General features: G+C 46.5%; 1 protein-coding gene across 1 annotated transcript; it reads left to right on the top strand.

Annotated features, from left to right (window-relative positions):
- The first annotated feature begins 44,653 nt into the window (after positions 1 to 44,653).
- On the top strand, positions 44,654 to 113,868 carry LOC142496614 (uncharacterized). The gene is made up of 9 exons (XM_075603276.1): positions 44,654 to 45,330; positions 48,062 to 48,178; positions 56,260 to 56,409; positions 73,181 to 73,324; positions 77,040 to 77,174; positions 91,054 to 91,176; positions 92,749 to 92,895; positions 96,722 to 96,865; positions 110,764 to 113,868. Exons 1-9 carry the CDS (start codon positions 45,279 to 45,281, stop codon positions 111,003 to 111,005), a joined length of 1,254 nt encoding a protein of 417 aa, XP_075459391.1. The 5' UTR covers positions 44,654 to 45,278; the 3' UTR covers positions 111,006 to 113,868.
- Positions 113,869 to 144,179: the final 30,311 nt, after the last annotated feature.

Below are 144,179 nucleotides of genomic sequence, written 5' to 3' on the forward strand. Positions count from 1 at the left end.
CGCGGTTCGGAGGAGAAGGGGGCACAGGGTAGCAGTCCCTGGATAAGGAGCGTCTCAAGTAAGGTCTGGGTCCAGGCGCCGACGGTCTCTCGCGGCAGGACCCGGTTCCCACGGGGGGAAGGCCGGGAACTGAGCAGCTGGAACCTGGAGCAGACTTCCTCCACGGTGCGAAGCCGGAGGCGAGGAGTTGAATATTTCCCCGATAGGATGCTTGGTATCGATGGATGTGGGGAGGATCCTCATCGCACTGGTCGAACCAGTGGGGTAAGTAGAGAAGTTTCTTGGGGGGAAGGAGGTGTGGGGGAGGGGTGTGGGGAGGTAAGGTACTGAGGGGGGAGGGGGGGTGGGGAGGAGGGGGAGGGGGGGAAAGAGTGTCAGGAGGGGGGGTAGAAGAGGCGGGAGGGGTAGGGGGGTAAGAGTGGTAGGGGGGGAGGGGGGTAAGAGTGGTGGGGGGGGAGGGAAGGAGGGTATTTCGCCATGGTGCTTCTGGGCCAACAGAGCTTCAGGGGGTATGGTGATTTCTTGGTGGCCACCTTTAATGTGTCCCCGTGTCCGCTTGTGTCTGACTCTAGGGAGGGATGCGAGGCAGGCCGGGTCCATTTGCCGCCCCTGTTTGTGGGCAGTCGACGGTGAAGGCATGGCATGAGGGGGTAAGTTGTCAGGGATCCTCTTCTGCAGCTGGGCAGTCTTGGGGGGTCAAAAGTAGTGAGGGAGGGGGGGAGGAACCCCGGCAGTCAGCTTTGATGTAGTGGGGGCTTCTTAGCCGGGCTGCGCAGACGGCTGGGCCTTGCTTTCGTGTTCGGGGAATCTGCGGGGTATGTTTGAGGGAGGGAGATTGCCGTTAGGGTTCGGTGCGTGTAAGGCGCCTAGAGGGGCGCCTCCGGTATTCTTCCAACCTGGGGGGCAGGACCATCTTGGTGGGGGAGCGGGTCGATCAGCGGAGTCTCTGGCTGACTAGCCTCTCCGACGCTCGAGGGGTATCCGAGGGGTATCCGAGGGGTCCTATCCTGCAGCCGCGCGAGGGGGGGGGGCGGTTGTCATTCTGTGGAGGGGGAATCCCCAGAGCTTTGAGGAAATCCCTCGCGTCCTCAGGGCCTGAGATGGTGTAGTGGCGCCTGTTGCGAGCACCACTAGTTTAAAGGGGAACCCCCAACGGTACTTGACCCCCTGGTCGCGGAGGTAATTGGTAAGTGGTTTCATCCCGCGCCTTTTATTGACTGTCATTCTGGAGAGGTCGTTAAAAAGCTGGATGTCCACTCCGTCCATCGTGACGTTGCGCAGACCTCTGGCGGCCTCCATGATCCGTTCTTTTGTGGAGTAGGCGTGCATTCTGAGCACCATGTCCCTGTGTCGGTTGGGGTCCATTGATTTTGGGCCCAGGGCCCGGTGGGCTCGATCCATGAGTAGTTCGTGATCGGATAGGCCTGGCACCAGCTGTAAGAACAGTCTGCAGAGGTAAGTTTGTAGTTCCTCGTGGGAGATGGCCTCTGGGATGTTTCTGAGGCGGATGTTCTGTCTCCTCTCTCGGTTCTCGATGTCTTCAAGTGCATTTTGTAGGTCGCGGATTGCATTGCCGCATCTAGAGACTTCCTCTTGGGTCTCGGCCTGGGCATTGGAAACTCCCTCCATTTTGGTCTCGAGTTCCTCTGTCCTGTCCGTGAGAGCTCCTACCTCGGCTCGGATGCTCTGCAGGGCCTTCTCCGTGTCCTCCTGCACCCCTCTTCACATTTTGGCTATCAGGGAATCAAAAAACTCTTTATTGAGGACAGGGGGATCTGTGTCGGGCTGTTCCTGCTGATCGCTTGGTGCCGCGTGCTCCGGCTCCTTCTCTGCGCCATCTTGTGCCCCAGGGCTCAGGTCTGCCTGGTGCGGTGCCGAGGCGAAAAACTTTGTGACCGGGTTTTGGTTTCTTTTCTGGCCTTTCCCCGACATCTTCCTGGTGCTAGCGGCAGGGGTGGGTGTCGAATTCGGGGGGTTTGGGTTGGGGGAAAATGCTTGTTCTATTGGCTTTTGTGCGAGGGTGCCGGGAGCCCTTCTCCTAGCTAACCATCCGTGGTGACGTCACCGGAAGTCTCCCAAAACAAACTGTTTTTAAACACTGACAAGACTGTAACAATGGTATTTGGGACCAAGACTACATTTTTAAAGCTTCCAGCGACTGAGCTCCTGATTAGAACTAACGCTAACAGCACCCAAACCTGTCACTAGTTTTAAATACCTGGGCTTATGGTTTGACTCCCACTTAACATTCGGAATGCACATTGATACCCTGACAACCAAGACCTATGCCAAACTAGGGGTACTTTACAGGAACAAATCTCCCTAAGTCTCCTGGTCAGAAAGCGTATCGCACAGCAGATGCTAATGCCAATTATTGACTATGGAGACATAGTATATGGCTCATCACCTCAAACCCACCTTAGCAAACTTGACACCCTCTACAATTCAATTTGTTGTTTTGTTCTCTAATGCAACTACAACACACATCACTGCGAAATGCTCAAAGAACTAGATTGGTCATCACTCGAGTCTAGGCGCAAAGTTCATTTTTCCTGTCTTGCCTTTAAATTCTTAATGGGCAAGCTACCCAGCTATCTGAACAAGCTCCTCACCCCTACCACATGCAGCACTTATCACCTGAGATCAGACTCCAAAAGACTGTTCATGGTCCCAAGGCTCAACAAAGTATCCGGCCGTTCCTCCTTCTCTTACCGTGCACCCCAAAACTGGAACAACCTACCAGAGACTCTCAAATCCACCACCAGATTAAGTTCTTTCAAATCTAAGGCTGTCTCACATTTTAATCTGGTCTGTAACTGTTTCATACGCCCATAATATATATTTTCTTTAACTGTGCATGCAATGTCTTGTATATAATGTATACCCTGTTCATTTATGTAACTGTATTTGTAACCATGTATTATTTGTCTTAACATACTTGAAAACGAGAGATAACTCTCAATGTATTACTTCCTGGTAAAATATTTTATAAATAAATAAATTCCCAACCTGTTATTTATATTATTTGTAATTTCTATGATTACCACGTGTATTACTACTGTGAAGCGATATGTACTGTACATTAACGGCGCTATAAAAAAAAGACATACAATATATATATATATATATATATACATATAATATACACACACATATATATATATATATATATATATATATATATATATATATATATATATATATATATATGAACAACAAGAAAAGAAAGCGCCCGATCCTAGTGCAGCATGAAAAAATACAATTTAATAAAAATGAATATGAATAAAACCAACAAATGCGAACTCACAAACACAGGATAAATAAATGCATATAATGAGTATACTCATTCGCCAACCGCCCACGTTGTGCCTTGGATGGCGCGCCCTCTCTCTGTCTGGGTTTTCTCAGCTCTGCTGAACCGACATCCAGCAGGGGATACAGGAAAAAGCTCACCACAATGTGACCCGGAAGTCCTCCACAATGTTAGTGTATCCGGATATGAGGTCTGTAGTCCGTGACCCCGCGATGCAGGGGCTGATCAGAGAAGTCTCTCTGCACTCCCAAAGGCAGTCCGTAATGAGGTGGGCAGTGAGGATAGAGTCAAAATATATATCACAGTGTGACAGCAGCTAAAAAACGCTCTTCTCTACGCGTTTCTTCACATAAAGTGATTTCATCAGGAGATATACTATATATACTATAATTCTATGTTGGATTCCGTTTTCCGTTCGTTTGTATGTCAGAAGCATCGAAATCTCACAAACGGCACCACGTAGCACCACAAAACTTTCACTGTACATTCTGCTGCGAATTTGTAGGTCAACGCAACTATTTTGAGCTTCCAATGTCACTCTCCCCCCAAGTTATGGACATTCTAAGTTTCACTCGGCTGGACAGCAATAAAAGCAGGGGTGGGGGCGTGGCTACTAAGGTAGGGGGCGTGTCCTTGCCTGGATGGGGCTGTGTCAGTCATTCTCACTCCGCGGAGCAGTCCCAGGGGTTCTGCCTGGCCGCCCACACTCACTCCTGCCTGGCTCTCCCCCCTCCTCCTCCTCCTTCCCTTCGTCCCCTCTCCTAGGAGCCACTGCAGTCCTCGCTGCCTCAAGCTTCCTGCTGTCTGAGGTCTGTGAGCTGCGAGGGGGGGGGGTGAGGGGGATCCGTGGTAACGACGGTAATCTTTGCATGTGAGCTACGAGAGGGGGGAGAGGGGGGGAGAGGCTGCTTCTGCTTCTACTGTAAATGTGTGTGTGTGTGTGTGTTTGGCAGTGTGACAGTGTGTGACAGTGTGAGTGACAGTGTGAGTGACAATGTGTGTGTGTGACAGTGTGTGACTGTGTGTGTGTTTCACAGTGTGACAATGTGACAATGTGTGTGGCAGTGTGGCAGTGTGTGTTTCACAGTGTGACATTGTGACAATGTGTGTGGCAGTGTGGCAGTGTGTGTGTTTCACAGCGTGACAGTTTGTGTGACGTGTGTGACGTGTGTGTGACGTGCACATGCGTGTGTGTGACGTGAGTGTGTGTGACGTGTGTGTGACGTGTGTGTGTGACGTGTGGTGTGTGGTGTGTGACATGTGGTGTGTGTGTGACGTGTGGTGTGTGTGAAGTGTGGTGTGTGTGTGACGTGTGGTGTGTGTGTGATGTGTGACGTGTGACGTGTGTGACGTGTGTGAGACGTGTGTGTGTGTGACGTGTGTGTGTTTGTGACGTGTGTGTGACGTGTGCGTGTGTGTGTGTGACGTGTGTGTGTGTGACGTGTGTGTGTATGTGAGAGAGAGAGAGATAGAGTGTGTGAGGAGGGGAGGGGAGAGGGAGAGGAGAGAGAATGGGGGAGAGAGGGAGAGGAGAGAGAAGGGGGGAAAGAGGAAGAGAAGAGAGACGGGGACAGGAAAGAGAAGAAAGGAGAGGAGAGAGGACGAGGGGGAGAGGACAGAGAAGGAGGGGGACAGGAGAGGAGGGAGAGAGAGACATTGATTCGTATGGTTGATGTGAGATGCGGGGGGAAGGGCGGTGATGTGAGATACAGGGGGGGTGATGTGAGATACAGGGGGGGAGGGGGGTGATGTGAGATGCGGGGGAAGGGCGGTGATGTGAGATACAGGGGGGGTGATGTGAGATACGGGGGGAAGGGGGTGATGTGAGATACAGGGGGGGTGATGTTTAAAACAAAATCATTACAAAATATATACACATTCTTTACTCAAAAGTATGAGTTAGTTATTATTTATTACCCCTACTGCTTTACACGTCTATATTGTGATTTAATCTGTCGAACATGTGTCATCCAGATAGGGGTTCCTCGAAATTTTATGAAAAACTTAAAGGGTTCCTCCAAACAAAAAGTTTGGGAATCACTGGTGTGTGTGTGATGTGAGATGTGCGGGGGAGATGTGGCAGCAGGGGGGGAGAGGGAGAGATGTGCCAGATAGCGAGGGGAGATGTACCAACGGGGGTGGCGAGGGGTGGGGACATGTTCCAGCAGCGGGGGAGACACACACAGACAGGCACACACACACAGAGACAAATCTCACCCCGCACCACATCCAGAAGTGGGGGAGAGGGGGCCCGGTGAGATGTTTCGGCAGCAGGGGGGGAGGGGGTATGTATTCAATATTACATTCCCCGGGCGAAGCCGGGTACAAAAGCTAGTATATATATATATATATATATATATAAAATAAACAATACACTGCTTTACAGCATGAACACATGCACACATACTGTACATTACAATACAGGTATTTACTATACAATACAGAGACACGCCCATTAAACATAAAGGGGCTTATTCTATACGCACAATAGCCACTGCACTGGCTAGCCCGATCAGCCACTGCGCAGAATACAGAATAAACCCTGTAACAGTACATGCTGGAAGAAAGGAGGCGCTGCCCTTATAAGCGAACATCTAACTAACAAAAGCAAAATAATAAACTATTAGCATTTGGTTAAAAATTATATCAACTGGTCAAAACCAACACTTTCTGATAACCGGCAAACAGGACAGAATAACGTCTCCTTGAGCACTTTGCTGATATAGACAAGATTAAGAAGCTATCTCCTGTTCCCATGGACATTTCCCCTTTTACCTGTGGATATCAGAGCAGCTGGAATACAGACGACAATCAGCAAAACCCTCATGCTGAGACACGGTCTGATCTCTGTCAGCGTCTTATCATTCGGAATACAAGATAAGCAGAAACCAGCTGTTTCCTCCTTAGGGATATGGCAGAGAGGAGCAGGTGAAGGGGAGGGAGGCAGATGCATATAAAGAACAAAGTGTTATATTTGGGTAAAGAAAGAGTAGGAACCCCTAACAAGATAATAGGACAACCTGTGCCCCACAAGTTTGTGTTCCACATGGGACTGGAATGGTTAGGTTGTTGCAGTGTAGAACGCAGCAAAGACTGACATGGAAGGCCCCTCCAGCCATAAACTCACCAAACATGTTATGTTCACAATATATTATTAGCATTGTTCAGCCATCTCTCTCAGAACATAAGCACAATACAAACAAGGGATATGGAAGGAACAGCTGTGGAACAGGGTTACCATCAAACTCCATCACATGGAAAGGGCCATCCAAGGCAGGCTTTGAAATGTAGATGCAAATGCCTGAACTATCAAAATGCCTTTTAGAGGGTCTTTTTTTTATACATATTTATATAAAGGGGACATAGAAATTTTTAAAGACTTTATTGGATTGTTCAATGCAGTCTAAGACATTTTGCCAAATCGCCGCCAATGTCAGTCCCGAACCTTACCCATTCCCTTAAAAAACCCTAATCCTAACGCTACCCTAAAACCTTAACCCGTACCCTAAAACCCTAAGCCCTTATACCCTTAAACCTTAACTCCTTACCCTAAAATCCCTACCTTAAACCCCTACCCTGAAAACGTGTGCGCGCCGCGCGAGAGGTGCGCGGCACGACCGGGGGGCGGAGCTAAGCTCTGTGGCAGGGTTAGAAGAACTGTAACCAGAGCGGAGATGCATGCACACTCAGGCACCAGTGCAGAGGTCTGTGCTGAAGCAGGCAAGGAGGGAACACGACGCCCCCACCCCCCTTGAGGAGCGGCCTCAGGACGACTCCCATATGGCTTGTGTGGAAACCTGGCGTTGAACCGCCTTAGCAAACATGAAGCGTGGATCTGGTGATGAAGTATCCAGTAGCGTTCTTCTTGACCAAAGCCTTTCCAGTGTCCGAGAAATTGGACAGCTCCTCAAGAGTATCTTGAGTCGATTATAGATTGAATTTCAAATTCTTCTTGACCCTGTACAATGAGAGGTGGAGGTCTAGGAGAGACGTCAGGGAACTGAGAACTTTGAAAGACAGGTTTTAACAATGAGACGTGGAAGACTGCAGGGATTCTCAAAGACTGAGGAAGTTCCAGACGATAAGCCACAGGGTTGACCTGTTCGAGAATGGTGAATGGACCCAGGAACCTTGGAGCCAGTTTCAGCGTAGGTGTCTTCAACCTTATGTTTTTGGATGAGAGCCACACTTTGGCCCTCATGCAGTAAGCAGCAAAAAGCCATTTTTTGCCATTTTTTCGCCAAAAATGCCTCTGCGATTCAGTAATCCCCGATAGTAAAAATAGGCGTTTTTTTTTGCTGGTAAAAGTTTTGCAGTAGCCGCGCAGCGATAAGCCACTTTTCGGAACTGATCGGCAGTTTTTCAAACACGCTCAATTCTAGAAGCCCCGATCAGCTTTTCGCAGCTGATCGCCACTCTAGAATTGAGAATTCCTCGCCAATTTGTCCCGGCAAAAAAAGTTGGCAAGATGGTGAGGAGAAGTATCGGCAAGGACAGCTGGACGGCGGTTAGAAAAAATGTTCTGTAGGAATTTTTCCTGCATGGGATTGATGCCGTTGGTCTCCGGATCTGATACCCATTAATACCAACACCAGAGCCCCACGGCATGAAGCCGATGCAGGAAAAATGCACTTACAGTCACTTCATTACATTAGCGGCTAACCGCTAAGGCAATGAAGGGTTTACACCCGTGCCAGGCTTATTGCGGGTAGCGGGGTGGGTGAAGGGGGTATTGTCCCCAAGGGTGGGTGGTTAGGCCTCACGGGTGGGTAGTGGGTGAGGGTGGGTTAACCCCTTAATTACTATAGCGGTTACTAACCGCTAAGGTAATTAAAGGGTTAGGGGACATTATATTGGCTCCTTTTATTCTTGTGTATGTTTTGCAGCACTGGAGGGGGACATGGATGGGGATGAGGATGAGGACGACCTTCATTGTGGCAGCCGGGCAAGAGTGAGTGCAATACAGCCGCGGCCGCTATATATTTTATTTATTCTGCTTAATGGGATAAGAGTAATTTTGCCCATTACTGTAGTGTATGTGTTAGGGGGCAGGGGGGTTGTATTTAATTAAAAGTAATGATGTATTTTTAAATTATTTTTGGGGGCACAGAATTGGTACTGCAGGCAAGCGGGGACCCCTGGACACCTGCGGAACCACCCGAGGGCCACCGCCAGCCTATAGTATTATTCCTGGGCATCCCCAAAAATTAAGCTAGGTTATGCTTGTTAGGGGGGTATAGCGGTTGTTGGGGGCACAGGGTGTGTGTGTGTGTGTGTTGTATATTGCAATGTTTATTGGGGGCAATTGTACAGGCCCTGGTATGAGCTAACGTCTACGGTAATGAATTATTGTTTATTGATATGTGTGTTTTATTACTAGTGTAGATGTGTGCAGGGGGTCTCCGGAGCAGAAACGCGTTTGTTTTAGGTCCGGGAACCCCCTGCTTCCCGAGATACAGGCCCTGTTATGGGGTGCCGGTATCTCTCTGCTTTGTTTACATTTCAGGGTCACGTGATCGGGACATCTCAAAGCAGAGGGATACCGGCACCCCATAACGGGGTCTGTATCTCGGGAAGCAGGGGGTCCCCGGACCTTAAACCAATGCGGTTCAGCTCTGGAGACCCCCTGCACATCTACACTATCAATACATTTTTTATTAAAAAGATTTTTTTTTTGCCGAGATTTACGCAAAGAGAGTGGTGGATCTCTCTCTGCTGCAGACAGATCTCGCCAGGCTTCTCGGCAGGCAGAGCGTCTCGCCACTGGCAACTCGCCATGGAAAGAGTTTGCAAAAATGATATATTTAGAAGGTAGGATAGTTTCTGGAACGTCTTTGGATTTGTCTTCACTGACGAATTGACTAGAAAAGGCGTCAGCCTTCAGATTGGTGGTACCAGGAATGTAGGAGATGATATAGTTGAATCTTGAGAAGAAAAGAGCCCAGCGGGCCTGACGGGAACCGAGGCAACGAGTGCCCTCAATGTACAATAGATTTTTATGGTTTGTGAGGATTGAAATAGGGTTTTCAGTACCCTCCAGGAGATGTCTCCACTCTTGCAGTTCAAGTTTGATGGCTAAGAGTTCTCTGCTGCCAACATTGTCATTTTGCTCAGCGGGAGAATACTTTTTTGAGAAAAACCCACAAAGGGTGTAGTTTATCCTGGGGGGATTGTCTTTGTGAGAGGATGGCTCCAGCTCCAATATCCGAGGCATCTACCTCCAAAGTGAAAGGGAGTTTAGGGTCAGGATGGTGCAAGATGAGGGCGGAAACGAATGCCTTTGAGGGATTGAAAGGCCTGGCATGCTTCAGGAGACCAGTAAGAAGTGTCCGCACCTTTCTTCGTCAGAGCAGTGATAGAAGCCACGGTGGCGGAAAATTACGGATACATTTAAGGTAATAATTGGCGAACCCAAGGAATTGCTAAATCGCCTTGAGAGAAGTGGGTTGGGGCCAATCTACAACTGCCTTGAGTTTATCGCGATCCATGGAGAAACCATCGTCAGAAATAATGTAGCCCAAGAAGGACATGGAAGTTTGGTGGAACATACATTTCTCCATCTTGCCGTAGAGATGGTTTTCGCGAAGACGGGAGAGAACTAGCATGGTGTGCTGGATATGTTCAGATAGAGATTTTGAAAAAATGAGAATATCATCGAGATAGACACTGACAAAAATGTTAAGAACATCTCGAAAAATGTCGTTCACGAACTCTTGGAAAACAGCATGGAGTGTTACTGTCACAGTTGTGCTCGCCACAAACCAGGGTCGGAACGCGTTGCTGAGGTGGGGTTGTATAAGCACCGACTTTAGACCGCACAGGTGGATCCGGATTGCGCAGTTTGTAGTCGTACATAGCAGGGTCGGGACTGGAGAGAGCAGCGTAGTCAGTGGACGAGCCAGGGTCAGGATTGGAGATATCATGGTAAACATAGTCCAAGCAGGGAGTCGGCAACAGGAGATCAAGCAGGTCTTCCTGCTTCAGCGAAATTGCTGCAGGTCAGGAATGGGGTTTGTGTGAGTGGCGTCCACGGCCCATGGCGCCAGTCTCAGGAAGGAGAAGGCTGACCGGAGTGGGCACACCACCAGGCAGCACTGGTAAACCAATGCTTCAGCGCAGGAGTCCAGAACGAGCCTGTGCAGGGAGAGAGAGCTACAGAACTCATGACTCAGAGACAGGCCTCTGCTATGGGAAGGGCAGCAGGCCTCAGGAAACAGGGAGCTGAAGTTACGCTGGAGATCCACTGCTTCAGCACAGGAACCAGGACACGGCCTGTGCAGTGGAGAGAGAGAGCAGCAGGCCCAGGAACCAGGAACATGAACTAGGACAATAACAGAGTTAGTAACAAGAGGGAACAAGCCGGGGGCTTGTGGCAGAACACTTGGTAACATCCAAGAAGGATTATGCTCGGCAGAGAAGCATTGTGGGAAAGCTGTATTTAAAGGTCAGCGAACCTATTGCAAAAGGGGCGTGTGATAGCATTGCTCTAATGACTGAACCCAAGCTGGGGCTGCAGTAATAGCTACATAGCTGCAGAATATATCATGGGGAGTGTTTCAGGACTGAACAGGTCTGTAAGGCAAGGTAAGCAGTAAACCGAGGTGTGGATTCCTTACAGTTACATAGTCCAAATGGCATGACCAAATATTCGTAGTGGCCATCGCGTGTGTTAAAGGCTGTCTTCCATTCATCCCCTTGTCGTATGCGTACGAGATTGTAGGCCCCACGGAGATCGAGTTTGAAAAAAATGTAGAACCTTGCAAACGATCAAATAGTTCTGAAATGAGTGCCAAGGGGTAACGGTACTTAAGGGTAACCTTGTTAAGACCTCTGTAGTCTATGGACGGGTGAGAGAGCCATCCTTTTTTTTAACAAAAAATAAACCAGCCCCAACTGGAGAAGAGGAATTCCTAATAAAGCCTTTCTTTAAGTGATCCTGAATATACTCAGTGAAGAGAAGGGAAGCAGGCCCATGGTCTTATGCATAGAATTGAATATGCCACAAAAAAATCCAACGTTTCGGCAGTATACAGCTGCCTTTATCAAGGAGAGGGCTACAAAACATAATCAAGAATACCACTACATATACCTAATGAGTACTTACCCCTCCATGATCGAGGCAGCCAATCTCCTGGATGTCGACGCCCACGTGATGACATCAAAGCGCCAGGGCGACGTAGCGTGATGACATCAGATGTCACCGAAGGGGCGGGACACAGGCAGCAGACTCCCTGTGGATGATAGTGAAAGGCTAGCTGGTCGCCCTGGGGAACCACACCATGCTAGAGGCAGCCCATCTCCTGGCTGCCGATGCCCCCACGGTGACGTCAGTGCGCCCTAACGAAGTGACGCGATGACGTCAGACGTTCCGGAGAAGGCAGGCCCCAGGTAGTAGACTCACCGGTCAGACAGATAACTGGTCAGACAGATAATTGGCCAGCCGGTCGCCATGGGAACCCTGCAGGATCATGGGGGGTGAGAGCCCTTACAAAGAAAGTCAAGTGCAAGTGAAGGGAAATACATGATCAAACACCAACCAAAATACAAGTGTACTGTATAATTCACCTAATCAAAGCACTAACACCTAATTGTAGTAATGTAACAAAGTAGGAAATATTAAAATTAAAAACATTAAAATTAAATTAAAATTAAAAACAATGAGGTTCTGTCAATGCTGTGACAAAGGTACGAAAAATACACAATAAGGCTCAGGAAAGGATACTGTGTCCTATAACTAGTGCAATTATAATGTCCAGCGATGAGATATGAAGTCCGGAAAAGGTCCCAGGAGTCCAAGGTGAGACACCCTATGATCCGATAAATCCATCAGCTACCTCCTGTTAAGAAAACATTTGAAGTTTTGTTGCTCGTTCAGACCTCTTCCGTTACTAGTCTGTAATGAGTGAATCCAATATGGCTCACGCCTTAGCAGGAAAGTTTCTCTGTCAAGTAATTCCCATAACTCTAAGGGATGCTGCGTTGTGTCTGTGTTCTAGACAGTGTTGGACCAGAACAGTAGGAACACAAGAAAAATTGGGGAGCACAATGTGAGGAAGGGTAAGTAGGTGGTGTGTCTTCTTTGACTGGTGATCAGTGTGGTGAAAACACCTCTAGTGAAACATCAGTGTATGTAATAGACTCCTTGAATGGGAGGTGAGCATACAATGGTTTGTGTATAAAGGTGGAAGGATATGAGTAAATAACTTACACGGCCTTGTTTCAATAGAGGTGTTTTCACCACACTGATCACAAGTCAAAGAAGACACACCACCTACTTACCCTTCCTCACATTGTGCTCCCCCATTTTTCTTGTGTTCCATTGTCATTAAGGGTCCTGGATAGATCCTGTTGGGGTTCCGAGTCACACGAGGACATCTTAAGAACATTATCTTAAGGCTGCATTACATCCCTTTTTTTCTCCATCCACTTACAATATTTTATGAGCACCATAAAGAGATAGCGCCCGGGTACTTTCTTTACAAATTTCACCAGAACAGTAGGGGCTGAGCCCTTGCGTATCACGCTTTAATGTTCTGTGAACCTCACCTTAAGCATACGTGTAGTTTTCCCTACATAGATGTGGCCACATGGGCATTTAATAATGTATAGCACAAATGCGGATCTACAAGTTATTTTAATCTCCTTACCACTGCTGAGATGACAAAAAACATCCCCTGTAATCAGGCTATTGCACACAGAACAGTTCATGCACCTAAAGTTACCTGGTTTCCCACCATCTAAAAAGTGGGGGATGTGATAATTGCCAATATTATCAGCATGTATCAAATTATCTGCCAGATTCCTGCCTCTTCTGTAGGCAACCAACATGGGTACGTGGCACGTTCCAGATAGCACATCATCGTTTTGCAACAGGTGCCAATGTTTTATGATGGTAGATTTAACAAAGCTATTTGCCTGATTAAATGTAGTAGTAAACACGAGCCTTTTCTCATCCTTAGTTACCCTATTAGGATTAACATCTTTTCTAAGGGCTGCATCAAGTACAGACGAGGGATATCCCCTGCTGTAAATCTTTTACGAAGATCACTCATTGCAGGTGCTAGTTTATGCTGCCTGCTTGTGATTCGTGAAATTCTCACTTTTTGGGAAAAGGGTAGGGCATTAATTAAGGAAGGGGGATGGTGGCTGCCGGCTCAAGATCGCATTCCTATCGGTATCTTTTCTAAAGAGGTCCGTGTGAAACTCGCCATTTTCTTGGGAAATCAGGACGTCTAGAAACCACAGTTGCTGTGTTACTCCAGACGTTAGTACGCCGTACTGGAGAGGGCAGATTGTGCAGGTAATCAAAGCATGATAGAAGTAGAGCTTCCGTGCCTGTCCATCAATATCATCAATATACCTGTAATAACCCAAAATATACTGAAAGTATTCTGATGTATAGATACATTTTTCTTCGTAGTTGGTCTTATATAAGTTAGCATGTGCAGGCGCCATATTACTGCCCATGGCGCTCCCTTTTATTTGTAAGTAATGATCCTTCAACAATCCTACTTACAAATAAAAGGGACAGTTAAAAACACAAAAAATACTTTATGTATGCAAAGTACAGGTGAAGCATACAATGTAACTGGGTCCAAGAGCTAACTCTCCAGAACTCGTATATATGGATCAGGGGTAACCAAACCGGGCTTAACTTATATTTGTGATCCAGGTTACCCCCTAACGTCACAGGGGGGGTGGGGTATTGTATGTATTTGGGGGGTGGTTTTTTTTTAATTTGGGGGCAGGGGGGTTGTATGTATTTTGGGGTGGTTTTTTGTATGTATTTGGGGGTGGGGGGTTTGTACGTATTTGGGGTTTGGGGTTTGTTATTGTATGTATTTGGGGGCTGTGGGGTTATGTACTGTATTTGGGGGATGGGTTTGTTTGCATGTATTTGGGGGGTGGGCGTTGTATGTATTTGGGGGATAGGTTTGTATGTATATATTTGGGGGATGGGTTTGTTTGTATGTATTGGGGGTGTTTTTTTTATGTATTTGGGGGATGGGTTTGTTTGTATTATTTGGGGAGTTGTATGTATTTGGTGGGTATGGAGGGTTATGTATTTGGGGATGGGTTTGTTTGTATTATTTGGGGAGTTGTATGTATTTGGTGGGTGGGGGTTATGTATTTGGGAGATAGGTTTGATGGTATGTATTTGGGGGGTATGGAGGGTTATGTATTTGGGGGGGTTGTTTGTATGTTTTTGGGGGGTGGGAGGTTTATGTATTTGGGGGATGGGTTTGTTTGTATGTATTTGGGGAGTTGTATGTATTTGGGGGGTGGGGAGGTTTTTGTATTTGAGGGGTGGGTTTGTTTGTATGTATTTGGGGGGTGGGGAGGTTTTTGTATTTGAGGGGTGGGTTTGTTTGTATGTATTTGGGGGGTTGTATGTATTTGGGGGGTGGGGGGTTATGTATTTGGAGGATAGGTGGTATGTATTTGGGGGTGGGAGGGTTGTATGTATCTGGAGGATGGGTTTGTTTGTACATATTGGGGGTGGGGGTTGTATGTATTTTGGTTGGTGGGGGTTGTATGTATTTGGGGGATGGGTTTGTTTGTATGTATTTGGGGGTGGGGGTTTGCATGTATTTGGGGGTGCGGGTTGTATGTATTTGGGGGTGCGGGTTGTATGTATTTGGGGATGGGTTTGTTTGTATGTATGTTTTAAGTATTTGGGGGATGGGTTTGTTTGCATGTATTTGGGGGGTGGGGGTTTATGTATTTGGGGGTGGATTTGTTTGTAGGTATTTGGAGGGTGGGGGGTTTATATGTATTTGGGGGGTGTTTCTTTTGTATGCAATTGGGTGGTGGGGTTTCTTTCTCTATGTATTTGGGGAGTTTTTTAAAATATATTTTTATAGGATGGGGGGTTATATGCATTTGCAGGGTGGGGGGATTGTATGTATTTGGGGTTGTTTTTTTTTAATATATTTGGGGGTAGTATGTATTTGGTGGGTCGGGGTTGTATGTATTTAGAGTAGGGTAATTGATGAAGGGTGGATAGTGAGAGAAGAAATCGGGTGTAAGAGGGTGGTAAGAGGGTAATAGTTAGATGGGGGGATGTAAAGGGGGCCTGCAAGGTGTGAAATTGGGGGCCCACAAAACTGCCAATACTGGGGGGGGGGTTTAGGGTAAGGTCTTTGTGTAATAGTTTTAGGATAAGGGGTTGACGTTTACAGGTGGGGGTTTTGGTGTAAGGCATTTTAAGGTAAGTGCTTAGGCTAAGTGATTTTAGGGTATGGGGTTATGGGTTATGGTTTTAGGGTATGGGGTTTTAGGGTCTGGGGTTATGGTTTTAGGGTATGGGGTAGCATTAGTATTAGGGATTAAGATTAGGGTTTTTTAGGGTAATGGATAAAGTTTGGGACTGACCTTGGCGGCGATTTGGCCGCAACCAAATGTCTTAGACTGTATTGAACGATCCAAAAATTCTTTACAATTTTCTATGTCCCCTTTATATAAATATGTAAAAAAAAAAGACCCTCTAAAAGGCATTTTGATAGTTCAGGCATTTGCATCTACATTTCAAAGCCTGCCTTGGATGGCCCTTTCCATGTGATGGAGTTTGATGGTAACCCTGTTCCACAGCTGTTCCTTCCATATCCCTTGTTTGTATTGTGCTTATGTTCTGAGAGAGGTGGCTGAACAATGCTAATAATATATTGCGAACATAACATGTTTGGTGAGTTTATTGCTGGAGGGGCCTTCCATGTCAGTCTTTGCTGCGTTCTACACTGCAACAACCTAACCATTCCAGTCCCATGTGGAACACAAATTTGTGGGGCACAGGTTGTCCTGTTATCTTGTTAGGGGTTCCTACTCTTTCTTTACCCAAATATAACACTTTGTTCTTTATATGCATCTGCCTCCCTCCCCTTCACCTGCTCCTCTCTGCCATCTCCCTAAGGAGGAAACAGCTGGTTTCTGCTTATCTTGTATTCCGAATGATAAGACGCTGACAGAGATCAGACAATGTCTCAGCATGAGGGTTTTACTGATTGTTGTCTGCATTCCAGGGGAGGCGGGGTGTTGTGGGTGGGGAGAGGGGGGGTGGTGTGGGGGGGGAGAGAGGGGTGGTGTGAGGGGGAGAGGTGGGGGAGAGGAGGGGTGGTGTGGGGGGGGGGAGAGGAGGGGTGGTGTGGGTGGGAGAAGAGGGGGGTGGTGTTGGTGTGGAGGGGAAGAGGGAGGGTGGTGTGGGGGGGAGGAGAAGGGTGGTGGTGTGGGGGGGAGGTGTGGGGGTGTGGTGTGGAGGGGGGGTAGAATGTGTGCTGTGTGGGGGGGGAGAGGTGTGCCACGTTGACCATGTGCTGATTTGTGCAGTAAGCTGATTGCGCAGGGGGGTGGGGTCGGCGTGGCATAAGTGTGGGCGGCCGGAGTGTTGAGGGGGGTAAGTGCGCGTGGCAGGAGTGGTTACAGGGGGGGTGAGCGTCCTCTTTGTGAGGTCCCGTGGCGGCGTGGGGTAAGTGCGGGCGGCCGAAGTGTTGACAGGGGGGTGGGGGTGAGTGGGCTGTTTGTGTTGTCCTGCGGCGACTGGAGCGGTGAGAGGGGGGGGTGTGAGCGGCCTGTCTCTGAAGTCCCGAGGCGGCTGTGGTGATAGCGACCGTAGAGTTGAGGGGGGGGGGTGTGAGCGGGGTCTTTATGAGGTTCCACAACGGCATTGGCGATGGTGGTGTGGGGTACGTGCGGGTGGGCGTAGTGCTGACAGGGGGTGTGAGGGTGAGTGGGCTGTTTGTGAGGTCCCGCGGCGATGGCGGCATGGGTTAAGTGCGTTCGTCCGGAGTGGTGACAGGGTGGGGGGGTGTGAGTGGCCTCTTTCTGCGGTCCCGCAGCGGCTATGGCGGCGTGAGGTATGTCGCCGGCCGGAGTGGTAAGGGGGGGGAGTGAACGGGCTGTTTGTGAGGTCCCGCGGCGTGAGGTAAGGGCGGGCGTGCGGAGTGGTGACAAGCGGAGGGGGAGCGTGCTCTTTGTGCGGTCTGGCGGCGCCGGCGATGTGGGGTAAGTACAGGCAGAGTGCTGACAGAGGGGGTTGTTGGGGGGGTGAGGGTGAGCGGCCTCGTTTCAAAGGTCCCGCGGCGGCAAGGGCAGCTTGGTGTAAGGGCGTGCGACAGTGGGAAGGGCGTAGCAAAGGGGCCGTAGTGGTGAGAGGGGTTGGGTCTGTTGTTGAGGGCCAGTGCCGGGAAGGGCGGAGAGGTGAGAGGGTGAGTGGTCATGGGCGGACAGCTGTTGAGGAGGGCCAGGGGGTGATAATTGGGGGAGAACGGCAAGGCCAGAGCGGTGAGAGGGGGGGAGTGTTGTACTTACTTTGTTTGGTGTCGTGGTGAGCGTCTCGTCAGCGTCTCCAGGAGTGGTGGTTGGTGTGTGTGTTATGGATGTAATCCGCAGGGTAGGCTCACAGATCTCAGGGCTCACACAGTATGAGGAAGCTCTGGGGTGTGAGAAGTCCACACGGGTGACAGTCTGAAGCGGTATGTGAGTGGAACAGTGGCTTAGAGTAGACCGGCCAATGAGAGCCGGGGGGAGGGGGGGACGAGACACCGGCCAATGAGAGCCGTGGGAGGGCGGGCGGACCGACGGACCAATCAAATGGTCTCCAGACACTCACAACCAAGATTTTCAGTTAGATAGATAGATAGGTATGTAGATAGGTAGATAGATAGATAGATAGATAGATAGATAGATAGATAGATAGATAGATAGATAGATAGATAGATAGATAGATAGATAGATAGATTATATACACATTATGTGTATGTGTATCTGTATGTGTATACATATATTACTTGGAGTGACAGGGCCCTTGCGACTGGCCTGTAGCTGAGGGCAGAGAAACATTTACACTTATATTTTGTGTTTAGACAAGCCCTCGAAGGGGCGGGGGAGGGTGTTATTTACAACACAAGGTAACATAAAATATCTGGTATACCGTCCCTTTAAGCCAGTGATTCCCAATCAGGGTTCCGCCGAGCAGTCCCAGGGGTTCCGCCTACGGACGGGCCGCCCACACTCACTGCGACAGCTTTCCTGGCTTTCCCCCTCAAAACCACTCTTCCCCCCCCCCCCTCCGAGCCCGCTCTCAGGTCAGGACTGCAGGAGCGCGCTCTATCAGTGTGGCACTTCCGGTGCCTGGAAGGGCACGTGCGTGCAGCCCTGACTGCTCTGATGCTCTTGCCGCCTCCTGCTCCGCCACCGCCGCCGCATCCTCCTGCCCCCGCCGCCTCCTCCGTGCTGCCGCCTCCTGTGCTAGCAACTTCAGGGCACGATACCAGCCTCTCCTCCCACCTGAGGTAGGCATATGGGGGGGGGGGGGAATTTGAGATCCAGGGTGGCAGAGGGTGATGTGAGATACAGGGGTAGTGATGTGAGATGCAGAGGGGGTATATGAGGATGATGAGGGGTGTTGGGGGAGATATATGATGATGAGGAGTGCTTGGGGAGATATATGATGAAGAGGGGTGCTGGGGGAGATATATGATGATGGTGATGAGGGTGCTGGGGGAGATCTGATGATGAGGGGTGCAGGGGGAGATATATGATGATGATGATGGTGAGGGGTGATGGGGAAGATATATGTATTGGGGCAGTGAAACCTTGATACCTTTCCCTGCCGGAATACCTGCAAAATTTCCAGCCTGAGCCTGATTTCACGTACAGGTACCAGCAAGCTTGCATGTACCAAAATGATTTCCAGCTTCATCAGCTCTCAACTTTACAGTAGGTGTAGCAGGCCAGCTGTCACCTGTCAACTAAGTGTATAATGAAGACTTCAGGAGACAGTGGCTCATCATTACCCGTTTGGCAAATTCTATAATGAAGGTAAATATAATTTACTACAGTAACAACCTGTACTACACTATACAGTACAGAATTGAGTTTAAAGCTGCAGTTCAAAGTATTTTTTGTGTCCAATTCACAAAGCCACCAGAATTCCAAGAAGTGATCTCCTTGAATACAAACAGAAGGAGACAAGCGACAGGGTACCTTTGGTGGTCACATATAACCCACACCTAGGAGCCCTACGCAAGATCGCCAGGGAACTACAACCCATCCTCCAGGAAGATATAAGACTGCAACAGGTCTTCCCTGAAGTACCCTTATTATCATACAGACAACGCCATAATCTCAAGAATATTATGGTGAGGAGTAAAGTATTCAGCAGTACAACTGAATGCGGGACGAAACCATGCCAGGACCCAAGATGCAAAACCTGCGCAATGCTCTACACAGCAGACACAATACAAATACCACACAGGAATTGGGAATACAAAATCAGAGGAAGGTTCACCTGTTCCTCCACCTGTACCTCATCATGTGCATGAAATGCCCAGGAGGCTGCTACTACATAGGTGAGACGGGGCAGGGGCTAAACAAGAGAATGAACCTGCATCGCCACAGCATCACACGCGGAACAAGAGACAGTCCTGTCGGCGAACATTTCTCTGACTCTGGCCATAAGATGAACGATCTGAGGGTTGCCATACTCAAAGGTAATCTTAAAACACCGAAAGAGAGACGGTTGCATGAATACAAATTTATGCAACTGTTCGGGACACTTAACGGTGGCCTAAACAGAGATCGAAATTTTATGAGTCATTACTGACACAAGTGAACTCTCTTCCCATGAGCGCTAAAGACCATGTCTGTACATACTGTGCTATATGTATGCACACACAGCTGTCTCTTACAATATACCAATACTCCTTGTTTTTCCATCCCTATACACCAATAGGGACCACATAGTATCCACACACACTTTTAGTTATGCTACTATCTCTCACATTTCCACACCTACCCACACCATTTATATTAACTCCCACTCCACACACCCCTTTTGTAAAGCACTGTATACACTGTGGGCTCTCCATTCATTTATATTCACACAGATACACTCACACACTCTTACATCACTTACTTTCAGGAACCATTTAGCACCTTTAGCCATAAATCTCATCCACACACGGGGGAGGGACAAGCACAGATAACATTCCAATAGACACAGTTGTTAAGTATACCTTTTACTTGCTTCATTCATTGTAACATCGCCGGAAGAAGAGATCAGTGCATCTCGAAATCTCGCACAAATAAAAGCATTTCGTTAACCACAGAACGGTATCATCTATTTATTTTTTGATTATTGAAGCTCGGCTAACACGGTACTGATACCTCTACATGTATATGTATATATATATATATATATGTATATATATATATATATATATATATATATATATATATATATAGTGAGAGAGAAAAAAGGCCCTAAATAAAGCACTCTAGTATATGTATCAGTACAAATCACATAAGGTTTATTAATGTATTGTCACAGAACAAAAATGGTTAAAACAAAGCACAGAAATGTTTAAAATACAGCATGGATCCCCTGTACATTACAAGGCTAAACAATTCCCTCAAAGAAAATGCCCAAGATACACTCAGATAGTATTCTGAAACACCTGACAAAATAAACCTGGTGTGACACCCAACAGACTAAATAGTCACAGCTAAGGCTATGTAATCATCTGCAAAGATCAGAGTCACAGCTAAGGCTATGTAATAATCTGCAAAGAAGTCTAATATGCCTACTGGCCCCTGCAATATAGAGTTTGTCTGAAGCGACAATGAGTGGCAGGTAAGTGACAGCAGAGATACACAGATTAAAGCCTAAGAATACATGTATTCTTAGGCTTTAATCTGTGTATCTCTGCTGTCACTTACCTGCCACTCATTGTCGCTTCAGACAAACTCTATATTGCAGGGGCCAGTAGGCATATTAGACTTCTTTGCAGATTATTACATAGCCTTAGCTGTGACTCTGATCTTTGCAGATGATTACATAGCCTTAGCTGTGACTATTTAGTCTGTTGGGTGTCACACCAGGTTTATTTTGTCAGGTGTTTCAGAATACTATCTGAGTGTATCTTGGGCATTTTCTTTGAGGGAATTGTTTAGCCTTGTAATGTACAGGGGATCCATGCTGTATTTTAAACATTTATGTGCTTTGTTTTAACCATTTTTGTTCTGTGACAATACATTAATAAACCTTATGTGATTTGTACTGATACATATACTAGAGTGCTTTATTTAGGGCCTTTTTTCTCTCTCACTATCTATTATACTGCCCTTATAGCACCACCGACAACTCACTGTAGTTTGAAATTTTCCAGTGTCGGTATTTAGTTGTGTTTACATGTCTTGTGGATGCGGGGTCCTCTCTTTTTCTCTTGCATATATATATATATATATATATATATATATATATATATATATATATATATATATATATGATACTGGTTGCAACACGACATCAAGGGACAGCACGCAGGTAAGTAAATCATACATTTGCTATATTTGATAGAAGAGACAAAAAACGATGTTTCGGTCCCCCAGTGGGACCTTTCTCACCACCAGTGAACTCTAAGCTTGTATCCATTTCATAATACATCACCAAACAATCAGCAAGTCCAAATGCAGTGTGAAATGACAAAAGAACAAAAGTGCGCAGCTAATGAATGGTGTATAGGTAATAAAACACAATAGTGAATATAATGTGCAATAAAACAAATGAAATGACCTTATAGGACACTGATGGTGCGTCTGCAGCCTTTCTTAAGAGGTGGCTCAACACCCCCAGAACTGGAAAGACAAAAAAAGAAAAAGGCGCACAACGCACATAGTGAAGTACAATATAAAAAGTGTGCTTTACTAAGGAAGAATAAGTTCTGCGTACATCAAAGTTGATAAAATCAGAAAAAGGATAAGTGGGGTTACCACACAGCAGGACGGCTGAAGTCGTCGCTCATCACCCGATGTAAAGGGAAGAACAACAGACCAGCAATCATCAAACACGGCGGGGGACCCCTCTGGATCGATGGATCACACTCTCTCCGTCGTTAGGTTGTAGAATGATTAGTCCACGGTGTGAATCAGTACACACAAGTCCCAGAGTAGTATACAGCAGTCCCCGTCAGTGACTCCACTGTATCATGCCGGTAACACGCCGCTGTGCCACGTGGGGATGCCCGCTGATGACGTCACTGGCTTCGCTACCAGTGCAGGGCTCACGGCTGTCACAGCAATGGCGCGCGACACCGCTCGGCTCACAGGGAGACACAGACTGTCAAAACGGGAATCAGCTGCAACAGGGGACAACGGGGGTTCAGACAAAGATATAAAACACAATATGGGAATAAGAAATGAGCATGAAACACAGTCTAACGCGTTTCGTAACACTAAGTTACTTGATGTTACGAAATGCGTTGTACTGTGTTTCATGTTCATTTCTTTTTCCCATATTGTGTTTTATATCTTTGTCTGAACCCCCGTTGTCCCCTGTTGCAGCTGATTCCCGTTTTGACAGTCTGTGTCTCCCTGTGAGCCGAGCGGTGCCGCGCGCCATTGCTGTGACAGCCGTGAGCCCTGCACTGGTAGCGAAGCCAGTGACGTCATCAGCAGGCATCCCCACGTGGCACAGCGGCGTGTTACCGGCATGATACAGTGGAGTCACTGACGGGGACTGCTGTATACTACTCTGGGACTTGTGTGTACTGATTCACACCGTGGACTAATCATTCTACAACCTAACGACGGAGAGAGTGTGATCCATCGATCCAGAGGGGTCCCCCGCCGTGTTTGATGATTGCTGGTCTGCTGTTCTTCCCTTTACATCGGGTGATGAGCGACAACTTCAGCCGTCCTGCTGTGTGGTAACCCCACTTATCCTTTGTCTGATTTTATCAATTTTGATGTTCGCAGAACTTATTCTTCCTTAGTAAAGCACACTTTTTATATTGTACTTCACTATGTGCGTTGTGCGCCTTTTTCTTTTTTTGTCTTGCAAATGCACTGTCCCTTGAATGTGGTGAGGAAAAAGGGGTCCTCCTGCATCAACTCCCACTCCAACGCGTTTCAACAACGGTTTCTTCAATCAGTTTTGAGATTTCTAGCGCCAGCCGTGCGGGCTTTTCAAAGTTGCTCTTGCACGAATAACAGAGCAACAGGGTTTGATTTCAAGCCAGGAAAGTCCGCCCGCCAGATTCTAACTCCCGTTTTTAGAGCCCACGTTCTAATAATCGAATCGAATAGGTTATTTTTCGACCCCCAGACCCGAAGTAAGTGTGCTTTTCGTCTATATTTTGTGTATCATTGTGTGTCTGCTAATTTATGCGAATAAATTACAATTGATTTAATTATCTTGTTTTACTCAATGAATGATCCTGGTAAAAAGGTGTAAACTGCCTGGTCTCCCGTGACAGCTGAGGGAATCCCTAGGTTAAGGGGGGTACCCCAGCTAGTGCCAAGTTGACCCAGTGCAGGGTTTGTGGGTACCCCAACCGTATATAAGGTTGAGGGGGGACTCTGAGAGTCCAGTGTGAGTCCAAAAGATAGTGTGTGGGAACAAGGCAGATAGAAATAAAAGTACAACATCTTACTTCTTCTGTCCCCTGTACCCAGAGACTCAGAAGTGTATAACTCTCACGGGAGGCCAGGTATTTACACCTTTTTACCAGGGTCATTCATTGAGATAGTAAAGCAAAGATAGTAAAGTAAAGATAGTAAAACAAATTGTCATTTATTCCATAGAAACAGACATACACACAGTGGATTACAAAATACAGAAGAAATCACACTTACTGGGGCCCTGGGCTATAAAACTAGGCTTTCCTAGTGTAAATAGAACAGAAAATAGTCTTTAGGTTGACCGGCCCGAAATGTCCTGGAACTTAAATCAGCATGAAGTTCTACATGCCACCGCTCTCTTTCATCCAGAGATGCCGAATTCCCTTGACCGGGAGATAGTACCAAACGTCCTGGTACTCTTTTTCAGCTTGCAATACCAGCCGCGACCGCTACGTTCTCTTCTCAGAACTTGGCCCCGAAAAGTGGGACTTAGAAAATATTTAGTCTTGAAATTTCTGAAGCCGGCTCCCTGCTATTTCTCCGAGAGCATCTTTTGGTCGTTTCAAATTTACTGCTGCTATTCTCGCTCTTAGAATCGCTCGTCCGGATTGCCTGAGGGTTTCTTATAGTATTTCAGATTTCATTCATGAAATACTACAGCCAATCCGAGCGTAGGAAGACTCCTACCAGCCTATCAGAGTGCTGCCAGACTATCTAAGCCGGGCAAGCATGGATTAAGATTCTGACAAGGGCATGCGCCAACCTGGCACCTTTTCCACTTGTCAGTCAGAAGCCACCCGCTGAGTTATGCTCCTCACAGTCTGGGTTGGGCAAATGCTGGTCCGATGACTTCCATTCATCCCAGGACATTAGTACTTGAGCATAACGCAGGTACCCAAATGACTTTCACACTTGGCAACCTCTGAGGCTTTCATGTCCGGGACCCAATCAGACTTGATGGCACCAAGCTTGGTAGCCACATGTTCTCTTGGAACCGTGGACCTGGATGTCCCCAGCTCATATACCATGCACAAGCATAAGTACTTTAATACACTTTAATAAAAGGTACTTTCACAATTTTTTTCTAAGTCCTTTGGTTATGAGGAATAGAATGAAAAAGTGTGCAGGTTTATTTTCACCAGCCTTATCCCTACACACTGAAAACTAGACTATTAAAACTCTCGCAACCTTATCTATGGTTGGAGTACCCCCAGAATCCCTATACCAGGTTCTGGGTGATCAGGGCATTAACTGGGCATCACCTCTTATACTAGGGACCCCTTCACTATTTCAGAGATACTTTGCACCCCTATGCCCCATTTACCTTTCTGGTCTGTGCTGAAGCAGGGAGTCCTAGCAGTGAGTCGTGCAAGCATTTTCAAGGGGAGATTTTGCCGGAGTAATGTGTCTCAATGTATCCGAGAATCCGACCTGATTCCAGGGTACATTTTTGGGGTATCCAGCAGCTCTGGAACCCTGCTACCTAGACACATTCTGACAAAACTTTCTCCATTAAACCCCCCTTGAAACTCATAGCCCAGCAATCTCTGCTCGCTGGCACACCTGGAAAGGAAAAACACAGACAATTATTTAATTGTCGCATAATTACATATAATGAAGATACAATAAACAGGTTCAAGAGCTGAAACTCTAAAACCCCAAATATGGATCAGAGGTAGACGGGTGGGCTTTACACCTTTATTGATGGCCTGGTTACCCCCTCACTGTCACAATTACAAACATACCTTGATGTATTATTAACGTATATTTTATAAAATGTAATGTGTTTTTACAGTCGGAACCAATGTCCAAACGGGCTGCCGAGCTAACGCCAGTAAGTCTGCTGGACATTGGAGTTCAAAGCAGTCAGAGGATGCCAGAGGTGAGAATAGAATTTTGTCAGCGGGGAAAGGCGGAGTACCAGGTCCGGAGATCAGTGGCAGTCGCCCGGCTGCCAGACCTGGTAGAGCCTGTCCCAGCGGTTGGCATTGAGATAGCCAGGGACAGAGGTGGCAGGGAGAGAGGTGGCAGGAACAGAGGTGGCAGGGACAGAGGTGGCAGGGACAGAGGTGGCAGGGACAGAGGTGGCAGGGAGAGAGGTGGCAGGGACAGAGGTGGCAGGGACAGAGGTGGCAGGGACAGAGGTGGCAGGGACAGAGGTGGCAGGGAGAGAGGTGGCAGGGAGAGAGGTGGCAGGGACAGAGGTGGCAGGGACAGAGGTGGCAGGGACAGAGGTGGCAGGGACAGAGGTGGCAGGGACAGAGGTGGCAGGGACAGAGGTGGCAGGGACAGAGGTGGCAGGAACAGAGGTGGCAGGGACAGAGGTGGCAGGAACAGAGGTGGCAGGGACAGAGGTGGCAGGGACAGAGGTGGCAGGGAGGGACAGAGGTGGCAGGGACAGAGGTGGCAGGGACAGAGGTGGCAGGCTTGCGCATGACACTTGGCTATTTCAGATTTCCCGTTGACCCATTTTTTTTAGCCGGCTTGGCTCTGATTAGTTGCTTGGGAATTTTCCCATGCATTGATTGGTTGCTTGGGAATTTTCCCATGCATTGATTGGTTGCTGAGATTTGTGAATGAAACTCAGAATACTATAAGAATCTGTGAGCCAATCAGATAGAAGTTCTCCGGTAGTAAGAGCGCGGGTTGGCTTTTCAATGTTGCTTCTGCGCGAATAGCAGAGCAACCGGCTTCAATTCAAGACTGAAAAGCCTGCCCGCCAGAGTCTAAGTCCAGCTTTCTGCGAATAAACTTCAATTTATTGTATTACCTTGTATTGCTCAATGCATGCTCCTGGTGAAAAGGTGTAAATAACCTGGTCTCCCGTGACAATAATAATAATTGAATATTTTTTTATGATTTTGTTCTTATTTGACGCATTTTGCCTTTAGGATGTTACGGATGTTTGCGGTGACTTCCTGTGTCTTAGTGTTCAGTTTACCTGAGAGTGATATGAAATAAGAGATATGTATCGCATCGTTCAGGTTATACTTGTACCAGCGATACTACATTTACTCACACAATGTTTGGGGCGACTTTCTCACTGCTGCTTAGTTTACCCAGGAGGAGAGATGTGCCAAGTTTGCAGATTTACCCCCAGATAAGTCAGTGGACATGGCATGGTGGTGAAACTCTGAAGCGGCGATGATGAAATACCTGATCAATACCTGACACACACGCTCACACACATCTCTGGGGACGGGCATGTGTGTGCCAGGGCACTGCTTACACTCAATTGTTGACTGCAAATGATGCACGACAGATGAAGAAACAAAAGCCACAATAGCAGAGGAACTCTGCACCCTTTCGCTGCCGTAGGACCTGCAACAAAAGGCAAAGTACAATGTTTCCGGGCTCCTGGCAGAGAGAGACGCGATGCTCCTGTAATCCTCTTCATTGCAGAGCGAGACTGGAAGGAGAGGATTGTTCCCTTTCTGTGGTGAGACCTGCAGAGCAGAACTAATTCCGGGAGGAACTCGTATCCCTTCTGTGACCACAGAGACGTATAGAGTACCATATTGACTGGGTTATATGGAGGTAGAGGTGGGATTATACAGAGGACATATTATATGTGGATATATAAAGCACGTTTCCTAGTATTCTGAGTGAAAGCGGTGGGGTCTGATATCATTTAAATCTCCCTTCCTAACACATCTACTAACTGTAAGAAACCTTTCTTCTGCTGTGTGTATCATTGTTTGTGTGGAGTTGTGTGTTGTATCTGTTTCTGTATGTAACAGTGTGACTGTGTGACAATATAACTGATTTTGTGTGTGTGCCAGATTGTCTATCTGTTTCTATTAGTGTCAGTGTGTGTGTGTGACATTGTGACTGTGTGTATGTGACACTGTGTGTGCGACACTGTGTGTGTTTGAGACAGTGTGTGTGTGTGTGTGTGTTTGTGTGTGTGTGTGTGTGGCAGATTGTCTATCTGTTTCTTTGAGTGTGTGTGTCAGTGTGTCAGTGTGTAGCAGTTTGTGGCTGTCTGTTTCTGTAATTATTAATGTATTTGGGTCAGATAACTCATTCTCTGTGGGTTCACATTTAAAATGTCCGATGGGTAATTTTGGCAACCACGAAGAGACTTTAGGAAAATTCAGATCAATATTGGTACTTACTGGTACTAAATGGTACTAACTGGTACTGAATAATAAATTCCTAAACTCTGTACCTTGTTGCCAAAATTACCCGTAGGACATTCCTAATGTGGGCACGGAGCACGGAGCACAAACTACATACAATACGGAATATTTTGCCCCCCACAGTTTATTTCTTGACGTGTCCTTATTCCAGTGTTTCTGTGGCCTGTACAAGGAGAGCCTGTAAGGACCGTATATCTCAGCATAAATCTGCAATTAGAACTAAGGACACGAACAATCCAGTGTCCAGGCAGCCACTGCAAGCAGCTCATGTTCACATACCGGTCCTGTACACAGCGGAGGTTTATAGGAACACACACAGGAAATAAGGCAGCACCCGGAGGGGATTAGAAAAAGGTTTTATTACAGAGAAAGCTGCGTTGGACCCAGGAGTTTGGAACGCTAAAGATAGGAGATTTAAAGCAGCAAAACGTGAAATCTCAAATGTTTGTTTTGACCAGTTCTCCCCTCTGGAAGATGTACACACCACATTATGATGGAATAAAGCTGTGTTTTTAGTCAGGCGTGTGGAAGTCTGATCTCTTACTCAGTTCTGTTACTTGGAGAAACTCGATACTGACAGATTATCGAAACACAACTAGCTAACTAGTGGCATCTATGATAAATCCAACAGAGGGATCATTTATCGATCAATTGTAGATTAATACCCTTACATAAACGTACATTTTGTTATTTGCAATCATAATGCATGATGGAGGGTGCAAGGGACGTGTGCAGAGGTTCATATAATGGAGACCGATTAGGGGGAAATTATATCTTGGCTTTATTGAACCTGTTCCTTTATCCAGGCAAATATACAAAAGCAACAAAATAACAAAGCCCCTATCCCTGTGTAAGGGCTAACTTACTCCCCCAGACCCTATCTGCAGGACTGGAGGGATATTCCCATTACCAGCCTATCACCCCAAAGTCTCAGGAAGTACCTTAAGCAGGTAGCCCTCCATGTCAATCTCTGGCAGTTTCCTGGGTCTTCTGTTCTGTTCAGGAAATAGAGAAGGGCTCCCCTGGCGAGATCAATCAGCAGCAGAGAGATCCGCCTCTCTCTCTGTGCAAATCTCGCCGTTAAAAAAATATTTAAAAATAAAAATGTTATTCATAGTGTAGATGTTCAGGAGGTCTTCGGAGCAGAACCGCGTTGGTTTCAGGTCCGGAGACCCCCTGCTTCCCGAGATACAGGCCCCGTTATGGGGTGGCGGTATCCCTCTGCTTTGTGACGTCCCGATCACGTGACCGTGGGACCTGTATCTTAATGGGGCAGAAATCAAAGCGGTTCAGTTCTGGAGACCTCCTGCTCCCGCACAATATTAATAAATAGAAATTAAAGCAGCTTCATTACCTTAGCGGCTATTCGCTAAGGCAATGAAGGGGTTAAGGCACAATAGCATGTTTATTGTGGACAATTGCCCCCAATAAACATTGCAATATAAAACACACCCACCCCCTGTGCCCCCAACAAACCCCTATACCCCCCTAACACACATAACATATCTTAATTTTTTGGGGATGTACAGGAATTATATTACAGGCCGGCGGTGGCCCTCGGGTGGTCTCCGCTTGCCTGCAGTACCAATTCTGTGCCCCCAAAAAATAAATAATAAATAAATAATAAAATAAGTAAAAAAGACATAAATACTTTTAAATAAATACACCCCCACGCACCCTAACACATACAGTACAGTAATAGGCAAAATTTGCATTTGCCCATTTAAAATACAATAAGCAGCAGAAATAAAATAAATACATCTTGCACTCACCCCTGCCAGGCTGCCACGATGAAGGCCTCACCCGTCCATGCCCTCCGGTGCTGCAAAAAATACACACGAATAAAAAGCGACAATCTAATATCCTTAACCCCTTAATCACCTTAGCGGTTAGTAACCGCTAGAGTAATTAAGGGGTTAACCCACCCTCCCCCACTACCCACCCGGAGGCCTAACAACCCTCCCCCACCACCCACCAGGGAGGCCTAACCACCCACCCTTGGGAACAATACCCCCTTCACACATCCCCACTTCGCACAATAAAAACACTACACAGAACATCCACACTACCCACTTCCTATGCCCAACAATAAACATTACCATATTTAATATACAACACATAAACCAATCACCCCCTGTGCTGGCTGCAGTCTTATTAAGGTGTAATAATGTGTCTAGAATGCACCCGCTAGGAAATAAGGGGTTGCTTTCAGTGTTTAGAGGGTTAATTGGATAAGTACGCCTGTGGTTATGTGTTGAGTCTCAGCATTGCAACAGTGACTCACTGTTTAACCACAAGACAAGCAAGGGAAAGCCGTAACCACAAGCTTAAGTGAATAAGTGGTTTGTGGTCAGGTAATGATTGCAGAGTGCAATAATGCATGATGTGGTTGTCTTAGTCTATTAAGGACAAGTAGGGAAGTACGTCTTCGGTTATTGATTGGGGCCGGGGATAGCTACATTGCTTCCGAGCGCAGAACACAGACCGGGGAACAGGGGTAAGCCACAAACCACATCACAACACACACTCAATTAACTAGCTAACTTTGGCTAGGAACATCGTAGCAACCCCATTTTTGGCGTGAGGTTAGCGCATGACCCTTGGCATACCGTGAAGCCCTTTGCCCGGTTATCAAAACTGCTGGCAAGCTTGCCGTAGGTTGGGAATTTGCTTCCCGTGCAGGCTGTCGGGTCTGTGTTCTACAGCGTTCATCTGTCTGTCATCGGAAAGGACAGCGTGCGGTACAAAGATGTTTCATCGCAACCAAGTATTGTACCCGCTGTAAAAGTACGTTAGAACTAAGGACTTGTAAACGAATTCTGCAAGGTCAGAATGAAGATACTTCTTTCGGCGAAGATACAGTGGCTGCGAGTGGCACTCCTAGCCCAAAGACTGTTACGCATCTCCTGCAATCAACCCCGCTCCTTGGAATTGATACCTGGAGACTGTATCTCGTGGACTTTCGTTCTGGAGATACTTTATTTCGTTTTGCCCCGTTCCCGTAAGTGGTTTTTTGTATTATCTTGTAAATTAAAATGTGTGTGTTTCTCGTGTGAATAAATACAATTTATTTTATCTCATCCTTTGTTCAATCAAAGGATCCAGGTATTAAGGTGTTAATAAGCTTGGTCTCCCGTGACAACATAATTTATTATTTTACATATACTGCACCGACACACTTTATTCGAGCAAATACCCGGTATGTACCTGGCAGATACCTGGAATGCGCCGCTCCAAACCTCTGACAAGCCCCGTTGCATTTGCCTTCCCAGCCTGGGTTCATGCCTGGCTGATGGGCGGCTGATCTGTTAAATGAGGATGATTAGGATTTAATAGGCTGCAATGCTTCGCGTGTCTACCAGATGGCATAAATTCATGTATTGTAATGCAGTGTATATATATATACTGTGCAGTATTGCAGCCAGCGGGAATAAAATGCTTCAATCCCTGCCTGAAAAATAACTCAATGTACTCGGGCAGAAAACAGTCACAAACCTCAATACACCCGGGTATACCTGAATTCGTGGGACTAGCCAAGCTCGAATAAAGTGTGTCGCCAGTGTAGGCTTAATACCCCAGGCTGACGGTAGTTCCTGGTGGTCCCGATGGGTATCCGCAGGCCCCACAGTGCCCAACGGGAGTGCCCACGGATGTCGGGTCCTCCGAGTGGTCCCCGCTAGGTGCCGTCGGCCACCAGGTGGGGCCCGTGGGTTACCGTGGGCCCCAATGGGATCCACAGTGGTCCCGTGGGTGTCAGGGGGTCCCCGGGTCTTCCCCAAAGGTGTTTGGGGGCCCTAGGGGGGTTCTCACAGGAGTCTGGGGGCCCTCAGGTGGTTTCCACATGGGTCCGCAGGTGGTACCGCGTGGGTCCGCAGGTGGTACCGTGGGCATCTGGGGGTCCTTGGGTGGTACCCATGGGCGTCCGATGGTCTTCAGGTGGTCTCCATAAGTCCCCGCAGACCCAAGGTACCAACCCTGTATGTAAAAAAATAAAACATAGCCTACATTTAAATAAATCAACCCCCCCCCCCACCACCAAACACATAGAGTACAGTAATGTGCAAAATAACAATTTTCCAGATATGGATAATAGATTATTTGCCCATTATTAAACACATTAACCAGCATAAATAAAGTAAATAAATAAAGTTCTATTTACCAATCCCAATATGAAGGGAATCCTCAAAAGAATACGGAAGGTCCCTGTGCTCCGTTGCCAGGAAAATACATAAATTAATTCTAATGTCACAGAACCCCTTAATTACCTTATTGGTTAATAATTGTGAAAATAATTAAGGGGTTAATCCACGCTGCCCCGATACCACAGCAACAGTGAGGGGTTAATGAATCCCTTCCCTGGTAACAGGGCAGCCGTATAATACAACATGTATTCTGCCAGTGAGGGGTTAATGAATCCCTTCCCTGATAACAGGGCAGCCGTATAATACAACACGTATTCTGCCAGTGAGGGGTTAATGAATCCCTTCCCTGATAACAGGGCAGCCGTATAATACAACATGTATTCTGCCAGTGAGGGGTTAATGAATCCCTTCCCTGATAACAGGGCAGCCGTATAATACAACACGTATTCTGCCAGTGAGGGGTTAATGAATCCCTTCCCTGATATCAGGGCAGCCGAATAATACAACATGTATTCTGCCAGTGAGGGGTTAATGAATCCCTTCCCTGATAACAGGGCACCCGTATAATACAACATGTATTCTGCCAGTGAGGGGTTAATGAATCCCTTCCCTGATAACAGGGCAGCCGTATAACACAACATGTATTCTGCCAGTGAGGGGTTAATGAATCCCTTCCCTGATAACAGGGCACCTGTATAATACAACATGTATTCTGCCAGTGAGGGGTTAATGAATCCCTTCCCTGATAACAGGGCAGCTGTATAATACAACATGTATTCTGCCAGTGAGGGGTTAATGATTCCCTTCCCTGATAACAGGGCAGCCGTATAATACAACATGTATTCTGCCAGTGAGGGGTTAATGAATCCCTTCCCTGATAACAGGGCAGCCGTATAATACAACTTGTATTCTGCCAGTGAGGGGTTAATTAATCCCTTCCCTGATAACAGGGCAGCCGTATAATACAACTTGTATTCTGCCAGTGAGGGGTTAATGATTCCCTTCCCTGATAACAGGGCAGCGTATAATACAACATGTATTCTGCCAGTGAGGGGTTAATGAATCCCTTCCCTGATAACAGGGCAGCCGTATAACACAACATGTATTCTGCCAGTGAGGGGTTAATGAATCCCTTCCCTGATAACAGGGCACCTGTATAATACAACATGTATTCTGCCAGTGAGGGGTTAATGAATCCCTTCCCTGATAACAGGGCAGCTGTATAATACAACATGTATTCTGCCAGTGAGGGGTTAATGATTCCCTTCCCTGATAACAGGGCAGCCGTATAATACAACATGTATTCTGCCAGTGAGGGGTTAATGAATCCCTTCCCTGATAACAGGGCAGCCGTATAACACAACATGTATTCTGCCAGTGAGGGGTTAATTAATCCCTTCCCTGATAACAGGGCAGCCGTATAATACAACTTGTATTCTGCCAGTGAGGGGTTAATGATTCCCTTCCCTGATAACAGGGCAGCGTATAATACAACATGTATTCTGCCAGTGAGGGGTTAATGAATCCCTTCCCTGATAACAGGGCAGCCGTATAATACAACTTGTATTCTGCCAGTGAGGGGTTAATGAATCCCTTCCCTGATAACAGGGCAGCCGTATAATACTACATATATTCTGCCAGTGAGGGGTTAATGAATCCCTTCCCTGATAACAGGGCAGCCGTATAATACAACTTGTATTCTGCCAGTGAGGGGTTAATGAATCCCTTCCCTGATAACAGGGCAGCGTATAATACAACATGTATTCTGCCAGTGAGGGGTTAATGAATCCCTTCCCTGATAACAGGGCAGCCGTATAATACAAAATGTATTCTGCCAGTGAGGGGTTAATGATTCCCTTCCCTGATAACAGGGCAGCCGTATAATACATGTATTCAGCCAGTGAGGGGTTAATGAATCCCTTCCCTGATAACAGGGCACCCGTATAATACAACATGTATTCTGCCAGTGAGGGGTTAATGATTCCCTTTCCTGATAACAGGGCAGCCGTATAATACAACATGTATTCTGCCAGTGAGGGGTTAATGAATCCCTTCCCTGATAAAAGGGCAGCCGTATAATACATGTATTCTGCCAGTGAGGGGTTAATGATTCCCTTCCCTGATAACAGGGCAGCCGTATAATAAAACTTGTATTCTGCCAGTGAGGGGTTAATGAATCCCTTCCCTGATAACAGGGCAGCCGTATAATACAACATGTATTATGTCAGTGAGGGGTTAATGATTCCCTTCCCTGATAACAGGGCAGCCGTATAATACAGCATGTATTCTGCCAGTGAGGGGTTAATGATTCCCTTCCCTGATAACAGGGCAGCATATAATACAACATGTATTCTGGCAGTGAGGGGTTAATGAATCCCTTCCCTGATAACAGGGCAGCCGTATAATACAACATGTATTCTGCCAGTGAGGGGTTAATGAATCCCTTCCCTGATAACAGGGCAGCCGTATAACACAACATGTATTCTGCCAGTGAGGGGTTAATGAATCCCATCCCTGATAACAGGGCAGCCGTATAATACAACATGTATTCTGCCAGTGAGGGGTTAATGATTCCTTTCCCTGATAACAGGGCAGCCGTATAACACAACATGTATTCTGCCAATGAGGGGTTAATGATTCCCTTTCCTGATAACAGGGCAGCCGTATAACACAACATGTATTCTGCCAATGAGGGGTTAATGATTCCCTTCCCTGATAACAGGGCAGCATATAACACAACATGTATTCTGCCAGTGAGGGGTTAATGATTCCCTTTCCTGATAACAGGGCAGCCGTATAACACAACATGTATTCTGCCAGTGAGGGGTTAATGAATCCCTTCCCTGATAACAGGGCAGCCGTATAACACAACATGTATTCTGCCAGTGAGGGGTTAATGATTCCCTTCCCTGATAACAGGGCAGCATATAACACAACATGTATTCTGCCAGTGAGGGGTTAATGATTCCCTTTCCTGATAACAGGGCAGCCGTATAACACAACATGTATTCTGCCAGTGAGGGGTTAATGAATCCCATCCCTGATAACAGGGCAGCCGTATAACACAACATGTATTCTGCCAATGAGGGGTTAATGATTCCCTTTCCTGATAACAGGGCAGCCGTATAACACAACATGTATTCTGCCAGTGAGGGGTTAATGATTCCCTTCCCTGATAACAGGGCAGCATATAACACAACATGTATTCTGCCAGTGAGGGGTTAATGATTCCCTTTCCTGATAACAGGGCAGCCGTATAACACAACATGTATTCTGCCAGTGAGGGGTTAATGATTCCCTTCCCTGATAACAGGGCAGCCGTATAACACAACATGTATTCTGCCAGTGAGGGGTTAATGATTCCCTTCCCTGATAACAGGGCAGCCGTATAATACAACATGTATTCTGCCAGTGAGGGGTTAATTAATCCCTTCCCTGATAACAGGGCAGCCGTATAACACAACATGTATTCTGCCAGTGAGGGGTTAATTAATCCCTTCCCTGATAACAGGGCAGCCGTATAATACAACATGTATTCTGCCAGTGAGGGGTTAATGAATCCCTTTCCTGATAACAGGGCAGCCGTATAACACAACATGTATTCTGCCAGTGAGGGGTTAATGATTCCCTTCCCTGATAACAGGGCGGCCGTATAATACATCATGTATTCTGCCAGTGAGGGGTTAATGAATCCCTTCCCTGATAACAGGGCAGCCGTATAATACAACTTGTATTCTGCCAGTGAGGGGTTAATGATTCCCTTCCCTGATAACAGGGCACCTGTATAATACAACATGTATTCTGCCAGTGAGGGGTTAATGAATCCCATCCCTGATAACAGGGCAGCCGTATAACACAACATGTATTCTGCCAGTGAGGGGTTAATGAATCCCTTCCCTGATAACAGGGCAGCCGTATAATACAACATGTATTCTGCCAGTGAGGGGTTAATGAATCCCTTCCCTGATAACAGGGCAGCGTATAATACAACATGTATTCTGTCAGTGAGGGGTTAATGATTCCCTTCCCTGATAACAGGGCAGCCGTATAATACAACATGTATTCTGCCAGTGAGGGGTTAATGAATCCCTTCCCTGATAACAGGGCAGCCGTATAATACTACATATATTCTGCCAGTGAGGGGTTAATTATTCCCTTCCCTGATAACAGGGCAGCCGTATAATACAACATGTATTCTGCCAGTGAGGGGTTAATGAATCCCTTCCCTGATAACAGGGCAGCCGTATAATACAACATGTATTCTGCCAGTGAGGGGTTAATTATTCCCTTCCCTGATAACAGGGCAGCCGTATAATACAACATGTATTCTGCCAGTGAGGGGTTAATGATTCCCTTCACTGATAACAGGGCAGCCGTATAATACAACATGTATTCTGTCAGTGAGGGGTTAATGAATCCCTTCCCTGATAACAGGGCACCTGTATAATACAACATGTATTCTGCCAGTGAGGGGTTAATGATTCCCTTCCCTGATAACAGGGCACCTGTATAATACAACATGTATTCTGCCAGTGAGGGGTTAATGAATCCCTTCCCTGATAACAGGGCACAAGTATAATACAACATGTATTCTGCCAGTGAGGGGTTAATGAATCCCTTCCCTGATAACAGGGCAGCGTATAATACAACATGTATTCTGCCAGTGAGGGGTTAATGAATCCCTTCCCTGATAACAGGGCAGCGTATAATACAACATGTATTCTGCCAGTGAGGGGTTAATGATTCCCTTCCCTGATAACATGGCAGCCGTATAATACAACATGTATTCTGCCAGTGAGGGGTTAATGATTCCCTTCCCTGATAACATGGCAGCATATAACACAACATGTATTCTGCCAGTGAGGGGTTAATGATTCCCTTCCCTGATAACAGGGCAGCATATAACACAACATGTATTCTGCCAGTGAGGGGTTAATGATTCCCTTCCCTGATAACAGGGCAGCCGTATAATACAACATGTATTCTGTCAGTGAGGGGTTAATGAATCCCTTCCCTGATAACAGGGCAGCGTATAATACAACACGTATTCTGCCAGATGAATAAAATTGAGGTGGGAGATAGATCCCGCACACACCGGATCAGTACCTGAAGCTTCCTTCATATTAAAAGGATCATTTACGGGGATCCAGTTACTTAATCCCCCCATTGTTATTTCATTCCTCTGACTTTATTCAGGTAACCAGCGCTGGGAACAGCCGGCGCCTCCATTACTCGCCGTGTGGCTGCTGGGCACATGTGCTGCAGGCGCAGAGGAAATTCTGCCTCCTCGCCACATCAGGGACGGGAGAAAGAGTTGCTTTGAGCAGAAGTATTATTGGCGCATTCAGCAGGATGTTTCCCGCTGGGTAAATGTTACTATGGGGCATACAGTACTCATACAGTACCTATTGGGGTGAATTCCAACATAGCTAGAAAAAAATACTCTGCTTCTTTCTGACAGTTTGAGGAAAAATCAGGTAAAATAATGAATATCCAGCTGGTAAAAATAAGGAGTCTGGTTATCAGTGACATGGAATAGGGGCTGTGAGAGGCCAGGTAACACGGAACCTCTTTCTCGTTACATAAAAGCTTCTGAGTATCTATAATAAATATCTTGGGCTTTTATTTTTCAATCACGTGGGTAAGAAAGTGCGGGAGCCCAGTGCAAAGGCGTGTGTTACAGCGGCAGTCTGCGCTTGTCACCATTGTATGCTGCATTTCTCTCTCGTTCCAGCGCTGTTTTTACTTTTAAAAGCTGACGCTCCGTTCAGGAGAAAGAAGCGTTTGAAATATAAAGTGTGTGGGAGGTTAAAATGAAGCTCTCCCCAGAGCCCAGTCTGAAGGTTACTACGGTAATTCTAGAGATTAACAGCAGTTTGTTTTTTTAACACTAGAAAAAACTGTTTTTTTTTTCCTTTTTAACAGCACTTTTTAGGGAATTATCGGACTGACCGGAGCAGGAAGCGTGATTGACATGGAAGTGACAGACACCCGTCCGAAGCGTGATTGACATGGAAGTGACAGACACCCGTCCGAAGCGTGATTGACATGGAAGTGACAGACACCCGTCCGAAGCGTGATTGACATGGAAGTGACAGACACCCGTCCGAAGCGTGATTGACATGGAAGTGACATACACCCGTCCGAAGCGTGATTGACATGGAAGTGACAGACCCCCGTCCCCTTACGTGTCAGGAGCCCCGGGCCCCAGTCACGTCAGGGGATTGATCCTGGAGCAATGGAAGGGTGCAGGGTTTTAGGACCTTTGATTGCAGTACTGTACCCACATTGGCTGCTTAGTTATAATGTTAGGGGCGCCTGTGTAATCTCCTTGTCAGGCACTGGGACACATTGAAAATTCTAATCAATGTTGGGAGGGGGCGGGGTGCAGTATAGTGCTTCTAACAAGGTGGGGAGTAGCACACCCCACAAAGTAATCATTGAATAAGTTTGCAATGTCAGTGGGATTTGTCAGGATAATATCCCCCTTAATGATATTACTTGGCTGTTGATGGTTAGGAGGCTGGAATATGTTGTTGATAACCTTCCGGAAGTTAGCTGGGTTTGATGTTTTCTGGAGGAGATTGTCAGAGTAATATTGTGCTTCTGCACGCCTTGTTTGCCTTGTGCACACGTTCCGCAGGCATCTGTAGTGATTGTGATCCTTGGTAGTGCCAGTTATTTTGCAGCTTTTCCCCACGGCATCCCTGAGATGGTACAGTAGAGCGCTATAAGGTCAGTTGTAACCCACAGAAGGTGCCCCCCCCCCCGTACTCTTATTCTGCGTAGAGGAGCAGGGGTATCACAGAGTTTTAAGAACTTGGATTGGAAATAGTCGAGTGCAGAATCAGCGTCAGATATCAAGTCGGTTCTGTACCATTGGCAGTTGATCAGATCAGTTAGAAACTGTTGTGGGTTAAAGTCTCTAAATGTTCTAGTGAGGAGAACTTTGGGGTGTGATTGGGGTGTTCTGATTTTCCTGACACAGGACAGTATTGCACGGTCACTCACAATGTCAGGTACAGTAGGATGCCAGAGTATTGGACTCTGCTGGGACTACAGGAGAGAATCCAGTCTAGCAAGAGATGGTTGTGAGATTTCAAGTATGTACTGTATGTCTTTATTTGTATAGCACCATTAATGTACATAGCGCTTCACAGCAGTAATAGTTACAATCATATAAATAATAAGATATAAATAACACAAAGGGAAGAAGTGCTTCAGAATTAAAAGTAACATTTAGGAAAAGGAGTCCCTGCTCCGAAGAGCTTACAATCTAATTGGTTGGTAGGAAGAAAGTACAGAGATAGTAGGAGGGCGTTCTGGTAAGTGTATCTGGCAGGGGCCAAGGTTAATGTAAGAGGTGTTCATTATCAGCCATCGAGCTACTCATATGGTTCCTTAAGCAGGTGTGTTTTAAGGTGGGTTTTAAAGGTGGGTAGAGAGGGTTCTAGTCGGATATTGAGGGGAAGGAAATTCCAGAGGTGTGGGGATGTCAGTGAGAAAGGTTTAAGGCGGGAGAGGGCTTTAGATACAAAGGGGGTAGAGAGAAGACATTCTTGAGCAGAACGCAAGAGTCTGGATGGTGCATAGCGAGAAATTAGGGCTGAGATGTAAGGAGGGGCAGAAGAGTGCAAAGCTTTAAAAGTGAGGAGGAGAATTGAGTGTGAGATACGGGATTTGATAGGAAGCCGGGAGAGGGATTTCAGCAGGGGAGACGCTGAGACAGATCTAGAAACGAGTAGAGTGATACTGGCAGCAGCGTTTAGGATAGATTGTAGGGTAGACAGGTGGGAGGCAGGAAGGAAGGAAGGCTGGACAGCAGGAGGTTACAGTAGTCAAGACAGGAGAGAATGAGGGCCTGAGTCAAAGTTTTAGCAGTCGAGCAGCAGAGGCAAGGGCGTATCTTTGTGATATTGCGGAGGAAAAAGGTTTTAGATACGTTTTGAATGTGAGAAAAGAATATTTGAGAGGAGTGAAGTGTGACCCCTAGGCAGCGTGCTTGGGCTACTGGGTGAATGATCGTATTTCCAATAGCAATGTAGGAGGGAATAGGGTCAGGGTTAGGAAGAAGTATGAGAAGGTTTGTCCGTGTGGGTTGGAAATGAGTTGCATTATAGTATAATGTGGTGAAGTATAGTATAATGTGTTGTAGTATAGTATAATGTGGTGTAGTATAGTATAATGTGGTGTAGTATAGTATAATGTGGTGTAGTATAGTATAATGTGGTGTAGTATAGTATAATGTGGTGTAGTATAGTATAATGTAGTGTAGTATAGTATAATGTGGTATAGTATAGTAAAATGTGGTGTAGTATAGTATAATGGGGTATAGTATGGTATAGTATAATGTGGTGTAGTATAGTATAATGTGGTGTAGTATAGTATAATGTGGTGTAGTATAGTATAATGTGGTGTAGTATAGTATAATGTGGTGTAGTATAGTATAATGTGGTATAGTATAGTATAATGTGGTGTAGTATAGTATAATGTGGTATAGTATAATGTTGTGTAGTGTAGTATAATGTGGTATAGTGTAGTATAATGTGGTATAGTATACTATAATGTGGTGTAGTATAGTATAATGTGGTATAGTATAATGTGGTGTGGTATAGTATAATGTGGTGTAGTGTAGTATAATGTGGTATAGCATAGTATAATGTGGTATAGTATAATGTTGTGTAGTGTAGTATAATGTGGTGTAGTATACTATAATGTCGTGTAGTGTAGTATAGTGTGGTGTAGTATAGTATAGTGTGGTGTAGTATAGTATAGTGTGGTGTAGTGTAGTATAGTGTGGTGTAGTCTAGTATAGTGTGGTATAGTATAGTATAGTGTGGTATAATATAGTATAGTGTGGTGTAGTATTGTATAGTGTGGTGTAGCATAGTATGATGTGGTGTAGTATAGTATAGTGTGGTGTAGTATAGTATAGTGTGGTATAGAATAGTATAGTATAGTATAATGTGGTATGGTATAGTATAATGTTGTGTAGTATAGTATAGTGTGGTGTAGTATACTATAGTGTGGTGTAGTATTGTATAGTGTGGTGTGGTATAGTATAATGTGGTGTAGTATGATATAATGTGGTTTAGTATAGTATAGAGTGGTGTAGTATACTATAGTGTGGTGTAGTATACTATAGTGTGGTGTAGTATAGTATAGTGTGGTGTAGTATAGTATAATGTGGTGTAGTATAGTATAATGTGGTGTAGTATAGTATAATGTGGTGTAGTATAGTATAATGTGGTGTAGTTTAGTATAAGTGGTGTAGTATAGTATCATGTGGTATAGTATAGTATTATGTGGTGTGGTATAGTATGATGCGGTGTAGTATAGTATAATGTGGTGTAGTAATGTATAATGTGGTGTAGTATAGTATAATGTGGTGTAGTTTAGTATAATGTGGTGTAGTATAGTAAAATGTGGCGTAGTATAATATAATGGGGTGTAGTATGGTATAGTATAATGTGGTGTAGTATAGTATAATGTGGTGTAGTATAGTTTAATGTGGTGTAGTATAGTATAATGTGGTGTAGTATAGTCTAATGTGGAATAGTATACTATAATGTGGTGTAGTATTGTATAGTGTGGTGTAGTATTGTATAGTATAATGTGGTGTGGTTTAGTATACTGTGGTATAGTATAGTATAATGTGGTATATTATAATGTTGTGTAGTGTAGTATAATGTGGTATAGTGTAGTACAATGTGGTATAGTATACTATAATGTGGTGTAGTATAGTATAATGTGGTATAGTATAATGTGGTGTGGTATAGAATAATGTGGTGTAGTGTAGTATAATGTGTTGTAGTATACTATAACGTGGTGTAGTGTAGAATAATGTGGTATAGCATAGTATAATGTGGTATAGTATAATGTTGTGTAGTGTAGTATAATGTGGTGTAGTGTAGTATAATGTGGTGTAGTATACTATAATGTGGTGTAGTGTAGTATAGTATAATTTGGTGTAGTATAGTATAATGTGGTATAGTATAGTGTGGTGTAGTATAGTATAGTGTGGTGTAATGTGGTGTAGTGTAGTATAGTGTGGTGTAGTATAGTATAATGTGGTGTAGTGTAGTATAGTATAATGTGGTGTAGTATAGTATAATGTGGTATAGTATAGTGTGGTGTAGTATAGTATAGTGTGGTGTAATGTGGTGTAGTGTAGTATAGTGTGGTGCAGTATAGTATAGTGTGGTATAGTATAGTATAGTGTGGTATAGTATAGTATAGTATAGTATAGTGTGGTGTAGTATTGTATAGTGTGGTGTAGTATAGTATCATGTTGTGTAGTATACTATAGTGTGGTGTAGCATAGTATAATGTGGTTTAGTATAGTGTGGTGTAGTATAGTATAGTGTGGTGTAGTATAATATAGTGTGGTGTAGTATAGTATAGTGTGGTGTAGTATAGTATAGTGTGGTGTAATGTGGTGTAGTGTAGTATAGTGTGGTGCAGTATAGTATAGTGTGGTATAGTATAGTATAGTGTGGTATAGTATAGTATAGTATAGTATAGTGTGGTGTAGTATTGTATAGTGTGGTGTAGTATAGTATCATGTTGTGTAGTATACTATAGTGTGGTGTAGCATAGTATAATGTGGTTTAGTATAGTGTGGTGTAGTATAGTATAGTGTGGTGTAGTATAATATAGTGTGGTGTAGTATAGTATAGTGTGGTATAGAATAGTATAGTATTATGTGGTATGGTACATTGTTTTCTTTTTATGGTATCATTTTATATAGCTATTTATAGCATTTGCCACGCACTAATTAATTATCAATTTATGATGTGGCATTAGCATGGAACATTGGTTCCTTGTAATATGAAATGGTATCTGTTCTCTTTTCTCCTTTTCTTACGTTTTCTATTATATGTGATGGTTTTATAGTATGTGGTTATGTTCGTGTGAAGCATCATGTTCCTGGCTTTCATTAATTATTTATTAATTGTAGCGTGTAGCCCGTGAATGCCGCAACATGTGACACACTATAGGAAAGAGGTTACATCACTTTGGCAAATCGCTGGTATGTAAAGGGTGTTTGGCTTGGCGTCTGAAATGGGCCGTCCTAACGGATTCCCTGCCGCCTACAAATACGCGCGGATGACGCTGTACGTCTACTCCTGACGAAGCACGTGGTGCGAAACGCGTAGAAGTCACGACAGGTCATCCTGCGCGTGTTTGCTGAGAGGCTGAGACGGAGCCTGCCTGAGGCACAAGTGGTGTTTTTCAACTTCTGCGGTGCCGCGATCCGGATCCTATGCGGTCATCCGTGGACCCCCACTTCTGCACCAGTGTGAGTGTTCGTTTCCCCCTGTCAGCGGTATGATAGTCCTCTCAGGCGGTTTTAACTTGAATCACCTTGGATTGTCGCTATTTTCTTTGTTTTTTCCCTTTTTTTTACATTGAATATATATTTTTTAGTGTACTGTGTGTGTTTTACTGATTAGGGTTTCGATTTTTCAGAGTCCATATGTATGGTCACTGTATCTGGGCAGTTTAACCCTTTAGCTGAGGAGGGGTTGGATCCTCTCAGTTTTATATGTGTATTTTTATTAATAAATAACATTTATCTAATCCCTGGTGCGCATCTGTGCATTTTTTCTTTTCTGTCTTTCAGGGTGTTCTCCACCCTTTTTAGGGGGGATCACCTTCTGAAGTGGGTGCATTTGGGGAGACGCTCCATGCAGGTGCAGCAAAGGGATTTTCCATCTTTATTTCTGCAGCACGAGCGCTGAATATCCTTCTTTCTGCTTATAATGTGGTGTAGTATGTATAGTGTGGTGTGGTATAGTATAGTGTGGTGTAGTATAGTATAGAGTGGTGTGGTATAGTATAGTGTGGTGTAGTATAGTATAGTGTGGTGTGGTATAGTATAGTGTGGTGTGGTATAGTATAGTGTGGTTTAGTATAGTATAGTGTGGTGAAGGATAGTATAGTGTGGTGTGTTATAGTATAGTGTGGTGTAATGCTTCTGTACAGTAGTATAGTATAGTGTGGTGTAGGGTAGTATAGTATGGTGAAGGATAGTATAGTGTAGTGTGTTATATTATAGTGTGGTGTGTTATAGTATAGTGTGGTGTAGTATAGTATAGTGTTGTGTAGGATAGTATAGTGTGGTGTGGTATAATGTATGTATGTACTGTATATCTTTATTTATATAGCACCATTAATGCACACAGCGTTTCCCAGCAGTAATACATGGGACAATCACATAAATAACACACAAATAATACATATAAATTATACATATAAATAACACAATGGGAAGAAGCGCTTCAGACATTAAAGTAACATTTCGGAAGAGGAGTCCCTGCCCCAAAGAGCTTACAATCTAATTGGTAGGTAGGAAGAGCGTACAGAAACAGTAGGAAGGTGTTGTGTGGTATAGTACAGCTGTACTGGCCCATGAGACTTGCTGTAGAGTTGCTGTAGGCTGTGATATCCTTTAAGGAACCAATATGCGATTTCTTCACAGATTAAATTATAATGATCTGTCTTTCCCTCCCTCACAGGGCTTAGACCAGGGGCGGGCAGCTCCAGTCCTCAAGGGCCACCAGCAGGTAAGGTTTTCAGGATATCCCTGCTTCAGCAGAGGTGGCTCAATCAGTGGCTCAGTCGAAGACTGCCCCACTTATGCTGAAGCAGGGATATCCTTAATACCTGCCCTGCGGTTGGCCCTTGAGGACTGGACCTGCCCACAACTGAAAAGATGACACCAGCTGAATTGGATGGAGTTTGGGTTGGAAAGTTCCGGGTATAAGACGCCTCTTGTGACCAGATGGTACGTCCTGTACAAAATGCTGAATGGAGAATTCTGATTAGTTTAGTTAATTCTCCCAACTAGTGATTTACTGTTGAACCATCGATATCAAACTGATGCCAATAAAAGCTCATATTATTCTATTTCTGTGGCAGTCCCCCGCTGTCCCCTAGCTGTCCTTTCAGTAGTATTGGTGAGTAACGTCCAGTTACTTCTCTACATTAAATATTTGGATGTGATCATTGTTCATTTCTGTGAGAATAATGGGATGATCTATTTATTGTTGCTGTATATAAGCAATTAACTAAAACATCGATCCTCCCGTAATCTCCTCCCCTGTTTCGTCTTCCTACTTTGCCTCTGGCTATAACAAACCCTTTCTGTATATTGCACCTGCCTCCTTTTCTCCTCTCCAAGAGTGATAAACACCTGGTTTCTACCTGTCCTTACTGCATCATACAGTATATCATGAGAACAAACAGCTGTCGGATCGGCACTATCCTCACCCGGTCACCATGAAGGTCGCGTTCGAGGTCATTGGATTCCTCTCTGCTCTCGTAGTGTCAGGTAAGGGAAAGGCGACTTGTGACCTCTTTGCTATTGGAGAGGCCTTTATCCAATGGGCACCTGAATTTACCGGGGGTAATCTGTAGGTCTTTGTTAGACAAATGAGGGAGATGGGTTCATGGAGAACAATAGGAGATCTGGAAGTGCCTGTAAATAATATGAGGGGGGTGGGGGTCCTTATATGCACTACACATTACACACATTGTGATTAAAGAGACAAGTTGTCAGTGTCACACTGTGTAATCAGTTATTGTGCTTGGTGCTGTCTCCATTCACCCACAGCTAATCTGCGAAGAATGCCATGCTTTTGCTTTGCATTAAGCAAGGGGTGGGCAACTCCACTGGTCAAGGGCCACCAACTGGTCAGGCCATCCCTGCTTCAGCACAGGTGTCTCGGTCATTGACTCAGTCAACTGCAGTCCTAAAGGACCACCCACCGGTCATGTTTTCTGGGTCTCTGCTTCAGCTGAGCCACTGATTGAATGGATTTGAAAATCTTCAGAACACACACTGCCCCCGTGGTGGGTTTTGGATCTAGTTCTGTGGCCGGGAGACTTTATTAATAGACTTTACCCACCCTCTACCACCAATAAACCATGCACTGCTATTTAACCCCTTCATTACCTTAGCGGTTATCCGGTAAGGTTATGTAGTTGTGTGTAAATGTATTTTGATTACATAGGATGGAGGCCGGGGGTCTCCGGAGCCGGTATTAATGAGGGTCAGAGACTCCCGGCTTCAATCTGAAGAAAAATAATATTTTTACTGCGTCAGAGTCACATCGCGGATCCCATCTCGTCACCCTTGAGGTGGCGAGATGATAACCTGCGATTACAGCCGCGACGTGAATCTCGCAGCTACTAGAATAGCTCAATATTTCCAGAAATGCGAGTTTGAGCATCTTTTCAGCTCCCGCGCGGTTTGTCTGTGCGGGGAGCTACAGACCGGGAAGAAGCTTCTCGAGCGAGTTTGGCATGTTACGGAAGCTTTCTGAATAGCTGCACATGCAAACTCGTTGGAGAAGCCTCACAATGCTTGATGAGTCACTTATGGAAGATACTAGAGATGGCCCCTCTGTATGTTGTTCTTTTTTCCCTTTAATTTGCCAGCACATATTCCCCATATCCTAAGGGACGGACGTTTAAGATTCTGTATCGGGTGCAAGAAACTGTCCTTACAAACCGTAAGCCTCAACTCTGCTCCAAAAACAGCACCTGTGCGTTAAGACACGTTTCTCCGCGTTGATACTCACACCTCTCGGAGTTTCTCTTCATTGATACTCACACCCCTCGGAGTTTCTCCGCGTTGATACTCACACCCCGTGGAGTTTTCCCTGTGATACGTCTGCTGCAATTATTTAGCAGCGGTCTGGCCCTAGATTTGGAGTCTTTGGTAAATAACTAGATGCAGCACTGTTTCCCCCCCTCCCCTCTGGGAGATCATGCCTAGGCTACAGGTCCGTGTGGTGCTGGTAACCTGTGAGGGTCAAGGAGAGATGAGATTCTGCGATGTTGTGGGGAGCAGGACAGGCTTTAGGTGATCCTCAGGTACTTTTCTTTGGTGACAGAACCTCCAGACACAGTAGGCTCCAGCATAGCTGCAGGCAGTCCCCGCCATGACAGTTCTTTTCTCCTATACTTCTGTCCAATAGTCAGAAGTGTGACATAGTCAGACATAGTCAGAAGTAAATAAAAAGGATGTTTACTTGATGCAGCCACTCTAGGTGGTATCGCAGTGTTTGCATATCATGGAGAATGGGTTCCAGACCACGGGATGGTGCTGGCCAGCAGATAATGTTGAGGCCTTGTGCTATGCACATCTCTTGGGTTCCCACAGCCACAGGAGGGGCTAGACCTCCTCTCTCTTCCCCGGCTGGGAAGGAACCAACACTGACTCTATGATTTTCAATGCATCCTCCCTAATGAAGAAAGGGGAGGACACAGGGTCTGCACCATGATTTGCTGTAACCCAGACCTAGTGTTACCTCCTCTCCTGCCACTCAGGGAGGCTGTTTGAGGGGGGATAAACCCCACAGGATAGCCTGTCACTGTCTGTATCTATGAGAACTCACGTGACAGGAGGGCAGGCAGATAGTCTGGACCACCCATGGCTATAGAGAGATGGGTGAATCCACCCAAATACGTTTCCCGGATTACCGCTGATGTTGCCCCCAAAATCCATTTTGCGCGGTGTAAATTTCGCAAAATAATTTGGGCGGTTTCATTCCACGCGGATTCATGAATGTCCGCCATTGGTTACAACCCGGGGACGGATTTGTAGAATCCAATCAACGAATTCGGCAATCTGCTGGTGATTGGTTTCTACAAATCTGGCCGGGGGTTGTGGAATTCGGAGAGTATTGGTAATAATGATAAAAAATCTGCAAAAAACATGGGAATCGCCCTTTTTATGACATTGATCCGGTGAAATCCACTGATCAAAGCAAGCGGCCGATCCGCTGCTGTTCCAAATTCTCCCCCCAAACAATTTGCCCACCTCTATAAATAACCTGCACAGTAATAGCCCTCCATGAATCTGTAAGGGGGCTAAGTTAGCCCCCTAAGTCTGTGTGATGTTCTGGGGATCTGTCTGCAAACAGGTGAATAACGGAGCCTGCGTGATGCTATGAAACTGTATGCAGTAGTGAAGGAGTTAAGTGAGCGCCTCCCCACTCACTTTCCTGGCACTGAGTAATTGAATAATTGATCTGTCCTGTTTTTGTCCCTCTCAGCGCATTCTCTGTCGTGCATCACGTGCGTACAAAAAGCAAGTAACTGCGATGGCCCAGCACAGACCTGCCCGTCCCAGGAGGATGTGTGCATGTCCATGATGGTGTGGACAGAGCAAGGTATGTTTCATAAAACACCTTACTATTGTATCAACACACTGAGAACACTGGGAGTCAATACAATGTATATAGAATGATGAAGAACCTTGGCATATGTACCACGGCGCCATTATCACTGCACTAATACAGATGCAGCGGCCATGATTGTAAGAAATCACGGCGCTGTTTTCGTGTGCGCTGCTGTACTCCACGCGGAATGAATACGCCCAATCGCCCCAGGAACCCGTGCTTATCGCGATTGCTTTGTTTGAATTTCATGGATTGTTAGCATTTATATGCAATTAAATGAATGAATTGTAATGTGTACAGTACTGTGCGACTGTGCTACCGTGTCACTTTCAGGTGTTTAAGAACACTAAAATGCCATTTTCTGCACTTGCTTCTTAACGCGGTACGGTTGGAAGTAATCCTGCGCCGTGACATGGGTATTCCGAGGTATACACTGCGTGATTTGTTCAAATAATGGCCGCTGCATCTGTATATATATATATATGTCTTAATTTATATAGCGCCATTCATGTGCGTAGCGCGTCACAGCAGTAAAACATGTGACATAATAATATAAATAACAAATACAGTACATAAAGGGAAGAAGCGCTTCGGGCATAAAACTAATTTTTAGGAAAAGGAGTCCCTGCTCCAAAGAATTTATCATATATATATATATATATTTTTTATTTTTTTATTTTATTTATATAGTGCCAACTATATATATATATATGTATTTTTTCAATACACTTGTTTGCTCAATTCTGGAGTGCTGCCTGCTGATTTCGTTTCCAAACGGTATCGTATTGCTTATATATATATATATATATTTTTTATTTAATTTTTTTTTATTTTATTTATTTTTATAGTGCCAACAGTATACATGACGCGAGGGCAGCAGGCTACATGTACAGCGTCCCTCTTTAAAGCGGCCCTTCTGTAAGTCGCACACAGTGTGGGGTATAACTGGGAATGTAACAGCAGGAGATCGCAACACCTGTTGTCCCTGGATTGGGAATTAGATCTGCGCTGGAAGGAGCAGAGTTTCTATCACAGATTTAAAGACACGCAGCTCTATTTCCTCTCAGCGGGGTGCGCCAACTGGGGAGTGCCACATTTTTTAAGGGGGGCACCATTTAGCGGTCACGGACACATACATAGCATCGTATGTTTAATCTGTGCGTAATCGGCCTTTGTTTCGACATCGCTTGAGGGCAGAGGAGGTCCGCTTGAAGGCAGGGGGGGGTCTGCTTGAGGGCAGGGGGGGGGTCCGCTTAAGGGCAGGTGGGTTCTAATTGAACAGAGGGAAAGCGGAGTGCGATGTAGAAAGTTTGCGCACCTCTGCGCTGGAACACCTCCACTCATATTGCATTTCTCACTACTTCCACTTTGTCCTCAGCCTAACTTAATTTTCACCGACCATTCCTCGCTCACCTCTCAGCACTAAACTAGCACAACAACCTACCTCATTATGTCTCTAACTCTATTCATATATCTCCATCTCTCCTTCCTTCTCCACTACTCCGCTCACATGATACTCACAGGTACAGTGCCTCCATCTCCTACAGATCCCCAGAGTTGTGGGGAGGAACCTCTAGAGGTGAACTTCTCTCAACTTCTCCCTGACAGATTCCAGTCTCAGGCAAGAAGTATAGTTGGTCACTGGGATACTTTAATCCTCTGCAATATGGCAGCGTATAATTAGCAGCACATAAGGTATTCACCTTCAGGATGTTCCTGGACATTCACTCCCAGCCAAAGGCACTGAGAGCAGTCCCAGCTCATCCCTTATCCCCTGGTGGAATGAGAGGAACAGTCTTCCACCGCTCCCTGGAGGGAGGGCACACATTGTACTCGGGTAGACTAACCTCTCTCAAGGGGGAGAGGCAGCTGATCTAAATCAGGAAGTACAGCTCATTAAGTCATTTCAAGTAAGAACCACCCCCCTGTCCCTGATTGGACAGCAGGCCTGATTGCACTACCTTCTCTGACTCACAGAGCTGCAAGGGTGTGGGGAAAACCCATGATTACTCCTGGCAAACCTGCCCTTACCAGGGATGATATCTGCAAGGAGGACAGAACAATAGCCCACAACCTATCAGGGCTACACATATATCAGGGTTCTGGAGTGTCAGCTCCTAAGCCCAGTGATTGTACATGCTTGTAAAATTATGCATTATGCAGAATGTAAGTGTTTTTTTCCTTTCCAGGAGTGCCAGCAAGCAGATTGCTGGGCTATGAGTTTCAAATGGGGTTCTACTGAGAAAGTCTTGTCAGAATGTGTCTAGCTAGTCAGTGTCCAGAGTGGCTGGTTACCCCAAAAATTTACCCAGGTATCAGGTCAGATTCATAGATACACATATGCACATTGCTCCGGCAAAATCTCCCTCCTCGCGACTCACCCCTAGGATTCTCTGCTTCAGCACAGATCAGAAAGGTAAATGAGGCATAGGGATGTGAGGTGTCCCTGAACTTTTCAAGGGGTCCCTAGGTTAATGGAGATGCCCAGTTAATTCCCAGGTCACCCAGAACCTGTTTAGGGGTTCTAGTGGTACTCCAACCATACATAAGGTTGTGAGAAGTTTTTAAAGGCTAAGTCTAGTTTATAGTATGTGGGGAATATGACCAGTAAGGATAAAAGTTCAGCTTTTTATTCTATTCCCCATACCAGAGAGACTTTGACAAATATCCTAAGTGTATATTTTTATTAAACAGTGTGTTTTAAAACATACTAGCTGAGAGACCCGGCGTTGCCCGTGAATTAAATTTCCCGCTAGGAAAAGGGGGGGGGGGGGAGGGGGGAAAGGGGGGGGAAGGGACAGTGGACAGGAGGAGGGGAGGGGGGAGGGACAGTAGACAGGAGGAGGGGAGGGGGGAGGGACAGTGGACAGGAGGAGGGGAGGGGGGGAGGGACAGTGGACAGGAGGAGGGGATGGGGGAGGGACAGTGGACAGGAGGGGGGGAGGGACAGTGGACAGGAGGAGGGGGGGACAGTGGACGGGAGGGTGGGGGGACAGTGGATGGGAGGGGGGGGGGACAGTGGACAGGAGGGGGGGGGACAGTGGACGGGAGGGGGGGGGGCAGTGGACGGGAGGGGGGGACAGTGGATGGGAGGGGGGGGGCAGTGGATGGGAGGGGGGGACACAGTGGACGGGAGGGGGGGACAGTGGACAGGAGGGGGGGGGGCAGTGGACGGGAGGGGGGGGGACAGTGGACAGGAGGGGGGGGGGACAGTGGACGGGACCTCCCCCATGTGTAGCTCCGGAGTGTCTGACACACACACACAGAAACTCACACACAGTGTCACACACACACACACAGTGTCACACACAGTATAACACACACACACACACACACACACACACACATTGTCACACACACACACACACACACACACACACACACACACACACACACACACACACACACACACACACTGTAACACACACACACAGTGTAACACACGCACACACACACATTGTCCCACACACACACACACACACATACTGTCACACACACACACACACACACACACACACACACGTCACCTCTCCTTCCGGCCGTCGCCATGTTAGTTACTCCCTCGCGAGGGAGGAAGGGGGTCCTTCAGGGCGCCGTCATCTTAGGCGCCCCGCGTGGCATCTGCAGGCTGCCTGCCCACTGCATGTCGGAGCACCGGGGGGGAGGTGAGTGGAGCACCAGGGGGGAGGTGAGCGGAGCACCGGGGGGGGAGGTGAGTGGAGCACCGGGGGGAGTTGAGCGGAGCACCGGGGGGGAGGTGAGCGGAGCACCGGGGGGGAGCTGAGTGGAGCACCATGGGGGAGGTGAGCAGAGCACCGGGGGGGGAGCTGAGCGGGGAGCTGAGAGGAGCACCAGGGGGGAACTGAGCAGAGCACCGGGGGAGAGGTGAGCGGAGCACCGGGGGGGAGCTGAGCGGAGCACCGGGGGGGAGGTGAGCGGAGCACCGGGGGGGAGCTGAGCGGAGCACCGGGGGGGAGGTGAGCGGAGCACCGGGGGGGGAGCTGAGTGGAGCACAGGGGGGGAGCTGAGTGGAGCACAGGGGGGGAGGTGAGCGGAGCACCGGGGGGGTGCTGAGAGGAGCACCAGGGAGGAGCTGAGCGGAGAGCTGAGCGGAGCACCGGGGGGGAGCTGAGGGGGGGAGGTGAGTGTGATGGGGGGTGGGAGAGGACAGAGAGAGAGGTGTGTGTGTCTGTGTGTAACAGTGTGTGTGTGTGTGGTGTGTGTGTGTGTGTGTGTGTGTGTGTGTGTGTGTGTGTGTGTGTGTGTGTGTGTGTGTGTGTGTGTGTGTGTGTGTGTGTGTGTGTGTGTGTGTGTGTGACACTGTGTGTGTGTGTTGTCACTCCGCCTCAGGCCAATCAGAGGTGCGGGGCGGGCGGGCCAAGGGACCAATGACATTTCCCCTAGGGACACAGGAAGATGCAGACAGGCATACAGTGCTTTCACAAATATATAATAAGATATGCTTCTGCACAGTATAATGTACTGGTTCTTTCCGGACAAATGTTCTGAGTGAGTTCTACCAGCTTGGTGCCAGTGTGTCTACCCAGACATCGGACATGAAAGCCACAAAGGATGTCAGAGGTATAAAGAACATTTGGGCAGGAGGTTTAATCTTGAATACCTACATCCTTGGAGAAATAGAAGTCCCCGGCACTACAATTTGCCCCAGCAAACTGTGAGGAGCCTAAATCAGCGGGTGGCTTCTGCATACCAAGTGGCAGAGAAGGCAATCTTGTGCATGCCCTTGGCTGATTCAGAAGATCCACTTGCCTGGCTTCAGAAGAATGGCATCGCTCTGATTGGCTGGTAGAAATGTTCCCACGCTGGGATTGGCTGGAGTATTTCATGAATGAACACAGAAATATTATAAGAATCCCTCAACCAATCCGGACATCAGATTCTAAGTGCCAGAACAGCAGCGGCACATTTGAAACGACCAAAAGATGCCCTGAAAGAAATAACAAAGTCACCGGTGTCAGAAATCCCAAGTTCAGCTTTTTGCGACCAAGTTCTAAATAACTGAACGGAGTGCTCGCGGCTGGGATTGCAAGCTGAATTTAGTTCCAGGACGTTTGGAGCTAACTCCCGGTGAAGTGATTGTAAGGAATGCATACCTTTGTTTACTGCTTACCTTGGCTTACAGACCTGTGCAGTCCTGGAACACTTCCCCTGATATCTACTGCAGCTGTTCAAGCTATTACTGCAGCCCCAGCCTCAGTTCAGTCATTAGAGAAATGCTCTCGCACGCCCCTTCTGCTATTGGTTCACTGACCTTTAAATACAGCTTTCCCACAATGCTTCTCTGTCGAGCATAATCCTTCTTGGATGTTACATGTGTTTTGCCACAATCCCTAGGCTTGTTATCTCTCGTTAAGTTTCCATGTTCCTGTTCCATGTTTCATGTTCCTAGTTCATGTTCCTGGTTCCTGGGGCCTGCTTCTCTCTCCATTGCAGGGGCCGTGTCCTGGTTCCTGTGCTGAAGCGGAGGACTCTCCAGTGTTTACTTCAGCTCCCTGTTTCCTGAGGCCTGCTGTCCTTCCATGGCAGAAGCCTGTCTACTGGTTCCTGGGGCCTGCTGCTCCCTCTCCATTGCAGAGGCCGTGTCATGGTTCCTGTGCTGAAGCAGAGGATCTCCAGTGTTTACTTCAGCTCCCTGTTTCCTGAGGCCTGCTTCCCTTCCCTTAGCAGAGGCCGGTCAACTAGTCCTGAGGTCTGTAGCTCTCTCTCTCCTTGCACAGGCTCCTCCTGGACTCTTGCGGTTTACCAGTGCTGCCTGGTGGTGTGCCCACTCCGGTTTGCCTACCCCTTCCGGAGACCGGTACCATGGGCCATGGTCGCCGCCCGCTCACGCCCTGCCGCTTCTACGCTGAAGCGGAACCGACTTGACTACCTGTTGCCGAAATTCTGCCTTGATAACGTTCTCCCTGATGTCTCCAATCCTGACCCTGGCTCGTCCACTGACTACGCTGCTCTCTCCAGTCCCGACCCTGCTATGAACAACTACGAACTATGCACTCCGGACCAGTCTGCGCGGTCTATGCTCGGTGATTCCATAACCCAGTCTCAGCCACGCGGTCCGGCCCCGGTTTGTGGCGAGCACAATCGTGACAGTGATTTAAAGTCATCCGTAGGAAAGACAGCGGTGGCGTCAGGAGCGTCATGCCGATTTCAGTTCCAGGACATTTCGGGCTAAGTCCCGGTCAACTAAAGACTTTTGTTTTGTGTTGTATTAAACTAGGAAACTCTAGTTTTTTGCCCCAGGCCCCAAGTAAGTGTGTCTTTCTTATGTAGTTTGTGTTCCACTGTGTGTTTGCCTTTTCATGTGAATAAATTTACAATTTATTTCACTTATCTTGTTTTGCTCAATGAATGATCCCGGTAGCAAGGTGTAAATGCCTGGTCTCCCGTGACATGCAGGACTTCTTTCTCTCTCACTCTCTGCTCCTCTTTGCTATAACTGAGACCTGACTCACTCGTTCTGACTCTCCCCTGGAAGCTGCCCTCTCTTATGTTGGCCTTTCTTTCTCCCACACGCTGCTCCCTGATAGCAGGGGTGGAGGTGTGGGGCTTCTCTCTGCCGTTACCGAACCCTTGCTATTCCTCCCTCCCTTTCTTTCCCTTCCTTTGAGGCTCACATTATTCTGCTTCTTTCTTCTCTCCCTCTCCATGTGGTGGTTATCTGTCGCCCATCAACCTCTACTCACCCCCTTCTGTTTTTCTCTCTCACTTTGAATCGTAGCTCTCCTTCTTTCTCTCCTCAGACTCCCATGTTCTTCACCTTGGGGACTTCAACTGCCATATAGATGACCCCTCTCTCCCTTGGGCATCCTGCTTTCTTTCTTTCACCCCTTATTTTGACATTCACCAATGGACTACAGCCAGCAACCACAAGGACGGCCACTACCTGGTTGTCACAAAAAAAACTTCTCTATAATTTCTCCATTTCCCCCTTCCTCTCTCTGACCATCACTTCATCTCTCACTTCTTCCCTTCTCCACCTCCATCTACCCCTCATGTCTGCAGAGACATGCGCTCTATTAACCTGTCAATTAACCTGTGTGCCCCTCTATTAACCTGTGTGCCCCTCCTATAAACTCCACCAGAGAGGGGCACAGTGAGCACCAATCAGAGAGCTCCACCTACTGTATACATAAAAGGGAAATAAATTACAAACTATGGGGATACACGCAACAAAGAAATTATAATATCAGGCAAAGATAAAACCTGCCCCAAAGAGCTGACAATCTAAGTGATTGGTTATTCTGCACGTCTACAGATTTGGGGTTTCCAGACGGCGTTGGTTTTGTTCGCGTTGTTCCCCAGACTTTGATAGCATATCAGTGAGACGGACTCCAGAGAATCAGTGACAATGCGGGTCTGTAACTTAAACAGTGCATGGAATATGATGCACAATTAACCATGTGTTAACCCAGGGGTGGTCAACACCAGTCCTCAAGCCCCCCCAACAGGTCAGGTTTTCCAGAATATCCCAGCTTCAGCACAGATGGCGGAACCAGAAGGCTCAGCCTCTGATGAGCCACCTGTGCTGAAGCAGGTACTGATTGAGCCACTTGTGCTGAAGCAGGTACTAATTTAGCCACCTGTGCTGAATCAGGGATATCCTGAAAACCTGCCCTGTTGGGGAGGCTAGAGAACTGGCACTTCTGTATTAACACAATCTCTCCATATTGAATTGGGGCCAAAGGGAAAGAGATGAGTGATTATTTATTATACGCTGATGGTGCCACTAGGGTCACTATTGCACGAACATCTCACTGACCAGTCTCATAAAATAGTGGCCCGATCGGCACTAGCCCGGTTAAATGGATAACCCTCAGAGAATTTTAGGGAGGTAATTACCCAAGTGTCCCTGCTGCAAAACTGGGGCAATGTCCGGGAAAAAGAATTGCACCAGATTCAACGGAAAAACTCCTATTGCCTTCAATGGGATTCATGTTCTTTAATGTGTGTGTGAGTGTGTGAGTGCGAGTGCGAGTGCGTGTGCGTGTGCGTGTGTGTGTGTGTATGTGTGTGTGAATTATAACAGTTTGACTTTGTCTTTCTTTCTGCAGATAGATATCATGTTGAAATAATTTTTACACGGCAGTGTGGGAGCCCGAGATACTGTGCGCAGAGCGGCACCCTGACATCCCCCTCCTACAAGATACAATTCGTGACTAGCTGCTGTAATACTAACTCCTGCATCCCAGCTAATCCACTCAGTAAGTACTCCCTCCATTTAATCTCTGTGTATTTCACCAACTGAGAAGCTAATCCTCCAGCTAACCGGTGTAAATCTGCCTGTGGGCACAAGCAGTCTGTTATAGCAGCAACACAAACAGCAGCAGAGCCTCTCCTGGTCATGCATTCTGCTGAACACTGTACATCAAGGAATACAAGGGGAAGGGCGTTAGCAAAGTGCAGTGTGCGAAACGCGTCACGGTGGCTTTGTATTTGCCATGTACCAGTAAAACCAAGTTTTATATTCGCCTGCAATCCTTTTTTTGCTGTGCACCGCCATTCTCCTTGCATCTCTGATTCCTACCGATGCGGCTGGAGAACGCCAACAGTTTCTATCCCAGCAGGGATTATGTGAGTACCTCTGTAAGTCTACAAGTTCAAAACATCATGTCAAGGTATCTATGGACTACTGTGTATGCTTTCTTACAGATGAAGTAGGAGTAGATTTGCAGGTAGTTGTGGTATTGGGGCTGTCACGGGAGACCAGGTTTATTGTGCGCCTTTAACAGGATCATTCATTTAGCAAAACACTATAATGAAATAAATTGTAGTTTATTCACAGAAATAGGCATACACACAGAGGAACACAAAATACACATGAAAAGCACACTTACTGGGGGTCGAATATTAGACTGTCCTATGTGCAGGGAACTCTAAATCAGAGTTTTCCCCTGACCGGGACTTTTAGCCTGAAATCCTCTGGTTCCCAAATCGGCGTTAAGTTCCACACGCCACCGCTCCCTTCTCTTCTGAGAACTTGGACTCCTTTTGACCGGGGGTTAGCACCAAACTCCTGGTACTAAAATCGGCTTGCAATCCCAGCCTCGACCGTAACGTTCGATTATTAGAACTTGGCCGCCAAAAGTGAGACTTACAATATTTTCGGTGCAGACTTTTCTGAAGCCGGTGCTCTGCTATTCGTGCAAGAGCACTTTTGGAAAGCCCGCCCGCACTTCTACCACCGGAAATCTCCAACCTGATAGGCTCATATGTTTTATATTATTTGGAGATTCATTCACAATATATAACAGCCAATCAGAGCGTGGGAAAATTCTCAGTAGCCAATAAGAATGAAGCCGGTATGGAAAGCTGGGTCTGTGGGAAATCAAGGGAAATGCCCAAGATTGCCACCGCTGTCCCTGGCTATCTCATGCCACCCACTGGGTCATGCTCCTCCAGGTCTGGCAGAACAAATGGCCGCCCGGACGACTGCCATTGATCCCAGGACATGGGAACTTGAGTCTTTCCTTGTTACCCAAATGTTTTTCACACCTCTGGCATGCTCTGGTAACTTTCAACTCCGATGTCCAGTAGACTTACTGGCACCAACTTAGTAGTCCTTGCAGCCTGACTGGGCACCGGTTCTGAAAGTCCCAACTCGTTACAGTAAACAACAGAACATTTCATTGTATTAATAAAAATAGACTTTAATATATCCCTAAGCCCTGGGTATGGGGAATAGAATAAAAATGTGTACTTTATTTTCTATCAGCCTGTATTCCCCACACACTATCTATAGGACTTAGACTGGACTCTGAGAGTCTCTTCACAAATGTATCTACAGTTAGAGCACCCAAGAAAACAATACAGGTTCTGGGCTACCTGGGCAATAACTGGGGTATCCCCCTTATAGTTACAAGGGTACTTTACATCCTTTTGCCCCATTTACCTTTCTGGGCTATGCTGCAGCAGGGAACCCTAGCGGTGAGTCATGCTTGCATTTTCAAGGGGTGATATTTTCGGGACAATGTGCCTACATGTATCTGAGAATCAGGCATGATTCCCCGGTACATTTTTAGGGGAACCGACAACTCGGGACTCCAACTACCTAGGCACATTCTGACAACAATTTCTCCGCAAAACCCCCATTGAAACTCATGCACCAGCAATCCCTGCTTGCTGGCACCCCTGGAAAGGTAAAAACACAACAAATCTTTATTACCGCAAATGAGAGGTTATGCATATAATGTTACTGGGCTCAAGAGCTATCACTCCCAAACTCTTATACTGAAATCAGAGGTAACCAATAAAGGGATGACCTTTATTAAGACCCTATTTACCCCTCACAGTCACAGGGGCACATTATATAGACGATCACCTCCTGACTGTGGAGGTTGGGCCTAATGTCCCATACCAGCATCATTTCACCTGTATCCCAGAGTACGTCACAAAGTTATACTTGTTAAAGACGAAAGATTCAAGAAAAACTACTAGCGCAAAGAACATGTTCCAATAATAATTGAAGATTTATAATTTCAATAGGATAAAGAGAGCACAAATAAGTGCCATATAGAAGATACACTTAGGAATGCTGAGCAATAAAGTAAACATTAGAATGATACAAGATTTCCAGAGGATCCTTATACGCTGTAAGTGTGGCCGTTAGAAAGGCAACAATGTAGTAGTCCACAATAGAGGCAATGCTCATAGGGAAGGCACCCACTCTCAGCTCGTCAGTGCAGGCAGCTAGTGTCTCAGCAGTAGGTGATCTAGCCCAGCCTGTCCACTCCACGTCTGGTTCCACTTGATACCGGACAGGGAAAGCACCCACTCCCGGTTGTCCGCTCCCGGTGTGATGTTTTCAGCGGTCACGTGGTTTCACAGTGGAAAGTTCAAAAACTCACTCTGGGGCTGCAAGCGTAGAATATTGCACTGCTCCACCTCGTATTCTAAGTGGCTTAATGCAAAATAGCACCAAAAAGGAGCATCAGTGGCAGTTCATTACTAAATAGCAAAATATGAATAAAGAATAAAAAAAATGGATAAAAGAGCACACAATCTATTTCCTATCCAACGCGTTTCGTATCACAAAAGATACTATATCAGGGTTGATTGATTATGGAACAGTGTGCTATTTAAACCCAAAAGCAACTAGAAATGGGCATAAAATTGAAAAATCAATTAGAACACATCCCATCCCATTGGTAGACCCATAGAGCAATTTAAACATCAGCTGTGATTAATTTAGAGTGGGCATGCAAGATCATACCCTTCAAAACAAAATAGTTTTAAAGTTGCCCACAGATTTATACAATTAGCTCAATATTCTAGCTGCACATCACTAAAATTATCATAGCAAGTTTTAGCATATCCTTGGGAGTCTCAAATGCCAAGAATCAACATTAGAGTCATATAGAAATATTTGGATATATTAAGGCCAATACAGTTAGTCCTATTTGAACTTTAGAAAATGGTTAAAGACCAAATTATTTCTGTTACAAAGGAGCCAGTTTTAAACTCACGTACTGTACAGAAATGGTTATAGAAGTGAAATTATATCAAGACCTTCATTTAACCCCATAGGGATCATGGTGTTCAGTTGAAATATCCAGTAACTCTCTTGTCTAGAGAGTACCTTCACCCTGTCCCCACCCTTCCATCAGTAGGTATACACTGAATGCCTTTATATATTAAGGTGTGCTGGATCCTGAGAGTGATGGGTCTTAAAATGTCTAAAGACACTACGTTGTAAAAACCCAGGCCCTCCAAAACGCAAAACCAGGAGAGGAAAAAAGAAGTTTGCGAACCACCACCAAAAAAAGCTAAAAAACACCCAACCAGTGACTGAAGACCCTGTAGATAATGATGCATTACAAATCTTCAACCTATCCAGTCATTCCTTTAGTGAGGTTCAATTGAATTTATTAAAGAAGGGTCTATCCTTTTCACCCACGTCAGACTTCAATCTATTTGAGTGGGTTAAGGATCTAAACCTATTTGGGAGATGCTTGCTGCTACATAAATTCTACGCTAAGCACGCAGCCTCGAATTCAAACTTACTCACTGATGGGTTGAACGCTCAAGAAAGACAAGATGTTGTGGATCTCTGTCAACTATATGACCAGAATATCCTACCTGACAATGACATTACTGGTCCATTTACACACTTGAAACCCAGGAGTCACTTTACCCCTCCAATTACCACCTGTCCAGCTGTTGAATTGTTTGTCACCTGCGTAACTAGGGACCTGGAAGCAGAGCCAAAACATTATAAGTCTGTTAATAATCTCCCACCCGATGAAAAAATCGGTCTGAAACAACTCATGTCTGATAAAACCTACACAATTAAACCATCTGATAAAGGTGGCAACATCGTAATTCAAGACACTGAAGCCTATGTTGGTGAAAACATGCGGCTCCTTAGTGATAGGGATTGTTATGAGACCCTTGACCATAGCCCAACGTCAGAATATAAATCAGAACTGTTAGACATTCTACAGCATGCACTTGATACTGATATGATCAGCCGAAGTGAGTTTGATTTTATGTACCAGAAGTCACCCACGGTAGCGACATTCTATACTCTACCTAAGGTACATAAAAGATTACGGTCCCCTCCTGGTCGCCCTATAGTGTCGGGCAACAACTGTCTGTCCGAGGGAAGCAGCATTTACTTGGACAAAGTTCTAAGGGATTTCGTCATCAGTCTCCCGTCGTATGTCCAGGATACGAAAGAAACACTACAGAGACTTGAGGGGGTCCACGTCACATCTGAGACCATCCTTGTGAGTTTAGATGTAGAATCTTTATATACCTCCATTGTTCACAAGAATGGTCTTAACGCTGTTCAATACTTTTTGTCAACACGGGACCGTAGATTTAATAGACACAACTCCTTCGTTCTTGATCTACTGAATTATGTTCTAACACATAACTACTTTATTTTTGACGGGCTTTATTACCACCAGACCCAGGGCACTGCTATGGGCACTGCTTGTGCCCCTACGTATGCCAACTTGTACCTGGGCTGGTGGGAGCGTATCCACGTTTTCAATGAGGACCTCTCTGTGTATACTGACCACATTTCTATGTGGATCAGGTACATAGATGACATTCTGCTCCTATGGGAAGGTCCCACTCAACTACTCCATGAGTTTGTGGACAAATTAAATACCAACACTCTGAACTTGAGGCTCACGACTGTGTAAAGCACCACTTCAATAACATTCTTAGATCTGAATATATATATTGATGGTGAATGTAACATTCAGACCAAGGTCTATAGAAAAAGCACAGCGACCAATAGTTTGTTACTAGCTCAGAGCCAGCACCCTAGAAGCCTCATCAGTGGCATCCCCATAGGTCAGTACCTCCGACTGCGGAGGAATTGTTCCACGACTGAAGAATTTATATTACAATCTAAGGAACTTCGGTCTAGATTCCTCAATCGTGGCTACCATATTAAAACACTGAATAAGGCTTACCATCGGGCATTACATTGTGACAGGGTCTCCCTTCTGTCTAGAAATAAGACAAAATCTAAGGACAGAACAATCAGAGTCATTGGCACCTTTAACAAACGTTGATGGGCTATCAAAAAGATATTTGCCAAACATTGGCATCTTCTACAGGCTGACGTTGACTTGGCACAGGTTATAGGCCCCAGACCTATGATTACCAGCAGGCGGTCCAAAAACCTACGGGACTCATTAGTGAACAGCCACTTTCAACGTCCCAGAACAGCAACTTGGTTGAGCCCTGTGAAGGGCATGTACCGCTGCCAAGGGTGTAAAGCATGCAGACATATAAATGTGGCCAAAGTATTTGCCAATCATGACAACACATCACATTTTTCTGTTGACAGTTTCATTAACTGCCGGACCACCAACGTTATATATCTTATCACATGCGAATGTGGTAAGAGATACGTTGGCAAAACAACCAGACAACTACGCAGACGTGTTCTGGAACATATCAATTCCATTAAACACTCTGCTGAAACATCTGTTGCCAGACACGTGACACAATACCACAATGGCGACATCAATGCCATTAATTTCATGGGCATCTACCAGCTGAAATGTCCCATGAGAGGGGGCAACACTGACCAATCCCTGCTTCGGATTGAAGCAGAATGGATTTTCAAACTGAAAACCAGGAGCACCAATGGACTAAACGAGGGGTTCACCTATACACCCTTTATTTAATTAGGAAGGTTCTCCTGGTCGGACTTAGTTATCTGTCCTATATCTCCTTGCTGTAATCTAATTATCCATTTTTACATTATATATACTGTGTATATATGAGCAGCCAATTATTCTCCATGCCTACTGTGTTGTTTCCCAGCTTCTGATATTGAAATATATTATATACACTATATTAATGACTATATTACCAAAGTTCTAAACCCAGCTTCAGGCTTAGTCGTTATGTATGCTATATGTGTGTAGAATAGTAATTAAACAACCAAAAACATCATACAAAAATTGCTATACACATATAAATAAATTGTTATTTGTTTTTATCTCTCTTTATTCATTCCATCACTACCTCTAAGCATGACACATTGCAATATATTATCTTGGGGGAGTATATACAATCAATTTTTGGAATTATACTCTGTATATAAAATGAATCCTTTTCCCAACGATAGACCCTTACCTACCATCTATTGATTATTGACTATCTTATACTAATCAATACCCACTTTCTTATTTGCCAATATTTAGGGTAAGAGCTTTTTAGACTTAATCTATTAACTTCATATCCAAAGCCCTATATGTACCCTTTAATATCTGGCTATACATCGTGGGCATTTCCAACTAGTTTGGATGAGGACAGATCGATTGTACCATTTGAATTACACTATGTATTCACAAGGCTAAATATTTCAAAGTGCCCACGCATGCGCGATACGAACACTTTCATTTACTATTGATGAATTTTCCTAAGTCCCGATGCATGCGCATTACGCGCGATCACGGATGGAAGCAAGGCATAGAATCTCTATGTTCGAACGCATGCGCAGGACGCAAGACCTACGGCAGTGTCCTCGCCTCAGTACCACATACGGATGCGTCTTTAAGAGAGACTTTAGAGCTTCCACGCATGCGCATTTACGCGGGCATCGCGCTTTAACATCTAAGTCTTCGCGCATGCGCGGCCCATGGATTTCGAACGAGCAAATGTTATTCTAAGTGCCCACGCATGCGCAATGCACTTTATTTTAGACAGTTGTTTTTTCTGAGTCCGCGCGCATGCGCACTGGTCTCTAATTCCGCCGATCAATGCCACACTTCTACACAAGACAATAAAAGCTCTAAAAACGCTCGGAAATTTACAAAAACATAGAACTATAGCTACTGAATGTGTGTGAACGCTTATAGATGTTTTAATCAGCATTTATGAAGTTTGTTAACTGACCAACTGCGCATGTGCAACACCTGGCAATTGTCCAATCTTTAATCAAGGTACTGTTTGGGTATATAAGGGTTCATTCTTTCTCCCCCCAGCAAATTTGTCCCTGAGGAAGCTCCTTTGCTGGAGGGAAACGCGCGTTGGACGCGCTATGTTGTCAGTCTCCTACTTGGAGCTGCTTTTATGTAGTGCTTTGTAGTCTTCTGGCTCTATCTATGTAGATCTAAATTGGTCATTTTACTAATACTCAGTGTACATACCTCCTGCTTTATATGTGACATGTTCATTTGGAGTGAGCTATATAATGATTCATTGACTATGATGCTGTGAACAATTGCTTCACTACGCTATGAATCATTCATCCTCCATTATCACACTATTAGCAGCACTTCTATATTAAGTGGATGGTTATACATCCTTATATTATCATCCCTTAGTGCTCTGTGATTTATTAGTTTAAGCAGGTAGCTGCCTTGTGATACTATCATTCACTGAGTTTATTAGTTACATCTATACATATACACATATGTATTTGTTCTCATAGGTGTCCCAGAGGGGTTTTTTTACCCTGACTATTAGCGTTTTGTGCCCTGCTATCTCCAATATCATTGTTGTTTGAGATTATTCCAACGTACAAATTTATGTTTTATGTAATTATATTAAAAGTTAAATTTTATATTAAGTAGGAGTGCAGTATAGTGAATTCTTTAGGAGACACACTCATTTTGTGTTTCCCCCCCCCCTTTTCTGTTGTAAAAACCCAACTTTAATATTGCGGATATGTTCCCAGATGCGCCTCCTCAAGTGCCTGCTGGTCCTAACTACAAAGAGGAGACCACAGGGGCACTCATGGGGGTATATCACATGTGTAGTGGTACATGATATGCAATCTGTGATATTATAGAGTTCATCTGAATTGGTGCCTGGAAAAGTCTTCCTATTGCGATGGATATGTTCACAAGCTGAACATTTCCCACGTATAAAATGACCAGTGGGCATTGATGGTAACCACATATTGGTGATAACATTTGTGATTTTTGCACTTGGTGCAAGTGAATTTTTAAGATTCATATATTTCCTAAAAATCACGCGAGGTCTCCCCGGCAACTTACAGCTTAAAGCAGGATCATTTTCCAAAATGTTCCAGTTTTTCCTGTATAATTCTGAGAATAGCTGCACTTTCACAGTTAAATGTTGTGTAACGGATCAGGGGACATGCGCCTCTCAGCGTTCCCCCGTCACCTCCGGTCCCATGGCGCGCGCACCCGATCCTCTTACCTGTCCTCCCGTGCTGCTGGCTCCTCCCCTCACCAGCTGCAGGCTTTTACCAGGTATCTCCCTTCTGTCTCCCTTCCTGCTTACCTGGACCTATCACTGCACCCACCCAGTCAAGCCTCGGCTCCATCCCTTGCCATTGGCACTCAGCCCATTATAATCACTGTCTGCCCTCTCCGACGTCGCTCAGCATAGCTTCTCTGTGGCTCCTGTGTGCAGTAACTTGTGCTTAGCTCTCTGTTCCAGCTCCTTGCTCCTGACCCTGCCTCTGTTTGGATTTCCCTGGATTGATCTTGGCTTGGCTTTACTACGTGTAACTCTCAACCCCTGGACTCTGCTTTGGACCTCACTACGCTGCTCTCTCCTGCCCCTGACCCTTGGCTCTTGGATATCTACACGTCTACTTCTGCCACCCCGGAATCTGCAAGTATTAACGTTAACCCTTTCCTCACCAGGCTCGGCAACGCAACTTACCACACTCCGGGCACGCCCTCACTGCTGTGGGTGCGTGTTATACCCTTACCCACCTCAGTACTGGGGACTGGCCAGGTCTGCGGGCATACAGGCTTTACATGTTGTAACAAAGGGAACAGTTATTAGACTTGTATCCGGGCACATAGATGTAGAGCCTATTTACCCCCTCATCGTCACAGGGGCACATTATATAGATGATCACCTCCTGACTGTGGAGGTTGGGTCTTTAGTCCCATACCACCATCATTTCACCTATATTCCAAAGTTATACTTATAAAAGAAGAACCTATACCCAGAATATCTTATTACATATATCATTCTGACTGAGGAAAGATCTGTTTGTTTAAACACATTACAAAACACAGCCAATTCAAGGAACTTTAGAGAATCAATCCACAAAGGTTTTTCTGATGCGCTGATATTTTGGTTTCACGCTTTTCTGCTTCCTACTGTACATACAGGAATAACACAGACAGTGACTGGACACTACGTGCACTGCAGACTATAGAAAGGAATTAAACCGCTTATTTCTATCTGCCCCAACTACATAAAAAAACTTTGAAGGTGCTTATCCCAGACTTCCCATCCCAGGGGCTTTCTTCATGCTACCCCAAATACATAAACCTGGCTATCCAGGCTAACCCATCATCTCTGGCATCAACACTTTGACAGAACATATTTTAAGACATTTGAAACCTCTGGTAACAATCAAAATATATATCCAAGCTACAGTGTCACAGACTTCCTGAGGAACCTGCAAGCTATCAGCCAACTACCTCCTAATTCCATCCTATCCATGATGGATGTCAGCTCGCTATGCACCTGCATTCTTTATAAAGTGGTGTAAACTCTGGAACCCGGCTAACTACAGTAGACACATTCTGACAACACTTTCTCTGTAAAACCCCCCTTGAAACTTATAGCCCAGCAATCTCTGCTCCCTGGCACTCCTGGAAAGGTAAAAACACAAACATTTTTTGTCCCACATTTTTACAGAATTCATGTACAATCACTGGGCTCAAGAGCTGACGCTCCCAAACTCCAATACATGGATCAGAGGTAACCCGATGAGCTTAACCTTTATTAGTGAGCCTGGTTACCCCCTCACCATCACATGATGCCCCAGACTTTTATTTGCTTCGATCCCATTAATTTGTTTTCCTGTCTCTTTGAGTAATGTCCAGCATACATCTTGTCACGGGAGATCAGGACTTTTAACACCTTTTAACCGGGATTATTTAATAGGCAAAACAAGGAAGTGGCACAAAAAGAGGTTTATTCAGGTAAACCTGCGTACACACTATGAATATACAAAAAACAGACAGAATACACACTTACTGGGAGTCTGGGGGAGAAAACTAGGCTCAAATAGGTGCATGGCACCTGATTCGGAAGGATTACCCGGACTGATAAATCCCTCCCGTCTTCCTACTCCTCTTTTCGGCTAAAAACCATAGACGCATCCACTACATTCTAAAATGAGAACTTGGACCTCGTACCTGCCTTAATCTCTGCAAGGCAGACTTTCCTAGCTTCAGAAACAAAGCCAGTTGCTCTGCTATCGTGACAGAGCAACTTTGAAAAGCCCGTCTGCACTTTGACTCAAGCCACAAGATCGTCTGGTTTTCTGTCTCTGCCATCTCCTTATATACCCTCTGCTGTTCTATCGTCAGCATGGAAGTAGGAGGAGGGACCAATCAGAGTGTGGGAATTCCTCCCAATAGCCAATGTAAACAGGGGCTCATCTCTTGGCTGACGGAGGAGGAGGCGTGCCAAGCCAGCTCTAAAAGCGGTAAATATGGATTAGACAATGGGAAACGCACATACGAGCACCATCTTCCCCCAGCTAACCCATTGCCACCCGCTGGGCAGGCTCCACCAAGTTAGGCAGACTCAAAATGTACTCCCACAGGATGCCCTTTGTTCTCCAGACCTGGCTAATCGCCTTTCCTCGCCCACCGAACAGTTTTGTCACCTTTGGACATCCTCTCTCCTTTGAACTCTGTTGTCTATACAGACGTCCTGGCAGCTATGTGGATGCCCAGGCTGACAAAATGGCTGAGTATATATGATGGTATGGACGCCAACCTATTCTGCTACCCATAGATGTCAAGATGACACAGGTGGGCGACAAGGTGTGCATACAATGTGTCAGAACCAAGTGTGACTGCCCATTTTGTGCATTGACCTGGGGACCCCAGTGTGCCTGCTGCGGGGCACAATTCCTGCTTCCCAAGCTCCTGCTGCCTACAGAAACCGCAGAGGAAGAGGCGATCGACTTCAATACTGGACCGGTCAATGCAGGTAATCAATTTACACCCCTCACAGAAGTTTCGGACGGCTCGAACACTCTAACCGCGGTTCCAGATCCGGTTCCAGAGTCGGTTCTTGAGCCGGAACCAGCAGAGAAAGGTGCAATTGGCCTCTACACCGGGGGGATCGATGCTATTAACCCCCCTTGAGCAACCCTGGTGGTTTTGGATGCCCCGTGTGCACTAACTACAGTTCTAGACTCTGATCTAGAACCGCCAGATTTTCAAGCAACATTGACCAAAATGGACAGCTGCGACGCTGTGGCCGCACCGAATCTGTGTGCTATAACAGATGTTCCAGGGGATCCATGTATCCCGGTTCTATACTCGGTTCCACACTCAGAACCACAGATTCCAGAACCGCAGATTCCGTAATCACAGGGTCAGGTGTCTCTATCCCCATCCTCTCTTAGTGATTCCAGTGATCAACAACTCTTGGTGATGCGCCAACCGGCGGACCACTCCTGCAAAGACTCAGAGCCAATTATCTTGGTGGATACAGAGCCTGCTGTGGGTCCGTGTGCCCTAGATGAGGTGTATCCAGATGCTGCCACTTGCTCTGCGGTGGGCCCTTGGGCCCGAGGTGAAATTGCTCATGACCCTTTGTACATTGACGTTCCCTGACAGCAAGCGCAGGTGCGGCCGGAACCGCAGAAGAGTCCCACGGCCGTGGCAACTCCCAGTGTGTCGGTGGAACAGTCGGAGATGAGACCGGAGGAAGAGGTTCCCAACGCAAGCCAGTGGAGTGGTGAGATACCCTCTTAATCCCCACAGGCTCCGATGGAGGCGCCGGACGTAGAGGTAGAAGAAGAAGTTACGTGCGGGACCCAGTCCAAAATGGTGGCTTGCGTCAAACTTGGAGCCCGTGCATTCCAATTCAAATGGTCCCAGGACTGGGATCCAATGCTCCCAAGTTTCCAGAAAATGATCGCTACCAGGCGGTACAGGATCAACAGTGTATACCGGCCATCTGCCAAGTGGAGGGACCATTCAACTCTACTCTGATGTCCAGTGCAGCTGAAGTGGTAACAGTCAGCATTCTTGATGACCTGCTGGACACCGTGAAGCAATGCAGTGGTAAGGTATCAACCCTTTACCCCATGCAGGATGTAACAGAGACTTTGAGTTCAGAGACATTGCTAATCGCTCGCTTCCCAGTGGAAGCCTCCCAAGTACTTAGGGACAAGGACTGTGTTGTGAGTGATGTGACAGCTAGTGTAATCGTTGCCGCCTTCATGCACAACATGGAGCACTCCAATCGCCATGTGGTGGACCAAGGAAAGGGTCAAGACCTCCTGGCCTACCGAATCGAGGCCGCAGATGGCTGGGTAAAGGTCTGGCCAAGAGACACTGTGCTATTCCTTCCACCAGGGGAGGAAGTAGTATGGAACCAGTGACTGTTGCACCTGACCATGAGTTTGCGGAGGCTCACAAAAGTCAAAGTGAGGTACCCCCAAATTATCATATAGGGGCAACTCACAATTCGTCCCAGCAAACAGCTAACACACAGCTGGCCTCGGGTATAATGGTTATGATTAAGTTATGCACTGTTGACGTTAAAGCACCTGTGATAAGATGTATATACTATGCTCTGCATTTTTATTATATAACTCTGTGCTGTGTGACGCTGTCCTCCAAACTGGGACGTTGGTATTTCTACCAGGGGGAGAATGTAGCCATGTCCCCTTTGGCTCCCCGGTTCCCTGTTCCTCTTCCCCTTACCTTCACCAGTGAGAAGACAGTTGCGGGGGCGAGCGTGTCTCTCGGTGGCGTCAGAGGCACGGCGCCGCCATCTTTGTTGTGTTCGCACGGGCACGGAGGCTCGCGCATGCGCAGATGCGGCGGCCAATATAGTGAGCGCAAAGGGGCAGAGATGGCGCTCCATAGTGCAGGGACTCCCCAAGGTCGCGTTGGCGCAGTTAAGCATAGCGGCGGCCATTACAGCTTCGCACAGGCGCAGTAAAGATAGCGCATGCGATCCCAATGCTAAAGAGGTCCTTAGTGGACTACAATTCCCAGCGGCCTCTGGGGACTGCCCTTTCACCCACATCACGTGCAGCCAGCCAGCAAATAGAGTTTGCAGCTTCTCCTGTTGGAGAAGGATACAATGTTGCAGAGACCACACTAGTCAGTTGGAGCTGGGAGATGGAAGGGGGAGGAAGTGTGTAGGAGCAAGTGGCTTCTTACACTAGGCCAGAATACCCCAGGCCCCAGGTAGGCCCCACTCCCCACTAGGTTAGTGGGTAAGTTCATAGGGAAAGCCCCTTAGGTAGGGACCCTGCCCTTAGGTGCGTGTAAGTCTAGTCAGTGACACAGCTGCAGTGCTGTGTGCTCTGACAAGGAGAGACAGTGTGGCTTTAAGTACAGCCACCGCAGTTAGCTTTGTTTGTGTCAGTGAAAGGCCCCTCATAGGAAGAAGGGGGGTTGCTTTCCAAGTTATACAGTGTGTGTAATATCACCAGTACCAGTTGCACGTGGTGAGCTGCCAGAGTCTGGGATCAGAAAGAATCTACAGTAAGAGATCTTCTGCATGCAGGGACTACGGTAGAGGTATACACCAGGGCCCAGTTAGTCCCCTGAGACACTCTAGAGGGAACTGTATGGTATAGGGTCTGCCTTAGGACAGGGACTCCTTCACCATACTCAGAGAGAAAGAGGAATGCTGCATGACAGTGCCTGACTGTCAGTAGAGCGTTTAGCCGAGACTGTGATAAAGGATCATTCCGGCTGGGGATCCCTCCCCTGTGGAGTCAGCGTGTGCATCCATTCCTGCAGAGAGCAGCGCAGCACGGTGTGGGATCACTGTGCGGTGTTGCTGAGTTAGTAAAGTGAGGGACACAAAATGATTGTGTCCCAAGGGAAATTCACTTAAATGCACACCTCTCTATTATTAAAATGTAACCTTAATTGTTGCATTTACTTAAAACATATATTACCGAGTGTTCATGTAATTGTGATAAAAAGATATTAAACAAAATATGACAGAGCAGTGACAATCCGTAATGTATATATCACCCCTCATATACAAAATTAGCAATGATATGGTAGGGATAGAGACGGCAGATCAGCAAGGTGGGTATAACCACTAATATCAGAAGTTAACCACAGTCAATGGGGGAGAGCCAAATGGATCAAATATCAACTCCCAGGATTCGCACTATGAACACATACTAATGTGTAGTCCAGTATTAACCAGAGGTAATGCAAAGGTATAATCCAATTAATCAAATAATTTTGCATTGGCCACACCTCGCTGTGTATAGATGATAGGTATGTTAATCCATATATATATTCTCATAATAGAATACTGCAGCATTTAGTGCAGCAGAGATCCACAGTAATGGACCCCCACTGCTATTCCTGAGGAGATGTATACCCCTCACTAGTAATACATATATAGACGAGCCACACGGTCTATATATGTATTACTAGTGAGGGGTATACATGTCCTCAGGAATAGGCGCTATTGCCCAGTATTTAATCCTGCTATCTCTGTGGTGTTGCACTCAGTTTAATCTGCACTACATCTATGGTATACGTTTACAGTCATCACAGAGCCTCACACCCATAGCAGTGGGGGTCCATTACTGTGGATCTCTGCTGCACTATATGCTGCGGTATTCTATTATGAGAATAAATATATGGATTAACCTATCATCTATACACAGCGAGGTGTGGCCAATGCAAAATTATTTGATTAATTGGATTATACCTCTGCATTACCTCTGGTTAATACTGGACTACACATTAGTCTGTGTTCATAGTGCGAATCCTGGGAGTTGATATTTGATCCATTTGGCTCTCCCCCATTGACTGTGGTTAACTGCTGATATTGGTGGTTATACCCACCATGCTGATCTGCAGTCTCTATCCCTACCATCTCATTGCTAATTTTGTATATGAGGGGTAATATATACATTAGGGATTGTCACTGCTCTGTCATATTTTGTTTAATATCTTTTTATCACAATTACATGTTCACTCGGTAATATATGTTTTAAGTAAATAGAACAATAAAGGTTACATTTTCATAATAGAGAGGTGTGCATGTAAGTGAATTTCCCTTGGGACACAATCATTTTGTGTCCCCCACTTTACTGATTCATTTTCAGTTCACAGTTTGCACCCACTTATAATTATCTTACTGATTTTTTGTTAATTAGCAAGATTTAAGTTGATCACTCCCTATCCCCTCTGTGTGTTGCTAAGTTCCAAGGATTTTCCTGATCAGGACTGATCAGGGAGGAAGTATATATTAAGTACACCACCGGGCCCCAACACAGGGAAGCGCTATCCCTCACACTCACACTCTCTTTATCGTTGTGGACACTCAAGGGATAAGTGTCCAAGCACAGTATTATCAAAGGGACTGAGGGTGATGTGATGATGGACATGTGGGTGAGGGGATGTATGCATTCAGAGTGATGCAATGTTATTCATATGATGTATTGATGTTATGCAAAGAGAGTTTCATTGAAGTTATCGTTCATGCTCAGTAAATACTGTTTATTCACATTGTGTGTATTTACTGTATGGTTGTTCTGGTGAGGGCACACTCCCACCACTCTGGGATCCCTCATCAGTGGAGGCGCTGCACCGAGTGTAAGTATACCCCAGGTTCCCCGTGGCGGAAGCTCAGCCCTCCTGGTTGCCAAACAGGTACAGCACCACACTGATAAGTAGTCAGATACACCTACCCACCTCAATCTCACTTAGGGTGGAGGAAAGAGGGCTACATATGTATATGCTTGTTTGTGTGTGTGTGTGTATGTACTGTATTTGTTTGTTTGTGTGTGTGTGTGTGTGTGTGGGTGTGTATGTATATGTTTAAGAAAGTCAAACCGCGCTCTTGCTTCCTAACAGGATCTCGTAGTGGATCAACTCTTCCCTCTTGCAGCTGATGTGATGTGAAGGCACCCCTCCTCCACAGGTCCCGTCGCAGGATGGCTCCAAACGCGGGCAACAGCAGGGAATAAAACACAAAAGCGCACCGAGGGTCAAGATTTAATTAAAACATGTTAGTAGTAGTAACAATAAAAACTTACATATAAGGGTAAGTACATCCAGTATTAAGGTGCAGAGGAAACAGTCCTGGTGGTGTCCTGGGCATAAAGAGATGGTGCAGAGGCTTACAAGGTAGACCCACGTGCTGGGGCTGCCTGGCTCAGCACCATATAGTTCTTACTTCCGGGTTGCAGCTTCTCGCAGGACCCGTGAATAGTAGCCCACTTCAAATGCCGGTTTCCCAGAGAAACTCACTCCGGCGTGCCGAAGGGTCTCTGGTTGTTGATGGGACAGCTGGGGGTAGGTACACCTGTGGGCTGACTTCTAGCTGCACCGTAGGGCTTTCGCAACGCGTTTCACACAGTGTTGTGCTTCATCAGGCGTATGTATATGTTTGTTTGTGTGTGTTCTGAATTTCTAAAATATTTCATTTTTTTTCATAAAATTGTACAAATCTCAAACCTCCGAAAATTTAGTTTTTGCAAAACCAAAGCAGCAGTAAAAGTGCCGAACCTTTAACTAAAGTCTCTCTGTTATTTGTCTCCCTCAGTTCGTCCAGACATTAGCATCATCCCCAGCAGCCTCCTGTGCCCCGCCTGTGACGCCAATGCGACAACCTGCACTGCACAGTACGCCATGCGGTGCGCTGAAGAAGAGCCGCAGTGTTTCACATTCTCTGAGACATCCGCTAACGGTAATTCCAGCAATAGGTACAGACACGGCACGAGGGGTTAGGCACATGGGCCCTTTGCAAGGATTTTTCCCTGTAACATTGGTGTGCAGAAATCACAGATGATATATCCCTTATGTGCGTACATGTGCTCACTTTCATTCCTCAATGTGCACCTTTAGGGGCAAAAATGGGGGGTTTGGGTCAAGAACATTGGCGCCCGCGAAGGGAACGCGCACGATGCACAGATGTAAACGTAATGTGTTCGTGCTCCACAACAAAAATACAGAGTCTCCATCAAAATCCTAAATTCTAAAAACCCTTTTTATATTATGAGTAGAGAATTAGGGTAAGTATGTATCAACCCCAAAAATGTTTCATTATGTATTCTGTATTCACAAAATGTATTGTTAATAAATCATTTTCACAGTATGGCCACTATAAATAATATTACACTAATAATTTATATTTACTAATGCTAGTAATTCTATTTATATTTTAGTTGTATTAATCAGGTATTCAAATGACACAATAGTGCCTATTCTACAAACTTTGATAACTAATTCATGGAGGATTTGGAGCAGTTCCCGAACGATTTGGCAAGTTTGCTATTAAGAAATCTCCGATGACCTGCCAAACTCGTTCCGGAAATGCGTCTCCCCGAGCGGCAGCGCTGCGGATCAATCACACCGAGCGGGAGCGCACACACAGCTCCAACTCGCGGTTTTAATAAAATCACCCTATTCTAGTAGCTCCGATGTGATCATCGGGGCTCTGAAACAGCCAGCTTATCCCAGATCTCATCTCGCCGCCCCAGGGATGGCGAGTTGGGAATTGCAAGGAAGGCTTGAAAAAAAATATGTATTTTTCCTGCATGGATTGAAGCCGGAAGTTTCCGGAGCGGATACACATTAATACCGGCTCCGGAGACCCCCGGCTTCCATCCAATGTAATAAAAATACCTTTTCAAGCAGCGTCATCACTTTAGCAGCAAACCGCTGAGGTAATGAAAGGGGTTAAATACTAGTGCCTGGTTTATTGAGTGTAGCAGGGGTGGGTGAAGGTGGTATTTGGGCCATGGTTGGTGTTTAGGCCAAGAGGTGGTGGGAGGAGTTAACCCCTTAATACCGCTATGGTAATGAAGGGGTTAACCCCTCCCGCTACCCACCTGGTAGGTATAAACACCCACCGCATGGTAAATACCACCTTCACCCACCCCTGCTACTCCCAATAAACATTAAGTACTAGCCAACAGTGTGGTTACCTACTATGCCCTCAATGGGAGCAAAGATTAACCCCAATGGCAATGAATGGGCACCCCCTCTACCCACAACAATCCACCCAAAACAAAGTACAGAAATGGGTAAAATTACTATTATCCAGTTTTATTTTTAATGGGCAAATGAGCTAATATCCAGATCTGGATGATAGTCATTTTGCCCATTATTGTACTGTATGTGTTGAGGGAGGATGCCGGGTGTAGAGCAGGTGGGTAGTAGGACTGTTGTATTTTAAGGTTTCTTGAGGGAGAAGGATATGGGTGAATGGGGTCATTGCCCCAAGGGTGGGTAGTTAGGCCTCTCGGGTGGGTAGCAGGAGTGGTTAACCCCTTCATTATCAAGCAGTTACCACCACTATGGTATTAAATGGGTTAACTCCTCCTGCAACCTTCCCGGCAGACCTAACAACTCACCCTGGGGAAACTACCCTCTTCACCCACCTCCTGTATCCCTAGCAAACGGAGTACTCAGGTTTAACCCCTTCATTGCCATAGCAGCTAGCCGCTAATGTAATGAAGCTGTTTTTTATTTACATTTTACTATTAGTGTTCGGGATCGGGGTTTTTTCGGAGCTGAACCGCCTTGATTTCAGCCCCGGGGAACCCCTGCTTCTCGAGTGATAGGCACTGATATGATGTGCCAATGTCCCCATGCAATCTTTAAATCTCCCGCATCTTGTAACCAGGACATTTAAATGTACAGGAAATACCAGCACCACATACATCAGTTATACACGTATATGACGATTACAGTACAGAACATGCATCGATAAGTGAAAAAAAGGTCGTGCTTCACATTAAGTATATTTTCGCTTTACATACATGCTACGGTCCCATGGCGTACTTTAATGCGGTTTATGCCTGTATTATTATAAAATTATGTTAAAAATGTTCAAAAATGTTAAAATGATGATGATGAGGCCAAGGAAAACGCATGAATACCCGAGAAGGACCTAGGGTTAGACACGTGTACTGGTGTCAAAATATATATATGTGGCCTGGGTTCCCCTGGTCCCCTGTTGTTCCCTTACCTTTGCTGCTGCTGTGACTGGTATGGAGGCTGGGGGGATCGTGGGGAGATGTGCCAGGGCTGCAGGTGAAGTTCCAGTTGCTCATGGAGGCAACCGTGTCACAGGAGGCTCCTGGCGGATCCCGGTGAAGGGCACCGCCATCTTGTTTTCAATTGCTCGTGCGCAAAACCCGGCGCATGCGCGGAGGCACTACGGCACGGTGGCCAGGCTGGGAAGGGCTCCGAGGGGATACTACAAGCCCCATAATGCTTTGGGGTGGGATAGATCAAACGCCACGCCTCAGAAAATCTGGTTCCAGGATTCTCCTGCTCTGAGGGAGTCTACATTTCACGTGCTGCAGCGACGACAGTTGGAGCTGGGATGTCAATAGGGTAGGTTGTGTAGGTTCAGGTGTCTGTGGGACCTGCACAAGTTCAGAGACCCCCTGTTAGGCCTCAGATAGGCCCCGACTCTCCTTTGAGCGTGTGGTTGCTGCAGGGACAGGCCCAGTAGATAGGGACACTGCCCCTGTAGCACAAGTGTGAGGGATTAAGCAAGGACATGGCTGCGACCTGGCCCATGGTGATCTGAGACCAGATCACCCTTCTACAAACCCAGAGACATTACGCATGGTGGCACCATCCACGTGGGACCCACCCAACATAGAGGCGGAGGCCTCACGGGTACATTCCTGGATCTGTTGATTCCATCGTGCGGCATCAGCGCACCCGGGTGCTGGAACACCCGGAAGGTACCTCACCACTTCACGTGCACCAACTCTACACCTTAGTGGGGCAGAGTGTCTCACACACTTGGGCGGGTGGATCCTTGTGGATACTAGGGTGGTTGGGTGCCCAAGGGCCACTAGGTACTTTGGGTGTACTGCGTATTAGGTGGAGGGGAACCGAGTGTTGGAGGGTACGGCCGTGCATGGCCGAGCTGCTGGGGCTGGTATCGTATATGAATTCTATGTATATATTAAACCATTTTCTTATTACAAGTGTGTATTTCTTATGTGTCCTGTAACGGTGTTATTCCACATAGTAGAATGCCGTACATGTGGAGGCGCTACCGAGCATCGATTCAGGTATACCCCAGGCTCCCAGCAGCGGAGGCTCAGGCCCACACCGTACACACACACCGTAGCCACACATCTCCCAGCGGGTGGGGGAAAGTGCGCTACATATATAAAGATGTAGAAGTATCTGTACTATGTTAGCTGTGCTTAATAATAAAAAATGAATTGACGAAACCGTTCTGTGACTAACAAAATGCTTTTATTTGTGCGAGCTTTCGAGATACATCGATCTCTTCTTCCGGCGATGTTACAATGAATAAAGCAAGGTTTAACTTAAAAAACATGCATCTTGGAATGTTATGCACAAATCAGTGACAATGCACTGACAATACCTGCTCGGCACATATCATTAACCATTTCTCTTTGTTGCAGGGCCCAAGACCATGATGGGCTGCTCCACTGAAAGCTTCTGTGCAAATAGTGGGGTAGCTCAGTACTTCAAAGGTACGAAATCAGTGGTGACTATATCTTGTACTCGGGCAGGCTCAGCCACCGTCTTGCCATTACGTAAGTAACACGTTTGTTGCCATGTCTCTATGTGCTATTGGAAGATATTGAACCTATTGCTCTGCTACAATGGTTTCTAACTAAGGTTACATTATAGTATGAAGTTGTAACTGTAGTGTGTGGTCATGCGTGTAGTTCTGCCAAAAGGCCACCCACACATGGAAATCCGAAGGCGGATTGGGCACCAACAAATAGTATAAATCCTAATCCATAGGATCCATTCTGCACTATACTGTACGTATGCCCTCAAACCTCCCTCCAAATAACATATGGACAGACACCTGTGCTAAAAAAAAGGAGCCCACTTCAGATACCTGGGAGATATGCTAATGAATGCACAATGAACTTTGAACTTACAATCAGGATGTGAAAGTGGTCTGCAGTTAAAGGAAGCCGGGAGGAGGAGGCTCCAGGTTTGAGCAGTGAGAAGTAGAGCTCAAAGTATGCTGTGATAGTGGTGCTACCCAGCAGAGGGTTAGCTCACACTCTACAGCTGCTGTCTAGAATAGCAGAGGAATCTGATCCTGTTGGGCCTGACACCAGTACCCCCTTTCTCATAAGGTTTGTAAATGTAGGACTTATGGGAATCTTTTGCAGGGGTGTGAAGTGTGGGAGTCATTTAAATATACTTTGCGTATCTCCCAGGTATGTCAGGTGTGCTCCTTTTTGAGCGCACGTCTCTCACTATGTTATTTGGAGGGAGGTTTGATGAGATATATATATCGTGTTGGGGACTCTATTAAAATAAGTCTCCCTTCTATATTTCATGGTGGATTTTCAGTGACAGAAAAAAAAAATCTGTCTTATTGAGACCGATCTGTGGAAATCCACAGCATACAGGATGTTGCCCATTCGTGGCGAAGCTGAAATTCTGGGAAAGGTTCACCCATCTCTATTTGTAACTGTATGGCAGTTTCATTCACTACAGTGGCTGTCCCATTTGCAGTAATCCCTTTGAAATTAGTTGTAGGAGCTTGTAATTATATTATGTGACGGGTAGGCGTTAACACGGCTCTCAAATAAAGGCTTAACCCGTTTGGTTACCTCTGATCCATGTATTGGGGTTCAGGAGTGTCAGCTCTTGAGCCTAACTGTTGTACATGCACGCTATGTAATTGTGCGACAATAAAGAATTGTTATGTTTTTGCCTTTCCTGGGATGCCAGCCAGAGGTATTGTTAGGGTATGAGTTTCAAGGGGGGTTTTGCGGATAAAGTGTTGTCAGAATGTGTCTAGGTAATCGGGGGCCAGAGTTGCTGGATACCATAAAAATGGACCCGTGAATCATGCTTGATTCCCGGATACATATATGCACATTGTCCCAGCAATATTTCCCCTTGAAAATGCTTGCGCGACTCACCGCTAGGATTCCCTGCTTCTGCACAGCCCAGAAAGGTAAATGGGGCATAGGGTTGCAAAGTGTCCCTGTAACTATGAGGGGTCCCTGGGTTAAGGGGGATACCCAGTTAATGCCCAGGTCCCTCGGAACAGGTATAGAGGTTCTGGGGTGCTCCAACCATATATAAGGTTGTGAGAGGATTTTGAAAGTCTAGTCCAACTTTATTTGATAGTGTGTGGGGAATATAGGCTGGTAGAATATAAAGTGCAGCTTTCTATTCCCCATACCCAGAGACTTAGGACATGAAAAGGTATATTTGTATTAACATTTGTGTTTGGTATAAAATGTACTGTTATGCACGGTATTATGAGCTGGGACTTTCAGGACCGATGTTCTGACAGGCCACTGTGAAAGCGTTACATCCTCACGGACAGTAGCTAAGGCATTGTTAGCATTTTCTCTAGAGTAGGATTCCCTAGTGAGATTCTAACTAACTAAGCATCACAATTCATGAGTGAATTGCTAGTAGTGTCTCTGGGATTCGTGCAGGGTGAAACACCAGCGCACGACCCCCCTCCACCCCTAGACAAACGGTTTATGTGAGAGGTTCAATGGTACCCTGAAGCAGATGCTTCGGGCATTCATAGAGGCTGAAGGAAAAGACTGGGAGATTTACTTGCAGTACTTGCTGTTTGCTTACCGAGAGGTACCGCAGAATCTACTGAGGTATCTCACTTCTAGCTTCTATATGGTCGCAGGGTATGGGGACATCTTGACCTATTCTGTGAGGGATGGGAAGGGGAGACTACCAATACTGATGCTTCTGTGCTGAGGTATGTAGTAGATCTCAGGGACCGGTTGGAAAGGCTCATGGGTTTTGCACAGGCTAACCTCAGGGAGGCTCAGACAAGCAGAAGACTGGGTATGATCAGCATGTCTGTAGTAGAGAATTCATCCCTGGGCAGCAAGTGCTTATTCTGAAGCCCACTCATCAGAATAAATTGCTGGATGCCTTGTCTGGACCGTATATGGTACTTCCGGAGGATGAATGAGTGCAACTATGATGGCGAAACAGGTAGAAATAGGACTTATCATATTAATATGCTTAAGGAATATTTACAACAGAGTGTGGCATCAGTGATGGTTGTCTGTAGCCCACCGATGGTGGACCCGGTGAGCAATGCTCTGCCTGACCTCCTAGGGTAATCTAGACAAGGGGGCACAGTAGAGCAGGTTGAGATAGGGTCTCAGCTCAGTGCACAGCAGAGAGTGCAGGCAAAGGTTATGTTAGAGCAGCATAGGGTCCTGTTCATGGATAAGCCGGGCAGGACACATATCACTGACCATCCAGTGCTCACTGGTGATTAGAGACCTCTGTATAAGCATGCTTATTGAGTATCAGCAGAGTTGAAAGGGAGTATAGAGAGGGAAGTGGAAAGTGGAGGAGATGCTGACCCTAGGGGAAATTGTATAATCTCAGAGCCCTTCGCCTTGTCCGGTAGTCCTCCTGCCGAAGAAGGACAGAACAACCCAGTTCTGTGTGGACTACCGGCAGCACAGTGATGAGACGGTGTCAGATGCATAGATGAGCTTGCTGGGGCAAAGTATCTGATGACTATGGATTTGTCCAACAGTTATTGGCAAATCCCTCTGACCCAGAAGGCTAGGGATAAGTCAGCATTTATCACTTCAAGTGGCCTATATGAGTTTTTGGTTATGCCATTCGGTTTGAAAAATGCCCCGTCTACCTTCCAACACCTGGTCAATAGGTTACTGTAACGCTGTACTCACCACAAACAAGGCGGGACCCCAGTACTTAGGTGGGAAAAGATATAACGCCACCCACAGCCACAGGGTCAGGATTGGAGAGAGTAGAATGGTCAGGTACTTGCCGAGGTCTGAGGTAAGAGCCAGTAGAATGGTCAGTGTCCATTTAGCCGTGGTCAGGGGTTGGAGCCAGTAGGAGCGCAGAGGTCCGTAAGCCATGGTCGGGATTGGAGAGATGCGGAAGGTCAGAGGTAAGCTGGGGTCGGTAAGCCACAAGTGCGGAGTCCAGGAGTAAAGCCAGGTTGGTACACAGGAGATCAATCTGAAACAAGGCAACTGAGACAAGGCAAGGATGGACAAGGAACCAGGAAGTGGGAGAACAGCGCTAACTGGAACTATGCTCAGCCAAAGTGCAAGTGTGCACAGCTGAGCATATATAAGGGAGCATGACCAATGAGAGCAGGGGGCGGAGCGGAGGCGCGACCTCCGCAGAGGCACTGATAGGGAGAAAGACACAGGAGACAGGTGGGCATAATAACGAGCATTGACACGTAGCTTGGGAGCGGTGCACACGCCGCGCGATGTTGATGCGCGTCACATGCGGGGGGCGGAACCGGACTCAGCAACGTCAGAAAAGCTCCTGCGGGGGCGTGCGCGCGCCGTAATGATGGTGGGGTTGCGCGAGACATCAGGTAAGGAGGGGCTGCACCGCGGGGAACGTGCTCCCCGATTGCTTACAGCTACTGGAAGGGATGCAGAGTTACACAAGGGCATACTTGGATGATATTGCTGTGTTTAGTAATACATGGGAAACTCACTTAGTTCATGTAGCAGCGTTGCTAAGCAGGATCAGGGAAGCAGGGCTGACACTGAAACCTACAAAGTGGGTATGGTAGAAATGTTGTACTTAGGACACAGAGTGGGTGGTGGGCGCCTGAAGCAAGAACCAGCTAAGGTGGAAGCTATAGTGCAGTGGCCAGTTCCTAGGATCAAGAAGCAGGTTATGGCTTTTTTGGGCACCGCTGGGTACTATAGGAAGTTTGTTCCCCAGTATAGTGCCATTGCTAAAGCCCTGACTGACTTGACTCAGAAACGACCCTCGGTTCTGGCAGCCTGGTCTCCTGCCTGTGAAGAATCGTTTCAGGCATTGAAGACAGCACTGATTAGGCACTCATACTGGCTGCACCTGATTACTCAAAGAATTTCCTTGTACAGACCGAGGTCTCCGACTATGGTATCGGTGTTGTACTCAGCCAGGTGGGCATGGACGGGGGTGAACAACCCACCTGATTAGGAAACTGCTACCCAGGGAAGTGGCTTATGCCACAATTGAAAAGGAGTGTCTGGCCATAGCATGGGCGCTGAAGAAATTGCAGCCCTATTTGTATGACAGGTCCTTTACAGTGATCACAGATCACAATCCTTGTTTTTTTTGCACACTGAGGAGTTTACTGTTCCAGCTGAACTTACCTTTGGACTGTTCCTGTGTATACTGGCCACAAGTATGTTGGTTCAACCTGTTATAATGAGTGGTTCATCTACTATATATTTGTGAAATCACTGTATGTCTGCGTCCCAAGGGTCAATCGCATTGGACCTTGGGCCTGTCACTCCTGCTCAGGCCATGCCCGCCCCCGCACACCTCTCATTGGCCTACGTCCAACACCAATGCCACACTGTCCCACCCCTCACTGACTCTCATTGGCCTGCGTCCAATGCCCGCCCCCGCACACCTCTCATTGGCCTGCGTCCCACCCCTCACTGACTCTCATTGGCCTGCGTCCAATGCCCGCCCCCGCACACCTCTCATTGGCCTGCGTCCCACCCCTCACTGACTCTCATTGGCCTGCGTCCAATGCCCGCCCCCGCACACCTCTCATTGGCCTGCGTGCAACACCAATGCCCTAATACAGTGTTTCCCAAACTGTGCGCCGCGGCGCCCTGGTGCGCCGTGGCTTGGCTAGATGGGCGCCGCGATCAGGGCCGCCAGCAGCGGGAAACAAGGGCTGCTAGCTCATTTAAAAAAAAAAAAAAACCTCTGAGGGGAAGCAGAGGAGCGGTCACGTGACCGCTCCCATCCAATGGGGCTGCAGCCTGCCCGGCATTGCAACTGCAGAGCAACCAGACAGCAGCAGCACCAAGGTGTGTGTGTGTGTGTGTGTGTGTGTGTGTGTGTGTGTGTGTGTGTGTGTGTGTGTGTGTGTGTGTGTGTGTGTGTGTGTGTGTGTGTGTGTGTGTGTGTGTGTGTGTGTGTGTGTAAAACGGGCTGCAGGGTGTGTGTGTGTGTGTGTGTGTGTGTGTGTGTGTGTGTGTGTGTGTGTGTGTGTGTGTGTGTGTGTGTGTGTGTGGAAAACGGGCTGCAGGGTGTGTGTGTGTGTGTGTGTGTGTGTGTGTGTGTGTGTGTGTGTGTGTGTGTGTGTGTGAAAAACGGGCTGCAGGGTGTGTGTGTGTGTGTGTGTGTGTGTGTGTGTGTGTGTGTGTGTGTGTGTGTGTGTGTGTGTGTGTGAGAAAAACGGGCTGCAGGGTGTGTGTGTGTGTGTATATATGTGTGGTGTGTGTGTGTGTGTATATATGTATATATGTGTGTGTATGTGTGGTGTGTGTATATATATATATATAATGTGTATGTGTGGTGTATATATGTATGTGTGGTGTATATGGATGTGTGTGGTGTGTGTGTGGTGTGTGCGTGTGAATATATTTATCAAAGTTGCACAATGTTAATAAATAATTTATTCTCACATGTCTTTTTTTTTTTCATTTTTAAATATTATATAATACACACACACACACACACACACACACACACACACACACACACACACACACACACACACACACACACAGCTACCAAGTGACAAACACACACAGTGATACCCGCCTACCAAGCGCGCTTGCTGTCTCCTCTGCCAGGACAGCGAAAAGCTCCTGGTAGAGCGAGCGGCAGCAAGCAAGAGCGAGCAGCAGCACCTAAGCGCTTACTATGTCTCAGGCCAGAGGAACTATAGCAGCGCTGATTACAGATGCAGGGGCTTTGTGCATCTGTTCAGCCCGGCTCAGCGACGCTGAGAGAGGGAGGCCCGGCGCGCACGCTGGAGGAGCAGCACCGGGAGACTGAGAGAGAGAGTGATGTCAGAGAGAGAGAGAGAGTGAGGTCAGAGAGAGAGAGAGAGTGAGGTCAGAGAGAGAGAGAGTGAGGTCAGAGAGAGAGAGTGAGGTCAGAGAGAGAGAGAGAGAGAGTGAGGTCAGAGAGAGAGTGAGGTCAGAGAGAGAGAGTGAGGTCAGAGAGAGAGAGTCAGGTCAGAGAGAGAGAGTCAGGTCAGAGAGAGAGAGAGGTCTGAGAGAGAGTGAGAGAGAGAGTGAGGTCAGAGAGAGAGAGAGTGAGGTCAGAGAGAGAGAGGTCAGAGAGAGTGAGGTCAGAGAGAGAGAGTGAGGTCAGAGAGAGTGAGAGTGTGAGAGAGACACCAACTGCGCACTGCAACTGTTAGGTATGTATATACACCTTTGTTTTTACTTTGTGCGCCGCGTAAAAATCCTGATCGCCTTGGGGAGCCTTGAAAAAATTCTGATTGCCTTGGGGAGCCTTGAACCGAAAAAGTTTGGGAACCACTGAGGTACAGAATCTACACACAACGCACAAACACAGCACACACACACATTCACACAACACCAAACACTGCAGACTGCCTCTTCAAACCCCCCCTCCCCTCCACGCCACACATCTCCCTCCCGCAACCGGACCGCGAGGCCGTGGCCTCCACTCACACACCATGGCAACGATGTCCCTCCCCCTATCCCGCTACCTCACACAGTGTAGCTCCCGCGAACCGCACAGCACACCACATCTCCTGCACCTCACACAGCTCCCTACCGCAACCGGACCGCGAGGCCCCCTACCCCGCTACACCATGCCACCAATGTCCCTCCCCCTATCCCGCTACCTCACACAGTGTAGCTCCCGCGGACCGCACAGCACGCCTCACATCTCCTGCACCTCACACATCTCCCTCCGCAACCGGACCGCGAGGCCCGCTACACCATGCCACCAATGTCCCTCCCCCTATCCCGCTACCTCACACAGTGTAGCTCCCGCGAACCGCACAGCACGCCTCACATCTCCTGCACCTCACACATCTCCCTACCGCAACCGGACCGCGAGGCCGCGGCCTACACTCACACACCATGCCACCAATGTTCCTCCCCCTATCCCGCTACCTCACACAGTGTATGACAACACATCAAGGTGGAACAGGCAAAACATTTCTCATAAATTTACTCCTTGCAGAAATAAGAATGCACAATCATGTTGCACTTGCACTTGCATCATCTGGCATTGCAGCCACTCTTATGGATGGAGGAAGAACTGTGCACTCAGCTCTTAAATTACCACTAAACATTGCTCATGAAGAAAACCCAACATGTAATATTACCAAGACATCTGGCCAAGCCCGTGTTCTTCAAATTTGCAAACTTATTGTTTGGGATGAGTGTACCATGGCGCATAAAAAAGCACTTGAAGCCCTTAATAGAACCTTGCAAGACTTGCGTAACAATAAACAAATAATGGGTGGTGCTGTCATTCTTTAAGCTGGTGATTTCAGACAAACACTTCCAGTCATACCACGATCCACACCAGCAGACGAACTTCATGCATGCCTTAAATCCTCTATTTTATGGCGACATGTCAAACATTTTCCATTAACAACCAATATGCGAGTCCAACTTCTCGGCCACTCAAATGAACAACTTTTTGCACACACACTTCTTCAAATAGGTGAAGGCACTTTACCTACTGACTTAACATCAGGTGAAATTGCTTTTCCCACACATTTTTGTCACATGATGACATCACTTGAAGATCTCATACATCACGTCTATTCAAATCTCTTACACAATTACACAAACCACCAGTGGCTCTGTGAAAGAGCCATCCTTGCTGCCAAAAATACTTCTGTCAATGACATCAATCATCAAATTCAAGACATTATTCCAAACACAATTACTCAATACAACTCAATCGATACAGTTGTGGATTGCGATGAAGCCGTTAACTATCCACCTGAATTCCTACACTCCCTCGAACCATCAGGGATGCCACCACATCATCTTCGCCTCAAAGTTGGAGCACCCATCATGCTACTTCGCAACCTACACACATCTAACCTTTGTAATGGAACCAGACTGTGCATAAAAACATTGATGCCCAACCTAATTGAAGCTACTATCTTAACTGGCAACGCCAAAGGCCAAGATGTGTTCATCCCCCGCATTCCACTCATTCCTACAGACATGCCTTTTACTTTCAAACGGCTACAGTTCCCCATCAAACTAGCTTTTGCTATCACCATTAACAAAGCACAAGGACAATCTATAAAGTGCACTGGTATCAACTTAGAATCACCATGTTTCTCCCACGGCCAGTTATATGTTGCGTGCTCTAGAGTTGGATCCCCCCAACAATTGTACATCTTTGCTCCAACTGGAACTACCAAAAATGTCGTTTACAAACAAGCATTACAATGAACATTGACTTTCCTCAATTTCCATGAACTCTACATATTGCCATAAGAAATTACAAAAAAATGAAAGACACTCAATACACTACTGTCATCTTTTATTACTACATTATTTTACAACACACACTTTAACATTACATCAAATACACTCCTCTCAACAATGGACATTCACATCTTTCAAGAAGCATTTCCAACAATAACATTTTCAAAAATAACTACCGTAACAACTAACATACACTTCAAACATTTGCCCTCATATACATATGCTTTCTACTACTGTTGATTTACAAACACAATTCTAACTAATATTACATAACATTGGCATCACATTACAACTTTCACATACAACATTTACACATACTTATTCACACTTCACATCCCGGGCAACGCCGGGTTTCTCAGCTAGTTTATCTATATATGTCTGTACCTGTCTCTGAGGATTTTTTGTTCTTTTAGGTCTACTTCAGTGCGTCATTAACCCTATAGCACCATACTTTGCCAGTTATACTCCTTATCTGTCACTGTGTTTTCAGGCACTCCTATATGAGATGTGTGCTTTCTGTCACTGTGTTTTCAGGCACTCCTATATGAGATGTGTGCTTTCTGTCACTGTGTTTTCAGGCACTCCTATATGAGATGTGTGCTTTCTGTCACTGTGTTTTCAGGCACTCCTATATGAGATGTGTGCTTTCTGTCACTGTGTTTTCAGGCACTCCTATATGAGATGTGTGCTTTCTGTCACTGTGTTTTCAGGCACTCCTATATGAGATGTGTGCTTTCTGTCACTGTGTTTTCAGGCACTCCTATATGAGATGTGTGCTTTCTGTCACTGTGTTTTCAGGCACTCCTATATGAGATGTGTGCTTTCTGTCACAGTGTTTTCAGGCACTCCTATATGAGATGTGTGCTTTCTGTCACTGTGTTTTCAGGCACTCCTATATGAGATGTGTGCTTTCTGTCACTGTGTTTTCAGGCACTCCTATATGAGATGTGTGCTTTCTGTCACTGTGTTTTCAGGCACTCCTATATGAGATGTGTGCTTTCTGTCACTGTGTTTTCAGGCACTCCTATATGAGATGTGTGCTTTCTGTCACTGTGTTTTCAGGCACTCCTATATGAGATGTGTGCTTTCTGTCACTGTGTTTTCAGGCACTCCTATATGAGATGTGTGCTTTCTGTCACTGTGTTTTCAGGCACTCCTATATGAGATGTGTGCTTTCTGTCACTGTGTTTTCAGGCACTCCTATATGAGATGTGTGCTTTCTGTCACTGTGTTTTCAGGCACTCCTATATGAGATGTGTGCTTTCTGTCACTGTGTTTTCAGGCACTCCTATATGAGATGTGTGCTTTCTGTCACTGTGTTTTCAGGCACTCCTATATGAGATGTGTGCTTTCTGTCACTGTGTTTTCAGGCACTCCTATATGAGATGTGTGCTTTCTGTCACTGTGTTTTCAGGCACTCCTATATGAGATGTGTGCTTTCTGTCACTGTGTTTTCAGGCACTCCTATATGAGATTTGTGCTTTCTGTCACTGTGTTTTCAGGCACTCCTATATGAGATGTGTGCTTTCTGTCACTGTGTTTTCAGGCACTCCTATATGAGATGTGTGCTTTCTGTCACTGTGTTTTCAGGCACTCCTATATGAGATGTGTGCTTTCTGTCACTGTGTTTTCAGGCACTCCTATATGAGATGTGTGCTTTCTGTCACTGTGTTTTCAGGCACTCCTATATGAGATGTGTGCTTTCTGTCACTGTGTTTTCAGGCACTCCTATATGAGATGTGTGCTTTCTGTCACTGTGTTTTCAGGCACTCCTATATGAGATGTGTGCTTTCTGTCACTGTGTTTTCAGGCACTCCTATATGAGATGTGTGCTTTCTGTCACTGTGTTTTCAGGCACTCCTATATGAGATGTGTGCTTTCTGTCACTGTGTTTTCAGGCACTCCTATATGAGATGTGTGCTTTCTGTCACTGTGTTTTCAGGCACTCCTATATGAGATGTGTGCTTTCTGTCACTGTGTTTTCAGGCACTCCTATATGAGATGTGTGCTTCCCAGTTTACCTGTATTTTGCTTGGAGAACTAGCACTAGCTCTTTATATATCTTTGTTATTCCATTGTTTCATTTACCTTTGTAATTTAGTGTCTGTGTGTCACTGTGTATTTCAGGGACCTAGTCACAGGGTAAGGGAAGTACCAGGTGACTTCGGTCCACCTGGGAACAGGCCAGAAGAAGGGGTATGTACCCCGAAACGTTATGTTGCCCCCCTTGCCCTGCACTTTTTATTTCCTGTGTTTTTTTCTTCCTCTCCTTTCTTCTCTTTCCTTCCCCATCCCTGTCTTTGTCCCTGTTCCCATGTATATACGTTGTCACTCTGTTGCTGTTTGACGTTATATGCATCGTTAATGTTTAATTAAATTTGACTTTTTGGCTGATCCCTTATTATTTCTTTTTTGTTGGTGTGCTGGGAACATTTATGTTCTATTTGATTATTTGAGAGGAACGAGGGTCCTCTCTGTTCCTGTCTGCACCCGTTATTGCTACACAGACTTTCTTAGTGTGTTCTGTCTGTATTTACTTTGTTACAATCCTTTGAGTTGGCTACAAAAGTTGTCGGGGGAAAATGGTAAGTTACAACGCTGGAGCCTTGCCCTTCAAGAATTTGATTTTACCATTCAGCACAAGAAGGGTAGTAAGCATGGTAATGCAGATGGACTCTCCTGACAGGATATTTCCAGGCTTGCAGAGCCACCAGACAAGGCCACAGAGCCTTCATCTTGAGGAGGGAGGTTTGACAATGAGAGGGTAACCTGGCTCTCAAATAAAGGGTAAGCCCGTTTGGTTACCTCTGATCCATGTATTGGGGTTCAGGAGTGTCAGTTCTTGAGCCTAACTGTTGTACATGCACGCTATGTAATTGTGCGACAATAAAGAATTGTTATGTTTTTGCCTTTCATGGGATGTCAGCAAACAGGGATTGTTAGGGTATGAGTTTCAAGGGGGGTTTTGCGGAGAAAGTGTTGTCAGAATGTGTCTAGGTAGTCGGGGGCCAGAGTTGCTGGATACCCCAAAAATGTACCCGAGAATCATTCTTGATTCCCGGATACATATAGGAACATTATCCAGACAATAGCTCTTCTTGAAAACGCTTGCGTGACTCAAGACTAGGATTCCCTGCTTCAGCACAGCTCAGAAAGCTAAATGGGGCATAGGGATGCAAAGTGTCCCTGTAACTATGAGAGGTCCCTGGGTTTAGGGGGATACCCAGTTAATGCCCAAATCACTGAGAACCAGTATACAGGTTCTGGGGTGCTCCAACCATAGATAAGGTTGTGAGGGGATTTTTAAAGTCTAGTCCAAGTCTATTTGATAGTATGTGGGGAATATGGGCTGGTAGAAAATTAAGTGCAGTTTTCTATTCAATTCTCCATACCCAGAGACTTAGGACATGTAAAATTATATTTTATTAACATGTGTGTTTATGGTATAAAATGTACTGTTGTGCACAGTATTATGAGCTGGGACTTTCAGGATCGATGTTCTGACGGGCCACTGGGCTACCAAGTTGGTGCCAGTAAGTCTGCTCATACATCGGACATGAAAGCCACAGAGGATGCCTGAGGTGTGAAGACCATTTGGGTAGGAGGAAGTGCTGAAGTACCCACATCCTGAGATGAATGGAAGTCGTCCGGACTACCATTTGGCCCACCAGACTTGAAGGAGCCTGACCCAGCGGGTGGCATCTAAATAGCAAGGGACTAGGTGGCAAACTTGTGCATGTCCCTTGGCAGATTCAGAATCCCCGCTTGCCCAGCTTCACAGGAATGGCTTCGCTCTTATTGGCTAGAAGGAATGTTCCTACGCTGTGATTGGTTGTAGTATTTTGTGAATGAACTCCAAAATACTATAAGAAACCGCTCAGCCAATCACAAGGCAGAATCTCAAGGGCTAAAACAGGGGGATTTTTGAATGTGGAAAAAGATGCTATTGCGCGAATAGCCGAGCACCGGTTCCAGAAAAACCAACCCAGAATATATTCTATGGCCATCTTTTGGGGACCAAGTTCTCAAAAACCAACGTAGTGGTCGCGGCTGGGATTTCAAGCCGAATTTGGTACCAGGGTGTTTGGAGCTAAATCCCGGTGAAGCAAAAGCAAGTCCTCCGGAGAGAAGGAGCGGTGGCGTCTGGAAGTTTATGCCAATTTGCTTTTCAGGACATTTTGGGCTAAGTCCCGGTCAAAGAAAGACTCTTGTTTAGAGTGCCATTTAGCTAGAAAAGTCTACTTTTTACCCCAGTTCCTTAGTAAGTGTGTCTCTTCTTATGTAGTTTGTGTATCATTGTGTGTATGCCTTTTCCTGCGAATTAATGTATAATTTATTTCACTTTACCTGTTTTTCTCAATGTATGATCCTGGTAAAAAGGTGTAAATGCCTGGTCTCCTGTGACATATTAGTGATATCAATCCAGATCGTTACATTTAATTACCTCTACCAGCAGATCTTGCCCAGTCACAGCTCCCTGTGTTCTTCTCCCCTTTATTGGTCTTCTTACAGATATACTGTAGGATTGGAGAAGGCGCTGGTCGCATGGAATTGACAAGTACAATCCCCTCATGTTCCCTGCAGAATATAAAAACATTCTTTAACGCGTCATTCTATAAACTCCCAAATGGCTATTTTGGCCGTTTTGTTCCCAAAACCCCCAGGCACATTAATGGGGTTTCTTAGATGAAAACAGCCTGAACGGATGTGTAAGAGAATATTTTATCACCCTCTTATTTTCAGCAAAGACACAAATCCCTCATGAATAAAGTCCCATGTCCGACAGTGCCACAAACCTGCCTTTCCCAGCAGTCTCTCCGTATTCCCCAGACTCCAGACAGCCAGATGTGTGATTGAATGTGTGGATATCAACAGACCTGACAAATTATAAGAATTGACACTAATATATTCTATTTGCACCATATCTACATGAACGCCCGTCCCCTTAATGATACATTCCCTGGGATTTCATGCACCCATAGGGGAATCCCAATGTTTCTGTGAGTGTTCCTCTTGGCTTCTGAATGATAACATTACGCAGAATAACGTGTTCTTATTCTCTTTTATGAAAGCTATTGCATGTATTTGGTGTTGAATGAATGGGTTTGGTTCTCTTACCATTGTCTGATATGCATTTAACTCTCTGCACCCCAAACCCAGAATGGGAAACCTCTGTGTAATTGTTTTTTTATTATCTTTATCATTTTGCCCTTAGACTATTTACAATATTGCCAAAAGTTCTTACAAGTGGACTCCAAAATCATAACTCACCGTGAACCTGCTCTGTGTTCACTGGATCAGGACGTCTGCCTGAAGGAAAACTCCCACATCCTATATGGTACAACAGTCTAATGCTTATATATTTGTAGCCCCCCTTTCCTGTGACTAAAGGAACTACATGTGCTGGGTACCAGCCTGGCGTACAGGTGGCCTGATCCTCCGCAACTAGGAGAATGGCATTATCGCGTTCTTTGGTACACAGCGCCTCCACCTGGGAGGGATCCTTGCGCAGCAGGATAACCCTTCGCAGGAACAATACCATTAGTAATTAAAGGCACTCACAAAGGTGTAACCAAATATATTTACTGACACATAACCTTAACATACAATAAAAGCACAGGCTCCACAATGCAATAACCCAATACCACAATAGTGTGACCCCCAAAGAACTAACGGTGCCCTATGCACCTGTAACCCGATGTCCACAAGAGCAAGCCCACCCAAATGTGAGGAGTAGTGCTACCCCCTTATGCGTGTGGCTGTTGGTGCACGTTCAATACCTCTACTGGTCACCGGTCCAGACAGGAAACCTGAAGATGGTGATCCGTCTAACTGCACTGTCTAACCGCACTGTGTTGCCACGATGCGTCTACCGGCATCTTCATCTTCATCCGCCAGGTGCCCGCCTCTGGAGGGATCTCACGTTGGAGTGAGTCCCTGTAAATGTCTCTGAGTATGACTCATATGACTGTGGTCTGTCGCATAAGCCTGTGGTCTGGTCCCAGACGCGCTAACCGTGTGGCGTCTGTCACTGGTACACTAACACTAACTGTGGGCCTTCCCTATAGTACCACAAGCTGCAAGGAACTCAGGGAATAATTGGGGCATGCGGGGCAACTCTAGGCCTAGACTACCTATTCTGTTGCCGTCCTGCTCCGACAGAGAACGCTTGTTCCTGCCCCAGAGGCAATACCCCTCCTCCGGCTCCTGTAGCCTTGCCTTGCGCAAGCGCATTCTAGCTGCGGCTCCAACTCCAAGATGGCCACCGCATTCACCATAGCCTGCGCATGCGAAGTCACCCAGCAGCGACACCTCCACGATGGCCACCGTGCTCTAGCATTCTGCGCATGTGCCGAGTCTCGCACATGTACGCAGACACCAAAGATGGCCGAATTAATAGCGATAGATAGATAGCGAATCAATGTAAAAAAAATAAATACACTCTGTGGACAGATTGGTAGAATCCATTACGTGGATTTTCCACCAATGAGTTGCTGAATCCACGGATTGGATTCTACAAATACGTCCACGGATTGTATCCAATGGCGGATATGGGTGAATCCGCGCACATGGAAACTGCCCAAAATCCATTTGCGGATTTTCCCACTACAAAATGGATTTTGCGGGGTAACATCAGCGAAAATCCGGGATGCGGATCTCTATTATATATGTGAATATGTGATTATCTGGGTCGTTACCTATAAAGCTTGTCCTGGCGAATCTCAAGGAAGGAGTGTTGAGAAACTGCTCTAAATACAGTACCACTCATACAATAAGATTATTTAATAATAATAACTTTATTTCATGTAGCACTTTTCTCCCAATGGGGCTTAGCATTCTGTAAATAAAACTAAGACACTCTCCCCCCCCCCCCTCCCAGCATTCCTCAAATATCTGCCTTTCGTTTCAGGTGGGAAGAAAAGCTTGCAGGAGATAGTACAATGTGGGAAGTCCAGTGAGTGCGGCCGGAGAGGCACAATCAGTCATCCTGAGAAGAGAATCACATTAAACACCACCTGCTGTGACAAATCTGTCTGCTTCCCCAACAAACCACTATGTACGTATCTACCCCTCATTCTTACCTTGTGCCAGCAAGGCTGAGTTACAAGTCAATGGGTGCATGCATAGAAATGATGCAGGGTCTACAGATGGAGCAAGACTTAGGGGCCTATTCTTGTAGCCTTCATAAAACGTCTCGCTGGGCCTGTTACGCCGCCAGTTTTGTCAGTGTAGTTATCACGGTATTCAGACAGACTCTGAAGACCGGCGATAGGTAAATGAACTGGTGGACCTGTGGATCTGCAGCAATGTGGGTGGGACAGCTGCAGAAAGAGCTGCACAGAGAGAGCCGCCTCTCCCTGCACATATCTCGTCAGCGATCATAGGGTTTAATAAAAAAATGTAATACTAGTGTGCGTGAGCAGGGCGTCTCTGGAACAGAACCGCATTGATTTCAGGTCCGGGGACCCCCTGCTTCCTGAGATACAGGCCATGTTTTGGGGTGCAGAAACAGACTTTTTAGGGCCACAGAGGCCCCTATTCTTTCTAATAAAGTCACATTATTATTTAGTACAATGAAATTGGTGCTTAGTGAGGAATCCACATCTCACTTTGATTCTTGGACCCTGACAGTTCTGGGACCCTGACTTCTGAGGGTGACTGATCCGATCATGTTCCTCCACCGGGATCTGAACAGCGCTTGACCATCCCGCTGACCCCCTGTGCTATAAATGTCCCCCACCTCTGCTCAACAAACCTGCCCCAGTATCCTGTCAGTGGGCCTGGAAGGACACCCAAAAAAGCTTGTACCACCCCCATCATTTAAAAAGATGCTGGGTGTCTCTCTCTGTTGCAGTAGTAGACAGCCCCCCACTGATAACACACTCCAGCCTTGGCCACGAATCTCAGCAACTACAGGCACGCGTGAAATCATGCTTTTGGTCACGCGCTCGAGCACCTGCACTATGTCCGAGGCAGTAGGCAGCCCCCCACTGATAATTCACTCCCGCCTCGAAGACAGTGAAATTAATGGAACTAAACTCAGGAGCAAAATGCAAGTATAGTCCCAGCACTCACTGACTACATGAAAAACAGCAAAACTGATGGAATGTCAAAAGCAAAAAAATGATTTAATAGAAGCACAAGGTAATTCCCAATCGGAGTGATGCCAGTACAAGCGGTTATATAGGGACCCTAATAATACAGTGGAAAGGGTAATATTACACCGGGTCAGGAAGTGGGGTAAACGAAACCATAAACATGGGGAGAGAGGGGGAGGGGGAAACAAGTTCTGGTGGGGGGTTAAGGTTTACAAGGGGGGCAACGACCATTTCGGGGAGAACTCCTTCCTCAGGCCCGTTCCCTTAGGCTTTTGCAGACCATAGGGTACTTCCCTTGACCTTATCCCTAACCACCGGAGCAGCTCACAGTAATCAGAAACACCAATCTATCCAACTAATTCACGCCCAATTGGCAAAGTGCAGAGTACCCAGGAGTTAAATAATGTAACTGGAGAGGGTTCAAACCGTCAGGTTTACTGCAACTAAGTCTCTTTTCTCCCACCACTCCTGCAGATGTGTGAGCTCACATATTCCCTTGTAAACCTTAACCCCCCCCCACCCCCCACCCAAGAACTTGTTTTCCCCCTCCCCCTCTCTCCCCACGTACTTGTATTTTGACTGTTGGTTCGGGGGAGATTGGGTCCCGCTTTTGTTCCTTGCACCCTGCACATCGCCACTTTATCAGATATTTTCTTTGGGTGCTGTCTATCTTCTGTAGTATAGATAAACTCAGGAGCAGGTAACAACATAACTAGGAAAACACAGAAAATAACTCGGCTCCTTATGTGAGTTAATATTACAGATCATAAAAGTGAAATGGTGATTTCAAACAATAAAAGTTACACCAAACTAAGCAGTAGAGAGATGTCCCTGCGTCGAGATGTCCCTGCGTCGAGATGTCCCTGCGGCGAGATGTCCCTGTGGCGAGGTGTCCCTGCGGCGAGTTGTCCCTGCGGCTGAGTGGACACTAAGCAGCGGCGGCGACAAAACCTTCAGAACATTTTAAAGGGGTAAATTCGCTGCTCAAACCCATGTGAGTGCTCTTCCCTTCACCGGATTGCCACATTTGGTCACGCCTGTTTTGTCGCCGCGCTGCTTAGAGGGCACTCAGCCACAGGGATATCTCGCTGCTGCTTAGCAGCTACTCACCTTTCTGCTGGGACATCTCGCCACAGGTGGGTCCTTAAACCAAAAACACCTAATATGAACCCCTAATACTAATGCCACCTCTACTTTAAAAACCTGAACCCCTTACCCTAAACCCCCTTACCCTAAAAACCGCTTACCCTAAGCCCCTTATCCTAAGGCCCTTTTCCTAATACCCTAAAACCTTTACCCTAATCCGCTATTCCTAAAACCTTTACCCTAAACCCGCTTACCCTAATACCCTACTGTAGGCGGACGCTAACAGAGGTATGCAAGGGAGACTGGTTATGGTGAAATTAAATAAGGCTTTTATTGCGCCTGTTTCCTTAACATCAGGAAACCATCCAAACAAGAGGTAAACAAAGCTTCTATTCACTTGGGAGTATTTCTAGTGAAATACTATGCAATCCACAACTCCCTTTAGATAAGCATGTCTCCCAGCCCCAAACATATAGCATGAAATGAACAGATATAAAAATCTCTGCCCTGTCTCCAAGTTCAGCTCAGGTGTGAGCTAAGGAGTCTCACTTCCTGTCTCAAAAGACAGGTTTTTCTATGCAATCTAATCAGGCAGGTGGTGTTTGTTAATTGACTACCAGCAGTTAACCACCACACTGCTGGATTAGAGGCACATTACCTGAACAGGGATAACTCCCCTGTTACACCTACCCTAAAAATCTAACCCCTTACACTTAAACCCCTATACTTAACCCCCTATCCTAACCGTTAAACCCCCTTGACTGACCTTATTGGTGAAATGGCCGGCGGCCGAGTGTCCAGCGTTGGAGTGGCCACAGCGTTGGAGTGGCCACAGCCCTGGACGGCCAAACGCCGGCGGCGACTTGTCTCGGTGCCATAGCAGCGAGCCACGTGTCTGATCCCGTGACCTCACACAAACAATAACATGACTTGCAGAGGATACGCAATGTTAGGCACTGGCACAGGACACAGGGTTCTGCCGTAAACTGCGATGGTGCCGATCGGGGCACTATCTCACGTAAACACCCACTGAAGTACACGGGCATCGCCATGTAATAGTGGCCCTGATTGGCAACATCCCAGTGTAAAGCTTAACCCCTACATTGCCATGTTTTAGTCTCAGATTCCCTCGCGATGAGAGGGGGCTGTGTGACAGTGTCTTTCATAAAACCTATTTGTATTCTCTCATAGTACAGTCCAGGGCCCCTCGGCTCCGGTCCGCAAGCCCCACCCCCAACAGGTCAGCTTTTCAAGATATCCCTGCTTCAGCACAGGTAGCTCAATCAGCCCCTTCTTCAGCACAGGTGGTTCAATCAGACCATGCTTCAGCACAGGTGGCTCAATCACAGGCTCACTCTTTAACTGAGCCTGTGATTGAGCCACTTGTGCTGAAACTGGGATATCCTGAACACCTGACCTGTTGGGGGGGCTTGAGGATTGGAGCTGAGACCCCCTGATATAGTACATTAGCTACAGATACATTGATTTATTCTGTATAATCTGTTTATTTCCAGCCACTTATTGAATATTGCCTGTGCAGATATGTTGATCTTGGAGGCTGCAAATGTCTTATTCATAAACAGACCCCTTAGAGATACCAAGTAAAAGGTTTTCATACTGTTTGAATTCGGAGTCCTTTTTACCCCATCGCCCTCATCTGTCACCTGTTTTACCTTTGACTTTCTCATTACCTGTTAGTGACCGAGGAGATAACCGTTAAGAATGGGCTGACATGTGAATCCTGTTTCTCTCCGAACACGACTCGGTGTTTAGTCAATAAGACCATGCAGTGCGCTGGGAATGAAACTCGCTGCATCCGATATACGGAAACCGTGACGCAAGGTAACTCTGCCTTTAATCTCTTTATACAGCAGCATTACGGCGCGCTGGTCAGGTCGCTGTGGTGTGTAGCACTGTAATGTCATTAAACGGTGTGGACATCTTACTAAGTTACTGTGTTACTAAGTTACTATGTTACTAAGTTACTAAGTTACTATGTTACTATGTTACTAAATTACTATGTTACTAAGTTACTATGTTACTAAGTTACTATGTTACTAAGTTACTATGTTACTAAGTTACTATGTTACTACGTTACTATTACTAAGTTACTATGTTACTAAGTTACTATGTTGCTGTCATGGGAGGCCAGGTTATTTACACCTTTTTACCGGGATCATTGATTGGTCAAAACAAGATAATGAAATAAATTGGAGTTTATTCACTTAAAATAGGCATACGTGGCGCATGCGCGAAGCCAGAGTAGATGGAAGCTTAGGTTTCTAGCTCTGCTCGCATCGGCACAATAATCATCAAAAAGCGGCAATTAAAGTGACCCCTCCCGAAACAGCCCAGCAAGATCACTTAGGGGAACACCCGGTGATGCCGGCACGAGGGAAATCCAAACAGAAAGACCCCTCGGTCACCACATATTTTAATTTAAAAAAAACAGCAGCGGGAGACGGCCCTGATCCCCCTATAGCAGTGATGGCGGCAGAGGCTGAGGTTGCTGGGCCAGCAGTGAGAGCGGACGATAATGAACCAGTCACCAGAATAGACCTCAGGGAGTTCTGCGCAGAGATGAAACAGTTCTTCAACAGAGAACTGTGGAATCTACGGAGGGACCTTGATGGGTTGGGGGAGAGGACCGGGTCCCTAGAGACCAAAATGGACGCCAACACGAGGGCCCTCCACCAGACAAATAAAGCAGTAGCCCAGTTACAGGATAAGATCCGAGACCTCACAGACAAACAAGAGGACACTGAAAACCGGGCCAGACGAAATAATGTCTGTATCCGTGGGGTGCCAGAGACGGTAACCGATGCTGAGGAATTTGTACAGCAGTGGCTGGAGCATATACTGCCTGATAAATCTGCCCAGGACTTGCACCTTGATAGGTGCCATAGGGCCCTCCGCTCGAGACCACAGGCAGGTGCCCCCCAAAGGGATATAATAGTCCGCTTTCATTTTATAAAACAAAAGACTCTGTCTGTCGGATGGCCAGGGAAGCCAGAACCATGGAATATGAAGGCGTCAAGCTTCAGATCTTCCAGGATCTATCCCGGCAACCCTCCTACGATGTCGCAGCCTGGGAACGGTAACTAAAACTCTACAGGACAAAGGAATCAGATACAGGTGGCTGTTTCCGTTCGCCCTCCTGGTAGTGAAGAACGGGGTTGTGAACACACTGCGGAGGGTCGAGGATGGAAACGGCTTCCTCAAGAAGATGGGACTGCAGCAGAACCCCCCCAGCCCTGGCTCCTCTCAACCACCTTACCTGGAATCTGAGGCTGATCCGACCCCGTCAACGTCCTGGAACAGAGTTGAGCCGAGTCAGAGGAAGCCACGTGAGATCACGAGTTCTGCACAGCTCCGCCGGACCGGTAGAGCACTTAAAGGGACCTGAACCCCATTTCCCCCCCTCGTGTCAAAATGGCCGGCCATAGGTACACCTGAGATGTCCCCCCTGGTGGTCTTCTCCAAGAACTACAGCAACGCGACGCCGGATCCCTTCTTCTGCGACAAACATGGAGGCTGTGAGCGGGAAATCAGGCTAAAGGCGCGAAGAGGAGGAAGGAGGAGCTACAGACCTGCACACACCGAGACGTCATAACAAAGACTCCCCGGCGCTCGGGCATTTCCGCCCTTTTAGAAGACTTCCGGGTCAGAGGGCGCAGAGTCACAGCCACCGCCAGATCAGGGCATCGGGACTGGAGGGGAGGGAGGGAATAGAAACTTTGCCGAGGAGATGGAGAGCAGCAGCTACGGGGGGCTAGTATTCTCAAGAGCCATGGGCGGGCCTCAGCATGGGGGCAGATCAACCCCGGCGACCCAACAGGGGGTCGGCGGAGGGGAAAGCCCCCCCCACGCCACCCCCTTACCGCTCCCCCCCCTCGACACCCCCCCCCATCGCCACTCCCCCCCTTCACCGTCCTCCCCGCTGTCCCCTCCCCCCCACCGCCCTCCCCCCCCCTCACTACTCCCCCCCTCACCGCCCTCCCCGCCACCCCCTCCCCCCCTCACCACCACCCCCCTCCCCCCCACTCACCACCACCCCCCTCCCCCCCACAACCTTCCCCCCTTCCCCCCCACCACACCACATCTCACCCTCCTCCCCCCCCCTCCCACCACCCTCCCCCTCCCCCCCTCACCCCCCAAACCACTCCCCCTCCTCCTCCCCCCCTCATCAGCCAGGAAATGGTCACGGCGATCGGCTGGCGGCGTGTCGGGGTGCTCGGGGACACCCTCGGGGAGGTCCCAAATCAATGGACCGAGACATGGGCCCCCACTCTGTATGAGATTCATAGATGGGGAGAGCGAGGGTACGTAAGCCCCCATCGCAGACTCCCACAGAGGCATCAACAAAGGGAGTGGGGAGACGTCGGTCCGGGCAGGCCCCCGAGCGCTGGGAAACGACCGTGGAGCCGAAGCTGAATTAAGCTAAGTCTAAAGTTTCAGTTCCATTAAGTTGCAATAAAGATTGTTATATTATGCCGCAACACATACACAAAGTTCAATGTCGGTGCGAGACATCTTTGGTCTTCGCCGGCGCCTCACAAGGTATCTCATGGAGGTAGTCCATGGGAGCCAATTTGCCCTATAGAGGACAAGCCCACAAAGACTGGCACACCTGACAGATGGGTGCCAGTTGGCGGTCTGACAAACAGGGCACGAGAGTCGACTCTGGAACAGCCCAGACAAGGCTCTTCCCTTTTCCATTTTATTTACCCAGTTTTGCCCCCTCCCTTCCCCCCTCCTCATCCCCCCTCTTCCTCCCTTGGGGCTGCGTGCCTCTTGTCAGGGTAGGGCAAGGCCAACCCAGAGGCACATACCTACCACAGACCACACTCACGATAATAGGAGGCCCAGATTTGGACCACCTCAGAATCATAACATCTCTAGGCAGATCTCAGGCACCGACCTAACTATATGGCACTGAATTTTGTATCTATTAACGTAAAGGGGTTCAACAACCCTACGAAAAGAAAAGTAGCCTTTACGGATCTTAAGGCAAAACAGGCCGACATCCTCCTAATACAAGAAACTCATTTTAGCCGTAACAGTGTACCCAAATTCCTAGATAGACAATTCACACAATTTTACTTGGCGTCCGCTGCAGAAAAAAAAAGAGGGGTCGGAGTTCTCTTCCACAACAGGATACCATTCACTCTAGACACGATTAGGAGAGACAGTGAAGGCAGGTATTTATTAGTGGTGGGATCAGTACAAGAATAGTCACTGACAATAGCCTCGATGTATGCCCCGGGTGAACAAAGCCACAAATTCCTTAAGGACTTTTTTCAGAAACTCAATCAGGTAGCCCAAGGTCACGTAATCCTAGCAGGAGACTTCAACCTTACCATGAACCCGAAGCTAGACAGATCGGGTATCGCTAGAAACTGTCGTAAGAAAGTGATCGACACCCTAAAATCAGGCCTCAAGAAAGCCCAGCTAGTAGATATTTGGAGGGAACTCCACCCCACGGAATCAAAACTATACTTTCTACTCCCACCCCCACGACGTTTACAGCAGAATCGACTACTTCTTCATATCTACTAGACTGGTCCCCTTGGTTGCCCAGGCAACGATCCATGATATTTCATGGTCGGACCATGCGCCTAAAGAGCTGAGGTGCAACCAAATCCGCCCTGATAGACCCGGTGCAAATTGGAAGTTAAATGAGTCACTCCTTAAGATCCCAGATATATGCGACTCAGTCGGAGAGGAGATAGATCAATTCTTTACGACTAATTATGGTTCGGTGAGCTCCGACCTCACCCTCTTGGAGGCCCATAAGGCAACCATAAGGGGCACGCTAATTGGTATTGCAGCCCGTAGAAAGAGAGAGCGTAATAATAAGATAGCAGTCCTCCAATCCAAATTAAATTCTCTCACATCAAGACACAAACTGAAACAAGATCCGAGGGCCCTATTAGAGTTAAAGAACACCAAAATCGAACTAAACCTACTATTGGTCTCCCAGGCTGATAAATCTCTGAGTTGGTCACGGAGGAAATATTACGAAAAGGCGAATGGGCCAGATACCATGCTAGCGCGCAAACTAAACACTAGACAGCCCAATTATATCATACAGGCGGTGCGTCTGAAGGACGGCTCCTCCACATCCAAACCAAAAAACATAGTCGAGGAATTCAAATCATTCTATGAAAATTTATATAATGGAGAGAAAGTGGCACATAATCCCAAAACGGCAAGGGCCATGGAAGATTTTCTAGCACAGTCCAACCTAACAGGGCTGAGCGAGCAGGACAGGGAGGGGTTAGAGGCCGACTTCACATTGGAAGAACTTACCCAGGTCATCACGGACCTCAAACCCTCAAAGACCCCGGGGCCAGATGGGTTTTCGGGGCAGTATTATAAGGCGTTCACAAAGAAACTAGCCCCATGGCTGCTCCGAATGTATAATGCTGTTTTAGCAGGAGCCCCTTTCTCGAAGCAGATGCTCCAGGCGTCAATATCAGTTATTTATAAACCAGGGAAAGATCCGCAGGATTGCAAAAGTTATAGACCAATCTCCCTAATTAATACGGATGTTAAAATCTACGCCAAACTACTGGCCAATAGATTAAGTCTTATCCAGCCCAGACTCATTCATCCACATCAAGTCGGTTTTATAATGGGTAGACAAGCTGCGGACAACACCCAACGAATCATTGTTCTGCCAGAAATCTCCACTAATCAGAAATTAAACGTTATGATGTTGAGTCTGGATGCGGAAAAAGCGTTCAACAGGATTGACTGGCCATACTTAAAACAGACGCTTGGGGCATTCGGCTTTGGGGAAAGGGTGAGTAGGGCGATAATGTCGTTATACTCGGGCCCCGCTGCCAAGGTCATACATCAGGGTTTCCCCTCTAACCTATTTCAAAATAAAAGCGGCACACGACAGGGGTGCCCGTTATCCCCCCTGTTATTCGCCCTATGTATGGAGCCTTTGGCTGCGCAGATCCGTAACAACCCGGATATATCGGGGATTACGGTGCATTCACAATCACATAAGATTGCCCTGTATGCAGACGATATACTGCTGCTGATATCAAAGCCTCTAACCTCCCTGCCGAACCTATTTGACCTGTTGGATACATTTAATAGAATATCAGGATTCAAAATAAACCAAACCAAATCAGAGGCCCTGAATATCAGCCTCCCAAAAGAAACTGAAAAGCTACTAAGTCTGAACTTTAATTTTAATTGGCAACCAAAACATATTAAATATCTAGGAGTCTACATCACTAAAGAACAGGGGCATCTATGATGCTAATTACCCCAAGCTAATTAAGACACTACAAGCAGATTTAAAAAAAATGGATGCCCTATAAGATCTCCTGGATAGGTAGGATACATAGTGTCAAGATGAATCTCCTCCCCCGTATCCTATATCTGTTTCAGACTCTACCGGTGCCACTTAGACTGAAGGACATACTCTCACTTCAGTCTGATATCTCAGAGTTTATTTGGGGAGGGAAAAAACCGAGAGTAAATAAGACAAGTATGAAAAAAAACACACGGACAGGAGGCCTAGCGGTACCTTGCCTGGTCTCTTATTACAAGGCGGCGCAATTGTGTCAACTCACACAATGGCAGACCAACCCTGATCTGAAAAGATGGGTGGATCTGGAAAAGAGGGCTTGTGCCCCATTAGAGATAGATCATTTGCTATTGTTACCCAAAACAGCTATTAAATGGGCTGAACAGCCGCTTTCTTCGGTGGCCAACTCATTGTCGGTGTGGGAGGCCGCGAAATATAAACATACCTTGACCTCAAGACGCTCCATGATGGCCCCTTTGTGGGGCAACCCTGACTTTGCACCGGGACTAGTGGCAAACGCCGCAGGGCATTGGAAAAGATACATATATCTTAGGCTAAGAGACCTGGAGGGTATACTGAACAGGGTTAAATCATTCGAACAAATCCGATCTGAAAAAAATGTTCCACATTCCAAATTCTTCCGCTACCTCCAGGTCAGAGCGTACTTTGCCAAAAACTCCCCCTTCCCGCCACTAACCACATTTGAAAAGCTCTGTATGACGAAAACAGACACACAGGGACTTACATCGCAGATTTATAGAGAAGTGGTCGGTTCTGGGAGCTCACAGCAACGACAAAAACTGGCGTACCAAGTTAGATGGGAAACAGATTTGGGGGTGGAATTGGAGGAGGACAACTGGACGGCTATTTTAGAGGTTACAGCTAAGAGCTCCATATGCACTACTTTGAAGGAGAATGCATATAAAGTACTGATGAGGTGGTACCTCACCCCATTAAAATGATTAAGGTTTGTCACAGGATACTCCCCGCTGTGTCCCAAACAGTGCGGAGAATCGGCGGACCTGTTGCACATGCTGTGGTCTTGCTCTCGGATATCACACCTGTGGGAAGAGATTAGACATTGGATCCAGAGGATTTTTGACCTCACAATTCCCCCTGATCCGTGGCTGTTCCTATTGAGCAGACCATGGAAGGGCCTTTCAAAATCAGGCAATAAACTAGTTGCACATTTTGCAACAGCAACGAGGTGCGAGATCGCAGCTATGTGGAAACAATCAGAGATCCCAAATATCCCTAAAATTCGGAATCGATTATGGTACATATGCCAGATGGAAAAATTGACGAGTCTGGTCAATGACACTGGCGAAAAATATCTAAAAGTCTGGACGCCTTGGCTGGAACAGACAGACATCCCGGAGGTTGAGGTAGCCACGATATGGCATTGATAATCCCAAGTGCATTCTCGTACAAAGAAAGCGGACCGGATTACGAGACCTAGTTGAGGGCACATCTTGTGAACCCTTCAGGCGGCCCAAGAGGTCTGCAAACAAATTGTGCATAGCAAATAAACCAGCCACTTATAGGAAAGATGCAGAGTGCCCGCCCCCCCCCCTCCCCTTCCCTCCCCGCACCCTCCCCCCCCTAATTTTAATTTTTTGTTCCCCTAAGTTTAAATTACCTAAATATCCCAGCTGGTATCAGGGACATTATGTTTACACGTGAGCACTTGTTGCACCAGTGGGAGAGTCTAACAGTATCGTACATGACTGTAATACTGTGAATGTTCATGTCATTTGTGTTGCGATGCTATTTATAATGAAAATTTTCCAATAAACTTGAAGTTATAAAAAAAAAAATAGGCATACGCACAATAGAACACAAACTACATAAGAAACACACGCTGATTTGGGACCTGGAGCAAAAAACTAGACTTTCCTAACTGAATTGAACGTAAAACAAGAGTCTTGAGTTGATCAGGACTTGGCCTGTAATGTCCTGGAACTCAAATCGGCAGGAAGTTCCTGAAATCCCCACTCCCTTTCCTCCGGGGAACTTGAAATCACTTCACCGGGAGTTTCAGTAGCTCCACACGTCCTGGAACTAAATTCGGCTTGCAATCTTAGCCGCGACCGCTACGTTCAGTTTTAAGAACTTGGCCGCAAAAAGCTGGACTTATTTTGACTTGAATTTTCTGAAGCCGGCTCGCTGCTATTTCTCAGAGAGCATTTTTTGGTGCATTCGAATTTGCCGCTGCTGCTGGTGCTTAGTATCTGATGACCGGATTGGTTAAGGGATTCTTCTAGTATTTCAGAGTTCATACATGAAATACTACAGCTAATACCAGCGTGGGAAAATTCTCAACAGCCAATCAGAGCGCTGCCAGTCTGCTGAAGCCGGGCAAGCGGGGATTCAGAATCAGCCAAGGCCTTGCGCAAATTTGCCACATCTACCTGCAGCGCGACGGCTTCGTGCAGACCACTATCCCGAGGCCGAAGACCAGAGAAAAGACCTTTTGCTGGAAACTGCATCACAGCGCCCCAGCACATCCAGACATTTATCAAGGTCAGCAAAATCCGTGCAATCTAATGTGTCCAGCGCAAGCGCAAAGGCCACTCAGGCGCGAGCCAACGCAGCGGCCGCACGGGAAAGGGCCGCATACGCGCAGAAAGTGGCAGCCATGAAACTAGAAAGGACCGCATAGAAAAGGAGGATCAGACAGCCACCGCCATCGCCGCAGCCGCAGCATGTAAAAAGACAGAGGTGGGCGTTAACCTAGAGGCCCTAAATCAAGATAGGGAAGCTACTACCGCCATAGCCCAAGCCGAAGTCCTAGAAGCTGCCGTGAGACAGGATGGCAGGGAGCAACCAAGACGCAATCAAAAGCCTGGGCTTTTCCGCAAAGGAAGAACTCAGCCTACTAACCAAATGGCTGGGGAAAGAATCCATAGAACATGCGAAGAGACTCAGGGCAGCAAACGTGAACAACCCCAAGTAGGTCTTGACCTAGTATGGGAAAGACTGGAAGAGTGCTACGGTAGCCCTGAAGCAGTCAAAGACGCGCTCTTCAAAAGAGTCGACGACTTCCCTAGAATCACAGCGAAGGACTACTCAAAATTACGAGAGCTCGGGGATCTGCTGCAAGAGCTGGAATTTTCAAGAACAGACCAATCCCTGACAGGTCTTAACGTCCTAGACTCAGCTCGCAGAGTGAGACCCATCTTGGAGAAGCTACCCTACAACCTCCAAGAAAGATGGACGTCACAAGGTTCCAAATACAAAAGGGAGAAGCAAGTCGCCTTCCCTCCCTTCTCATTCTTCTTGAGCTTCATCCACAAAGCGGCAAGAACAAGGAACGATCCCAGTTTCATCTTAGGTGCGCAGACCACACACAGTGCAAGCAACCTGTGGAGTGAGAGACCAGTGGCGAGATACGGTAACACTCGAACACCCATCTCGATCCACAGGACGGACTTGTCCCCCATGACCCAAACAAGTCCCAACCAGTCAGTCGCTGAAAGCAAGAAACCAAGGGACCCAAACAGGGAATGTCCCATACACAAGAAGCCACACCCACTTAACAGGTGCTTCGGGTTCAGGATGAAGTTCATAGAGGAACGCAAGAAGTTACTCGGAGAATTCAGAGTTTGCTTCATGTGCTGCGATTCCACAACCCATCTAGCCAAAGACTGAATAGAAGCCATCAAATGTGCAGTGTGCAACAGTGACAAGCACGTAACATCTCTACATCCAGAGGCGCTGACACTCCACCAACTCAACAACCCATCCTCCATAGCGGAGCATGGCGGGGAGGAAGGAGAATGAGAGTCAACATCTGTCACGTCTCAGTGCACCGAGGTTTGCGGAAAAGGATGTGACAAAAGGTCCTGCTCCAAAATATGCCTTGTCGCAGTGCACCCCCAGGGACAACCTGAGAAAGCTATTCGGATGTACGCAATCCTCGACAATCAAAGTAACAGATCATTGGCAAAGACGGAATTCTTCAACTTATTCAATGCACAAGACAATGCCTCACCCTACACCCTCAGAACCTGTGCAGGGTTAACTGAGACAGCAGGGAGAAGAGCAAATAGCTACATTATACGTTCAGTGGACAACAGAGTGAAGATAGTTCTCCCACACTCATCGAGTGCAACCACATGGCGGCAAACAGGGATGAGATTCCCACACCGGACATGGCACGCCATCACCAACACCTCAGAGGATAGCCAACTACATCCCACTGGTAGAACAAGGTGCCAAGATCTGGCTGCTGCTCAGTAGGGATATCCTGAGGGTGCACAAAGTCCGTAAACAGCGCAATGGACCCCACAACCCTCCCTTCGCCCAAAGCCTTGACCTAGGGTGGGTGATAGTGGGCAACGTGTGCATTGACAAAGGGCACGAACCAGACTATGTTGACGCCCGCAGAACAGTGATACAGAATATGGACACACATCCCTCTCCGAACCATGCCTTGGCCATCTCCAAGTGACAGGAAGGCCAAGTGAGGAGAAGAGACAAGGTCATACCCCTGAGAGCAACAAAAACATCTTCACATCAGGGGAATGTGACAATGGCCTAGGATGCTTAGTAGTCCAGACAACTAAGGATGACAAGGCAACTCCACCGAAGGAAGAAAGCAACCTCCTGAAGGTGACCGACAAAAGGATCGTCCAAAGGAAAGGAAACAATCGGACAATCCTCCTGCGAGCAATGGCACAGCTAAGACGTACAGTCATTCCTCTCCGCAGAATACTAATTGGCAAAGCAGCTAACCGCCACCGCTGGCATAGCCGCAAAAGATTGCGCCCTGCAGGTGAAACTACAGGGGCAAAAAGACTGTCCTCTCACACGCCTAAAAAGAGACAGTCGCAGAGACATTTCACAAAAGGATTTACAAGGACAAAAGAGACTGTTCATGTCCAGGGAGAAAACAACCTCCTGAGGGCAGTTAACAAAAAGACACAAAGGCGTATCACCAAAATACGTGGAGACGTTCTCGTGCAAGAGGAATGCACCGATGACTTGGGGTGCACAGCGTTCCAGACAACAAGAGAAGACCACACTATACTCAGACTTGAGCTACGTGGTGCAGTATCAGCGATAGAACTGGCAGAACTCGTCAAAAACTAAATGGACTGCAAACCAGATGCTGTCAGGTTCTACACAGATAGCAAGATGATACTGGGTTCGTATACTTGGACAACCATGTAGAAAGAATCAGGAAGTCAACCCAACCACAACAATGGTACCATGTACCCACAGACAAAAATACTGCAGATCATGCCACCAGTTCAGTGCCCGCAGCGCAACTCCAGAACACGTCGTGGCTCACAGGACCAACGTTTCTAACGCAATCCGCGGAAAAAACGTTAATCCCAGCCGACGACTTTGAACTTGTGCATCCAGAGGAGGACACGGAGATAAGGCCTCAAGTATCCGTGTCACTCACGAGTATACAACCCAGAAACGCCCTCAGAAGATTCTTTGTCATCAGAGGACCAGTCAAACAAATACGCTCCGACTACGGAACCAATTTCGTTGGGGTACGTGAAGGATTACAAATAAACACTAAACAGTGCCAGAGACTTTTGCACAAAGACATTGTGGTGCAATCAGCTAACCTGGAGCGGTGCATCCACCTGGCATCCTTTTCCAAAGAACTTTGGCCAAGGGACTTTGAAACCAGGGGTATTGGCCGGTATCTCATCTCTATGTGGATATGGACTTTCACATTGTTTGAGAATGTGATGTTATATTGTTATGTATTTACATATGTTCCACAGTCAGTAATATAGTGGTATCTCCAGATACCAGACGGGGAGTGTTCTGGAACAAGTATTCCCATTTCTGTCCCTCTATTCACCCCCCTCTTTTGCAGCTTCTGCCTGTCAGTTCCTGATTTCAGCTGCATGTGTATTTGCTTTGAACACACACACACTGTGCCTGTGTGATCTACACTACAGTATGTTGCCATTCCTGCCTCTGGGAATGAAGTCTGTGAGTTGCTGAAGCAACCTCTGAGATCTTTCTCAGAATGGGCTATTCTGCCCTCCCCCCTGTTTTGCTGATAGTTAGTTAGTCCCATCTCACTTCTAGTGTGACCCTTTCTCCTCACTTCCATTCCCACCCAGGACACACAAGCATTCAGACAGAGAAGCCCTTTCTACTCACACTACAAGTACCCTTTGTTTTCCACTTCTGCAATAAAGTTAAGAAAGACAATAAGGTCTTGTTATGCTTTGGAAGAGGGAAGACATGAGTTAAGCTAACTGGAATTATTCATATATCATACGTGACCCTGGTTCCATGATATGGGCCATTAGTCTTTCTGCAGAAATGTCACTGAAATGTGCAGCATGTACACAGCATGTACCTGAGTCATGTTGGTGATTGCCCCAGATTTTCCAAGGCAAGTTTTAGAATAAAGGCTGGCGCAGCAGTAGCTATACTAACTGCCTCCTGACCAAGTTACCAGGGATAACAACCAGTAAATATACATTAACTCCTTCCTGACCTAGTTACCAGGGATAATCTCCACTCTGCTAATGCCGTTAAATCTTTATGTTACTACAGGTATCCATGTTCAGGGGACCCTGAGTATTGATTATCTTACTAACTGGTATAATCAGTGTCATTTATAACTATGCTACCTACTGTACCTCTCACTATAACACACTACTCATAACATACTTATATTTTCGGACACTATACATGTTCAACTATACATATTTACCTATTCATATAAATGTAACAGGTGTTCCCCCACCCTAAGGGAATCAGCGGCTACTACAGTACTGGTGCTACCTGTCGGATGTACAGAAGGCCTGAGCCTCCGCTCACAGGGAGCCTGGGATGACTGTGTGTTCTATATATCTCTATATGGTGCAACGCCTCAACCTATGAGGACCCTGCGGTTATAGGATTGACTCCTCATAGGACTCGTATACCTAAGGTATACTCAAATAACATACTCACAATCAGTATAATCAGTATATAACTCCTTTACTGTGATCCCACAGAAAGCATAATATGACACAATACAAACAATGCACAGTATTATAATAGAAATAACAATTGTCCAGGGGTAGCTAGCCCCAAATAGTACCGAGGTTGCTCGGGCACCTGTAACCCAGTGTCCTGCGAGCATTCCCTACCAATATGTGTGAGGGCAGCGTTACCCTCCACCTTGCGTTGGTGCACTTTACCTTTCTGGCTTATGGTCTTGCCAGGCCACACTTCCCTTTAGGAGCAAGCGTCCCATGTTTTGCGGTCTCCAACACAAGCTTCTCACACCTTGGGTCCCGGATGATGTCTGTCACGCAGGCCACAGTGGAAAGTCTCCCTCTGAGCTCTGATCTGCTCAGATGTTTCCTCTCCGCCCTCTCTCTATGACAGGAGCTCCCTATCTTAAGGGCAGCCATACACACTTATCTTCGGTGAGAGGGTCTATTTGGGGCTTAGGGGTAGGTTCAGCCCTAGTCCGGGAGCTTGGCAGGCTCTCCAGAACTTTCTCCCTCTTCCCTTGCTCTTTATCAATTCCCTATTCTCAACTGTTAACTCTCAACAGAACGCTGAGGAGGACCTCTACAAAATGGCCCCTCCAACAAAATGGTCCCCTCCACGCTACACACATCTCCCATACCTAACATGTGGCACCAACCGCAAGATGGCTGCCGCACCTTCCCGATGTCTCCTCCAACTGTCTCCTCCAAATCCTCCACTTCTGTTCTCCCCTCACATCGCCTTGTCTCTGGGTCATCAAAGGGTCGGGGCGAAGCTCCTGCCTGATGATTAGCAGATCCCTATCACCAGGGTGGTTGACTAGGACACTCCTGTAACCCTATATAGTAACCCCAATAGGGAAGGGGTTTACACTTACAACATACAAAAGCATCCCCCTGAACAAAACAATCGGGCAGCAGGGTGGGCATGATACTTGTGGGAGGGCACGAGGTAAGATAGAGCCCCTCCCACATTTTCCTGCCTTAACCACCCCACAGAGCCCCACCCTCTTAGCTAGATCACTCCCTTAACCCTTTCCAAGTTGTATTAGGGGACAGAGAAGGGTAGAAGATGGCTCCCTTCCTCATCATAAGGTGCCTAGCCAAACGCAGGGGCCCACTTTATGGTTTCTATGATAAGCCCTTAAGTGATAATAATAATAATAATAATAATAATAATACCGGTAATAATAATACCGGTAATAATAATAATAATAATAATTATTATTATAGTATTATAAAATTTGTATATTATTATTATTATTATTATTATTATTATCATTATTATAGTAGCATGTTCTTGTATAGCGCTGCGGTCTAATTCACAGTTATTTTCCATCCTGATTCTCCTTAACATAAGTTTAGTGCCACAATTAACATGCAGCAGATATATTGTATATAACACTGCCCCAATTAATCAGCGCGTTTCCTGGTGTGTATTCCAGGGCAAAGCATTAGCTACGAGACCCTGCAGGGCTGCAGCACTGAAGAAATTTGTATTTCTGGAGATAGATCATTAAATTATACTACGAAACAGCTGGAGATGAACATCACGTGCTGGACCGCGAGGAGCAGCATCGCCAGCAGCGCAAACTGCGTCAGCAGCATCAGAGCCCTCCACATCCAACAGCTTTCAGTGCCTACCATTTTTGTTTCTTCATTACTAACTGTCATCGTTTCGCGGTGACCCCCTTACTTCCGGAATATAGATGTATTAGGATCATAGTTTCCAAGTAACCACTAATCCAGGAAATTGCAGCACTCCGGAACCACAGTCCCACCAGCAGTCAGTAGGGCCTATTCTAGAAGCTTCCATAACTTTGCTGCCATCTCGAATGGTTTGGCATGTTCCCGCCGAACGGTTTGTCATTTGTGTTATCCCGGTATTCAGAAAGAATCTGAACCCCTCCCAAACCGTGAGGCAGGAAAATGCCAATAGTGTACGGGACCGCAGACAGTCATCTCAGTCTCTCTCAAATGTTTCCCCGTACGATCTGGCCATAGCCTGTAACAGCTGCACAGAGAGAGCCGCCTCTCCCTGCACAGCTCTTACAGGCGATCTCCCTGCACAGAGAGAGCTGCCTCTCCCTGCACAGCTCTTACAGGCGATCTCCCTGCACAGAGAGAGCCGCCTCCCTCTGCACAGCTCTTACAGGCGATCTCCCTGCACAGAGAGAGCTGCATCTCCCTGCACAGCTCTTACAGGCAATCTCCCTGCACAGAGAGACCCGCCTCTCCCTGCACAGAGAGAGCTGCATCTCCCTGCACAGCTCTTACAGGCAATCTCCCTGCACAGAGAGCCGCCTCTCCCTGCACAGCTCTCAAAGGCGATCTCCCTGAACAGAGAGAGCCGCCTCTCCCTGCACAGCTCTTACAGGCGATCTCCCTGCACAGAGAGCTGCATCTCCCTGCACAGCTCTTACAGGCGATCTCCCTGCACAGAGAGAGCCGGCTCTCCCTGCACAGCTCTTACAGGCGATCTCCCTGCACAGAGAGAGCCGCCTCCCTCTGCACAGCTCTTAAAGGCAATCTCCCTGCACAGAGAGAGCTGCATCTCCCTGCACAGCTCTTACAGGCAATCTCCCTGCACAGAGAGAGACGCCTCTCCCTGCACAGCTCTTACAGGCGATCTCCCTGCACAGAGAGAACTGCATCTCCCTGCACAGCTCTCACAGACGATCTCCCTGCACAGCTCTTACAGGCGATCACAGTGTTTTTATTAATATGTTTATACAAGTGTTCAGGAGCAGGGAGTGTCTGGACAGAACCACGTTTATTTTAGGTCCAGGGACCCCCTGATACCCAAGACACAGGTGCCGGTATCTCCTATGCATTTAAATGTCCCTGTCACGTGATGCGGGACATTTAAACATTGCATGGGGATACCCACACCCCATAATGGGGCCTGCATCTTGGGAAGCAGTGTGTCCCCGGACCTGAAATCAACGCACTTCTGTTCCTGAGATACCGGCATCAATCCGATGCAGGCAAAGTGCATTTTTTTTGGTCTTGGTTCTAATCGCAGATCCCTTCTCGCCAACCTTGGACTGGCGACTTAAATCTTTCAGAAACACACAATTCCAGAGCTCCTATTATCTCATCGGAGCTACTAGAATAGCAAATTATCAAAATAATGCGCGTTTGAGCTTTTTTTGCAGCTCCTGCTATGCGAGATTGAGCAGGAGTCAAAAATCTCAAAAAAATGCATTCACCGCACGATTTAACCAACTCATCAAGGCGTTCTGAATAGCTGCCTAGCAACATTTTGGGATAGCTGCTCAAAATCTTCAATGAGTTTGACATCGAAGCTACTGTATTAGAATAGGCTCCAATGAGTTAATCAGGACAAAAAATGGGACGTTACCTACTGTAACATAGGAAAGGGCATTATTATCCCTGTGAGGCCTTGCTCACTAAGATAATTGCATGCATAATGGCCATAGTTGGACTAATTAGTAGTTTAAATTAGCAGAGGGTTAACTTTATGTTATTTCATTATTGGCATTACTCCCGTCCAGACCTCGAAATAGGGCTTTTACTGAAGAGGAGAGAGAGAGTAAAATATATCTATATCTATACATCTGCTCTATGTAACCTCTTCATTAGGGAATGATGCTGCATAGAACTTTCACCAGTTCCTCCATTGTATATACCCTGGTGTTTTATATCCCACCGCATACACCAATGCGATCAATTGGAGTTTTGAAGTTTTCTCTTTTCCACTCTAGTGGGTCCCCAGGCTGGTTCTTCTACTTAACAATGCGACAGGAGAAAGGTCTCCATGTTTGAGTTTTATTTTTCCAGACAGTTATAACTGAAATAAGGCCATAACAATCCCGTTTGAGGGGCTAAAGTATACATTTCTAATTTAGTATACCATGGTAAGAAGGCAACTGCTGTTTTAGCCCGACTCCATAAAGCTATTTAATTTAGCTCAGACCATAGCATTTTAATTCTGTTGCTTGCCTCCCTTTGCCGGTTGTGCATGCGTGATTGGTGCTTTTCGGACATGCATGCGTGATCGGTAGCTGCTCCTGCGCATGCGTGGATGGCAAGCATCAATCTATGTCACACCCAAACTTTACCATTCTAGGAAATATGTCTGGTGTTGGGATTAGAGCTTGCAGGGATTGTGTGTGTTGAATTGTCAGCTAATAAAGTAACTGTTGTTTGGGGGTTAGTGACCCCTCCTGCCTAGGATTAAGCAGACTCCTCCCCACTGTTTAAGTAGCAGGTTATTTCATGCAACTGTGGCCGACTTGTCTATGAAACAATTTTCCCTTTTTTTGAAGTAACTGAGACTATTTACAGGTAGTGTTAGGACCTGCAGAGGGGACATGCCATGACGTAGCTGCAGGCTTATAACTCTTTGGCCAAAGAGTTAAACAGATGACCCTTACATATGAGAAGACAAACAGATAAGATTTATTATATAATTTGTAATTTGGATGCTGCATTTTGTTTTTTGTTGTATAAACAACCCTAATAACTAAGGTGCCATTTAGTTGCATCTTGACCTTGGGCCTGCGATGGAATCCCCCCGTGTGTACCTAACCTTATAATAATACTTATAATAAACAAAGGTCTGGAGGTACAAAGTGTGCAGCTTTTATTGAAATACATCACATACAGTAAGTGCCAACGCTGCCAGAGTGTTCAACCAACGGGTAAATGCCAGTGGTACTCAAACAACGGCCCACAGCACCCACTAAGCCGGGCGCCACACCGACCCGGCCATTTAGCAAGGAGTGGACCCCAGAAAGTCACGCTTAAATGAGCCCTGTCCCTCTCCCCCATGTCATAGACCAATGCAGTGAGGGTGAGAAGGGGCAGGGGAGAAACATTACCCCACAGCAAAGGGGAAGGTAAGGGAGCCAAGTCCTGACTGTCGTGTCCCCCTAACGCTTAGGGGCTCAAGGCTACTTTTGAACAAAATATGATTCCAGCTTGCTAACCCTGTCAGGGTAATCTCCAAATATACTTACACTGAATGAATACAAAGCTCCCACTGATACACTGCCAAGCACATTACAGGGGCAGTGCCTCTTTCAACCAAAGTTGAACTCATTCCAGTGACCTGTTTAAGGGTCTCATCTGTGTCATTTATTCCTTTTTTCTTATTTGACACGTAAGCATTTTTAATTTGTCCTAGGAACTACACTTGGTGAAATATGTGAAAGGGTTAAATGATTGAAGCATAATGCTGTCACAACGTTCCCTTAACATTATATTGGAAATCTGCCAGTGCACAAAACTAGTGAGAAATAATAATGCACATTTTTCTCCTCGTTCTGTCAGCCATAGACTCTCGCCAACGCTTCGGTGCAGAGTTCATTTCTGTGCAGCGATTAGAAGCCTATAGAAGTGTCCCTCCTACAGTATAATGCTGGTATCCTGCTTCCTCGTCATTTGCTGCTGTGTTTTATGTTTTTTTACTTAGTATTCAAATGATTACTTTCTGCATCTCCAGCATCTTGGTAACCTCAGACTGCATCGGGGGACCGCTTCATTCTCCCCTCTCAGATACTAAGTATTACAAATGCTTAAAATCGTCCGAAAATAGCCTCAGATTGGGAAAATAAATAAATACATCACCTGAAAGGTCAGGAGGAGATATTTCAAAGTTAATATATATATATATATATATATATATATATATATATATGCAAGAGATATATATATATATATATATCTCTTGCATTCCCAGTAAAATCAACCCCACACTGATGAGACCCATCAAGGTCGAAACTGCTGTCTGTGGGTGGTTTTCTGGGTATGCACCTTAACCCTGGCTGTGCTCAAAGCTGTGACCATGCAGCAAGCTTAAGCCTATAGGGAACCATGATAAAAATGGTTATTGAGGCAAAAAGTGACACTGTGTGCTCATTTGCATGTCATTTCCCAGAATCCCTTGCTGCAGTGGAAGTGCTGTATGCTGGGTGATAATGGGGAAAGGCGGGGTTGCAGACCTGCCTAAGACATGCAGATGAGCATACAGCTATATTTGCATATTTGCTTTCCTGTGGAGGGTTTTTGTCACTTTTTTTACTCACCATAACGTAACTCAGTATATATATATATATATATATATATATATATATATATATATATATATATATATATATATATATATATATATATATATATATATATATATATATATATATATATATATATATATATATATACTAGCTGAGAGCCCCGGCGTTGCCCGGGATGTTTGTGGTGTGGGTGTGGCATTTGGGTGGGGAGTGGTCCACGCGGCCCATGTGCGGTGGTAGTGCTGCTGTGGCTGTACTGATGGTGATTGTATTGGTGTGCTGATTTTGGAGGGTTTGTTGCTGATGTGGGGGTGCGGATGTGGGTGTGCCGATGGGGGAGGTGCAAAGGTGGCGATGTGTGGGTGCTGATGGTGTTGATGGGGGCTGGGAATGGTGGGGAGCCGAGAATGCCAGTGTGCTGGGGGGGCATGGGATACCGGTGTGCTGAGGTGGTGGTGCTGGGGTGTGTGTGTGTATACATGTTTGTGTGTATACATTGTATGTGTGTGTGTGTATACATGTGTGTGTGTGTGTATGTGTACGTGTGTGTGTATACACGTGTGTGTGTATGTGTATACACGTGTGTGTGTATACACGTGTGTGTGTATACACGTATGTGTGTGTATACACGTATGTGTGTGTATACACATGTGTGTGTGTATACACGTGTGTGTATACACGTGTGTGTGTGTGTATACACGTGTGTGTGTGTGTATACACGTGTGTATGTATATATTGTGTGTGTGTATACGTGTGTGTGTATACACATGTGTGTATACACGTGTATACATGTTTGTGTGTGTGTATACATGTTTGTGTGTATACATTGTATGTGTGTGTGTGTGTGTGTGTGTGTAAATTTGTGTGTGTGTACACGTGTGTGTATACACATGTGTGTGTGTGTATACGTGTGTGTGTGTATACATGTGTGTGTGTGTGTATACATGTGTATGTGTGTATACATGTGTGTGTGTGTGTATACATGTGTGTGTATATACATGTGTGTGTGTATACACATGTGTGTGTATACACATGTATGTGTATACACATGTGTGTGTATACACATGTGTGTGTATACACATGTGTGTGTATACACATGTGTGTGTGTATACACATGTGTGTATACACATGTGTGTGTGTGTATACATGTGTGTGTGTATACATGTGTGTGTGTGTATACATGTGTGTGTGTATACATGTGTGTGTATACATGTGTGTGTATACATGTGTGTGTGTGTATACATTATGTGTATGTATACCTGTGTGTATACGTGTGTGAGTGTATACGTGTGTGTGTGTGTGTGTACATGTGTGTGTGTGTGTATGTCTCCATGTGTGTGTGGGGGGGGTGGTGGGGAGTTGGTAAGGGGGGTGGGGGAGGTGGGAAGGGGGGTGGAGGTGGTGAGGAGGTGGTGGGAGGTTGTAAGGGGGGAGTGAAGGGAAGGTGAAGGGGGGGTGAAGGGGAGGTGAAGGGTGGGGGTGGAGGGGAGGTGAAGGGGGGGGTGGAGGGGAGGTGAAGGGTGGGGGTGGAGGGGAGGTGAAGGGTGGGGGTGGAGGGGAGGTGAAGGGGGGGGTGGAGGGGAGGTGAAGGGGGGGGGTGGAGGGGAGGTGAAGGGGGGGGTGGAGGGGGGGTGAGGGGGGGGGTGGAGGGGAGGTGAAGGGGGGGGAGTGGAGGGGAGGTGAAGGGGGGGTGGAGGGGAGGTGAAGGGGGGGTGGAGGGGAGGTGGAGGGGAGGTGAAGGGGGGGGTGGAGGGGAGGTGGGGGGGGGGTGGAGGGGAGGTGGGGGGGGGGTGAAGGGGAGTTGGGGGGTGAAGGGGAGGTGGGGGGGGGTGAAGGGGAGGTGAAGGGGGGTGGAGGGGAGGTGAAGGGGGTGTGGAGGGGAGGTGAAGGGGGGTGGAAGGGAAGGGAAGTGGAGTGAGGGGAGGTGAGGGGTGGGTGAGGGGAGGTGAGGTGAAGGGGGGTGAGGGGAGGTGAAGGGGGGTGAGGGGAGGTGAAGGCCGCTCCCTCACCCGTCCGGCCGCTCACTCACCCGTCCGGCAGCTCCCTCACCCGTCCGGCCGCTTCCACGTGTATCTGAGGCGGGAGGCAGCTTGTTGTGGCCGCTCCCCCGCTGTGTCCCGGGCACTCGCTCCTCCGCTGACTGTAGCGGCGCCGGGGGGGGGGGTGAAGGGGAGGTGATTTGAAGGGGGGTGAGGGGTGGGTGAAGGCCGCTCACTCACCCGTCCGGCCGCTCCCACGTGTATCTGAGGCGGGAGGCAGCTTGTTGTGGCCGCTCCCCCGCTGTGTCCCGGGCACTCGCTCCTCCGCTGACTGTAGCGGCGCCGGGGGGGGGGGGGGGGTGGAGGGGAGGTGATTTGAAGGGGGGTGAGGGGTGGGTGAAGGCCGCTCACTCACCCGTCCGGCCGCTCCCACGTGTATCTGAGGCGGGAGGCAGCTTGTTGTGGCCGCTCCCCCGCTGTGTCCCGGGCACTCGCTCCTCCGCTGACTGTAGCGGCGCCGGGGGGGTGGGGGGGGGGGGGTTGAAAGCACGGGAGACACGGGGAGAGGAGGAGGTGCGCGCGGGTTTGGAGGCTGATTTCGGGGAGGAAGAGGCGGAGGCTCCGGCGGGTATGTGAGCCCCCCCCCCCCGGGTTATACATGCTGCTAATGTACACCCCCCCCCTACTGTGTGTGTGTGTGTGTGTCCCTGTGTGTGTGTGTGTGAGTGTGTGTGTGTGTGTGTCCCTGTGTGTGTCCCTGTGTGTGTGTGTGTGTGTGTGTCCCTGTGTGTGTGTTTGTGTCCCTGTGTGTCCTTTGGGCCGTCACTCCGCCTCAGGCCAATGAGAGGTGTGCGGGGGCGGCCCAAGGGACCAATGAGATTTCCCCTAGGGACACCGGACATCCAGCAGGCAGGCAGGCTGGCATGCATGCAGGCAGGCATACAGTGCTTTCACTAATATAGTATAAGATATATATATATATATATATATTGTGACAGAAACCAGGGGATGGTAATAAATTCCGTATATAGGGCTCCCAGGATACTAGACAGTTTCTATCCTGTTTGGCCTGGGAGTGCAGCCTTATAATACATACACTCCATCCCACAGTTTGGCAAGCGCTGGAACTGAGGGATGAGAGATCCAGACCAGAGTTTGTCTGCTGCCTGATTTCTGTCACCTGTCATGCTAATTAGGAATCAGGTATGAAAGACTGATTTCCTGTTTGCTCTGGTCTCCCCACAAGAGCCAGGAGGCTGGAAGGCTGCTGAACTACAGAGGGGAGAAGCCTCTTCCCCAAACAGGTTCAATCTTTCTGTTCATTTGTGTAAGACTGCAAAAGTACCGTGTTTTGTTGTTGGAAGTGGAAAAGCCACTTCCAACCCTGAGTCAGGGATATCTAAGTTAAGTTATCGCTCAGGTGAGCAGCTTTTGTTTTTGATCTGTTTTCTGTTGTATGCACTGTGGCAGTCTCAGTGCCTGGGACTGAATAAACCAGGTATAGCCTGTTTAAAGGAACAGTACGTGACGCCTCATCATTTAACCTACCCTAAAAGACCGTGTTCTAAACAGTCCCGGACAAACGACGGAGCCCCGGAGTAAGCCGTTTGTCACATATGGTGGAGAATGCGGGCAGAACACTAAGGGGTCTGCGGGTTGAAGAACTTTGAAAAAAAAAAAAAAAAAAAAAAGTTTTTTCATCCTCTGCAAACAAGATGGAAGACGTGGTGGGTGCGCTGGTACGCAATGTCGCTGCCCAGAAAGACGCGAATGAAACCCAGCAACAGCTGTTAATAGCCCAGCAAGAAACTAATGCAAACCAGCAGCAGACGAATGCAGCCCAGCAACAGCTGCTAATAGCCCAGCAAGAGATTAATGCAAACCAGCAACAGGCGAATGCAAACCAGCAACAGGCGAATGCAAACCAGCAACAGACGAATGAAGCCCTGCAAAACGCGAATGCAAACCAGCAAGAGACAAACCGCTTGCTGAGAGAGGAGCAACAGCGGTTCGCTCAGGGCTTACAGCAGGAACTCGAGATCCTGAGGGGGACTATCAGTAACCTTCCACTGGCAGCGGCAGCCCCAGTTCCGAAAATGACCAGGGCAAGCCACTACCTTCAGAAGATGGGACCCTCGGATGATGTGGAAGCCTATCTTCTCACGTTTGAACGCACGGCACAGAGAGAGGGATGGCCAGAAGCTGAGTGGGCTGGTCTAATCGCACCCTTCCTAAGCGGCGAACCCCAGAAGGCTTACTTTGATCTAGAGCCAGCCGAAGCTAACGTCTATGCAAAATTGAAGTTCGAGATCCTCGCCCGCCTCGGCGTAACCACGGCTGTTCGCGCCCAAAGGTTTCACGCATGGTCCTTCACGATGGATAAAGCCACCCGAAGCCAGATGTATGACCTCATCCACCTCGCCCGGAAGTGGCTACAACCCGAGATCAACTCAGCCAGCCACATCGTGGAACGGTTGGTCATGGACCAGTTCTTGAGGAAACTTCCCTCTGCCTTACGCCGTTGGGTCAGTCGGAGTGACCCCCACAATGCGAATGAGCTTGTGGCCCTCGTAGAAAGGTACAATGCAGCAGAAGAGCACCCGCAACCCACAGTCGTGGAGCAACCCCACTACCCGAGGTTCCAGGACTCTTCCAGAGACGGTAAAAGGGTACCGGGGTTAAGGGGCGCTGAAGAGCGGCGACCACCTTCACGCAGCACCAGCAACAGTGGTTCGCACACTAAGGGCAATAGCCAACATGGGGAGCCGGGAAAAGGCTCTAAGTGGGACACAGACTATGTACCTAAATGTGTAAATTGTCATGAGAGGGGCCACACAGCAAAAATCTGCCCACTAAATGATGAGCCCATGCAATGCAACAGCGTGGAACCTTATTCGCTGTTGTCCCAATGTATGGGCCCTAGCCCAGAGGACCCCTTGAATAACCATCTGTGGGCATTTGTAAAGGTTAATGGTAAGAGGGTTCGGGCACTTCTTGACTCTGGGAGCATGGTCACACTAGTGTCCGAATACCTCTTGCCCATTAAGAAGAAACAGGGAAACAGTTCACAAAGAGTGGCAATTTGTTGTATACATGGGGATAATCATGAATATTCCACTGTTGATGTTTTTTTTGAAACAGAGTTTGGTTCTTTAGATTTCAAGGTGGGTATTGTACCCAAACTGGCACATGATGTGTTAATAGGGACCGACTTTCCCCATTTTCTAAAAATGTGGTCCCCCGCTCAGAATAGCGCCCAGAGTTCAATAGCGGACCATAACGAAGTATTAGAAGAAACAAATCCTTTCCCTTTTTCAGAAATGGAGGTTGACGAGGGCCCAAATAAGAAGGGGGAAAAGGAGGAGTGCTGTAAAATTCCCTTCCCCATCACTACTTTGGTAGGGAATACCCCAAATCAAGATGTTGAGCAGACACTTACCACCCCAGAACCGGATAAGACCCTCGCTGACCTAGAGGTCAGTCCTGGGAGTTTTAAGAAGGCCCAGTGGGAGGACCCCACATTAGCGGTAGCAAGGGGAAATATACGGGACCAGAATAGTACTCCTGGCCAACCAGATAGGTCACTTGCTTACCCCTGCTTCGAGGTAGAGAACGACCTAGTATATCGGGTTAATAAAAGGAAATCAGTTACAACTAAACAATTGTTGGTACCACGGACATTCCGTAACGTAGTATTACACCTCGCACATAGTCATCCATTGGGGGGACACCTAGGGGTGGAAAAGACAAAAGAAAAGGTTCTCCGAAGCTTCTATTGGCCTGGGGTTCTGGCAGAAATTACGAATTATTGTTCCTCATGCCCAGAATGTCAGATCACCGCCCCGTTCAAGGCGTACCGCAGCCCATTGGTACCCCTTCCCATAATAGAGGTACCATTTGACTGGATTGCTATGGATCTAGTAGGACCCCTAATAAAGTCTGCTAGGGGACATCAGCATATATTGGTAATATTAGATTATGCCACCCGATATCCGGAGGCAGTTCCCCTACGTAGCACCTCTGCTAAAAACATAGCAAAAGAGTTAGTAGTTCTGTTTTCCCGGGTCGGGATTCCTAAAGAGATTCTATCTGACCAGGGAACACCATTTATGTCCCAAGTAACAAAAGAGCTATGTAAACTCCTAAAAATCAAGCATCTCAGAACCTCAGTCTATCATCCACAAACAGATGGTTTAGTGGAAAGGTTCAATAAAACCTTAAAGAGCATGTTACGGCGGGCGGTTGATAAAGATGGGAAAAACTGGGATTGTTTGTTACCGTACCTGTTATTTGCCATTAGGGAAGTTCCCCAATCATCCACAGGCTTCTCCCCGTTTGAACTATTGTATGGCCGACACCCAAGGGGCTTACTGGATATAGCCAAAGAGACTTGGGAACACGAGGTTACCCCTTACAGAAGTGTAATAGAGCATGTTGCCCAGATGCAGGACCGCATTGCTGCAGTCCTACCCATAGTGAGGGAACACATGGAGAAAGCTCAAGAAGCACAGAGGAATACGTATAATAAGGGTGCTAGGGTCAGAATTTTTTTTCCAGGTGATAGGGTACTAGTTCTGGTTCCCACCGTGGAGAGTAAATTCCTTGCTAAATGGCATGGGCCATATGAGGTCTTGGAAAGAGTGGGAGAAGTAAATTATAAGGTAAGACAGCCAGGTAGGAGGAAACCTGAGCAAATTTACCATATAAACCTACTCAAGCCCTGGAAAGATAGAGAAGTCTTGTTAACCCTAGTACCCCCAGGTCCGTCAGAGAATCAAGAAACTGACCCAGAGGTTAGCATAGCTGAAACCCTGTCTGTTCATCAGAAACGAGAGGTTCAGAATTTAGTGAGAAGAAACAAAGAAATCTTCTCTATACGGCCAGGTAGAACTAGCGTAATTGAACATGACCTAGTCTCTGAACCGGGGGTCCGAGTTAACCTTAAACCGTACCGAATCCCAGAGGCCAAAAGAAAGGCTATAAGTTTAGAGGTTAAAAAAATGCTAAAACTAGGTGTAATTGAGGAATCCCAAAGTGGGTGGAACAGCCCTATAGTCTTAGCGCCAAAGCCAGATGGTACAACAAGGTTTTGTAATGACTACCGGAAACTAAACGCGGTGTCAAAATTTGATACTTATCCTATGCCCAGGGTAGATGAACTTGTAGAGAGACTGGGCAAAGCCCGATATCTCACAACCCTAGACCTAACAAAAGGGTACTGGCAGGTTCCCCTCACAGAAAGGGCAAAAGAAAAGACAGCCTTCTCAACCCCAGACGGCCTCTTTCAGTATAAGGTGTTGCCTTTTGGCTTACATGGAGCTCCCGCCACATTCCAAAGAATGATGGATAAAATTTTAAAACCACATGCTCGGTATGCTGCCGCCTACCTGGATGATGTGGTAATCCATAGTGAAGATTGGCAATCCCACCTTCCAAAGGTCCAAGCTGTGCTTGACGCAGTCCGGTCTGCTGGACTAACTGCTAACCCCGCTAAATGCACTATTGGTCTGGAGGAGGCCAAGTATCTGGGATATTCTATTGGCAGAGGTTTACTCAAACCCCAAACACTCAAAGTGGAGGCGATACAAAATTGGCCAAGGCCAGTTACAAAAAAACAAGTAAGGACCTTTTTGGGGTTAATTGGGTACTATAGAAGGTTTATTCCCAATTTTGCAACTAAGGCAACCCCACTAACTGACCTCACAAAAGCAAGAGGACCGCTAATGGTAAAGTGGTCCCCCGAAACCGAACAGGCCTTTAGAAGCCTGAAAGAAGCTCTCTGTGCCCAACCAGTGTTGGTCACACCTGACTTCTCCAAAGAGTTCGTAGTCCAAACCGACGCATCTGAGGTAGGGCTGGGGGCGGTACTCTCCCAGGAGTCTCAAGGTGAGGAGCACCCCATCCTTTATTTAAGTAGGAAACTAAATCCCCAGGAGAAAAATTACTCCATAGTAGAGAAAGAGTGTCTCGCAATAAAGTGGGCTGTAGAGACGCTCAAATACTACCTGTTGGGGAGAAAATTCCGGTTGGTCACAGATCATGCACCCCTTACCTGGATGTGTCAAAACAGGGAAAAGAATGCTAGAGTGACCAGGTGGTTCCTAAGCCTACAACCCTTTAAATTTTCTGTGGAACACAGGTCAGGGCACAAACATGGCAATGCTGACGGGTTGTCAAGGATGCACTCCCTAATATCCATGGTCGCTCATCCCTCGAGGTCTGAGCTGGGGGGGAGGATATGTGACAGAAACCAGGGGATGGTAATAAATTCCGTATATAGGGCTCCCAGGATACTAGACAGTTTCTATCCTGTTTGGCCTGGGAGTGCAGCCTTATAATACATACACTCCATCCCACAGTTTGGCAAGCGCTGGAACTGAGGGATGAGAGATCCAGACCAGAGTTTGTCTGCTGCCTGATTTCTGTCACCTGTCATGCTAATTAGGAATCAGGTATGAAAGACTGATTTCCTGTTTGCTCTGGTCTCCCCACAAGAGCCAGGAGGCTGGAAGGCTGCTGAACTACAGAGGGGAGAAGCCTCTTCCCCAAACAGGTTCAATCTTTCTGTTCATTTGTGTAAGACTGCAAAAGTACCGTGTTTTGTTGTTGGAAGTGGAAAAGCCACTTCCAACCCTGAGTCAGGGATATCTAAGTTAAGTTATCGCTCAGGTGAGCAGCTTTTGTTTTTGATCTGTTTTCTGTTGTATGCACTGTGGCAGTCTCAGTGCCTGGGACTGAATAAACCAGGCATAGCCTGTTTAAAGGAACAGTACGTGACGCCTCATCATTTAACCTACCCTAAAAGACCGTGTTCTAAACAGTCCCGGACAAACAACGGAGCCCCGGAGTAAGCCGTTTGTCACAATATATATACATGCAGAGACAGAACATGAAACACAGACAGAGCTCAGTGCTACATCCTATGACACAAATACACAGTACAGTGCCTAAATATATATATATATATATATATATATATATATATATATATATATATAATATATATATATATATGTATCTTTTGAATATCTCCATCCCCCCTCTCTCCTGACTCCCTCCCCTCCTCTCTCCTGACTCCCTCCCCTCCTCTCTCCTGACTCAGTCCCCCCCTCTCTCCTGACTCCATCCTCCCCTCTCTCCTGACTCCCTCCCCCCTCTCTCCTGACTCCCTCCACTCTCTCCTGATTCCCCCCTCTCTCCTGACTCCCTCCCCACTCTCTCCTGACTCCCTCCCTCCCTCTCTCCTGATTCCCTCCCCCCTCTCTCCTGTCTCCACCCCCCCTCTCTCCTGACTCCGTCCCCCCCCTCTCTCCTGACTCCCTCCCCCCCTCTCCTGACTCCCTCCCCCCCTCTCCTGACTCCCTCCCCCCCTCTCCTGACTCCCTCCCCACCCCTCTCCTGACTCCCTCCCCCCTCTCCTGACTCCCTCCCCCCTCTCCTGACTCCCTCCCCCTCTCCTGACTCCCTCCCTCTCTCCTGACTCCCCCCTCTCTCCTGACTCCCCCCTCTCTCCTGACTCCCCCCTCTCTCCTGACTCCCCCCCTCTCTCCTGACTACCTCCCTCTCTTCTGACTCCCCCCCTCTCTCCTGACTCCCTCCCCCTCTCTCTCCTGACTATCCCCCCCCCCCCCATGCACCAGCACCTGTCCGCTGTGCACCGCCATCTTACCGGGGGCAGCTGCAGGAGGAAGGGGATCCTTCCGCAGGCTGGCCGCCCACTGCCTGTCCACTCGGCACCATCATCTTAATGGAGCCAACTGCAGGAGGAAGGGGGTGCTTCCGGAGGCTGCCTGCCCACTGCCTGTCCCCCCCGCGCGGAGCTGTGTCGGGGGCAACACTACCCACATGCTGCTGCTGGCCGGGGCTCGGGTGAGCCTGGGGGGAGGTGAGATGGGGGGGTGATGGGGGTGGGAGACGGCAGGGAGGTGAGCTGGGGGGGGGAGCTGGCGGGGTGTGTGTGTGTGTGTGTGCGCGCTGGTGAGGCGGCAGTTGGGTGACGTCATAGAGCCACCAATCTGATTGGCCAGAGGCTGAGGACCAATCACATTCACCACATCTAACAACAACCATACAAATTTCAAATTTATATATTAAGATATATATATGCACTGTACTGTGTATTTGTGTCATAGGATGTAGCACTGAGCTCTGTTTGTGTTTCATGTTCTGTCTCTGGTTTTAAATAAATATGTATGTATGTGTATATATATATATATATATGCAAATATAACTGTATGCTCATCTGCATGTCTTAGGCAGGTCTGCAACCCCACCTTTCCCCATTATCACCCAGCATACAGCACTTCCACTGCAGCAAGGGATTCTGGGAAATGACATGCAAATGAGCACACAGTGTCACTTTTTGCCTCAATAACCATTTTTAACATGGTTCCCTATAGGCTTAAGCATGCTGCATGGTCACAGCTTTGAGCACAGCAGGGTTAAGGTGCATTCCCAGAAAACCACCCACAGACAGCTGTTTCGACCTTGATGGGTCCCATCAGTGTGGGGTTGATTTTACTGGGAATGCAAGAGAGGCTATGGGATAGGCTAAACCATAATACTGAGTTAAGTTATGGTGAGTAAAAAAAGTGACAAAACCCCTCCACAGGAAAGCAAATATGCAAATACAACTGTATGCTCATCTGCATGTCTTAGGCAGGTATGCAACCCTGCCTTTCCCCATTATCACCCAGCATACAGCACTTCCACTGCAACAAGGGATTCTTGGAAATGACATGCAAATGAGCACGCAGTGCCACTTTTTGCTTCAAATACCATTTTTAACATGGTTCCCTATAGGCTTAAGCTTGCTGCATTGTCACAGCTTTGAGCACAGCCAGGGTTAAGGTGCATACCCAGAAAACCACCCACAGACAGCTGTTTCGACCTTAAAGACAAAGACAGTGTCAATGCCAAAACGCCAAGAAGTTTCACTTAGAACGTGCGTGCGTGGCACACACACCTTGTTTTACCTATTTGCACTTCTATATTTATATTAACTGTGAATTCCTCATGTGTGTGTTTGTCTGTGTGAGTCTATGTGTGTGTGTGTGTGTGTCCCTATGTGTCTGTGTACGTGTCTGCTGCTTCTGCGCATGCGCCCCGAGCTGGCAGCTCCTGCGCAGGCACGCGGTGGTAGGGGATAACGGCTCCTGTGCTGAGCTCCTGACACCGCCGTCCCCGACGGCCTCTTCTGTAAGTCCGTCACCGTGAGGGCGGTTTACTGCAAGGGAAATTTTGGTAGGTGCCAGCAAAGACGTTTCACTTCAAAAGGAAGCCAATCATGACCAGGGAATTACAGACCTGTAAGCCTGACATCAATAGTGGGGAAGCTACGTTAAGGTTTAGTACGGGATAATATTCAGGAATACCTAACGGAAAATACAATTATTAATAATAGTCAGCAAATTTCCAGGCGGGGGTATTTAGGAGTTCCCTAATGCCAGTGTTGCCTGCAGTGTCTGCCAAGTACATTTACTGTCATTTGATCCCTCAGTGTATTCAAAACACTCAATCCCAGTGTATGCTGTACCAGGGGGACTGAACTCCACTCCTCAAGCCCCCCCAATAGGTCAGGTTTTAAGGATATCCCAACTTCAGCACAGGTGGATCAAAAGAGACAAATATTGAGCAACCTGTGCTGAAGCAGGGACTGATTAAGCCACCTGTGCTGATGCAGGGATATCCTGAAAACCTGACCGTTTGGGAGGATTTGATGACAGGAGTTGGACACCCCTGCAGTATTCAGTAGGACAGTCTAATTTTATTTGGTGGCGTTGCACGCTGGATAGACGAGCCCTTTATTTTCAGCAGTCATTTCTGGCCCTACAGGAGAAAGACAACAAGAAGACATTGCTAAAATATTTGCATTTTAACGCATCCACTTCTGTACACATGGGGCAATGTGTGTGTACCCACAAAGCAGCATGACAGACGTGGGGCTGAGAGATGGGTGGGGTGGGAGAAATGGGTGGAGGATCGGGGGGACAGATTGATGGTGCTGGGTGGAGTAGGGGTACGTTTGGAGCTAAGTCCCGGTCAACGAAATGCAAGTCCTCCAAAGAGAAGGGAGCAGTGGCGCTTGGAACTTCCTGCCGATTTGGGTTTCAGGACATTTTGGTCCTAGTGCCTGTCAACTAAAGACTCTTGTTTAACGTGTAATTTAGCCAGGAAAGTCTAGTTTTTTTACCCCAGTTCCCAAGTAAGTGTGTCTCTTCTTTCGTAGTTTGTGTTCCACTGTGTGTATGCCTTTTCATGCGAATAAATTTACAATTTATTTCACTTTACCTGCTTTGCTCAATGTATGATCCTGGTTAGCCAAGTAAAGTGTATAAGCATATTTTATTAAAGTGTACATTTAATAAAGGTATATATGTTTCATGCACTGTATATGAGCTGAGGGGTTTCCAAATCACTGACACCAGGGGGCTACCAAGTTGGTGCCGCTCTGTCTGCTCAGATGTCGGGACTTGCAAGGTGCAGCTGGGCCAGAAGTGTGAAGAGCATTTGGGTGGGAGGGCTAAGTGAAGCACCCACATCCACAGATCAAAATATGCATGGGCATGTCTATGTGGCCTACCCCCAGACAGGCAGGAGACAATCACCGTGGGAGGGCATAGGGGGAAGCGGAGGCAGAGAGGAACATTTTACTTGCCCCACGGGGAAACTCGGGTGTTTAAAAAACCCTGTAGGGGTTCATGGGATACTCCAGCTAAGATACAAATCCGAAAGATTTTGGTACAGTAACAGGTCAGGTTTTTACAGAGTGTTAGGGATAAGGCTGGTGAGTATAAAGTAGGAAGCCGGGAGCCAGAGCGGGAGGGGGGGCGGGAGTTGGAGGGGGGGGCATGTGGTTTGAGCGGAGGGACCTGCTACTCCCCCTCCTCCCTCCACGGGCTCGGTCTCGGTCTCCCGGGCTGCAGGAGGGAGCTGCAGCGGGCTGCTGGAAGGTAAGCAGCTCCCGCTCCCTCCCCCTTCCCCCACAAATGCCCTCCTCACACACGCTGATACACACACACACACACACCACCCCCTACCATGTGGAGGAAGCTGTCTGACAGCTCCCGCTCCCGCCGCTGATAGGCTGATCAGCGCACCACGTGATGCGTCACCGCCGGGATCACAATTTTCTTGCATCCCCTGGCGGCTGACGCGTCACGGCACGATGTGAGCTGTGCAGTGAGGGGGGACTGGGACCGGCTAGGAAAGGATACCCCTGCTGGCGAGGAACGCGCACGATGCCGCGCGTGCCGTCGGCTGCAGCGGACATATTCTCTCTTTTTTTGCTCTGTGTGTTGACATTTAAAATGCCCGATGAGTAATTTTGGCAACCACGAAGAGATTTTAGGAATATTCAGTTCAACATTGGTACTTACTGGTACTTACTGGTACTTACTGGTACTTGCTGGTACTTACTAGTACTTGCTGGTACTGAATAGAAAATTCCTAAACTCTGTACCTTGTTGCCAAAATTACCCATAGGACATTCCTAATGTGGGCACGGAGCACAGGGCCAAACTACATACAATACGGAATATTTTGCCCCCCACAGTTTATTTCTTGACGTGTCCTTATTCCAGTGTTTCTGTGGCCTGTACAAGGAGAGCCTGTAAGGGCCGTACATCTCAGCATAAATCTGCAATTAGAACTAAGGACACGAACAATCCAGTGTCCAGGCAGCCACTGCAAGCAGCTCATGGTCACTTACCGGTCCTGTACACAGCGGAGGTTTATAGGAACACACACAGGGAATAAGGCAGCACCCGGAGGGGATTAGAAAAAGGTTTTATTACAGAGAAAGCTGCGTTGGACCCAGGAGTTTGGAGCGCTAAAGATAGGAGATTTAAAGCAGCAAAATGTGGAATCTCAAATGTTTGTTTTTAATTAAATCAGATCTGTTGTATTAGATAATAGTGACTGTTTATTTGTTTTTTCATTCATCTCTTGATGTTATTTTTATTGCGTTTTAAAGCTTTTCTATAACAGATTTTATCCCACCTCCCCAGCAGTGCAAGAGCATTGCAGCACTTTCCTGTTTGTGATAATTTGTTGCCAATGTTCCCAGCAGTTTAAGATGCAAACTGTAACAATACATAATACCTTAGCAGCATAAGGATACATTGTATCTGCTGTGTTACACTGACTGAAGCACAATCACGCAATTAGTATTTTACACACTTACTGTATAACAGGAGCGCCAGGCGATTGCCAGCTTACAGTAAGTAAGAATGCAGAATGATACATTGTAACAGCTTTACATATAGAAATAAGAAAAGGCTAAAATGCCAGGGGGGGGGGGGGGGGGGGAACGGGGACTGTATGGTCAGTACAGTATGTTTATGATTATGTATAACTGTTTTTTCTTTGGATATTGTCTCTTTCAGGCTTTGCTACACACATTTTTATGCGTAATTACCAGTTCTCTCCTCTGGAAGATGTGCACACCACATTATGATGGAATAAAGCTGTGTTTTTATTCAGGCGTGTGGAAGTCTGATCTCTTACCCAGTTCTGTTACTTGGAGAAATTCAATACTGACAGATTATCGAAACACAACTAGCTAACTAGTGGCATCTATGATAAATCCAAAAGAGGGATCATTTATCGATCAATTGTAGATTAATACCCTTACATTAACTTACATTTTGTTATCTGCAATCATAATGCATGATGGAGGGTGCAAGAGACGTGTGCAGAGGTTCATATAATGGAGACCGATTAGGGGTAAATTATATCTTGGCTTTATTGAGCCTGAAGGAATAGACACATATAGCAGGGCGCAAAAAAGAAAAAAAACACACTATTAGTATAAGACTAAAAGTAATTAATATTTATGGTATGCATGAGATAAAATAACACTTACATAAAAAAACAGGGTCACAATAAATCCAGCCATCTTTGGGGAAGGAAAGGAGGGGTGTAATCAGGCATGTGACCCAAAACAATGGCAAGATCCAAAATGCCTTATCGTCCAGTTAAAACAGTTCTTCCGACCCAGAAGACAACCCTCGCACCTCGCACTTAAACACCCCACAATGAGGTATAACCACAGCTGTCCGGAGGAACGCAGTAACGCTTACTCTCTGCTGAGTGTGACGTCACCTCTATTGTGCCTGTTCCTTTATCCAGGCAAATATACAAGAACAACAAAATAACAAACCCCTATCCCTGTGTAAGGGCTAACTTACTCCCCCAGACACTATCTGCAGGACAGGAGGGATATTCCCATTACCAGCCTATCACCCCAAAGTCTCAGGAGGTACCTTAAATAGGTGGCCCTCATGTCAGTCTCTGGCAGGTTCCTGGGACCTCTTTGTCCAGGAAATATAGGTCTCTGGGTGTCCTCTTCTCAGCAAGCGACAGAGAAGCCCAATGCTACATCCAATATGACAAAAATTCACAGTGAAATACTTAGATATTCTCTTGAAAAATGGTCATTTAGTTTAACCCATTGGCCAAAGCATCGTAAGCCTGCGAACCACGTCAAGGCAGAACCAGTTTGCAGGTCCTAACACTACCAGATAAAATACTAATATACCTTTATTAGAATTACAATTCTCATGTACCTCTATTAGGAGGGAGAAAGACCAACATTGGATCTATATCCAGCAGAATGAAAAGGACCTGCTGACTAGGGAAGTGGGGAGAGCGGGCTAAAACCTGGGAAGGAGGAGCCACCAACCCCCAACAGCTAAGACAGATGAAAATAAGTTAACAACCAACACACAGACCCCAGCAAGCTCACTTTAGGAACCCCTGAGCCCCCACAATATAGATGTATATAAGTGTCAAAAAGGAGAGCTACTGAGCGTGGCATACTGTATGTATACAACAAGCAACAGAGAAGCCCAATGCTGCATCCAATATGACAAAAATACACAGTAAAATACTTATATATTCTCTTGAAAAAAGGGTCATTTAATTTAACCTTTTCGCCAAAGCATCGTAAGCCTGCGAACCGCGTCAAGGCAGACAACTGTTCACAAGTACTAACACTACCAGATAAAATACTAATATACCTCTATTAGAATTAAAATTCTCATGTACCTCAACATGTATTCTGCCAGTGAGGGGTTAATGACTTTGGTCCCTGATAACAGTACAAGAGGAGGTATAAATGGCAGACCACTGTTTGAAAGAAAATAAATTAACAAAGTATTCAGAGTGTGTGAACTCCATCCCAACTCTGATTGGCTACCGTACCATGTGAGGCCGGCCATTCTTTTCATGACGTCATCTTAAAGGCAATTGAAGCACAGCCATTCTGATTGGCTGTGCTTTCATTGCCTTTAAATGACGTCATAGTTTTTTTTTGTCGGCCAAAACACATGGTTTTCACGGCCCAATCAGGACCGTGAGAACCATATGACGAAAATGTGACGTCATAGGCCTATAAAAGCCTATGCCGTCTCATTTGGAGGCAAGACGCCGAGGAGGAAGGACCTCCTATGAAGAAAGAAGACCAGGGTGTGGCGGATGAAGATAAGAATACCCCGGAAGAAGACAGAAGAACACAGAAGAAGACAGAAGAAGTCGGAGAAGACCCCCACTATGGATTACAGGTAGAAAAAAGAAGATTATTTTATGGTTACCTGGGTTCCTGTTGTTGGATTAGCTGCTCCAGTGGTTCCGGTTCCCCGTGATTGCTGTGACTGGTTCATCTAATGGTAAGTAAAAAAAGAAAATGTCTTTTATTTTTATTTTACATGTTTTTTGGATTTTTTGGATTTTCTTCCTGACGTCCATTTTTATTATATGTCCATTTATTTGGCCTGAATGTATGTATGTCACTATGGGTATACATACGTACAGGCCAAATCAGTGGTTGTATTGTATGTTGATTTTTAATGTGATTCAATTGTTTTTAATGCTCTTTTATTGCACCTGTATTTATGTCTGTAAACTATAGATGGACATACATACAGGTATAATAAAAACTTGTTGGCTTGCCTTGTTTGGATGTTTTTTTTTAATTGCAATTTGCTGCTTTGTGTTAAAATGTGTTTTTAATGTACATGTCATGTTTGAAAATGTTTAGTTAAAGGCTGGTTGCTATAGATAATTTTATTGGCTTATTTTTGGAAGATAGATTTTGTTTGATGGTTACTTTGACAGATTAATTTTCACAATGGTTTGATTGTAGGATTTGAAGTGTGTAATTGATTTGTATTGTAATTGATTGGTGATTGGATTAATTGATGGTAAATTAATTGTGTTGATGCTTTGTTTTTCTTTAACGATTGTATTTGTATCTTGTTTAGATTAGTGTCTTTGATTTGGAGCATTGTTTGACATAGTATATATGATGCAAAGATTAATTGTATCATATACACATTGTCAAATTGAGTGTTTGTATTTTGATTTATTAGATATTGATTTTGCTTGCTGCTTTTTGATATTTGGAGAGATTGGTATTTGGCCATGTACAGTATTTATTTGTATATTGGTTAATCATGCATATATATATATATATATCTACAAAAACACAGAAAAAACAGGCGCACTCATAGCGTAAAATTGCATATAGAATTTTACGCTATGAGTGCGCCTGTTTTTTCTGTGTTTTTGTAGATATCCTCAAGGAAGCGGTGTTCCCTTCATTCAGGCTGCAGAGACTCTTTTGGATAGCAATTGGAATATCTTGGGATTTGTATATATTTTTTATATATATTTTTCTGGACATTTTCTGTTTTTATGTATTTTTTATGCATTTTATTAGTTTAATACATTAATTTTATTGTATCCACTGTGTTTAGCATAGGTTTTTTATTCCTATCTGTATTATTTTTACTTTTATTTTTACAATCACCTTTTATTTTTATAGAGATATTATATAGTGATAGGTTGGCGCTAATATTTTTTCTCTTGTTGTGATATATATATATATATATATATATATATTGTATTGTATTGTATTGTATGTCTTTATTTATATAGCGCCATTAATGTACATAGCGCTTCACAGTAGTAATACATGTGGTAATCAAATAAATAACAGATAATATAAATAACAGGTCATGGGGATAAGTGCTTTAGACAAACATAACATTAAGGAAGAGGAGTCCCTGCCCCGAGGAGCTTACAATCTAATTGGTAGGTAGGGAGAACGTACAGAGACAGTAGGAGGGAGTTCTGGTAAGTGCGTCTGCAGGGGGCCAAGCTTTATGTATCATGTGTTCAGAATAGCCACAGTGCTATTCATATGCTTCTTTAAGCAAGTGTGTCTTAAGGTGTGTCTTAAAGGTGGATAGAGAGGGTGCTAGTCGGGTACTGAGGGGAAGGGCATTCCAGACGTGTGGGGCAGTCAGTGAAAAAGGTTTAAGGCGGGAGAGGGCTTTAGATAAAAAGGGGGTAGAAAGAAGACATCCTTGAGCAGAACGCAAGATTATATATATATTATATTATATATATTAGAATATATGCAGAAAACAACTGAAATCTATAGCAAAAATAAAAAATATGAAACATAAAAAATAAAATAAAAACCAGATGTCAATTGAAATTCCAAAAAATGTACTTAGTCCACTGGAGTTTTGCTGCTCGTATATAAGGATCACCAAATCCCAAGGATATCTGCAGAAAACAAGAAGAAAAAACAGGCGCACTCCTAGTGTGATAAAGTATAAAACAGTATTTATGGGATTGTAAAATTTAAAAAGCGCACTCACAAACAGAGTAAAAATAATAGCATTTATGAGATATACTCAATCGCCTTGAAGCTGTGAAGGGAATGTATCAGCCTGTCCCGTTTGTGCCACCTCTGGTGTATCCGTTGGTTCAACAAGGTGCACTGGTTGAACCAACGGATACACCAGAGGTGGCACCAACGGAGTGCGTCTGTTTTTTCTTCTTGTTTTCTGCAGATATCCTTGGGATTTGGTGATCCTTATATACGGGCAGCAAAACTCCAGTGGTCTAAGTACATTTTTTGGAATTTCAATTGACATCTGGTTTTTATTTTATTTTTTATATTTCATATTTTTTATTTTTGCTATAGATTTCAGTTGTTTTTATCACAAATTCGCCCTTTTGGGGATTCTTTGGTCAATAGCCTTGTTAACTCTATCTGATTTACACAGCTGATTTATCCTTATCAAGCTTCCTAAGGCGCTACTCCAATTATTATTTTTTTATATTATAATATATATATACATACATGATGAAGCCACTGTAAAAATAAATGGATGAAGGGTTGGTATCGGGTCAGGGTGGCTTAACCCCTTAATGACTGTAGCGGTTAATAACCGCTAAGGTCATTAAGGGGTTAGGGGACATTAGTTTGGCACTTTTTCTTATTGTGTATATTTTTCAGAACACCACTGTATGGACGGGGAGAAAGATGCGGCTGGCCTTCATCATGGGTGCCGGACAAGGGTGAGTACAACATGTATTTACTGTATTTATTGTATTAATGTATATTTAATGGGCAAATGCATTATTATCCATATGTGGATAACAGTAATTTTGCCCATTAATGTATAGTATGTTTTAGGGGGCAGGGGGGATGTGTGTGGTATATTGCTATGTTTATTGGGGGAAATTGTCCCCAATAAATATGCTATTGTGCCTTAACCCCTTCATTGCCTTAGCGGATAGCCGCTAAGGTAATGAAGCTGTTTTAATGTATTTTTATTAATATTGTGTGGTAGCAGGGGACCCCCTGCTCCCGCACACTATTATTAAAATGTACATTAATGCAGCTTCATTACCATAGCGGATAGCCGCTATGGTAATGAATTATTATTTATTGTTATCAGTTTTTTAATACTAGTGTAGATGTGCAGGGGGTCTCCTGAGTTGAACCGAATTGGTTTCAGGTCCGAGGACCCCCTACTTCAGGAGATACAGGCCCCGTTATGGGGTACCGGTATCCCCTGCACTTTAAAACTCCCGCGTCACGTGACCGGGACATTTAAATTCTGCAGGGGATACCGGCACCCCATAACTGGGTCTGTATCTCCTGAAGTAGGGGGTCCTCGGACCTGAAACCAATGCAGTTCAGCTCAGAAGACCCCCTGCTCATATACACTAGTATTAAAACTCATATTTGGCCAGTACGATCGCCTGTAAGAGCCGTGCATTGAGACGCAGCGTCTCCATGCAGTTCTTACAGGCTGCTTTGTTTATAATAGTTATCGTGCTAAATAACTTTTAGCACGATAACAGGGGGGGGGAAAGGTGATCGTGCGCTATGGCCCTTTTGGCCAAGGCTGGCAGCAAACACGCCAAACAGCCTTAGTGAATAGCGCTTATGGCTTCAGCCTTTTGTGGCCGAGCGATAGAACCCATTTTAGCGCTACTTAACGTAGCTTAGTGAATCGGCCCCTAAAGCTTTTAAAGTGAGGAGGAGAATTGAGTGAGATACGGGATTTGATAGGAAGCCAGGAGAGGGATTTCAGCAGGGGAGAAGCGGAGACAGATCTAGAAAAGAGTAGAGTGATTCTGGCAGCAGCGTTTAGGATAGATTGTAGGGGAGACAGGTGAGAGGCAGGAAGGCCGGACAGCAGGAGGTTACAGTAATCAAGACGGGAGAGAATGAGGGCCTGAGTCAAAGTTTTAGCAGTCGAGCAGCAGAGGAAAGGGCGTATCTTTGTGATATTGCAGAGGAAAAAGGTTTAAACATTTTGAATATGTGAAAAGAATGTGAGAGAGGAGTCGATTGTGACTCCTAGGCAGCGTGCTTGGGCTACTGGGTGAATGATCGTACTTCCAACAGTAATGTAGAAGGAGGGTATAGGGTCAGGTTTGGGAGGAAATATGAGGAGGTTTGTCCGTGTGGGTTGGAAATGAGTTGCATTATAGTATAATGTTGTGTAGTACAGTATAATGTGGTGTAGTATAGTATAATGTGGTGTAGTATAGTATAATGTGGTGTAGTATAGTATAATGTGGTGAAGTGTAGTATAATGTTGTGTAGTATAGTATAATGTTGTGTAGTATAGTATAATGTGGTGTAGTATAGTATAATGTGGTGTAGTACAGTATAATGTGGTGTAGTGTAGTATAATGTTGTGCAGTATAGTATAATGTGTTGTAGTTTAGTATAATGTGACGTAGTGTAGTATAATGTGGTGTAGTATAGTATAATGTGGCGTAGTGTAGTATAATGTGGTATAGTATAATGTGGTGTAGTATAGTATAATGTAGTATAGTATAATGTGGTATAGTATAATGTGGTATAATATAGTATAATGTGGTATAATGTGGTGTAGTATACTATAATGTGGTGAGTATAGTATAATGTGGTGTAGTATAGTATAATGTAGTATAGTATAATGTGGTGTACTAAAGTATAATGTGGTGTAGTATAGTATAATGTGGTGAGTATAGTATAATGTGGTATAGTATAATGTGGTGTAGTATAGTATAATGTGGTGTAGTATAGTATAATGTGGTGTGTATAGTACAATGTGGTATAGTATAGTATAATGTGGTGTAGTATAGTATAATGTTGTGTAGTATAGTATAATGTGGTGTAATATAGTATAATGTGGTGTGTATAGTATAATGTGGTATAGTATAGTATAATGTGGTGTAGTATAGTATAATGTTGTGTAGTATAGTATAATGTGGTGTAATATAGTATAATGTGGTGTAGTATAGTATAATGTGGTGTAGTATAGTATAATGTAGTATAGTATACTATAATGCGGTGTAGTGTAGTATAATGTTGTATAGTATAGTATAATGTAGTATAGTATAATGTGGTGTTGTATAGTATAATGTGGTGTAGTATGGTATAATGTGGTGTAGTATAGTATAATGTAGTATAGTATAATGTGGTGTAGTATAGTTTAATGTGGTGTAGTATAGTATATTGTGGTGAGTATAGTATAATGTGGTATAGTATAGTATAATGTGGTGTAGTATAGTATAATGTGGTGTAAATTAATTAACAACAGCTGAGGAGTGAAGGCATTTTTATTGCCAACGCTTAACAGCTAGAAGCTCATTTGTGAGTGCACTCCTTGGCAATTAAAACTTAACATTTAATTAATAGATACATTAAAATAGGTTCTTAACATATAGTAAATGAAAATAACAACATATAATGTACTGAGGCGGGAGGGAATGGAGAGATGATAGATGACCACGGTGTATAGTGGAGTGTGCTATGCCTGAAATTAACTAGCAAAAGCAATAACACCTATTGGCCTTAATTAGGTAATAAGTTACCCTGCTGTAAGAACTCAAGGGCGCTTTCCCTAGTATAATGTGGTGTAGTATACTATAATGTGGTGTAGTGTAGTATAATGTTGTGTAGTATAGTATAATGGAGTATGGTATAGTATAATGTGGTGTAGTATAGTATAATGTGGTGTAGTATACTATAATGTGGTGAGTATAGTATAATGTGGTGTAGTATAGTATAATGTGGTGTAGTGTACTATAATGTGGTGTAGTATAGTATGTAACGGGTGGACCCCCTTGTCTGACCCACCCAATCTCACATTTACCCGTGTGGTCTAACCGGTCCCCATTACGTGATCGTGTATGGTGGTGCACCTGCAAGTAACAGGACTCCTGAGTCTCCCGCTTGATGGTATTAGGGGATGTCATCAGGACAGGTAGCTGAGGTAGTGGGTGCGAGTCCAACTTACATCATGTGCAGCGCCTCCACCTCATCAGGATCTATGCTTCTGCAGGGAGATGGTCCTGGTGAGGAACTCCTTCTCGGTGGTGACTGCCACTGTAGAGTAATCTCACACTCACACAGTGGGGGTTTCTTTAACAAGGGCATCTTTATTGATGATCTGTATGTAGCAGACTGCCCCATGAGGCTCTCAGCTTTAGCCGCACATTCCTCCGTGCTGTCACTTTGCCAGGTACTGCCCTCCTCAATTGGAGTGGGATCACCTCTCCCTTTAGGGAGATCACCCCTGTGCCAGGTCCCTGGACACAGTGTGGCCTAGACAGGCTTGATTAGAATATTCGTGCCACTAGTTACAGCACTAGGGTCACGAAACTATTCAACTGCAACCACTGCTTTTGAACAACACTTAACTGACAGTGTTGTGCCCTATATACCTCAGGGGGCAGGCACATCTCTGATGTCACTATCCAGGGACTCAGAGCATGTAGCCACTCCCATCCATACACAGGGCACCTCACCAGGGTGTGAGGGAAAACCTCCATAACTACTGCTGGCAGGCCTGTACTTACCAGGGCTTACTGCCAACAGGGTAGATGTCTGCAGTCCATTATTATGCATGGCTACATACTCCCCCTGGTGAATCCCCACCGACCCGGCTGAGACCTAAATTTGGTGTACCTTGCACCAGGAAACACTGCAAAAGAACACACAAATAAATTGTCAAATATCATTACATTCACATAATAATGCTATAATGTTACGCTCACTGACCAGCAGGGAGCGCTAGACTAACCACAGACATGCTATTGCGCAATTTAGTAATAGTGTCTAGGGTCTGGCTTCTTCACCTCCCTTCCCGCAGCATTGGTCACCGTAACACTATACTCCCGAGGCAGGCCTCGCTCATTACAGTATACTACTTTGTTCATGTAGACACTGCGCCCAATTTTCCACACCCGTATTAACTGCTCAATTCGCTGCTCAGCCCGATCTCCCTTAATGGCACCTCCCTTATTTATGATATAGTATTCGATGTCAGCTCGGAGCCACCTTTCCCGGTTGTCTTCTATCTCCCTCATCAGAAGTTCGGGGACATAAGGGTACTCAAGCCCATGAGACCTCTTATATTTAGCTGCTATGGCTCGCTCAGCGCGGCATGTCCGAGTCAACTTAGCGTATCCTGCCTTCCCCGGCAACACCCATGACAGGGGCTCGTCTGTTTCCACGGGATCCTCTAACCCCGCGGAACCCTTGGGCGTAATTAACCCTCGCCTAATCTTACCCCACCTCAGGCGCAATTGGGTAAGGAAAGCTGCATCATCGAACTCCCCTGTAGCCCACCAATGATCCACCACCCCATCCCTTTCTAGAATGAAACGGGTGCGATCAAGCCACGCTACATATCCCTCAAAAAGGGGCGCCCACCATCTGGTGTCTCGGATCCCCTCCTGTCCAGATTCTAGGGGTTCCTACTCTTCCTCGGGCCCACCAGAAGATGCTCCCGAAGTACCCTCAGATGGTGCATCGATTCCCCGGCGCTGCGACTTATCCCCAATGGTTATCCGCAACTCACTAGGGCAGTCACTAGACACCGACACTTGTCGGGAACACATCCCTCCACCCACCGATCCATCATCGGACGTCGTCGCCCAGTCCAGGCTTCCAGTCCGTTCCTCGGAAGGACCCCGTGAATCCCCTGACATCCCTAGACTAGACGTTGACCCAAACGTGACAGCGACTGGGGCAGGGACTTTATCTAGGGTCTTGGGGCTAACTCTGGGGTTGGACGGGGTTTGGGGATAGGGCCGGACAGTAGGTAGCGACAGGGTTACGGCCTGCTCCACGGCAATACCTGCCTTCGCTCCACCACAAAGTCTCTAATCTTCACCAGTAAACGGACTCTTCACCCTCCGACTCGATCTCCTATCTCTCCTTGACGGAGGCGACCGGCTTCCGCTGCTCGACCGCAGAGGCGCGATCATTTCCCAGTCGAACCCGCTCGGGTCACCGGAAATCATCTCCGTGTCCACACGTGCCTCACCGCCATCTTGGGTTGGGTCCCCAATCGAGACCTCTTCCTCCACCAGGACATCCGGCAACGCCCTGCTCCGGCGCGATCCCGTCTGGGCCTGGTTCCGCTCCTCTTTAATCACCACCGGAGCCTGCGACAAGCACATCTTTGGTGTAGCACTGCGCAGGGTTGGGGTAGAGCGACTTCCTTCCGACCCACTAGTCACCACAGCCGTGGGACTCCGCTGATTGGGTCGGCGCGGTACGGGAGACACTCGACTCCGTGTCTCTCCACCACGAGGGATAGCATCTCGCCAAGGCGTGCCAATAGTATGGTAGTTCTTCTTTAGAACCATCGCACTCGACAGCCTAGCACACTCCTCGTCCGAGGATTCCAGTTTTGCATTTGGTCGGGGCATCCCGGTAGGGGACCGCCGGTGCGCCCCTCTCTGGTCACCTTGTCTGTGACTAACTTTCTCTTTCTTGAGAACCGGACCCGGTTCGTCGGGACTCGTGGTTTCTCGCCATAATGCGCCCGGAAGCTCCGCTGCCAGCATAGGGATATCCTCCTTAGCTTCTATGGCTTGCACCGGCACAAAAGTCGGCATGGGCCACATATACTGCAGTCCACAGTGAGGGCATCGGGCCTCGCTGCCCACGACTCCGCCCGGCAGTCTGCACTGCAGGCAAAGACATGCCACAGTCTCCACACCCTCTACCCGGATGATCAGGAAGCCTCCTGGAGCCGAGTAGGGATGTGTAGTGATCAAGGGACTCTGTTCCACTTTCTCAGAGACCCCAGCCATATTCAACAGAGGAGGTACTCGTTTCAGAGGTCTGTACTGGTCAATGGCTCTTCGCAACTGGAGGGCAGGGGCTGGTTTGGCAACCCCTCCTCCTACTTTCTCCATCGGCATCCAGTGGAACTGCAAACCACTCCCCCTGGTTGAAACTAGGGGGATGGCTCGTAGACTTGTGCAGAGTGAGTCATAGTCCATGAGGGCGCGGCTCCAGCTTTCGCGCCAATCTCCCCAACAGGGTGGGGTTTTCTCGTTGGCGCAAATCCTGGCCAACAATTAGCAAACTGCAAAGTTGCAAGACTCTCTGCAGCTGGCCCACGCGGTGTCCCGGGAACGCGGGAACCGCCATCTTGGTTCGTATTGTCTTTTTGCATCACATTTGAGGTAGCGTTTGTTTGTTTGTATATCGAATGATAATCAAGTCCATTTTGTTCCTCCCATCTAGTAACACTGTCGTCCTCACTGTTCTCGGGGGTATTATCCCAAGAGCACAAGCAGGACAAACACGGCGCAGCAGCAGCTCTCACGCCATTCCATAACAGGCTCACAAAAGTCTTTTCTGTAGCTTGTTCCTCATACTCGCACAGAACAGGTGCGAACTCTTCTTCAGCCTCCGTCCGCCATCTTGGACCTTCTGCGCTTTGCAGATCCTCCATTCTTGCGGTTCTTTCTCGGCCTGTCCGCCATCCAGGACCTTCTGCGCTGTGCAGATCCTCCATTCTTGCGGTTCTTTCTCGGCCTGTCCGCCATCCTGGACCTTCTGCGCTTTGCAGATCCTCCATTCTTGCGGTTCTTTCTCGGCCTGTCCGCCATCCAGGACCTTCTGCGCTGTGCAGATCCTCCATTCTTGCGGTTCTTTCTCGATCTTTGAATACGGGTTTTTTGTACATAGAGCTCCGATCTGCGGGGCAGCTACCACATCAGTACAATAAACATGCCTTGTGCACCACCTTGTGTACCTAACGTATATCTGACTCGTGTTTGCACTACCTCAGGCTAAGCTCACTCTCTCGGTGTCTACCGTTTCTCCTTCCTCCAGTCTGTGCTCCTCTCTTGGTAAGTGGTCTGGAATGGAGACTAGAGTACTCTGGCTCTTCCATGCAGTACTTTGGGCGTCGACCTACTGTTGGCTAGCCTAGCCTAGCGCGGACCCTTCCAGAATTCCTGCCCTAAGTTACCAGTTTACCCCTTCAGGCGTCCACCACTAGCGCTACCTCAAGGTGACTAGGACAGCAATAGCCCCCTGCTCAAGACCCACTAACCCCTAGCGGATCCCAAGGCATCTGTGCGGCCTGCAGCTCCAGCAGCTCCCCGACTACCCCTGGTTCCATCCCACGCAGCACAAAGTGGCAGCAGACACTCTCCCTGTTTCCTAGCGTGTGCCTAGCAAAAGCCTGTCCTGTTAACAGGTCTCTCAGCAGCGCCTTCAAATGTAATGGGTGGACCCCCTTGTCTGACCCACCCAATCTCACATTTGCCAGTGTGGTCTAACCGGTCCTCATTACGTGATCGTGTATGGTGGTGCACCTGCAAGTAACAGGACTCCTGAGTCTCCCGCTTGATGGTATTAGGGGATTTCATCAGGACAGGTAGCTGAGGTAGTGGGTGCGAGTCCAACTTACATCATGTGCAGCGCCTCCACCTCATCATGATCTATGCTTCCGCAGGGAGATGGTCCTGGTGAGGAACTCCTTCTCGGTGGTGACTGCCACTGTAGAGTAATCTCACACTCACACAGTGGGGGTTTCTTTAACAAGGGCATCTTTATTGATGATCTGTATGTAGCAGACTGCCCCATGCAGCTCTCAGCTTTAGCCGCACATTCCTCCGTGCTGTCCCTTTGCCAGGTACTGCCCTCCTCAATTGGAGTGGGATCCCCTCTCCCTTTAGGGAGATCCTCTCTGTGCCAGGTCCCTGGATACAGTGTGGCCTAGACAGGCTTGATTAGAATATTCGTGCCACTAGTTACAGCACTAGGGTCACAAAACTATCCAACTGCAACCACTGCTTTTCAACAACACTTAACTGACAGTGTTGTGCCCTTTATACCTCAGGGGGCAGGCACATCTCTGATGTCACTATCCAGGGACTCAGAGCATGTAGCCACTCCCATCCATACACAGGGCACCTCACCAGGGTGTGAGGGAAAACCTCCATAACTACTGCTGGCAGGCCTGTACTTACCAGGGCTTACTGTCAACAGGGAAGATGTCTGCAGTCCATTATTATGCATGGCTACAAGTATAATGTAGTATAGTATAGTATAATGTGGTGTAGTATAGTATAATGTGGTGTAGTATACTATAATGTGGTGTAGTGTAGTATAATGTTGTGTAGTGTAGTATAATGTAGTATAGTATAGTATAATGTGGTGTAGTATAGTATAATGTGTTATAGTATAATGTGGTGTATTATTGTATAATGTGGTGTAGTATAGTGTAATGTGGTATACAGTAGTATAATGTGGTGTAGTATAGTATAATGTGGTGTAGTATAGTATAATGTGGTATAGTATAATGTGGTGTAGTATACTATAATGTGGTGTACAGTAGTATAGTATAATGTAGTATAGTATAATGTGGCATAGTATAATGTGGTGTAGTATAGTATAATGTGGTGTAGTATAGTATATTGTAGTATAGTATAGTATAATGTGGTGTAGTATAGTATAATGTGGTGTAGTATAGTATAATGTGGTGAGTATAGTATAATGTGGTATAGTATAGAATAATGTGGTGTAGTATAGTATAATGTGGTGTAGTATAGTATAATGTTGTGTAGTATAGTATAATGTGGTGTAGTATAGTATAATGTGGTGTAGTATAGTATAATGTGGTGTAGTATAGTATAATGTAGTATAGTATACTATAATGTGGTGTAGTGTAGTATAATGTTGTGTAGTATAGTATAATGTAGTATAGTATAGTATAATGTGGTGTAGTATAGTATAATGTGGTGTAGTATAGTATAATGTGGTGAGTATAGTATAATGTGGTATAGTATAGTATAATGTGGTGTATTATAGTATAATGTGGTATAATATACTATAATGTGGTGTAGTATAGTATTATGTGGTGTTGTATGGTACAGTGTGGTGTAGTGTTGTATAGTATTATGTGGTGTAGTATAGTATAATGTGGTGTAGTATAGTATAGTGTGGTGTAGTATAGTATAGTGTGGTGTGGTATAGTATAGTGTGGTGTAGTATGGTATAGTGTGGTGTGGTATAATGTATGTATGTACTGTATATCTTTATTTATATAGCACCATTAATGCACACAGCGTTTCCCAGAAGTAATACACGGGACAATCACATAAATAACACACAAACAACACATATAAATTATACATATATGTAACGGATATTCCCTCTACCCCAATCACAGATATAGTGTGAGTGTGTGGGAACCTATGTGTTACCAGGTGTGGTGCATA

This window comes from Ascaphus truei, chromosome 6, assembly GCF_040206685.1.
Source record: "Ascaphus truei isolate aAscTru1 chromosome 6, aAscTru1.hap1, whole genome shotgun sequence".
NCBI classification, from domain to species: domain Eukaryota; kingdom Metazoa; phylum Chordata; class Amphibia; order Anura; family Ascaphidae; genus Ascaphus; species Ascaphus truei.

Bases quoted from the DNA above. Each gene is read 5' to 3' on its own strand.
- LOC142496614 (XM_075603276.1), top strand. From the start codon at position 45,279: ATGAAGGTCGCGTTCGAGGTCATTGGATTCCTCTCTGCTCTCGTAGTG. The intron at 56,410-73,180 runs GTAAGTACTCCC...TGTCTCCCTCAG, and splicing joins CATCCCAGCTAATCCACTCA to TTCGTCCAGACATTAGCATC. The intron at 91,177-92,748 runs GTACAACAGTCT...CTTTCGTTTCAG, and splicing joins AAACTCCCACATCCTATATG to GTGGGAAGAAAAGCTTGCAG.